The sequence below is a fragment of the Scyliorhinus canicula genome, chromosome 6, assembly GCF_902713615.1.
Source record: "Scyliorhinus canicula chromosome 6, sScyCan1.1, whole genome shotgun sequence".
NCBI lineage: Eukaryota > Metazoa > Chordata > Chondrichthyes > Carcharhiniformes > Scyliorhinidae > Scyliorhinus > Scyliorhinus canicula.
The window spans coordinates 12,257,681-12,401,859 of record NC_052151.1 but is presented as its reverse complement, the minus strand read 5'-3'; the positions used below and the strand labels follow the sequence as shown (position 1 = coordinate 12,401,859).

General features: G+C 50.8%; 3 protein-coding genes and 1 long non-coding RNA gene across 4 annotated transcripts; all 4 read right to left on the bottom strand.

Annotated features, from left to right (window-relative positions):
* Positions 1–18,880: 18,880 nt before the first annotated feature.
* On the bottom strand, positions 18,881–20,020 carry LOC119966989 (cold-inducible RNA-binding protein B-like). The gene has a single exon (XM_038798966.1). The coding sequence runs from the start codon at positions 19,914–19,916 to the stop codon at positions 19,479–19,481; it is 438 nt and encodes a 145-aa protein (XP_038654894.1). The 5' UTR covers positions 19,917–20,020; the 3' UTR covers positions 18,881–19,478.
* A 7,480-nt stretch (positions 20,021–27,500) lies between these two features.
* LOC119966990 lies at positions 27,501–111,897 on the bottom strand. The gene is made up of 5 exons (XR_005460890.1): positions 111,540–111,897; positions 110,877–110,976; positions 43,747–43,880; positions 36,066–36,191; positions 27,501–29,029 (listed from the first exon to the last, which is right to left on the bottom strand). It is a non-coding gene; the product is annotated as an uncharacterized LOC119966990 (long non-coding RNA).
* Positions 97,082–98,674, bottom strand: LOC119966987 (cold-inducible RNA-binding protein B-like). The gene has a single exon (XM_038798963.1). The coding sequence runs from the start codon at positions 98,542–98,544 to the stop codon at positions 98,062–98,064; it is 483 nt and encodes a 160-aa protein (XP_038654891.1). The 5' UTR covers positions 98,545–98,674; the 3' UTR covers positions 97,082–98,061.
* Positions 111,898–136,976: 25,079 nt separating the features above from the next.
* LOC119966986 (cold-inducible RNA-binding protein B-like) lies at positions 136,977–138,583 on the bottom strand. The gene has a single exon (XM_038798962.1). The coding sequence runs from the start codon at positions 138,439–138,441 to the stop codon at positions 137,959–137,961; it is 483 nt and encodes a 160-aa protein (XP_038654890.1). The 5' UTR covers positions 138,442–138,583; the 3' UTR covers positions 136,977–137,958.
* Positions 138,584–144,179: the final 5,596 nt, after the last annotated feature.

The following is a 144,179-nucleotide window of genomic DNA, read 5'->3' as shown; positions in this document are numbered from 1 at the left end:
TACGAGAAATTGCCCCCTTAATTGGAAAAAAAAATGAATTGGGTAACACTACAATGAAGTTACTGTGAAAATCCCCTAGTCGCCACATTCCAGCGCCTGTTCGGGTTCACTGAGGGAGAATTCAGAATGTCCAATTCACCTAACAGCACGTCTTTCGGACTAGTGGGAGGAAACCGGAACACCCGGAGGAAACCCACGCAGACAAGGGTAAAACATGCAGACTCCACACAGACAGTGACCCAAGCCTGGAATCGAACCTGGGATCCTGGCGCTGTGAAGCAACAGTGCTACCGTGCCAACAAGATGATGTTGAGGGATGAAATAGGGGAGGGAAAAGTGTCCGATGTCTATAAGGAATTGATGGATTGAGAGGGATCCCTGGTGGGGGACATTAATCTTAAGTGGGGGACATTAATCTTAAGTGGGAGGAGGAAATGGGATGGAGGTGGGGGCTGAGGCCTTGTGGTGGGTGAACGCGGCCTCGTGTACAAGGCTAAGCATCATTCAGTTCAATGTGATACTTAGGGCTCTTATGATGATGGAGAGGATGAGCAAGTTCTTTGAGGGGGTATAGTATAGCTTTGGGCGGTGTGCATGGGAGGCCCGCAAGTTACGTCCACATGTCCTGGGCATGTCCAAGGTTCGGGGGGTTCTGGCAGGGGTTTGCGGACGTGATGCCCGAGGTGCTGGGGTGGAGGTGGTCCCGAGTCCAGAGGTAGTGATATTGGGGGGGTGTCGGAAGACCCAGGAGTCCAGGGGGTGAGAGAGGCTGATGTTTTGGCCTTTTCCTCCCTGATATCTCGGAGACGGAGTTTGCTCGGGGGAGGTACTCGGAGCCGGCAAAAGCGGGAGTATAGGCGACCTGGCGGAATTGCTGAGGCCGGAGAAGGTCAAGTTCATCCTGGGGCGGGGGGGGGGGGGGGGGGGGGGGGGGGTGTCGGTGGATGAGTGCACACGGAGATGGAAACCGTTTATTGGTTTGAGGGGTGTGGGGAGGGCAGGATGTGAGAAGTCGGGGAGTATTGGGAACAGCGGGGGAGTGGCTGTTGGTTGTTTATAGAGTTGTTTGGTTGTTCTGCTTTTGTTTGTTTAAATGAAAATGCTTTGAATAAAATATTTTTTTTATAAAGAATGCCTTGCGTGGTAAGGCACAAAGCTTTACGGTTGTCTTTTTAACATTACTTGTCCCATTCCCACTCTAGTTCACTGTGGCCCTGTTTGAATCTGACCCTTGGTTTCTCTGCCTATCACTTTTCTTATTCCCCTTTCTGCCGTTTGTTTTTGTCCTTATTTCCTCCTCCTCTGACTCCTTGCATAGATTCATATCCCCCTGCCATTTTACCTCCCCCAAACATTCTAGCAAATGCCCCCCTAGGACATCAGTCCCGGTCCTGCCCGGGTATAACACATCCAGTTTGTACAGGTCCCACCTCACCCAGAACCAGTCCCAATGCCCCAGGTATCTGAAACCCTCCCTCTCACACCATCACTTCAGACACGTATTTGTCAGATACATCCTGTCATTCCTGCTCTGATTAGCACGTGGCATTGGTAGCAATCCTGAGATCACTACCTTTGAGGTCCGGACTTCTCAACTTACTTCCTAACTCCTTCTATTCTGCTTTTAGGCCCTCATCCTTTTTTTTTACCTCTGTTGTTTACCAACCAGAAGAGCTCCTATGTGATTGCTTGGAGTCAGTAGACTGGTCCATATTTAAGAACTTGGTGACCAACCTAAACGAGTATGCCTCCACCGTCACACACTTCATCAGCAGGTGTGTAGACGACTGCGTGCCAAATAAAGTAGTGCGACTGAAAACCATGGCTTAATCGGGAGATTGACTCCCTACTGAAGGCCAGGTCTGAGGCGTTCAAGTTAGGCGACCCGCAGCATCATCAGGGATGCCAAGAGACTATATCAGACCAATCGAGAGTCCCAGACTAGCATTACAGACTCACGTCGGTTGTGGCAAGGCTTAAACAACATAACGGGCTATAAAGCGAAGCCGAGCAGAATCTCCGGCAGCAGCCCACCCCTCCCCGATGAACTCAATGCATTCTATGTTTGGTTTGAGCAGGAACCGTCAAACTGCAGTCGAGTGCCCCAGCAGCCCAAAACACACCCATACCCACCGTCATAGCTTCCGAAGCCAGATCGGCCTTCCTGAAAGTGAACCCTCAGAAGGCGATGGGTCCGGATGGGATCCCTGGTCATGCACTCAGATCCTTTGTGGACCAGCTGCCAGATGTGTTCGCGGACATCTTCAACCTCTCCCTACTCTGTTCTGAGGTCCCCACCTGCTTCAAGAAGACCACCATCATACCGGTGCCAAAGAAGAACCAGGCAACGTGCGTCAACGATTACTGTCCGGTGGCCTTGACATCAATCATTATGAAGTGCTTCAAAGGGTGGGTCATGAGACACATCAACTCCATACTCCCAGAATGCCTAGATCCACTGCAGTTCGCATACCACATTTGGTCCACAGCAGATGCTATCTCCCTGGCCCTGTACTCATCCCTGGAGCATCTCGACAACAAGGACTCCTACATCAGAATCTTATTTACTGACTACAGCTCCAACACCATAGAACAGTACAGCACAGAACAGGCCCTTCGGCCCTCGATGTTGTGCCGAGCAATGATCACCCTTCTCAAACCCACATATCCACCCTATACCCGTAACCCAACAACCTCCCCCCCTTAACCTTTAGGACACTACGGGCAATTTAGCATGGCCAATCCACCTAACCTGCACATAGAACAGTACAGCACAGAACAGGCCCTTCGGCCCTCAATGTTGTGCCGAGGCATGATCACCCTACTCAAACCCACGTATCCACCCTATACCCGTAACCCAACCCCCCCCCCCTTAACCTTACTTTTATTAGGACACTACGGGCAATTTATCATGGCCAATCCACCTAACCCGCACATCTTTGGACTGTGGGAGGAAACCGGAGCACCCGGAGGAAACCCACGCACACACGGGGAGGACGTGCAGACTCCACACAGACAGTGACCCAGCCGGGAATCGAACCTGGGACCCTGGAGCTGTGAAGCATTTATGCTAACCACCATGCTACAGTGCTGTCCATTTGGGCAGGAAACCATAATCCCAGCCAAGCTCATATCAATGCTCCAAAATCTAGGACTTGGCTCCTCACTCGACTTTCTTTTTTTAAAAATAATTTTTATTGAGAAATTTTGATTTTATACAACATTGACGCACCTTAGTAAAATACCGAAAATAACAATAATATTAACAATCATATACATTCGCCCCATCCCCATGAACAACCCAGCATTTTAACAACAACGCAAATTAACACACTATAAAGTTACAGAATAAACACTACAATAATGCACCCCCCCCCCCCCCCCCCCCCCCGGGTTGCTGCTGCTATTGACCCAGTTACCTATCTCTGAGCCAGGAAGTCCAGAAAAGGCTGCCATCGTTTATAGAACCCTTGTATTGATCCTCTCAGGGCAAATTTGACCTTTTCCAATTTTATAAATCCCGCCATGTCACTGATCCAGGTCTCCACACTTGGGGGCCTTGCATCCTTCCATTGTAACAGAATCCTTCGACGGGCTACTAGGGACGCAAAGGCCAGGACACCGGCCTCTTTCGCCTCCTGCACTCCCGGCTCTACCGCAACTCCAAAAATCGCGAGTCCCCACCCTGGTTTGACCCTGGATCCAACCACCCTCGACACCGTCCCCGCCACCCCCTTCCAGAATTCTTCCAGTGCTGGGCATGCCCAGAACATATGGGCGTGGTTCGCAGGACTCCCCGAACATCTGGTGCACCTGTCCGCACCCCCGAAGAACCTACTCATCCTAGTCCCGGACATGTGGGCCTGGTGCAGCACCTTAAATTGGATGAGACTAAGCCTCGCACATGAGGAGGAAGAGTTGACTCTCTCCAAGGCATCCGCCCAAGTCCCGTCCTCTATCTGCTCCCCGAGTTCCTCCTCCCATTTAGCCTTCAGCTCCTCCACTGACGACTCCTCCACCTCCTGCATTACCTTATAGATGTCAGACACCTTCCCCTCTCCGACCCACACCCCCGAAAGCACTCTGTCCATCGTCCCCTGCGAGGGCAGCAAAGGGAATCCCTCTACCTGTCGCCTAGCAAACGCCTTTACCTGCAGGTATCTGAACATGTTCCCCTGGGGAAGGCCAAATTTATCTTCCAGTTCCCCCAGGCCCGCAAACCTCCCGCCAATAAACAGGTCCCTCAATTTGCTGATGCCCGCCCTTTGCCACCCCCTGAATCCCCCATCCGTGTTCCCCGGGATGAACCGATGGTTGCCACCCAGTGGAGCCTCCATCGAGCCCCCTGTTTCCCCCCGATGCCGTCTCCATTGTTCCCAGATTCTTAGGGTCGCTGCCACCACCGGGCTCGTGGTAAACCTCTTAGGGGAGAGCGGCAACGGTGCCGTTACCATGGCACCCAGGCTCGTACCTCTACATGACGCCATCTCCATTCTTTTCCACGCCGCCCCTCCCCCCTCCATCACCCATTTACGCACCATTGACACATTGGCTGCCCAATAGTACCCCAGAAGGTTGGGCAGTGCCAGCCCACCTCCATCCCTTCCTCGCTCCAGGAACACCCTCCTCACTCTCGGAGTCCCATGTGCCCACACAAAACTCAGAATACTGCTAGTCACTCTCCTAAAGAAGGCCCTGGGGATAAATATGGGCAGGCACTGAAAAAGGAACAAGAACCTCATTTTGACGGACTGCACCCTCCCCGCCAATGACAATGGCAGCATGTCCCACCTCCTGAACTCCTCCTCCATCTGATCTACCAGCCTGGTAAAGTTATGCTTGTGGAGAGTCCCCCAGTCCCTGGCCACTTGCACCCCCAGGTACCTAAAGCTCTCCCCTGCCCGCCTAAGCGGGAGCCTACCAATTCCTTCCTCCTGGTCTCCAGGGTGCACCACAAACACCTCGCTCTTGCCTAAGTTTAATTTATAACCTGAGAAGGTCCCAAACTCGGCTAGTAACTCCATCACTCCCGGCATCCCTCCCACCGGGTCCGCCACATACAGTAACAGGTCATCGGCATACAACGACACCCTATGTTCCTCTCCACCTCGCACCAAGCCTCTCCACCTCTCTGAATCTCTCAATGCCATCGCCAGCGGCTCGATTGCCAGTGCAAACAACAAGGGGGACAGGGGGCAACCCTGCCTGGTCCCTCGGTAAAGCCGGAAGTACTCCGACCTCCTCCTATTCGTGGCCACGCACGCCATCGGGGCCTCATATAGCAGCCTCACCCATCTAATAAACCCTTCACCAAATCCAAACCTCCCCAACACCTCCCATAGGTACCCCCACTCCACTCTATCGAAGGCCTTCTCCGCATCCAGTGCCACCACTATCTCTGCCTCCCCCTCAATCGCCGGCATCATAATGACATTCAGCAATCTCCGCACATTCGTGTTCAGCTGCCTTCCCTTCACAAAACCTGTCTGGTCCTCGTGCACAACCCCTGGCACACAGTCCTCTATCCTGGTGGCCAGGATTTTTGCCAGCACCTTAGCGTCCACGTTGAGGAGAGATATGGGCCTGTATGAACCACACTGCTGGGGGTCCTTGTCCTTCTTTAAAATTAACGAGATCAGCGCCCGTGACATCGTCGGGGGCAAAGTCCCCCCCTCCCACGCTTCATTGAGTGTTCGCACCAGCAAGGGGCCCACTAGATCCACAAACTTTTTATAAAATTCCACCGGGAACCCATCCGGCCTCGGTGCCTTCCCTGACTGCATCTGCCCGATCCCCTTAACTAGCTCCTCCAGCTCAATCGGCGCACCCAACCCCTCCACCTTCTCCTCCTGCACCTTCAGGAAAGAAAGCCCGTCCAGGAACCTCTCCATTCCCCTCCTCTCCCCCGTAAAAATCCTTGAAGACCTCATTCACCTCTACCCCCTTCCGCACCACATTCCCACTCTTATCTCTCACTCCAGCAATCTCCTTAGCCGCATCCCGCTTACGCAGCTGATGAGCCAGCATCCTACTCGCCTTTTCACCATGTTCGTACACTGCCCCTTGTGCCTTCCTCCACTGTGCCTCCGCCTTTCTAGTGGTCAGCAAAACAAATTTAGCCTGCAGGCTGCGCCTCTCCCCCAACAGTCCCTCCTCTGGTGCCTCTGCATACCTCCTGTCCACCTCCAGCATCTTTCCCACCAGTCTATCCCTCTCATTCCTCTCCCTGTGTGCCCGGATGGATATCAGCTCCCCACGAATTACTGCCTTCAGGGCTTCCCAGACCATCCCCACCTGAACCTCCCCCGTATCATTCACCTCAAGGTACCCCTCAATACTTGCCCGGACCCTCCTACACACCTCCTCCTCCGCCAACAACCCCACATCCAACCGCCACAACGGACGTTGGTCTCGCACCTCTCCCATCTCCAACTCTATCCAATGCGGAGCGTGGTCGGAGATTGCAATGGCCGAATACTCGGCCTCCTCCACTCTCGGAATCAGTCCCCTACTCACCACGAAGAAATCTATCCGAGAGTAGACCCTATGTACGTGGGAGAAGAAAGAGTACTCGCGTGCCCTCGGCCTCACAAACCTCCATGGATCCACTCCACCCATCTGATCCATAAACCCTCTCAGTACCTTGGCCGCCGCCGGCCTCCTACCCGTCCTAGAGCTGGACCGATCTAGTGAAGGATCCAACACCGTATTAAAGTCCCCCCCTATGATCAGACCTCCCGCCTCCAGATCCGGGATCCGTCCCAACATACGCCTCATAAAGCCCGCATCGTCCCAATTTGGGGCATACACACTAGCCAGTACCACCTTCTCTCCTTGTAGCCTGCCCCTAACCATGACATACCTAGCCCCCTTATCCGCCACCACCTCCGATGCCTCAAACAACACATTTTTCCCCACCAGAATCGCCACTCCCCGGTTCCTCACACCCAACCCCGAGTGGAAAACCTGCCCCACCCATCCCTTCCTCAGGCGGACCTGGTCCGCCACCCTCAGGTGGGTCTCCTGAAGCATTGCCACATCCGCCTTTAGCCCCTTCAGGTGAGCCAGTACCCTCGACCGCTTCACCGGCCCATTCAACCCTCTCACATTCCAGGTGACCAACCGGATCAGAGGGCGTCCCGCCCCCCTCCCCCGTCGACCAGCCATAGCCCGTCGACTGCCCGCCCCAGGCCAGCACCCCCTGCTCGACCCCGTCCCCATAGCGACAACCCCTCACCTCTGTCCCCCCCAGCCCCCACCAGCTCCTTCTTGACCCTACCAGCAGCAACCCGGTATTCCCCTTTCCCCCCCTCCCTTCCCCCCCAGGCTAGGAACCCTCCCAGCCGCGAACCGTCCTCCATTGTACTTCCGTGGGTCAGCTAACTTCTGCTGACCCCGGAAACTCCCGCCAATAGCCCAACCCCTCCCGAAGTGGGATCATCCCCCAATCTATCCCTCCTCCTGGCACCGCTCCAGCGCGGGGAAGAACCAGTTAAGGCCCCGCCTCCCCCGTCACCATCTCCACCCCCCAGCCCCGCAGCACGGGAAACCAGAGGAAAGCCCGCGCTTTCGCACTGCCCCACCACACCCTTCTGACGCAGCTCCCAAATATCAGCCCCACTCCATACCCCCACTCCGACATAGAATACAACAAACCCCCCCAACCCTCCCCTCAAGATACACAGCCCAAACAATGCCCCAAGCACAAAAACAAAAACATAGCAGAACAACCCCTCCGTAAATAACCATATCAAAATTGCAAAAGTACTAAAACAAGAAGAAAACAACAGAAGAAAAAGAGAACACAGCAACAGCAGAATCCAGCACTAATATCTTACAGCCGACCTCGCAACCCCCAACCCCTAGTTCAAGTTTCTCCGTCCGCACGAAGGCCCACGCCTCCTCCGGGGAATCAAAATAATAATGCCGGTCCGAATAAGTTACCCACAGGCGCGCGGGCGGCAACATTCCGAACTTTATCTTTTTTCTATAAAGCACGTCTTTCGTCCGATTAAATCCGGACCGCCTCTTAGCCACCTCCGCACTCCAGTCCTGGTAGATCCGCACTACCCCATTCTCCCAATTGCTGCTCTTCACCTTCTTGGCCCAGCGCAGCACGCACTCCCGATCACTGAACCGGTGGAACCTCACCAGCACCGCACGTGGGGGTTCATCTTCCTTGGGCCTCCTGGCCAGCACCCTGTGCGCTCCCTCCAGCTCCAAGGGCAGATGGAGAGATCCGGCCCCCACTAGCGAATTCAGCATTACAGCCACATAGGCTGTCAGGTCCGATCCCTCCAGCCCCTCATGCGGTGATCCAGCTCCTCAAAGCGTTCCTGCCACTTCTTGTGGAGTGCTTCGTGCCCCTCCACCTTACTCACGAGGACCACGGCCTCCTCCTCTCGTTCAATGGCCTGCGTCTGCAACTTCTTGATGGCAGCACCCTGGGTGGACTGAATCTCTGACAGCCTTCTGTTTGTTTCCTGCAGAGAGCTCAGTACTTCATCCTTGAATTCTTTAAAGCAGCGCAGGAGATCAGTTTGTTGTTTCTGGGCCCAGAGTCTCCACCCCTCTGGAGCTTTGTCAGTGGCCATCTTGGATCCCTTCCCCCGTTTTTTCTGAGGAGCTGCTGCTGTTTTTTCCACCTTTCCACTCCGAGTTCTCACTCGACTTTCTGACCCACAGACCACAATCAGTAAGGATAAACAACAACACCTCCTTCACGATAGTTCTCAATCCCGGGGCCCTGCAAGGCTGCGTATTTAGCCCCCTTCTCTACTCCTTTTAGAAACACGACTGCGTGGCAAAATTTGGCTCCAACTCCATCTACACGTTTGCTGACGACACGACCATAGTGGGTCGGGTCTCGAACAATGTCAGAATACAGGAGGGATGCCAATGTCAGCAAAATTAAAGAGCTGGTCATTGACTTCAGGAAGCAAAGTACTGTACACACCCCTGTCAGCATCACCGGGGCCGAGGTGGAGATGGTTAACAGCTTCAAATTCCTAGGGGTACACATCACCAACAATTTGTCCTGGTCCACCCACGTCGACGCTACAACCAAGAAAGCACAACAGTGCCTATACTTTCTCAGGAAACTAAGGAAATTCGGCACATCCACATTGACTCTTACCAATTTTTGTAGATGCACCATAGAAAGCATCCTACCTTGCTCATCACAGCCTGGTATGGCAACTGCTCGGCCCAAGACCATAAGAAACTACAGACAGACGTGAACACAGCCCAGTCCATCACAGGAACCTGGCTCCCATCCATTGACTCTGACTACACCTCCTGCTGCCTGGGGAAAGCGGGCAGCATAATCCAAGACCCCCCCTCACACGGTTTACTCACTCTTCCAACTTCTTCCAGCGGGCAGGAGATACAGATGTCTGAGAACACGCACTAACAAATTCAAAACATCTTCTTCCGCGCTGTTACCAGACTTCACACATCTTCTCTGCTGAGTAGTACTGCAGTCCTATTTCACCCGATGCCTGTGTCTGTGTATTTTTTTAAAATATAAATTTAGATTACCCAATTCATTGTTTCCAATTAAGGGGCAATTTAGCGTGGTCAATCCACCCAGCCTGCACAACTTTTGTGTTGTGGGGTGAAACCCACGCAAACACGGGGAGAATGTGCAAACTCCACTTGGAGAGTGACCCAGAGCCGGGATCGAACCTGGGACCTCTCCGTTGTGAGGCAGCAGGGCTAACCCACTTCCCAACCGTGCTGCCCTCTGTCTGTGTATTTACATTGTGTCTTTACGTATGCCCTATTTTTTTTTCATGTATAGAATGATCTGTCTGGATTGTACACAGAACTGTACCTCTGTACACCTGACAATAAAACAAATCCAAGCCAATTGAATCCCCTAGAACTATTGCATTCTCACACTTTTCATTCCTCCCCTCTGCAGTAGAACCAACCGTGGTGCAATGAATTTGGCTGTTGCTGCTTTCACACAGAGATCATTACCCTCAGCAGTATCCAAAACAATATATCTGTTCTGCAGGGGAATGGCCACAGGAGATTCCTGCACTGCCTGCCGATCTCACTTGCTTTGCATGGTGGTCACCCATTCCCTTCCTGCCTGTGAAGTCTGAGCCTGCAGTGTGACTATCTCTCTCTATGTGCTATCCATGATACTCTCCAGCCCGTGATCTGCTTTTTAATTCCACGGGGTGGGGGGGGTGATATTGGGTAGTGCCTATTTGGCATACTCCATTGGTCCTCATGAAATTTGCGAATTTCACACTAGTAAACGGCGTTCTATTGTCACAGACCAATAGAAGTTGAAATATGGAACAAAACAGTATAATGATTTATTGAGGTATGGCTTTATTAATTGTGCAAGTGTAAATCAGAATGCAAACCTCATGTGTGTTATATGCAGGGAAGTGCTGGCAAATGAAAGATGAAAACTCTCAAAACTTCAACGGCATTGGAAGACTAAGGCATGGCGAGTTCGAGGACAAACCTCTTGATTTTTTCAAAGGATGCATCGAGAACTTAAGAACAAACAAAGAACGAAGAAAGGTACAGCACAGAAACAGGCCCTTCAGCCCTCCAAGCCTATGCTGACCATGCTGCCCGTCTAAACTAAAATCTTCTGCACTTCCGGGGTCCATATCCCTCTACTAGGATCCCTCTCTAAAAAGTGAAGTGGTATGGGGTTCAGGGTGTACTAGCTGTATGGATAAAGAACTGACTGGGCAACAGGAGACAGAGAGTAGTGGTGGAAGGGTGTGTCTCAAAATGGAGAAAGGTGACTAGTGGTGTTCCACAGGGATCCGTGCTCGGACCGCTGTTGTTTGTGATGTGCATAAATGACCCGGAGGAAGGTATAGGTGGTCTGATTAGCAAGTTTGCAGATGATACTAAGATTGGTGGAGTTGCAGATAGCGAGGAGGACTGTCAGAGAATACAGCAAGATATAGATAGATTGGAGAGTTGGGCAGAGAAATGGTAGATGGAGTTCAATCCAGGCAAATGCGAGGTGATGCATTATGGAAGATCTAATTGAAGAGCGGACTATACGGTCAATGAAAGAGTCCTGGGGAAAATGGATGTACAGAGAGATCTGGGAGTTTAGGTCCATTGTACCCTGAAGGTGGCAATGCAGGTCGATAGAGTGGTCAAGAAAGCATAAAGCATGCTTGCCTTCATCGGACGGGGTATTGAGTACAAGAGTCGGCAGGTCATGTTACAGTTGTATAGGACTTTTTTTAGGCCATATTTTGAATACTGCGTTCAGTTCTGGTCGCCACCTTACCAGAAGAATGTGGATGCTTTAGAGAGGGTGCAGAGGAGGTTCACCAGGATGTTGCCTGGTATGGAGGGTGCTAGCTATGAAGAAAGATTGAGTAGATTAGGATTGTTTTCGTTGTAAAGACGGAGGTTGAGGGGGACCTGGTTGAGGTCTACAAAATTATGAGAGGTATGGACAGGGTGGATAGCACAAGCTTTTTCCAAGAGTGGGGGTGTCAATTACAAGGGGTCACGATTTCAAGGTGAGAGGGGGAAAGTTTAAGGGAGATGTGCCTGGAAGGTTTTTTACGCAGAGGGTGGTGGGTGCCTGGAACGCTTTGCCAGCGGAGGTGATAGAGGCGGGCACGATAGCATCATTTAAAATGCATCTAGACAGATATATGAATGGGCGAGGAACAGAGGGAGATGTGCGTGGAAAGTTTTTTACGCAGAGGGTGGTGGGTGCCTGGAACGCTTTGCCAGCAGAGGCGGTAGAGGCGGGCACGATAGCATCATTTAAGATGCATCTGGACAGATATATGAACGGGCGGGGAACAGAGGGAAGTAGATCCTTGGAAAGTAGGCAACAGGTTTAGATAAAGGATCTGGATCGGCACAGGCTGGGAGGGCCGAAGGGCCTGTTCCTGTGCTGTAATTTTCTTTGTTCTCTTTGTTCTTTTACTCCCATCCTATTCATGTATTTGTCAAGATAGCCCTTAAACGTCACTATCGTCCTTGCTTCCACCACCTCCGGCAGCGAGTTCCAGGCACCCACTACCCTCTGTATAAAAATCATCAGCTGAAGTCTTTAGCAGAATTGTAACATTGAATGACAAAGCAAGTGAGATTGTGAGGACCATGCTGGCTCACCTGTTGCATTAAGGATAAGCAAAAATGGTGTGTCGCAAAGTCCGGGCGGCATTGGGTCTCGAAGGTCGGCTCGCATGGCTCCCGAAGGTCGACGGTTGGTAAAAATGTGTCCTGGGAAAAGTTTGAAAAGCACTGCCATTCAAGAAGATATGACAAAGTGTGGATAATGGGGTCATTTGATCCATGCACGTTCCTGAGCCGTCGTGACCAATGTAGCCATGAAATGCGTGGGATTATCTGCAATTATCTAGGGCCCTTTTTTCCTGGGGGGCATTGGCGGCCTCGGGACTGGGAGAATGATCTGTGTCCTAGGGTGGTATTGCAGCAACGTGTTCGTATGCCACCAGTAAGAGAGCCCACCGTTGAAATTTTGCCGACGCGTTTGGAGATATGGCCCTGTCCTCTTTGAATAATCCCAGCAGCAGCTTGTGGTCGGACAATACTGTGAACTGACGACGCCGGTAGACGTATTGGTGGAACTTTTTGATGGCTAAATCCACGGCCACTCCCTCCTCTATTTGGCATAGTTGCGTTCAGCAAGTGTCCTCGAGGTGAAAGCGACTGGGCGCTCCTGACCGTCACTCATCCGATGCAACAATACGAAGCTGATGCCGTACGGACCTCATCACAGTAAGACAGTGCTTCTTTCATGTAGGAATCAGTCACTTGAATTACGAGGCTTAGGCTAAGTTTAAAACTGTCTCAAGATGTGAAAACCTAATAAAACCATTTTTTAAAGTTTCAAACTGTCTCTACTCATGTGTACTGTTCTGAAACCTTGATTTTGAGATTGCACTTGTATCCCTTCACCATTTGTTTCAAGGGCTGGGAAAATTTAGTTGGAAAAATTGAAAACGTTACATTTTGCAACCAATAGTGAATTTTCCAGAGATTACCTCTGAAACCAATCTGAATTCACAGTCCTCTATTGCTTTTGTTCCGCCAGTTAGGGGCTTAACATTTCAAAAGACGGAGGGCAACATGGTGGCGCAGTGGGTTAGCCCTGCTGCCTCACAGCACCAAAAGGTTCGATCCCGCCTCTGGGTCACTGTCCGTGCAGAGTTTGCACATTCTCCTCATGCCTGCGTGTATCTTTCGTCAGCGACCAGTGTTACAGCTTCCATACGGCCGAACAAACCCCTGGGGAGTCCATAATGGAATTTTTGCCGCATCTCTGGAGACTCGCAGAATTCTGCGAATATGGCGCCACCCTCTCCGAAATGTTACGAGACAGGTTGGTCTGCGGATTCTGTAACACAGTAACCCAGAGGATGTTGCTCGCTGAGACCCCAAAAGGGCCATGGAAATTGCCCTGTCGCGAGATAGCACAGAACAGGGGGCGGGATTCTCTGATCCTGAGGCTAAGTGTTGATGCCATCGTAAATGCCGTCACGTTTCACAACGGCGTCAACATGCCCTCAGGAGCAGTGATTCTGACCCTTACAGGGGGCCAGCACGGCACTGGAGTGACCCATGCCGCTTCAGCTGCCGATGCTGGCATCAGATGGGTGCCGTGGGTCTGCTCATGTGCAGCCGATTGGTAGGTCCCGATCGTGGGCCAGGCCACAGCGGAGGCCTCCACGGGGTCAGACCCCCCCCCCCACCCCCCACCCCCAACCAGGCGGCCCCCGTATGTATGCACGCCGAGGTCCCGCCAGATAAGACCGCACGTAGACGGCGCCGGCGGGACTCGGATTTTTTTTACGGCCGCTCGGCCCATCCCAGGCAGAGAATCTCCACTCTCCGGATAATCGGCTGACCGCGGCGGGGCTGCGTCGCACGATTCTCTGGCCCGGCCTGGCGATTCTCTGGCCCGGCCTGGGCTGATAGAATCCCGTCCAGGGTGCACAAGAATTTACAGATCCTTTTTCAGAATTGTGTTGCTCAGGTATATTGTGGACCTTGCATTTTCAGCATATTTTCTCCATATAGGTAGTGGCATTGTCCCTGGATTAGTAATCCAAAGTACTGTGCGGACCCAGGATCAAATCCCACCACTGCAGATGGTGAAATTTTAATTCAATAAAAATCTGGAATTAAAAGTCTTGTGATGACCATGAAACCATTGTTGATTGTCTTAAAAACCCATCTCATTCACTAATGTCCTTTAGGGGAGGAAATCTGCCATATTTACCTGGTCTGGCCTGCATGTGATTCCAGACCAACAGATATGTGGCTGACTCTTAACTGCTCCTCAAGGGTAATTAGAACAAAGAACAAAGAAAATAACAGCACAGGAACAGGCCCTTCGGCCCTCCCAGCCTGCGCCAATCTAGATCCTTTATCTAAACCTATTGCCTATTTTCCAAGGATCTACTTCTCTCTATTCCCCGCCCGTTCACATATCTGTCCAGATGCATCTTAAACGATGCTATCGTGCCCACATCTACCACCTCCGCTGGCAAAGCGTTCCAGGCACCCACCACCCTCTGCGTAAAAAACTTTCCACGCACATCTCCCTCTGTTCCTCGCCCATTCATATATCTGTCTAGATGCATTTTAAATGATGCTATCGTGCCCACCTCTATCACCTCCGCTGGCAAAGCGTTCCAGGCACCCATCACCCTCTGCGTAAAATACTTTCCAGGCGCATCTCCCTTAAACTTTCCCCCTCTCACCTTGTAATTGACACCCCCACTCTTGGAAAAAGCTTGTGCTATCCACCCTGTCCATACCTCTCATAATTTTGTAGACCTCAATCAGGTCCCCCCCAACCTCCGCCTTTCCAACGAAAACAATCCTAATCTACTCAACAAATGGTGGCACAACCTGCAACACCATGACCCATTAACAATTTTTTTTTTAAACCACAAGTGTTTTCTTTATCCAAGATATGTTGTGCATGTTCAGCATTCCCTGGTAAGTTCATTATCACAGTGGCTTCACTTGGATTTTGATGTTGGACTTGACGTCCAAACCCAAGAAATAATTCAGAACAAACTTTCAGCTACTAATCACATCCTGAGGCATTTAGGAATGTTTCACAAATTCCTTCCTCAGAGGAGGAATTCTACAGGGCAAGAAAAAAGCAATGACTTGGGGCTGAGATGATTGTCCTCCAACAACCAACTTCCTTTGTACTAGGTATGACATCCATAATTTCCCTTGATTTTTGTTTGGGCTTCTTGATGCTTTACTCAGTTAAATGCTGCCTTGATGCAGAAGGGCAGTCATTCTCACCTCACCTCTGGAACTCAGCACTTTTATCCATGTTTTGACCAAAACTGCATTGTGGTCTAGAGCTAAGTGCCCTGAGCATCGGTGTGCAGGTTGTTGCTGAGTAAGTGCTGTGTCTACACGTTCATTCAATGTTGTTGATGATTTGAGAATAGATTGATACAGCAGTCATTGGCTGCATTGGCCTTGTCCTGATTTTTGTGGACAGGACATACTTGGGCAATTTTCCATTGCGGGGTAGAGCTAATCCTCAATCACAAGCCTTCAGTGCTACAACTGGAGGGCAGAACGGTGGTGCAGTGATAAGCACTGTTGCCTCATGGCATCGATGACCTGGCTCCAGGTCACTGTCCATGTGGAGTTTGCGCATTCTCCCCATTTCTGTGTGGGTCTCACCCCCCCCCCCCCCCCCCCCCCACCACCCAAAGATGTTCTGGATAGGTGGATTGGCCATGATAAATTGTCCTTAATTGGAAAAAAAAAATGAATCGGGGCCTTTACATTTAAAAAAAAACTACAACTGGTATATTGCCGAGGCCCAGTGTTTGCTAAATCCTGTTCCTTCAGCCTTTATGTCATGCAGAGTGAATGAATTGGGCTGATACCTGTGATTCTGTGCACCTGAGGAAGGGGCTGAGATGGATCATCCACTCTGCACTCTGGCTGAAGATGGTTGCAAATGCTTCAGCCTGGCCTTTTGCAGACATGGTGAGGTCAAAAATAAGGTCCAAGCAGAGATGGCTGGTTCATGATGCGGCGTAACACCAACAACGTGGGTTCAATTCTTATACCGGCTGTGGTTATCCATGAGATATGAAGTTAAATCATCACCAGTCTCATCAAAATGGGAGAGAAACCTATGGGCCTCGGTTACTATGGCGACTTTAATTTCAGTTTAAAAAATTGAAATAAAAAACGTGACGGCACATAACATTTGTAATCTAGATGGACAAACCAGTAACACAAAGTAAAGGTAAATTATTTGTTCCACTAGGCTTTATAAAGACGTGTTTGATGAAAGTTGGAAATATTTCAAGATCCTTGCTGTTCATAGACGGGCAGATCTTTCAATATTTGGTCTTGAAATGTGAGTGTCATTGACAAGGCCAGCATCTAATACCCATTCCTGGAGTATCTTGTATGGCATTGAAGAGTCAACCACATGGCTCTGGGGTCACATATTTGCCAGACCAGGTAAATAGTTCTCCGGAGGGACATTAGTGAACTGATGGGTTATTATAATCTAGTTTTGTGGTTATTATTCAGACTACTTTTTATTCCAGTTATTAATTAAATTTAAATTCCTCCAGTTGATGGGGTGGGAATTAAATTTATGGTCCCAGAGCGTTAATAGGGCGGCAGTGTCATAGTGGTTAGCACTACTGCGTCACAGCTCCGGGGACCAGAGTTCAATTCTGGAGTTTGCACGTTCTTACCATGTCACAGAATCGCCGACACGCTCTGAAAGAGTCATGGAGGTTTACAGCATGGAAAAAGGCCCTTCAGCCCAACTTTTCTATGCTGCCCAGTTTTTACCACTAAGTTAGTCTGTTTCTTCCAGGTGCTCCGGTTTCCTTCCAGTCCAAAGTGCGGGTTAGATGAATTGGCCAGGCTAAATTGCCCCTTAGTGTCCAAAAGGTAAGGTGGGGTTCAGGTGGTCGTGAGCTTAAGTGGGGTGCTGTTTCCAGGGGCAGACTCGATGAGCCGAATAGCCTCTTCTGCACTGTAAATTCTATGATCCATCTAATAGGAGGTGGTGGGCATCTCTGATAATAGAGGTAGAGTTTGCGCCACTATTCAATGAGATCAGAACTGATCCCCATAACCCTTGATTCCCTGATTAGGGCTAATAGCATTGTTACTATATTATTAAGTAAAGAAATGTTTTACGGTTAGCAAAAATCAAAGTGGAATTTTAAACCTAGCATCAAAATGTGGAATGTCGCCAAATGGGACAAAACCAACGAACTAGGACTGTATTTAATATGATGTATGATCTAATCCTAATTAGTATCAATTTATAAAAGTAAAATAGTGGCATATACAAGAAATCAAAGATAGAAAATGTTGGGAATGCAGCATCAGTTGACACCACCCGAAATGTGTTTTTCGCCATACAGCTGCTGAGTATTTCCAATCGTAGCTGATATTTCACTCCAATCTTGGATAGTCATAAAATCCCTCCTGTACCATTTGGCCCATTGAGGCTGCACTGTACTCGAACTAGGACCACTCCCCTGCCCCATAACCCCACTTCACCTGCACATCTTTGGAAACCAACGGGTAATTTTAGCATGGCAAATCCACCCAACCTGCACATCTTTCGACTGTGGGAGGAAACCAGAACATCCAGAGGGATAATGTGCAAATTCCACACAATCACCCATGGCTGGAATTGAACCTAGCGCTGAGACAGCAGTATTAACTGCTGTGCCAAGTGATACAGGGTACACAGTAGTGGAGGGAGGCTAATAAAAAGGTACATATCGTGGAATTCGGATGCTGAACTGAAGTCTGCCCTTACTCTGCAGCAGAGACTAACTACCGTATATGAAGTTCAGCATCAACGTAAAACATAAAATACTTGAAACCATATCGAGCCCGCAAGACTTATTGAAAAGCGACCTCACGGCATTTAAAAGTGAATCCGTCTTCATTCCAGGAATAACACGATGCGTTGCCTTTTTATTTTAAATAAAAGAGGAGCTACGCCAGACATTATCTAGAGAATGATTCAATTACGACACGTGGGCACTCATTGTCAAATAAAATCGTAAGATTGACATTAAGATCCGCTATCTAGATTAGGATCGATGACTCCAGAAAGGCGAAACGTTTAATTTATTACGTACTCGTTTCTTCTGAGCACCCAGAACAAAGGGTGAATAACGTTTCATCTACTTAATTTGATCAGCATTTACTTTAAACCAGAGGGCAGCCGACATAGGCAGTCACCGTGTATTACTAATGCCGTCCGCCATGAGCAGTCGGGGCTGCTGTATGCTTTATGGCGCACAGTCTTGATTTTACAATTAAAGGGCCAGATAAATTAACCCATTACATCAGCCCGGTTTCCAAAACCAGCACATGGTGAACTGCGAAAAAGGAACGCAATTTCCATCCTTTCCCCCCCCTGCAATCCCGAAGCCGGTCGTTGCAAAGATGGAGGGAGCCTCCGCCATGAGGGCTGCAGAAGAGGGAGTGGGAAGAAAGTCCCGGGCGCTGCAGAGAGGGGGAGGGGGGTAAATTCCCGGGCGCTGCAGAGGGGAGGGGATCCGCCGCCATGAGGGCGCGAGCCAGTCACTGCCCCCACCTTCCACGTGGCGGGCAACATGGGCCTGAAAGCAGAGTGTCGGCCAAATGCCTTGCTGCTTCCCCTGGCCGCCGTGTCTTTGTGGAAACCCTCGACCGCCCGCCCTGTGTGTGCGCAGCAGCCTATGAGAAAGTAGGAAAGACCGCAGTGCCGGAATTTGCCGCCATGTTCCTGGGCACAGAGACAGGGAGGGAGAGAAATACAGACAGAGAACCCGCTCCCCAACCAACATCTTCAACAAAACCACATTCCAGACATCATTCAATTCGTAATTTTTAATGTTTCGTACAAAAAAAACGTGTTATTAACTTCCCATCAATACAGCTTTTCACAAAAATAAAAATGAACCATCCGCGCCTTGAGGGGGGCGGGATTTTGAAGTTTGCGTACATAAAAAGGACCATTTTGTTTTATTGTTTAGGGAAAAAAACCCCAACGAAAGCAACTCTGCGATTATTGGAACGGGGGCCGCTCGGTGACCGCCCAGCTAATATACATTCCTACACAATTTCCTTCAAAATTGAATACAAAGAGAAAAAAGTCTTTAAAGATACAAACTAGGTGATCGGGTTTTATTAGTCACAATGATGAGACCCTGGGCCGAACAGTAGCGGTGTAGATTTGTGGAGGGGAGGGGAGGGGGTCAGAAAGCCGCCACCGCCGGGTATAAGCAGAGATGGAGCAGCAGCCGCCAGCCTCTCACTCTGGTACATGGACGGGGACAGGTTAGCCAATTATAATCTAGCTGGGAAAACACGAGGCTGGGAAATTAACGGATCTCCATCTCTCCCCTAAACAAAAAAAAATTAAAGTAACGGAAAGGGAGGAGGTTGGATCTCAGAACAAGACCAAAGACTCAATGTCACTGGTTGTAGGAGTTGCGTCCTCCATAGCCGCCGCCTCCCCGGCCCCGGGAGTAGCCGTCTCCCCGGTAGTAGCTGTCGCCCCGACTTTCGTACTGCCGAGGGCCGTAGCCGCCGCCTCCTCGTCCGCGTCCGTAGCCGCTGCCGCCCCGGCTTCCTCCGTAGCCGCCGCCACCGCCGCCCGACTTTTTCTCGGCGTGGTCCACCCGGATCTGCCGCCCGTCCAGCGATTTTCCGTTCATCGCCTCCATCGCGTCGTTGGCGTCCTCGGGGTTCTCGAAAGTGATGAAGCCGAAACCGCGGGACGTCATGGTGTCTTTGTCTTTAATCACTCTCACCTCAGCGATCTGCCCGTACTTGGAGAAAACATCCTCCAGGGCCTGCTCGTCGGTGTCGAAGTTGAGGCCGCCGACGAACAACTTTGCTTCTTCAGTCATGGTGCTGAGATGTATCTGCCCGGGTCCGTTAGATTAGGAGCTGCTCCTTGACGTTGCACACTGGCTGCTTTCCTCCGCACGCTGTCTGCCGCATCCCGCCTGCTGCCTCTTTAAATACTCTCCGCCAAGCCACTCTCTCTTAACAAGCCACCGCATTGGTCTGACGCTTTTAACGTTGACCAATAGAATGGTTCCAGGGTCGGCCATTCTGCTGCGCGCAGCCTGTGCCGCCATTTTAGGAACATTTTGCTGCTGGAAGCAGGCCGCGCACATTCCAGGTGACCAGAACCTTCCCAGCCAGACAATTACTCATTCCCCTTCATTTCTGTGCCTACAAACTTCACTCCTAAATTACTTAGCTCTAAATCTCAGATCAGCCCTGTTCTGGATTCCCCTTCATTGTGAAGTCCTTTTTCTGTATCAGTCAAGTTTATACAATCGTCTCAGAATTTGTGGTACAGTGTCAGCACTTAAAATTCCTGTGCTTCTGTGAGACAAACCACAAGACCTTTCCATCACCACAGAAAAAGCAAAATGCTGAAAATCTGAAATTAAAACAAAATGCTAGAAATACTCAGCAGGTCAGGCAACATTCCTGGAGCGAAACTTAAAATGTCAAGAATCTTGATGTGTGATTTGCGTAATTGTTCTTCGGTATCCAATGTTTAATGGTTCTGTATCTTCAGTTCACCCCTCTTCAGCAGTGCTGAACATATGCTGGGCAGGAGAAAAGACTGAACAGTTTCCATCTTCATTGTCTCAAATGGCAACCCAGAGTTTTGAAGAGCATGCATACATTCCTAATCACTGGCTCTGCCGCTTTCATTGGACGGATGACAGCCAAATCACCAAATACCTGTGAGGTGAACTGACTGCTAGGTCATGAGCTCCTGGACATCCATAACTGTTACAAGTGATATATGAAGATGGTGGGTGGACATTGATACAGACAACTGGGAGACAGTTGCTGACAGCAGTGACCTCTGGATCACCGAGAAGAGGAAAATGAATCTTGCACCTTGTCAGCCCACTGTCTTCTGCAGCAAATTCTGCAGATAGTGCCATGCCAGCCCTGGGGCTTCTGAGTCACACCAGGTAAGGCTGAACACAGAGTTGACCATCACAGTGTAAACTATTCTCATATGAAACAGAAGGCTGCTTTAAGTTCTGCTTTTATCTATTATAATGGTGTTGCTCACAATGTATTAAAGCTCTTTGCAGCATGTTAATGTGCAATTTTTGTATTTATTCTTCTGTAATGGTTCTGATTGTTATATGCCAACCAACAAAACAAACCTGAAAACAACAACTGACCCACAGGATAAAAACACCTGTATACAAAGCCCTCCCCTCAGCACATTGCTGTATAGCAGGGAAGTCAGGGCAACTTACACCTACCAAGAAAAAAGACCCGATAACTTCCAACTCTGGTTACTACGATGCATTCTCGGCATCACAGACAAAAACAAAGTCACTAATAAAGCAGTCCTTTTTAGGGCAAAAGGGCAAATATGCTGAGCATAGTAGTGCTAACCAACCAATGAATGCTTCACTCACTTGCATGTGCACATGATAGGAAATGCCTATATTCCCAAGTAGTCTTACAACACCAGGTTAAAGTCCAACAGGTTTGTTTCAAACACGAGCTTTCGGAGCACTGCTCCTTCCTCAGGTGAATGGAGATACCTCTCCATTCACCTGAGGAAGGAGCAGTGCTCCGAAAGCTCGTGTTTGAAACAAACCTGTTGGACTTTAACCTGGTGTTGTAAGACTTCTTACTGTGCTCACCCCAGTCCAACGCCGGCATCTCCACATCATATTCCCACGGTTATGCTTTTAGGAGAGTAGGTGGATTGGCCACGCTAAATTGCCCCTTAATTGGAAAAAATAATTGGGTAATCTAAATTTATTTTAAAAACCAAGGAAGCGATGCTACACCTCAACAAATCATTGGTCAGACCACATTTGGATATTGTGTTCAGTTCTGGGCACCTTATTTCAGGAAAGATGTGAAAGTCCTGTAGAGAGTGCAGAGGAAATTTACTGGAATGATACCAGGAATGAGGAATTTTAGATACCAGGAAAGATTGAGAAATTAGGCTTGTTTTCCTTGGAGCATAGGAAATTAAGAGGTGTCATTTCTGAGGTGTTCAAAATTCTGAACAATTTTGACAGCATAAAGGAGGATATTCTGTTTCCACTAGTTGGCATGTCAGTGACTAAGGGTCATATTTCAAGATGGTCAGCAAGAGAGCTAGGAGTGAGATGAGGAGAAACTTCTTTACTCAGAGTTGATGGGGTTTGGAATGTGTTGCCGGGGGGAGTGGTGGAGGTGGATTCCATAGGAGGTTTCAAAAGAGAGCTGGATGTATATTTGAAAGTGACACATTTAGAGGGCTACGGTGATGGGGCTGGGGAATGGGACTAGCTAGGTAACTAATTCAGGAACCGGTGCAGACATAATTTGCATCAGTCTTCACGGTGGAAAACACCAGTGGGATGCCAGAGCTCCAGGAGAATCAGGGGGCAGAGGTGAATGCAGTGGCCATCACATAAGGAGAAGGTTCTGGGGAAACTGAAAGGTCTGAAGGTGGATAAATCACATGGACCGGATGGACTACACCCCAGGGTCCTAAAAGAGATAGCTGAGGAAATTGTGGAGGCATTGGTGGTGATCTTTCAGGAATCACTGGAGGCAGGGAGGACTGGACAGTGACTAATGTAACACCGCTGTTTAAGAAGGGAGGGAGGCAGAAGATTGGGAATTATAGGCTGGTGAGCCTGACTTTGGTCATTGGTAAGAGTTTAGAGTCTGTTATTAAAGATGAGATCGCGAAGTACTTGGAAGTGGATGGTAAAATAGGAATGAGTCAGCACGGCTTTGTCAAAGGGAGGTCATGACTGACAAATCTGTTCGAGTTCTTCGAGGAGGTAACAAGGAAGGTAGACAAAGGAGAACCAGTGAACGTGATTTATTTAGATTTCCAGAAGGCCTTTGACAAGGTGCTGCAGAGGAGACTGTTAAATAAGTTAAAAGCCCATGGTGTTAAGGGTAAGATCCTGGCATGGATAGAGGATTGGCTGACTGGCAGAAGGCAGAGAATGGGGATGAAGGGGTCTTTTTCAGGATGGCAGCCCAGTGACTAGTGATGTGCCTCGGATCTGTGCTGGGACCACAATCTTTTACAATAAACATAGAACATAGAACATTACAGCGCAGTACAGGCCCTCCAGCCCTCGATGTTGCGACGACCCGTGAAACCATCTGAAGCCTATCTGACCTACACTATTCCATTTTCATCCATATGTCTATCCAGTGACCACTTAAATGCCCTTAAGTTTGGCGAGTCTACTACTGTTGCAGGCAGGGCGTTCCACACCCCTACTACTCTCTGAGTAAAGAAACTGCCTCTGACATCTGTCCTATATCTACCACCCCTCAATTTAAAGCTATGTCCCCTCGTGTTGGTCATCACCATCCAAGGAAAAAGACTCTCACTGTCCACCCTATCTAACCCTCTGACTATCTTATATGTCTCTATTAAGTCACCTCTCAGCCTTCTCCTCTCTAACGAAAACAACCTCAAGTCCCTGAGCCTTTCCTCGTAAGAACTTCCCTCCATACCAGGCAACATCATAGTAAATCTCCTCTGAATCCTTTCCAAAGCTTCCACATCCTTCCTATAATGCGGTGACCAGAACTGCACACAGTACTCCAGGTGCGGCCACACCAGAGTTTTGTACAGCTGCAGCATGACCTTGTGGCTCCGAAACACAATCCCCCGACTGATAAAGGCTAGCACACCATATGCCTTCTTAACAGCCCTATTAACCTGGGTGGCAACTTTCAGGGATTTATGTACCTGGATGCCGAGATCTCTCTGTTCATCTACACTACCAAGAATCTTGCCATTAGCCCAATACTCTGCATTCCTGTTACTCCTTCCAAAGTGAACCACCTCACACTTTTCCGCATTAAACTCCATCTGCCACCTCTCAGCCCAGCTCTGCAGCTTATCTATGTCCCTCTGTATCCTATAACATTCCTCAGCACTATCCACAACTCCACCGACCTTCGTGTCCTCTGCAAATTTACTAACCCATCCTTCTACACCCTCTTCCAGGACATTTATAAAAATGACAAACAGCAGTGGCCCCAAAACAGATCCTTGCGGTACACCACTAGTAACTGAACTCCAGGATGAACATTTGCCATCAACCACCACCCTCTGTCTTCTTTCAGCTAGCCAATTACTGATCCAAACCGCTGAATCACCTTCAATCCCATACTTCCGCATTTTCTGCAATAGCCTACCGTGGGGAACCTTATCAAACGCCTTACTGAAATCCATATACACCACATCAACCGCTTTACCCTCATCCACCTGTTTGGTCACCTTCTCAAAAAACTCAATAAGGTTTGTGAGGCATGACCTACCCTTCACAAAACCGTGTTGAGTATCGCTAATCAACTTGTTCTTTTCAAGATGATTATAAACCCTATCTCTTATAACCTTTTCCAACCTTTTACCCACAACCGAAGTAAGGCTCACAGGTCTATAATTACCAGGGTTGTCTCTACTCCCCTTCTTGAACAAGGGGACAACATTTGCTATCCTCCAGTCTTCCGGCACTATTCCTGTCGACAAAGATGACATAAAGATCAAGGACAAAGGCTCTGCAATCTCCTCCCTGGCTTCCCAGAGAATTCTAGGATAAATCCCATCTGGCCCAGGGGACTTATCTATTTTTACACTTTCCAAAATTGCTAACACCTCCTCCTTGTGAACCTCAATCCCATCTAGCCTGGTCGACTGTACCTGAGTATTCTTCTGGACAACATTGTCTTTCTCCAGTGTAAACACTGACGAAAAATATCCATTTAACGCTTTCCCTATCTCCTCTGATTTCACACACAACTTTCCACTACTATCCTTGATTGGCCCTAATCTTACTCTAGTCATTCTTTTGTTCCTGATATACCTATAGAAAGCCTTAGGGTTTTCCTTGATCCTATCCGCCAACGACTTTTCGTGTCCTCTCCTCGCTCTTCGTAACTCTCCCTTTAGGTCCTTCCTGGCTAATTTGTAACTCTCAAGTGCCCTAACTGAGCCTTCATGTCTCATCCTAACATAAGCCTTCTTCTTCCTCTTGACAAGTACTTCAACTTCCTTAGTAAACCACGGTTCCCTTGCTCGACAACTTCCTCCCTGCCTGACAGGTACATACTTATCAAGGACACGCAGTAGCTGTTCCTTGAAAAAGCCCCACATTTCGATTGTACCCATCCCCTGCAGTTTCCTTCCCCATCCTATACATCCTAAATCTTGCCGAATAGCATCATAATTGCCTTTCCCCCAGCTATAATTCTTGCCTTGCGGTACATACCTATCCCTGCCCATCGCTAAAGTAAACATAACTGAATTGTGATCACTATCACCAAAGTGCTCACCTACATCTAAATCTAACATCTGGCCGGGTTCATTACCCAGTACCAAATCCAATGTGGCATCGCCCCTTGTTGGCCTGTCTACATACTGTGTCAGAAAACCCTCCTGCACACACTGCACAAAAACTGACCCATCTATAGTACTCGAACTATAGTATTTCCAGTCAATATTTGGAAAGTTAAAGTCCCCCATAACAACTACCATGTTACTCTCGCTCCTGTCGAGAATCATCTTTGCTATCCTTTCCTCCACATCTCTGGAACTATTCGGAGGTCTATAGACAACTCCAAACCTCTCCTCGCCTGTTCCTAACCTCGGCCCATACTACCTCAGTAGACGAGTCCTCAAACGTCCTTTCTGCCGCCGTAATACTTTCCTTTATTAACAATGCCACACCCCCCCCTCTTTTACCAACTTCTCTGTTCTTACAGAAACATCTAAATCCTGGAACCTGCAACAACCATTCCTTTTTAAAAAAAAGAAATTTAGAATATCCAATTCATTTTTTCCAATTAAGAGGCAATTTAACATGGCCAATCCACCTAACCTGCACATCTTTTGGTTGTGGGGGTGAAACCCACGCAGACACGGGGAGAATGTGCAAACTTCTCACAGACAGTGACCCAGGGCCGGGATTCGAACCCGGGTCCTCAGCGCCGTAGACAGCAATGCTAACCACTGTGCCACCGTGCCGCCTTGCAACAACCATTCCTGTCCCTGCTCTACCCATGTCTCCGAAATCGCCACAACATCGAGATCCCAGGTACCAACCCATGCTGCAAGCTCACCCACCTTATTTTGGATGCTCCGGAAGGCACTGTGGTTAAATTTGCAGATGATACAAAGATCTGTAGAGGGACAGGTAGTATTGAGGAAGCAAGGGAGCTGCAGAAGGACTTGGACAAGCTCAGAGAGTGGGCAATGAAGTCGCAAATTAAATACAATGTGGAAAAGTGTGAGGTTATGCACTTTGGAAGGAGGAATTTAGGCACAAACTATTTTCTAAATGGGAAATGCTTAGGAAATCGGAAGCACAAAGGGACTTGAGAGTCCTTGTTCACAATTCTCTTAAGGTTAACGTGCAGGTTCAGTCGCCAGTTAAGAAGGCAAATGCAAAGTTAGTATTCATTCAAGAGGGCTAGAATACGGGGCAGCACGGTGGCCTAGTGGTTAGCACAACCGCCTCACGGCGCTGAGGTCCCAGGTTCGATCCCGGCTCTGGGTCACTGTCCGTGTGGAGTTTGCACATTCTCCCCGTGTCTGCGTGGGTTTCGCCCCCACAACCCAAAAACGTGCAGAGTAGGTGGATTGGCCAAGCTAAATTGCCCCTTAATTGGAAAAATGATTGGGTACACTAAATTTATAAAAAAAAAAAAAAGAGGGCTAGAATACGGGGCAGCACGGTGGCCTAGTGGTTAGCACAGCTGCCTCACGGCGCTGAGGTCCCAGGCTCGATCTCGGCTCTGGGTCACTGTCCGTGTGGAGTTTGCACATTCTCCCCGCACATTCTCCCCGTGTCTGCGTGGGTTTCGCCCCCACAACCCAAAAATGTGCAGAGTAGGTGGATTGGCCACGCTAAATTGCCCCTTAATTGGAAAAAATAATTGGGCAATCTAAATTTATTTTAAAAAAAGAGGGCTAGAATACAAGACAGGGATGTACTTCTGAGGCTGTATAAGGCTCTGGTCAGACCCCATTTGGAGTATTGTGAGCAGTTCTGCGCCCTGTATCTAAGGAAGGATGGGCTGGCCTTGGAAAGGGTCCAGAGGAGGTTCACAAGAATGATCCCTGGAATGAAGAACTTGTTATATGAGGAACGGATGAGGACTCTGGGTCTGTACCCGTTGGAGTTTAGAAGGATGAGAAGGGATCTTATTGAAACGTACAAGATACTGCGAGGCCTGGATAGAGTGGACGTGGAGAGGATGTTTCCACTTGGAGGAGAAACTAGAACCAGAGGACACCATCTCAGACTAAAGGGACGATCCTTTAAAACAGAGATGAGGAGGAATTTCTTCAGCCAGATGGTGGTGAATCTGTGGAACCCTTTGCCGCAGAAGACTGTGGAGGCCAAATCATTGAGTGTCTTTAAGACGGAGATAGATAGGTTCTTGATTAATAAGGGGATCAGGGGTTATGAGGAGAAGGCAGGAGAATGGGGATGTGAAAATATCAGCCATGTTTAACTTGACAGGCTGAGTGACCTAATTCTGCTCCTATGTCTTATGGTCTTATGATGGTCTGAATAGATTCCTTCTGCTGTAAAATTCAATGAGGAGGGACAATAATGCCGCACCAGGATTAACCGAAAAGTAAATACTTTACAAGCATACTTTCTACAAGTGGCCTTCCTGAAAGAAAGACATCACTAAAATGAAGGCTTAACACACAAAATTTCTTAAATCATAGGGTGGAATTTTCCACTCCTGCCAACAGCAAGAATTGTGGTTGGCGGGACGCAAAATAAGAATTCCCGACGACGGGATAAACTATTCGAATTTTATTCTCCCGACTTTCGTGGTGGGTTACAGGTCAGTCGAGCTTCCTGACAAACAATGTTGGGAACCCCATTTGGATCCAATGGCATTTTGTGCATGTTCATTGAAAGGCCAGAATTAAGCTTCCATCCAAATTAAATTTCCCACCAGAGAGAATTTTGAAAGTTCAGTTTTACGGCTGTATAAAAGTGGTGGGCACAGGGCGAGCTTCACCTCTTTCCACAACATTGAGGTCCGTACATATTACTTTCTCCTTCTTGGGGACCTTAGATAACTTCAATCATATTGAGAATTCTTAGCAAATGCTGCGGCAAAGCTGGGCAAGGGAGGCAGGCACCCTTTTCCTACATAGGGTCGGGAGAGTGTCCAGGGAAGAAGGAGGGAGGGGATGGGGGTCGGTGGGCAATGTCAGGGGAGACGGGGAATGTCTTTGAGGGTCGGGTAATGGGTCAATGGTGGGGTCCAGAGTGGGGGGAGAACTCAGGGGACTGATGAAAGGAGGGAACGGTCACAATCATAGGGTGGAGAGGGATGAGGTAGGGAGGCAGGCTCAAGCTGAGAACCTGGTAGGTGAAAATGGGTCACAGAGGGTGACAAGACAGGTAGATTTAATAACTAGAGGGGGCTGGGTCAGGGTGGGCATGGGGTTGGCTCTGAGGGGAGGGCAGACATGTGGAGATGGATTGTGATAGGGTGCAGGGTCTTGGGGGAGGTTTAAGGGTGATGGAGGGGACGGACGAATGGCGATATTGGGTGGGTCTATGTAGAAGATGGCAGAGCTAGTTTGAAAGATGATGTGCACCATTTTTCCAAACTTACCTTGACCACGCAGTTGTAAGTGAAATCCCTCGAGGTGGGAGGAGGGTCTTTTCAGGTGGGTAGGGTTCAACGTGCCCACCCCGTCATGATATTCGCCGAGCTCCTTGCGAATGTATAATGAATGAACTGAAAATCAAAAGGTCACACGTGTTCACCTGCCCCACTGGCCAGCAGAAACCATGCTAGCTTTCCACCTACGGTGGGCCGGAATTTTCCTCTTCTGTTTGCATCTGGCGGCTTCAGCAATGGGAGCCGAAAATATTGCGAGAAGTCCAAGATTGCATTTTATGTTGGCATGAAAGCTTGCTGCGATTGTCCCCTTCCCCCATCTGGTGGACCGTAAAACCTGCCATTCAACATTAGGAACATCATTATAATATATTTCCATCTCATTATCAGACCCATATGCCAGAATCACTTTTTAAAAATAAATTTAGAGTACCCAATTCATTTTTTACAATTAAGGGGCAATTTAGAGTGGCCAATCCACCTAGCCTGCACATTTTGGGTTGTGGGGGTGAAAGCCACGCAGACACGGGAAGAATGTGCAAACTCCACACAGGCAGTGAACCGGGGCCAGGAGTGGACCTGGGTCCACATACGGCGGAATCATAAGCCTCATGTCAAAAATTCTAACCGCAGCAGTGTGCCGTCAGAACAGCGTGAATAACGACTGGCTTCAAAAGGTGTGTTCTTGATGAGCAGACCTCCGAGGGGAGCCCAGGCCTGAGCGCGGTACTTGTGGAGCATTCATCAGGCTTTGACTCGAGGGTCATCAGGGTTTGACTTGAGGGGTGGTGATCAAGCTTTGACTCGAGGAGGGGGTCATCAGGCTTACACTCCAAGAGGGGGTCATCAGGCTTTGACTCGAGGGTCATCAGGCTTTGACTTGAGGGGTGGTGATCAGGCTTTGACTCGATGGGGGTCATCAGGCTTTGACTCGAGGGGGTGGGTATCAGGCTTTGACTCGAGGGGGGTCATCAGGCTTTGACTCAAGGGGTGGGCCATCAGGCTTTGACTCAAGGGGGTGGGTATCAGGTTTTGACTCGAGGGGGGGTCATCAGGCTTTGACTTGGGGTGACCAGGCTTTGACTCAAGGGGAGTCATCAGGCTTTGACTCGAGGGGTGGGTATCAGGCTTTGACTCGAGGGGGGGTCATCAGGCTTTGACGGGGGGGTCATCAGGCTTTGACTCGAGGGGGAGTCATCAGGCTTTGACTCGGGGGTCATCAGGCTTTGACTCGATGGGGGTCATCAGGCTTTGACTTGAGGGGGTGGGTATCAGGCTTTGACTCGACGAGGGGGTCATCAGGCTTTGACTCGAGGGTCATCAGGCTTTGACTCAAGGGGGGTCATCAGGCTTTGACTCGAGGGTCATCAGGCTTTGACTCGAGGAGGGGGTCATCAGGCTTTGACTCGAGGGGGTGGGTATCAGGCTTTGACTCGAGGGGGGGTCATCAGGCTTTGACTCGAGGGGGTGGGTATCAGACTTTGACTCGATGGGGGTCATCAGGCTTTGACTCGAGGGGATGGGTATCAGGCTTTGACTCGAGGGGGTGGGTATCAGGTTTTGACTCGAGGGGGGGTCATCAGGCTTTGACTCGAGGGGGTGGGTATCAGGTTTTGACTCGAGGGGGGGTCATCAGGCTTTGACTTGGGGTGACCAGGCTTTGACTCAAGGGGAGTCATCAGGCTTTGACTCGAGGGGTGGGTATCAGGCTTTGACTCGAGGGGGGGTCATCAGGCTTTGACGGGGGGGTCATCAGGCTTTGACTCGAGGGGGAGTCATCAGGCTTTGACTCGGGGGTCATCAGGCTTTGACTCGATGGGGGTCATCAGGCTTTGACTTGAGGGGGTGGGTATCAGGCTTTGACTCGACGAGGGGGTCATCAGGCTTTGACTCGAGGGTCATCAGGCTTTGACTCAAGGGGGGTCATCAGGCTTTGACTCGAGGGTCATCAGGCTTTGACTCGAGGAGGGGGTCATCAGGCTTTGACTCGAGGGGGTGGGTATCAGGCTTTGACTCGAGGGGGGGTCATCAGGCTTTGACTCGAGGGGGTGGGTATCAGACTTTGACTCGATGGGGGTCATCAGGCTTTGACTCGAGGGGATGGGTATCAGGCTTTGACTCGAGGGGGTGGGTATCAGGTTTTGACTCGAGGGGGGGTCATCAGGCTTTGACTCGAGGGGGTGGGTATCAGGTTTTGACTCGGGGGGGGTCATCAGGCTTTGACTCGAGGGGGTGGGTATCAGGCTTTGTCTCGAGGGGGGTCATCAGGCTTTGACGGGGGGGTCATCAGGCTTTGACTCGAGGGGGGGTCATCAGGCTTTGACTCGAGGGGGGGGTCATCAGGCTTTGACTCGAGGGTGGGCCATCAGGCTTTGACTCGAGGGGGTGGGTATCAGGTTTTGACTCGAGGGGGGTCATCAGGCTTTGACTCGAGGGGGGCCATCAGGCATGGACTCGAGGGGGTGGGTATCAGGCTTTGACTCGAGGAGGGGGTCATCAGGCTTTGACTCGAGGGAGTGAGTATCAGGCTTTGACTCGACGAGGGGGTCATCAGGCTTTGACTCGAGGGTCATCAGGCTTTGACTCAAGGGGGGTCATCAGGCTTTGACTCGAGGGTCATCAGGCTTTGACTCGAGGAGGGGGTCATCAGGCTTTGACTCGAGGGTCATCAGGCTTTGACTCGAGGGGGTGGGTATCAGGTTTTGACTCGAGGGGGGGTCATCAGGCTTTGACTCGAGGGGGTGGGTATCAGGCTTTGACTCGAGGAGGGGGTCATCAGGCTTTGACTCGAGGGAGTGAGTATCAGGCTTTGACTCGACGAGGGGGTCATCAGGCTTTGACTCGAGGGTCATCAGGCTTTGACTCAAGGGGGGTCATCAGGCTTTGACTCGAGGGTCATCAGGCTTTGACTCGAGGAGGGGGTCATCAGCTTTGACTCGAGGGTCATCAGGCTTTGACTCGAGGAGGGGGTCATCAGGCTTTGACTCGAGGGTCATCAGGCTTTGACTCGAGGGGGTGGGTATCAGGTTTTGACTCGAGGGGGGGTCATCAGGCTTTGACTCGAGGGGGTGAGAATCAGACTTTGACTCGATGGGGGTCATCAGGCTTTGACTCGAGGGGGTGGGTATCAGGCTTTGACTCGAGGGGGGGCCATCAGGCTTTGTCTCGAGGGGGGGTCATCAGGCTTTGACGGGGGGATCATCAGGCTTTGACTCGAGGGTCATCAGGCTTTGACTCGAGGGGGGGGTCATCAGGCTTTGACTCGAGGGTCATCAGGCTTTGACTCGAGGGGGGGTCATCAGGCTTTGACTCGAGGGGTGGGCCATCAGGCTTTGACTCGAGGGGGTGGGTATCAGGTTTTGACTCGAGGGGGGTCATCAGGCTTTGACTCGAGGGGGTGGGTATCAGGTTTTGACTCGAGGGGGGTCATCAGGCTTTGACTCGAGGGGGGTCATCAGGCTTTGACTCGAGGGGGGTCATCAGGCTTTGACTCGAGGGGTGGGCCATCAGGCTTTGACTCGAGGGGGTGGGTATCAGGTTTTGACTCGAGGGGGGTCATCAGGCTTTGACTCGAGGGGGTGGGTATCAGGTTTTGACTCGAGGGGGGCCATCAGGCTTTGACTCGGGGGGAGTCATCAGGCTTTGACTCGGGGGGGGGCTCATCAGTCTTTGACTCGGGGGGGGGGGCTCATCAGGCTTTGACTCGGGGGGGGGCTCATCAGGCTTTGACTCGGGCGTCGTCATGCTTTGACTCGAGGAGGGGGTCATCAGGCTTTGACTCGAGGGTCATCAGGCTTTGACTCGAGGGGGGTCATCAGGCTTTGACTCAAGGGGGGATCATCAGGCTTTGACTCAAGGGGGTGGGTATCAGGTTTTGACTCGAGGGGGGGTCATCAGGCTTTGACTCGAGGGGGGTCATCAGGCTTTGACTCGAGGGGAAGTCATCAGGCTTTGACTCGGGGTCATCAGGCTTTGACTCGAGGTGGGTGTCATCAGGCTTTGACTCGGGGGTCATCAGGCTTTGACGTGAGAGGTATCAGGTTTTGACTCAAGGGGGTGGGTACCAGGCTTTGACTCGAGGGGGTGGGTATCAGGCTTTGACTCGGGGGGTGTCATCGGGCTTTGACTCAGGGGGGTGGGTATCAGGCTTTGACTCGGGGGGGGGGGGGGTCATCAGGCTTTGACTCGGGGGTGGTCATCAGGCTTTGACTCGGGGTGGGTGTCATCAGGCTTTGACTCGGGGTCATCAGGCTTTTACTCGGGGGTGGTCATCAGGCTTTGACTCGAGGGGGGGTCATCAGGCTTTGACTCGGGGGGGGGGGGGGGGGGTCATCAGGCTTTGGCTCGAGGATCATCAGGCTTTGGCTCGAGGATCATCAGGCTTTGACGGGGGGGTCATCAGGCTTTGACTCGAGGGGGGGTCATCAGGCTTTGACTCGGGGGGGGGGTGGGGGGGTCATCAGGCTTTGGCTCGAGGATCATCAGGCTTTGACTCGGGGTGACCAGGCTTTGACTCGGGGTGACCAGGATTTGACTCGGGGTGACCAGCCTCCCCGAACTGGGGCTGGAATGTGGTGACTAGGGGCTTTTCACAGTAACTTCATTGAAGCCTACTCGTGACAATAAGCGATTATTATTATTATTATTATTAAAAGGGAAACTGAAAAATAAGGCCCTGGCTAAAATCAGCACTGGCCATCTGCAAGAGCACGCAAGTCAACACAGAAACCCATCATCGCTATACTGACCTATCCCCTCATAGTAGTTAACACTTTTACATGAGAGAACAAGATCAGCTATGAATATGTAACAAACATTCGACAGAGGTGAACAACTTTGCAGCAGGACGAACAATAAACCAAGAGGCCATCAGACTCCATAATGGGCTAATAGCTGGTCAGATAAGAGTGTTTCAGAGGACAATGGATCTTGATTGAATTACCCTGGCTGAACAGTAGCATCCCGTTCATTCCTATTATTGAGTTTTAAGTTTGGATGGGACAATAGAACTCCGGCCAGTTGCGGGCGTATACCTATGTCTCAGCCCTAACAGAACCGGTATAAAAGAAGAAAATTGGAACAGATCGTCAGTGAGAACCTGGGTGTCCCCCAGGCACAACCACTGTAAGAATAAGAGGTACTGAGCTCCTAGCTCAGAGAAGGCGGTATCCACATCGAATGGTCATAGCTAGGCCGGCCTCATTCACTAAGTGCGGCTAATATCTAGAGTTCAGCTGTAAGTCTGAGTCATATTCCTAGTGGGTAATGTTGAAGATTGCGATCCCCCCAAAAAATAGAGTACAGTAAAAGAATCGGAGAATGTGCATAAAATTGTGATAAACAGCAAACCTGTTCTGTACTTTGTTCGTCTCATAAGTAAGGGCACCTGGGTAAATGTTTTAATAATAGACCAGTCGAAGTGTCTGATAATTCACCAGACACCACCAGGCTTTGTCTCGGGGGTCACCAGGTTTGACTCGGGTCCACCAGAATATCAGAGACAAACAGGGTAACACTCGAGGATGACCAGGGCACACTCAGGAGATCGGGGTAGCACTCGAGCACAACTGGGGTAACATCTGATGGTGACCAGGGTAACACTCAAGAGAAACCAGGATAACACTGGTAGCGTACCAGAGATTGAGTCCAAGATAGCGAGGGGTCGACTCCAGGGTACCTGGGGGGTGGGGGAGTAGGAGGCTCCAGGGTACCAAAAACTGGGAGACTAGTTGGGGAAGGTCATGGAAAAGATACAGGGTACAGGGTGGAATATTCCAGGGTACCAGGGCCTAGTTGGAGGAGACTGGGGGATGGGAGTGGACTCCAGAGTACTGGGTTATGTTGGGGAGATGACTCCAGGCTACCGGGTTGGGTTTTGGAGAAGACTCCAGGGTACAGGGGCGTAGACTCCAGGGTACCAGGGTGAAGACTCCAAGGTACTGAGGTGTAGACTCCAGGGTATTAGGGACCTAGTCGGGAGAGACCGGGAGGAAGACTCCAAGGTACCGATGGCCTAGTTGGAGGAGACTGGGTGGGGGAGACTCCAAGGTACCGGGGGAAGACTTCAGGATACACGGATGGGTTGGGAGAAGACTCCAAGGTACTAAGGACCTAGTCGGGAGAGAAAGGGAGGAAGACTCCAGAGTATGAGGGGAAGACTCAAGGGTACCGTGTAGACTCCAGGCCTTGTCGGGAAAGGCCAGGAGGAGGATTCAGTGAGTTACTGGGGGGTTGACTCAGAGGATACTGGAAAGAAGAGTGAATACTGTCAAGAGTGAAAAGCACCGTTCCTAAGGATGTTGTTGGGTCACAGGCATCTTGGAAGGACCTCATAGAATGGGCAGGCTGGGGCAATCAGATGGGTGGGTCGGGAGCCATAACAGACTGATGATTTCACTCAAATCTGGGAGGAGATGGAACTTCTGGATGCAGGATGTTCACAAAGTGACCCCCCCCCCCCCCATAGACCAGGTTGAGCGCAAGACCTTGTAGTGAAGTTTTGGATAATGCCTGCTTCTGAGATAAGAGCTCAGGATGCAGTTGAGTGGTCAAAGCTGACGCCACTTGGTCATGTGGTGTGAGGAAAGACTAATGTAGGATCTTGCCAAAGCAGCATGCAAAGGAAGAATCCCTACAGTCAAGGCGGCATATGGCGCAGTGGCTAGCACTGGGACAACAGCGCTGAGGACCCGGGTTCGAATCCCGGCCCTGGGTCACTGTCCGTATGGAGTTTGCACATTCTCCCCAAGTCGGCGTGGGTTTCACCCCCACAACCCAAAGATGTGCTGGTTAGGTGGATTGGCCACACTAAATTGCCCCTTAATTGGAAAAAGAAAAATAATTCGCTCCTCTAAATTTATAAAATAAAATAATCCCTACAGTGCAGATGGAGGCCATTCGGCCCATCTTCCAACAAGGTCTCCATGACAGCTGCTACCCGAGCTGTGCTGACCTAAATTTGTCGGTGTGTCGGCACACTCACCTCAGACATAAGGTGATGGACTCCTCTATGCAGCCTTTGATTCCGAGGAGTGCGCCAGACTTCAAAGGATATGGGGGAAAGTGGGAACAGATTACTGAGTGGACGATCAGCCATGATCATTTGAATGGCAGAGCAGGCTCGAAGGGCCGAATGACCTATTCCTGCTTCGATTTTCATTGTTTCTGTCCCTTCCTGATTTCCCCGAGTTTGCTTTAGAGCTCCAGCAACTGAGGCATGGCCGAGTTCAGCGGCACATCTTCTGACTTGGCCTCCAATGAGCCTCAGAGTGTCTGCAGCCTGGGACGTCCCTGCCTCCGCCTGCTTTGAATCTGGAAAGTCCGATGTGTTCACCAGATTGTGCCCCTGAGGCTACTCTAGAACTAAGTCCTACCTAGGTCTGTGTCTCCGCGTTGGAGTGAAATGTGACGGTTCTTCTATTTTTGGGGTCCATGTGCTGCTGTGGGGCTGGAGACGAGGACCTGGCTGGTGAATTCACTGGGCTGCTTCCCTGGTGTACCTGTGACATAAAGGAAAGATTTTTAAAAAAATAATATTTTATTAAAGATTTCATATTTAACAAACACGATCTAAACTATAACACAACAGTTGACATATTAACACAGAAATCAGAGATATAGAAAAACACACAATAAATGCTACATCCAATCCCCTCCCCATCTATCCCCCTAACCCTTCCAATAAACCCTGCCTTCCCCCCTCCCCCCAACAACTGATGGTAATTAACTCTGAGAAGTATGAGAAATATCGGAACAGGTGTGCCCCTAATAGTTGGAAATTTGCTGAGAACGCCTCCCAACTGGTGAACCATCCATCTATAAACAGGTCTCTAAAGCACTCTAATCCCTTCCCCGCCATAAAAGTTGAATCCAAACCCAATGGCACAAACAAATGGTTACCATTTATTGGAGCCAGTAATGACATGGCACTCAGCTAGTAATTTAAAAAACAAATGAGACTTCCAGTTGCGGCTATGCCCAGGTCAGTCGCACGGGCGGCAGCTCCCGCCGATAACGGACTTTTGGGCCCTTTTAAGGAGCTCCAGCGGCATTTGGACAACGATTCCCGGTGTGGGAAGGAAGCAGTGAGGGTCCCCCAGCGCTGTATGGAGTGGACCAGGAGCGGAGCGATCAAAAAGCTGGCTTTAGAGAAGAGAGGAGAACGGGCGTGAAAAAGCAAGATGGCGGTGGGCGGGGATCAGGCAGCGTGGGCCCAGTGGTTTCGGGAGCAGCAGGAGTTTTTAGGCAGCTGCTTTGCTGACTTGAAGGCGGAGATGTTGGCCCCTATGAAGGCGTCGATTGAAAGGTTGGTGGAGACCCAGAAGATGCAGGGGACGGCGATCAAGGAGGTGCAGCAGAAGGCCTCTGACAATGAGGACAAGATTTTGGGCCTGGCGGTCAGAGCGGAAGCACATGAGGCACTGCACAAAAAATGGCAGGAGAAGCTGGAGGACCTGGAGAATAGGTTGAGGAGGCAGAACCTGCAGATTCTGGGTCTCCCTGAAGGCGTGGAGGGGTCGGATGCTGGGGCGTATGTGGCCACGATGCTGAGTACGCTGATGGGCGCGGGGGCCTTCCCGAGGTCCCTGGAGCTGGATGGGGCGCACAGAGTCCTGGCCAGGAGGCCGAGGGAGAACGGGCCGCCGAGGGCTATGGTGGTGAGGTTCCACCGCTTCACCGACAGGGAGTGTGTCCTGCGATGGGCGAAGAAAGAGCGGAGCAGCAGGTGGGAGAATACCGAGATCCGTATCTATCAGGACTGGAGTGCAGAGCTGGCCAAGAAGCGGGCAGGATTCAACCGGGCTAAGGCGGTCCTCCAAGGGAAGGGGGTGAAGTTCGGGCTGTTACAGACGGCGAGGCTGTGGGTCACATACCAGGACCGACTCTATGCCGGATGAGGCGTGGACTTTCATCAAAAGCGAGAAGTTGGACTCGAATTAATGGTTTGCAGTATGTTATGGGGGATGTTGGTGAGAGAAGGAAGCAGTGAGGGTCCCCCTGTTTGTTTGGGTGAGGTTTCCCCCGCGTTTTCTTGGGGCTGCGTGGGCCCGTGACCCCGGGCCCCCGGGGATTGGGGTGAGGTCGCAGTTAAGAGGAGCTGTGCCACAGGTGGTTGGGTCGGCCCAGGCAGGGAGAGCGGCATTTTCCCGCGAAATGGTGGGGGCGGTATTGTGTTCGATGTCTGCATTGGTTTATATGGGGTGTAGGGGGGGGGGACTTTCGTTACCCCATTTTGGTGGGGGGAGGGCTGGAGATTTGGATGGGAAATCCAAAGGATTGGAGGCAGAGGCGGGAGCGGCCAGGGTCAGCATGAGTCAGCTGACTTACGGGAGTGCAATGGGGGCGGTAGGGGGGGTTAAGCAGTTGCTTGGCCGGGGGGGGCAACTGCGTTGCTGCTGTGCTGACTGAGGGGGAGTTGATGGTAAGAGGGAGAGTAGGGGCAGGGAGCCTCCGCCTGGGGGGCTGGAGAGTGCGGGAGGCGTGGGCACGTGGCTGGCCTAAAAAAGGAGATGGCTAGTCGGCGGGGGGAGGCCCCCCGATCCAGCTGATCACGTGGAACGTGAGAGGCTTGAATGGGCCGGTCAAGAGGGCCCGGGTGTTTTTGCACTTAAGGGGGTTAAAGGCAGACGTAGCCATGCTACAGGAAACACACCTGAAGATCGCAGATCAAACTAGGCTGAGGAAGGGATGGGTGGGACAGGTTTTTCACTCAGGGTTGGATGCGAAAAACAGGGGAGTCGCAATCCTGGTGAGTAAGCGGGTGGCATTTGAGGCATAGGTTATTGTGGCGGATAAGGGGGGTCGATATGTTATGGTGAGTGGCTGAGTGGCAGGCTGCAGGGGGCCCGAGTGGTGCTGGTGAATGTGTATGCCCCAAACTGGGATGATGCAGGGTTCATGAAGCGGATGTTGAGTCGGATCCCGGATCTGGAGACAGGTAGTTTGATAATGGGGGGGGGACTTCAATACGGTTCTGGACCCGGCACTGGATCGGTCTAGATCATGGTCGGGTAAGAGGCCGGCAGCGGCTATGGTCCTGAGGGGGTTCATGGACCAGATGGGGGGAGTGGATCCGTGGAGATATACCAGGCCAAGGGCGAGGGAGTTTTCCTTCTTCTCCCATGTACACAAGGCTAACCCACGGATAGATTTTATTTGTGGTAAGCAGGGCGCTAATCCCAAGAGTGGAGTGGCAGAGTATTCGGCCATTGCAATCTCGGACCATGCCCCGTACTGGGTGGAGCTGGAGATGGGGGAGGACAGAGGCCAGCGCCCGCTGTGGCGAATGGACGTGGGACTACTGGCGGACGAGGAGGTCTGTGGGTGGGTCCGGGGGTGCATCCAAAGATATGTGTAGGCCAATGATAATGGGGAGGTGTCGGTGAGTGCGGTCTGGGAGGCCCTAAAGCAGTGGTCAGGGGGGAGTTAATCTCAATCAGGGCCCACAGGAAGAAGAGAGAGAGGATGGAGAGGGAGAGATTGGAGGGGGAGATACTGAGGGTGGATAGGAGATATGCTGAATCCCCCGAGGAGGGGTTGCTGAAGGAGCGCCGAAGCCTCCAAACGGAGTTTGACTTGCTAACCACGGGGAAGGCTGAGGCCCAGTTGAGGAAGGTACAGGGAGCAGTGTATGAGTATGGGGAGAAGGCAAGTCGGATGTTGGCGCATCAGCTGCGGAAGAGGGAGACGGCTAGGGAGATTGGGGGAATTAGGGCTGGGGGGGGACACGGTGCGGAGTCCAGCTAAAATAAACAAGGTCTGTAAGGTCTTTTATGGTAAATTGTACGAGTCAGAAACCCCGGAGGGGGGGAGGGGATGCGACAGTTCCTGGACCAACTCAGGTTTCCAAAGGTGGAGGAAGGGTGGTTAGAGGGATTGGGTGCCCCGATTGAGATGGAGGAGCTAGTTAAGGGGTTGGGGAGTATGCAGGCGGGCAAGGCCCCTGGGCCGGATGGGTTCCCCGTTGAGTTCGATAGGAAGTTCTCGGAGCTGTTGGGCCCGCTGTTGCTGAGAACCTTTAATGAGGCTAAGGAAAAGGGAATCCTTCCCCCGACAACGTCACAGGCTTTGATCTATCTTATCCTCAAGCGTGATAAGGGCCCGTTGCAATGCGGCTTCTATAGGCCGATTTCGCTTCTCAATGTGGATGCCAAGCTGTTGGCCAAGATCTTGGCCACTAGGATTGAGGGCTGTATCCCGGGAGTGATCAATGAGGATCAGACGGGGTTTGTGAAGGGCAGGCAGTTGAATATGAATGTGCGGAGGCTCCTGAATGTGATCATGATGCCCTCGGAGGGGGGGGAAGCAGAAGTGGTAGCGGCAATGGACACGGAGAAGGCCTTTGATAAGGTGGAGTGGGAGTACCTGTGGGAGGTGCTAGGCCAGGGGTGGGAAAACTACGGCCCGACAAAGGTTTTTATGCGGCCCGCCAATGAGGTGCCCGGAATCATAACCGGCATTTTTGAAAAGCCGCCGGGGAAAAGCCGCTGAAGTGAATGCGCTTATTGAATAAGCTTATTGAATGCGCTTATTCCGGGCACCTCATTGGCGGGCCGCATAAAAACGCGTGTAGTGGGGTGGATGAGTGGGGCTGTTTCATTGGTCGGTTTAGTTGGGTGTGCGACCAATAGGAGTCCAGGTTACAAACAATAAGCCTTATTATTGTTTGTAACCTGGACTCCTATTGGTCGCACACCCAACTAAACCGACCAATAAGGCAGCCCCACTCATCCACCCCACTACGCGCGTTTTTATCGTTGACTCGGCTAGGCTGTGCTTCTGTCAGTGTTAAGGATCAGCACAAGCAACTTGACACCTGATTTCAACAAACTGGTAAATGACTGCAGTCAGATGCATCATTCTCATTAACATTGTTCTGTTACTTACTGAGTTACTTTGTTTTTCAAATAAATGTGCTTTTATTTCTTTAAAGACCTTTTATTTTGGCTATTTAAAATATTAATTATTTTACTTAATATACTATGCGGCCCTTTAAAATTGTGAATTTGTGAATGTGGCCCTTACACGGAAAAGTTTGCCCACCCCTGTGTCAGGCAGATTTGGGTTCGGGGAGGAATTCATAGGGTGGGTCAAATTATTGTACCAGGCCCGGTAGCGAGTGTTTCGATGAACCGGCTGCGGTCAGAGTATTTTAGGTTATATCGTGGAACGAGGCAGGGTGCCCTTTGTCCCCCCTGCTGTTTGCCCTGGCGATTGAGCCGCTGGCCATGGCGTTGAGGGAGTCCAGAAACTGGAGGGGGTTGGTTCGGGGGGGGAGAAGCATCATGTCTCACTATATGCGGATGACCTGCTTCTGTACATTGCGGATCCGATGGAGGGGATTTTGGAGACTTTTTGGGATACAAGCTAAATGTGGGGAAAAACGAGCTTTTTGTGGTGCATGCGAGGGGCCAGGCAAAGAGGTAGGGGGAGCTACCGCTCAAGATGGTGGAGAGGAGCTTTCGGTACTTGAGTATCCAGGTGGCCAAGAGTTGGGGGGTCTTGTACAAGCTCAATTTAGCGCGGCTGGTGGATCAGATAGAGGAGGACTTTAGGAGGTGGGACATGTTGCCACTCTCCCTGGCGGGCAGGGTGCAGTCCGTAAAGATGACGGTCCTCCTTAGGTTCCTGTTCATCTTCCAGTGCCTGCCCATTCTCATTTCCAAGCCCTTCTTTAAGCGGGTAAACAGAAGTATTACGGGATTTGTGTGGGCAAATAAGACCCCGCGGGTTAAGAGACTGTTTTTGGAGTACAGTCCGGGGGGGGGGGGGGGAGAGAGAGAGAACTTGTGCAGCTATTACTGGGCAGCGAATGTGTCTATGATTCGGAAGTGGGTAATGGAGGGAGAGGGGGCGGTGTGGAAACGGCTGGAAGCGATGTCCTGTATAGATACTAGCTTGGGGGCACTGGTGACGGCACCGTTGCCGCATCCGCCGACGTGGTATACCACGAGCCCGGTGATGGCGGCGACACTGAGGGTTTGAGGGCAGTGGAGACGCCATAGGGGGGAGGTAGGGGCCTCAGTCTGGACCCCGATACGGAACAACCGCAGGTTTGTTCCAGGTAGGATAGATGGTGGGTTCCTAAGCTGGCATAGGGCGGGAATCAAAAGGATGGGGGACTTGTTTATCGATGGGACCTTTGCCTGTCTGAGGGCACTGGGGGAGAAATTTGGGTTACCCCCGGGAATACATTTAGGTACATGCAGGTTCGGGCGTTCGTGAAAAAGCAGATGGGGGAATTCCCACTGCTGCCTGCCCGGAGGATACATGACACGGTGGTCTCGGGTGTGTGGGTAGGGGATGGCAAGATATCGGAAATATATCAGGAGCTGCAGGAGGCGGAGGAGATCTCGGTGGAAGAGCTGAAGGGCAAGTGGGAGGAGGAGCTGGGCGAGGAGCTGGATGAGGGCCTGTGGGCTGACGCCCTGGGCAGGGTCAATTCCTCCTCATCTTGCGCCAGGCTTAGCCTGATTCAGTTTAAAGTGGTGCACCGGGTGCATATGACAGGAGCGAGAATGAGTAAGTTTTTTGGGGTAGAGGACAGGTATGTGAGGTGTTCAGGGAGCCCAGCAAACCATGTCCATATGTTCTGGGCATGCCCGGCACTTACAGAATTTTGGAAGGGCTTTGCAAAGGCCATGTCCAAGGTATTGAATACTCGGGTAAAACCAAGCTGGGGGATAGCGATATTTGGGGTATCGGACGATCCGGGAGTGCAGGAGTCGAAAGAGGCTGGAGTTCTGGCCTTTGCCTCCTTGGTAGCCCGGAAAGGCTCTTGTTAATGTGGAGGGACGCGAAACCCCCAAGCATGGAGGCTTGGGTCAGTGACATGGTGGGGTTTCTCAGGTTGGAGAAGATCAAGTTTGCCTTGCGAGGGTCTTCGCAGGGGTTCTCCAGGCAGTGGCAACCGTTCCTTGACTTTCTCGTGGAACGTTAGGTGGAGATCAGCAGCAGCAGCAACCCAGAGGGTGGGGTGGGCTGATTTCATGTTATTTGTAAGGGGCGGATGCCACACTTTGCTTTGTTTTGTTTGATAAATTTTTAGTTGGTTAGAGGGTTAAGTTGTTTTTGTTGGCATATTACTTTGTTTTTTATGCATTATTTTCTCTTTTGTAGTGTTTTGTAAAAATTATTGAAAAATCTGGAATAAAAACATTAAAAAAAAAAAAAATTTTGGGCAGCACGGTGGCGCAGTGGGTTAGCCCTACTGTCTCACAGCGCTGAGGTCCCAGGTTCGAATCCCGGCTCTGGGTTGCTGTCTGTGTGGAGTTTGCACATTCTCCCCGTGTTTGCGTGGGTTTCGCCCCCACAACCTAAAGATGTGCAGGGTAGGTGGATTGGCCACGCTAAATTGCCCCTTAATTGGACAAAATGAATTGGGTATTCTAAATTTTAAAAGAAAATTTTAAGAGCCCAATTTATTTTCTTTTCCAATTAAGGGGTAATTTAGGGCCAATTCACCTACCCTGCGCGTCTTTGGGTTGTGGGGGTGAAACCCGCACAGACACAGGGAGAATGTGCAAACTCTACACAGACAGTGATCCGGGGTCAGGATCAAATCTGGGTCCTCGGCGCTATGAGGCAGCAGTGCTAACCACTATGCCACCGTGCTGCCCTTCTCACCATGTTTTTTTTCTGCCTCACTACTTTTGTTGAGCTCCGCCCGGACCGGGCCCTGTACTGAATTACATATTCTGTCCAATAACAGCATCCACTGCCTCTCAAAGTTAAATTGTTCGTTGAGCGGATCAATTTCAGGCTTCCAGATCTCTCTTCCTTTTCATTTGGGCATGGGATCGGCGAGGGGAACCTATTCTGTCGGTCTATGACTTTCTCTGGTGAGTATCACCAATGGGCAAAAAGTTTTTTTGAAAAGTGGGACCGGATCGGAGCTCCCAAAGGCATGACCTGCATATCGCACTGGAAGTGATCGACAGAAAGGAAAGTTAATTAGTGCATGGTAGGGACCTGAGAAGCAAGAGACACGACTCATAGCATTGTTGTCTGATGGATGATGCAGTGTGGATTTTCACTTTGTTGATCGTCACAGACCTATCCATCAGCACAGGATCAGTCAGTGCCCTCCCCGGTGAGCTGGATGGCTCTGCTCTCGAAGTACTTGAGGACCTTGGGTTCTGGCATTCTTTTGTCGTCTGGGATCTCTCCCTCTTGTGAGCCAGCTTGACCTGCACGAAAACAGATGGAGGAATTGTAAGCAGGACGTGTGCCAGAACAGATGATAAGGATGCATGGCATCTGTGGATGGTGAGTGGGATCTGCAAGTGGATGAGGACACGACTCACAGGGGAGAAGAAGTTGTGTATGGTACAGTGAGCGCTGGTGTTCCTTGAACTGGCAGTGAGTAATGGGTGTGTGTGTTTGAATTGCGAGTGATGAGAAGGGTGACTTACACTGACAGACAGAGGAGATATTCATAGAGGTTTACAGCATGGAAACAGGCCCTTCGGCCCAACTTGCACATGCCGCCCAGCTTTTACCACTAAGCTAGTCCCAATTCTGGGCGGCACGGTAACATAGTGGTTAGCACTGTTGCTTCACTGTACCAGGGTCCCAGGTTCGATTCCCAGATTGGGTCACTGTCTGTGCAGAGTCTGCACATTCTCCCCGTGTCTGCGTGGGTTTCCCCCCACAAGTACCGAAAGACGTGCCGTTAGGTGAATTGGACATTCTGATTTCTCCCTTTGTGTACCCGAACAGGCGCTGGAATGTGGCGACGATGGGATTTTCACAGTAATTTCATTGCAGTGTTAATGCAGGCCTACTTGTGACAATAATTAAGGTTATTATTAATTGCCCGCATTTGCCCCATATCCCTCTATGTCCATCTTACCTATATAACTCAATGCTTTTTAAAAGACATAATTGTACCAGTAATCTACTACTGCCTGTGGCAGCTTGTTCCAGACACTCACCACCCTCTGTGTAAAAAAACTGCCCCTCCAAACCTTTTGTATCTCTCCCCTCTCACCTTAAACCTATGCCCTCTAGTTTTAGACCCCCTACCTTTGGGAAAAGATTCCTGCCCTGAATATCTGTCCTCTTCTGTCACCACCTCCCATGCTGGGTTTGTGACCTTGCAACTAGGTTTTTGTCCGAAGCATTTTTGTCCGAAGCATTTTTGTCCGATGCATGGGCCTCTACAACATCAAGGAGTCCCTCCAGGGAGGTGCAGTGAATCTTGGGTCAGATTTTGTGGGAGCCATCCTTTCCCGACACCTTGCGAAGTGTGGCTGCTATGCACTGCGGTAGCCTTTAAGTGTGGCACCCCAATGATTGCAGCGCTGAGGTGATAGTGGGGCGGGTGAATCAGAGGCTGTCCCACCAGCGATATGACGGGGAACCCATGGATGAAAATATTTGGCACTATGTGCCGGATCGCCGCTTTCCCTCCCGCTATCCGCCTTTATTGATTTCTAAGAAAATCTTGCCTGTAGTCTCCGGAATGAAAAGTTCTGCCCATTGTACGCTACAGCACACAAGGAGACCATGCTGCCCATCGGGATTGTCACAAGTCTTTGAAAGAATTATTCCTGCTTCCCTGCTGTTTGCCCAAAGCTGTAATTGTTTTCCCATCAATCATTTTTTCAATTTCCTTTTGAAAGTTTCTACTGATTCTGCTTCTACCAGCTTTTCAGGCAACATGTTCAAGTTCACCGCCTCTCACTGTGTAAAAACAGAACTTAATGTTGCCTTTGTTCCTTTGTTTACTGACCCTTCCATCACTAAAATGATGGAAGGCGGCGTTTAAGACTCATCTGGATAGGTACATGAACAAACTGGGGATAGAAGGATACAGGTGGTTGGTCTAGATAGCACACGTGATCGGCGTAGGCTTCGAAGGCCGAAGGGCCTGTCCATGTGCTGTATTGTTCTTTGTTCTAAAATCAGTTTCTCCTTATGTTCTCTCTCAAAACAATCCAGGATTTCAAACACCTTCAAAAAATCCCCTCTTTACCTCTCAGCTCTAAAGAGACCAGTCTTTCCACATAACTGAAGTCCTTCACCACTAGTACAATTCTCATAAATCCCTTCTAAGGCCTTTACAATTTTCTTAAAGTGTGATGCCTAAGTAATGCATAATACTCCTGCTGATATTTTAACAAAAAGTTTTAATTTAGAGTAGCCAATTATTTTCTTTTCCAGTGAAGGGGCAATTTAACATGACCAATCCACCTAACCAGCACATCTGGGTTGTAGGGGTGAAACCAACGCAGACATGGGGAGAATGTGTAAACTCCACACGACAGTGACCCAGGGCCGGGATTCAAACCTGGGTCCTCAGCACCGCAGTCCCAGTGCTAACCACTGCGCCACATACCGCCTCTCCTGCTGATACTTAACCAGTAATTAAGGATTGGTATAACTACCTTGCTTTTGTACTCTATTGTCCCAAGAATAAAGCTGGGATTTCCAATGCACAGTCTGCCGCCAGGATCTTCCGCCAAAAGTGAATGAACTTCTGGCTGTCCCATCGCAGCCCCTGTGGCGGGTCCCACTATGGCAGGGCTGGAATATCCCAGCCTAAGATTATAAAATGCTACAAGAATGGGTTTCAAATAGATGAAAACAAAGATAAATGAAATCTGCAAACTGATTGAAATTAAATAATATCCAGTTTCAGTAAAATGTAACCCATTTTGAAGTGGAGAAGTGTACATTCTGGTCATGGCTATTCAAATGTTTCAATTGCGGAGCAGTTGAGTGCATGGGTATGACGTCACCCTTCCCTGCCTCTGTAATCTACTCCATTCCTACAACATTCTCTGACTCTCTGTTCATATGAGTCTTCCCAGTCCCAAGCAAGTGTCTCACCATTGGCCATCATGTCATAAAAACACAGAAAATAGAAGCAGGAGGAGGCCATTTGGCCCTTCGAGCCTGCTCCACCATTCATTATGATCATGGCTGATCATCCAACTCAGTAGTCTGTTCCCGCTTTTCCCCAAACCCTTTGATCCCTTTAGCCACAAATGCAATATCTAACTCCTCCTTGAAAACATACAATGTTTTGGCCTCAACTGCTTTCTCTGGGTTCCACAGACTCACAACTCTCTGGGTGAAGAAATGTCTCCTCATCTCAGTATTAAATTGTCAATGTGACTATGACTCCCAGTACTGGACAACCCCACCATCGGGAACATTCTTCCTGCATCTACCCTGTCTAGTCCTGTTAGAATGTTATATGTTCCAATGAGATTCCCCCTCATTCTTCTGAACTCCAGCAAATACAATCCTTTTTAAAATAAATTTAGAATACCCAATTCATCTTTTTCAATTAAGGGGCAATTTAGCGCGGCCAATCCACCTAGCCTGCACATCTTTGGGTTGTGGGGGCAAAATTCATGCAAACACGGGGAGAATGTGCAAACTCCAGTCACCCAGAGCTGGGATCGAACCTGGGACCTCAGCGCCGTGAGGCCGCAGTGCTAACCCACAGCGCCACCGCGCTGCCCTCTCGCAAACTCACGGACGCTCAGTTTGGGTTCTGCCAGGGTCATTCAGCTCCTGACCTCATTACAGCCTTGGTTCAAACATGGACAAAAGAGCTGAATGCCAGAGGTGAGGTAAGAATGACTGCCCTTGACATCAAGGCAGCATGTGAGTGAGTATGACATCAAGGAGCACGAGCTAAACTGGAGTCAATGGAAATCAGGGGGAAACTCTCCGCTGGTTGGAGTCATACCTGGCAAAAGGAAGATGGTTGTGGTTGTTGCAGGTCAATCATCTCAGCTCCAGAATATCATTGCAGGAGTTCCTCAGGGTAGAGTCCTGGGCTCAACCACCTTCAGCTGCTTCATCATTGACCTGCCTTCCATCATAAGGTCAGAAGTGGGGATATTTGCAGATGACTGCACAATGTTCAGCACCATTCACAACTCCTCAGATACTGAAGCAATCCATGTCCAAATGCAGCAAGGACAATATCCAGGCTTGGAATGACAAGTGGCAAGTTACATTCAGGCAATGACCATCTCCTACAAGAGAGGATCTAACCATCGCCCCTTGACATTCAATGGCATTACCATCACTGAATCCCCCACTATCAGCCTCCTGGGGGTTACCATTAATCAGAAACTGAACTGGACTAGCCACATTAATACTGTGACTACCAGGGCAGGCCAAAGGCTAGGAATCCTATTGTGCGTAACTCGCCTCCTTTTGTTAAAAAATTAGAGTACCCAATTCATTTTGTTTCCAATTAAGTGGCTGGCTTAGCTCACTGGAGGGGCTGGTTTAGTTCACTGGGCTAAATCGCTGGCTTTTAAAGCAGGCCAGCAGTACGGTTCGATTCCCGTACCAGCCTCCCCGGACAGGCGCCGGAATGTGGCGACTAGGGGTTTTTCACAGTAACTTCATTGAAGCCTACTCGTGACAATAAGCGATTTTCATTTTTAAAGTGGCAATTTAGCATGGCCAATCCACCTACCCTGCACATCTTTGGATTGTGAGGGCGAAACCCACGCAACCACGGGGAGAATGTGAAAACTCCACATGGACAGTGACCCAGAGACAGGATCGAACCTGGGACTTCGGCGCCGTGGGGCTGCAGTGCTAACCACTGCACCACTGTGCTGCCCAACTCACCTCCTGACGCCCCCCCAAAGCCTGTCCACCATCTACAAGGCACAAGTCAGGAGTGTAATGGAATACTCTACTTGCCTGGATTAGTGCAGCTCCAGCAACACTTAAGAAGCTCGACACCATCCAGGTCAAAGCAGCCCGCTTGATTGCTCCTTCTTCCACAAACATTTTTTTTTGTTAAAAATTTAGAGTACCCAATTCATTTTTTCCAATTAAGGGGCAATTTAGCGTGGCCAATCCACCTAGCCTGCATATTTTTGGGTTGTGGGGACGAAACCCACGCAAACATGGAGAGAATGTGCAAACTCCACACGGACAGTGACACAGAGCCGGGATCGAACCTGGGACCTCAGCGCAGTGAGGCCGCAGTGTTTTTTTGTTTTTTTAAAATAATTTTTATTGAAATTTTTACAAAATATAAACATCTTAACTCTATTAACAAACAACCGCGATAACACCCCAAGAACAATACCCCCCAACTTCAAGAGCAACTTCAAACAAAAGGAAAAAGAAAAAAAAACAAAAGATCACCCAAACAACAAAAGGGAAAGAGATAGCACACCCCACAGACCCATGTACACAGTTCTCCCTCCCCACAATCCAAACCCGCCGGGGTGCTGCTGCTGTCCGCCTATTTCCCTACCGTTCCGCCAGGAAGTCCAGGAAAGGCTGCCACCGCCTGAAAAACCCTTGTACTGATCCTCTCAGGGCAAATTTCACCCTCTCCAATTTAATGAACCCCGCCATATCATTGATCCAGGCCTCCACGCTTGGGGGCCTCGCATCCTTCCATTGGAGCAAGATCCTCCGCCAGGCTACTAGGGACGCAAAGGCCAGAACACCGGCCTCTATCGCTTCCTGCACTCCCGGCTCCACTGCCACCCCAAAAATTGCGAGTCCCCAGCCTGGCTCGACCCTGGATCCCACCACCCTCGACACCGTCCTTGCTACCCCCTTCCAAAACTCCCCCAACGCTGGGCACGCCCAAAACATATGGGCGTGGTTCGCTGGGCTCCCCGAACACCTAGCACACCTGTCCTCGCCCCCGAAAAACCTACTCATCCTCGACCCAGTCATGTGGGCCCTATGCAGCACCTTGAACTGTATGAGGCTAAGCCTCGCACAGGAAGAGGAGGAATTCACTCTCTCCAGGGCATCCGCCCACGTCCCCTCCTCAATCTCCTCACCCAGCTCCTCTTCCCATTTACCCTTCAGTTCCTCCACCGAGGCCTCGTCTACCTCCTGCATTACCCGGTATATGTCCGAAATCCTCCCTCCTCCAACCCACACCCCCGAGAGCACCCTGTCCCGTACCCCGCGTGGGGGCAACAAGGGGAACCCCTCCATCTGCCGCCTGGCAAACGCCCTAACCTGCATGTACCGAAACATGTCCCCCGGGGGGAGCCCAAACTTCCCCTCTAACTCCCCCAAGCTCGCGAATCTCCCCTCCACAAACAGGTCCCTCAACCTTCTAACCCCTGCCCTGTGCCAGCCCAGAAATCCGCCATCAATGCTCCCTGGGACAAACCGATGGTTCCCCCGTATCGGGGCCTCCATCGAGCCCCCAACTTCTCCCCTGTGCCGTCTCCATTGCCCCCAAATTTTGAGGGTAGCCGCCACCACCGGGCTCGTGGTATACCTCGTTGGAGGGAGCGGCAACGGCGCCATTACCAGCGTCTCCAAGCTCGTGCCCACACAAGACGCCGCCTCCATCCTCTTCCATGCTGCCCCCTCCTCGTCCATTACCCACTTACGCACCATCGCTGCGTTGGCACCCCAATAGTACCCACAGAGGTTGGGCAACGCCAGCCCCCCCTATCCCTGCCACGTTCCAGGAACATTCTTCTAACCCTCGGGGTCCCATGCGCCCACACAAATCCCGTGATACTCCTGTTGACCCTCCTAAAAAAGGCCTTCGGGATAAGGATCGGAAGGCACTGGAACAGGAACAAAAACCTCGGGAGCACCGTCATCTTAACGGACTGCACCCTCCCCGCCAGCGGTAACATATCCCACCTCTTAAACTCCTCCTCCATCTGCTCCACCAACCTTGTGAGGTTGAGCTTGTGCAGGGCCCCCCAGCTCCCCGCCACCTGGACCCCTAGGTACCTGACGCTCTTCCCTGCCTGCTTCAATGGGAGCCTACCAATCCCCTCCTCTTGATCCCCCGGATGTACCACAAACACCTCACTCTTGCCCAAGTTCAACTTATACCCTGAGAAACCCCCGAATTCACTAAGAATCCTCATCACCTCCGGCATCCCCCCCCACTGGGTCTGCCACATACAGCAACAGGTCGTCCGCGTACAGCGACACTCGATGCTCCTCCCCACCCCGCACCAGGCCCCTCCAGTTCCCTGACTCCCTCAATACCATGGCCAGGGGCTCAATTGCCAACACGAAGAGCAAGGGGGACAGGGGGCACCCCTGTCTCGTCCCCCGGTACAGCCGAAAGTACTCCGACCTCCTCCTATTTGTGGCTACACTCGCCATCGGGGCCTCGTAGAGCAGCCTCACCCACCGGATAAACTCCTCCCCAAACCCAAACCTCCCCAACACCTCCCACAAATACTCCCACTCAACCCTATCAAAGGCCTTCTCCGCATCTAATGCCACTACTATCTCCGCCTCCCCTTCCACAGCCGGCATCATAATAACGTTGAGGAGCCTTCGTACGTTCGTATTCAGCTGCCTTCCCTTCACAAACCCCGTCTGGCCCTCATGGATGACCCCGGGCACGCAATCCTCTATTCTAGTGGCCAGGATCTTTGCCAGCAGCTTAGCATCGGCGTTCAGCAGCGAAATCGGCCTATATAATCCGCACTGCAGAGGGTCCTTGTCCCGCTTCAGGATCAAGGAAATCAGCGCCCGTGACATAGTTGGGGGCAAAGCCCCCCCCCCCCCCCCCCCCCCCCCCCCCCTCCCTTGCCTCGTTAAAGGTCCGGACCAACAGGGGGCCCAACAGGTCCAAATACCTTTTATAAAATTCCGCCGGAAACCCGTCCAGCCCCGGCGCCTTCCCCGACTGCATGCTCCCTATCCCTTTGACCACCTCCTCCAGCTCGATCGGCGCCCCTAGTCCCTCCACCTGCTCCTCCTCCACCCTCGGGAATCGCAGCTTGTCCAAGAAGCGCCCCATTCCACCCCCCTCCACCCGGGGCTCCGACCGGTACAGTTCCCCATAGAAGTCTCTGAAGACCCCATTAACATCTACTCCCCTCTGCACCACCTTCCCAGCTCTATCCGTCACTCCCCCAATCTCCCTGGCCGCGTCCCGCTTTCGGAGCTGGTGTGCCAGCATCCTGCTCGCCTTCTCCCCGTATTCATACACCGCCCCCTGTGCTTTCCTCCACTGAGCCTCCGCTTTTCTGGTGGTCAATAGGTCAAATCTGGCCTGAAGGCTACACCTCTCCCCCAGCAATCCCTCCTCTGGAGCCTCCGTATATCTCCTATCCAACTGCACCATCTCTCCTATTAGTCTCTCCCTCTCCCTCTGCTCCCCCCTCTCCCTATGGGTTCGAATGGAGATCAATTCCCCCCTCATCACCGCCTTCAATGCCTCCCAGACCGTCCCCACTCGAACCTCCCCGTTATCATTGGCCTCAAGGTACCTCTCGATACACCCCCGAACCCTCTCGGCCACCTCCTCATCTGCCAGCAGCCCCACCTCCATGCGCCAGAGCGGACGTTGGACCCTCTCTTCCCCCAGCCCGAGGTCCACCCAGTGCGGGGCATGATCTGAAATGGCAATGGCGGAGTATTCCACATCCTACACCCTCGAAACCAACCCCCTGCTCAGGACAAAAAAATCAATCCTCGAGTAAGCCTTATGTACGTGGGAGAAAGACGAGTATTCCCTGGCCCTTGGCCTCGCAAACCTCCAGGGGTCCACCCCCCCCATCTGGTCCATGAAGCCCCTCAGCACCTTAGCCGCCGCCGGCCTCATACCCATCCGGGACTTGGATCGATCCAATGGGGGATCCAGTACTGTCTTGAAGTCCCCCCCCATGATCAGGCCCCCCACCTCCAGGTCCGGAATGCGGCCCAACATACACCGCATAAACCCCGCATCGTCCCAGTTTGGGGCGTAAACATTCACCAACCCACCCGCTCCCCCTGCAGCTTGCCACTCACCATCACGTATCTCCCGCCACTGTCAGCCAACACATTTTTTTTTTTTTTTTTTTTTTTTTTTTTTGTAAATTTAGATTACCCAATTATTTTTTCCAATTAAGGGGCAATTTAGCGTGTCCAATCCACCTACACTGCACATTTTTGGGTTGTGGGGGTGAGACCCACGCAGACACGGGGAGAATGTGCAAACTCCACACGGACAGTGACCCAGAGCCGGGATCGAACCTGGGACCTCAGCGCCGTGAGGCGGTTGTGCTAACCACTAGGCCACCGTGCTGCCCAGTCAGCCAACACATTTAACGCCTCAAACGATACCTTCTTCCCCACCAGGATCGCCACCCCCCGACTCTTCTCATCCAGCACTGAGTGAAATACTTGGCCCACCCATCCCTTTCTCAGCCGAACCTGGTCCACCACTCTCAGGTATGTCTCCTGAAGCATGGCCACATCCGCCTTCAGTCCCTTCAGGTGCGCAAATACCCGGGCCCGTTTGACCGGCCCATTCAGCCCCCTCACATTCCAGGTTATCAGCCGGATCCGAGGGCTCCCTGCCCCCCTCCCCTGCCGATTAGCCATACCCCATCCCATGCCCACCCCCGGCCAGCGTCCCCCGCTCTGCCAGTTTCCCACGGCGGCAACTCCCCCCCCCCCTCCAGCACCCCCTGCGTCCTCCAGCTCCTTCCTTTTTTTTTAAATTTAGATTACCCAATTATTTTTTCCAATTAAGGGGCAATTTAGCGTGGCCAATCCACCTACTCTACACATTTTTGGATTGTGGGGGCGAAACCCACGCAGACACGGGGAGAATATGCAAACTCCACACGGACAGTGACCCAGAGCCGGGATCGAACCTGGGACCTCAGCGCCGTGAGGCGGTTGTGCTAACCACTAGGCCACCGTGCTATCCCTCCAGCTCCTTCCTGACCATTTCAGCAGCAACCCGGTACCCCCCCCCCACCAGGCTAGGACCCCTCCTAGCCGCGCCCCTCCCTCCACAGCACTCCCGTGAGCCAGCTAACTTCTGCTGACCCCGGCGACTCCCGCCCTACCTTCGGCTCCTCCCCACGTGGGACTGCCCCTCCTCCATTGTGCCCGTCAACGGGTCCCCCCTCCCCCCGCTCTTGCGCGGGAAAGGAAAACAGCCAGCAACGACCCGCGCTTCTCAGCCCCGGCCCCGCCCCCACCATCTCCCAGCGTGGGAAACCCGCAGAAAGCCCGCGCTTTCGCCCTGCCGGGTCCCGCCTCCTCCAGGGCCACTTCCATTGTCAGTCCCCCCCCACCAGCTCCCCAATCTCCCCGTTTACTCCCCTGCCCGAACCCGTCCACCCGATCCCTGCTTAAAAACCCATATAGAAAAAACAGTACGACATCACCCCACCCACCCTAAGGCCAACCCACTTCTTACACTAAACCAAGCAAATGCAAATACAGTATTATACAACATCCCCCATCCTGGACCCTCAGTTTGAGTCCAATTTCTCGGCTTGCACAAAGGCCCACGCCTCCTCCGGGGACTCAAAATAATGGTGCTGATCCTTATTGGTGACCCACAGACGCACCGGCTGCAACATGCCGAACTTCACACTCCGCCTGTGGAGCACCGCCTTCGTTCGGTTAAACCCGGCCCTCCGCCTCGCCACCTCCGCACTCCAATCCTGGAAGATCCGCACCTCCGTGTTCTCCCACTTGCTGCTCCGCTCCCTCTTGGCCCACCGGAGCACACACTCACGATCCACGAACCGATGAAACCTCACCAACACCGCCCGCGGCGGCTCGTTCGGCTTGGGCCTCCTAGCCAGAATTCTGTGGGCCCCCTCCAACTCCAGGGGCCCCTGGAAGGACCCAGCCCCCATCAGCGAGTTTAACATAATCACCACATAGGCCGCTAGGTCCGACCCCTCCAGCCCCTCCGTGAGGCCCAGGATCCGCAAATTCTTCCTCCTCGACCGGTTATCCAGCTCCTCGAACTGCTCCTGCCATCTTTTATGGAGCGCCTCGTGCATCTCCACCTTCCCCGCCACGGCCACGACCTCGTCCTCCCTTTCGGCGGCTTGCTGCTGCAGCTCCCGGATTGCAGCCCCCTGGGCTGTCTGGGTCTCCATCAGTTCCCTGTTAGTTACCTTCAGGGACTCCAGCAGCTCCAACTTCAGCTCCTGGAAGCAGCGCAGCAGAGTTGCCTGCTGCTCCTGGACCCACTTCCTCAGCTCCTCGAGGTCTCCGCCGGCCGCTATTTTATCTTCCTGCCCCCGTTTTTCCAGAGGTGCTTTCTTCGGCTTTTCCTCTGCCCCACACCCATGGGACCGTTGGGGTCGACTACTGCCCTCTTCCCCCGTTGGGGTTTGCTGCTCCAGCTCCGTTGGGGGCCCTGAAAAGAGCCCCAAAGTCCGTTCTCCGCGGGAGCCGCCGAATGTGCGGCTTAACTGCTCATCGCCGCCACCGGAAGTCGTGAGGCCGCAGTGCTAACCCACTGCGTCACCGCGCTCTTCTCCCTTCCACAAACATTTAAACCCTCCACCACCAACGGACAATGGCAGCTGTGTGTACCATCCACAAGATGCACTGCAGTAACTCATCAAGGTTCCTTAATCAGCACCTTCCAACCCCACGGCCACTACCATCTAGAAGGATAAGAGCATCAGATATCTGGGAACCCCACCGCCTGGAAGTTCCCCTCCAAGACACTCACCACCCTGACTTGGAAATATATCGCTGTTCGTTCACTGTCGCTGGGGCAACATCCTGGAACTCCCTCCTTAAGAGCACAGTGGTGTACCTACACCTGAAGGACTGCAGAGGTTCAAGAAGGCAGCTCACCACCACCTTCTGAAGGGCGACTAAGGTTGGACAATAAATGCTGACTTAACTAGTGACGCCCATATACCGTAAGTGAATTACAAATATATATATTGTCACAAGTAGGCTTACATTAACACTGCAATGAAGTTACTGTGAAAATTCCCTAGTCGTTACACTCCGGCGTCTGTTCGGGTACACGGAGGGAGAATTCAGAATGTCCAAATGACCTAACAGACACGTCTTTTGGGACTGTGGGAGGAAACCCACGCAGACACGGGGAGAAAATGTAGACTCCGCACAGACAATGACCTAAGCCGGGAATCAAACCTAGCGCTGTGAAGCAACTATGCTAACCGCTGTGGGGGTGAGACCCACACAGACACATGGAGAATGTGCAAACTCCAATTGGACTGTGACCCGGGGTCGAGATCGAACCTGAGTCCTCAGCGCCGTGATGCAGTAGTGCTAGCCACTGCCGCTTCATGTTCGGGCTGGACCTGGAAAAATTTATTAATTTCCACCGCTCTATGACCTTCACATGGTCCATCTCTAATATGTCCCTTCCCTTCCTTGACCTTTCTATTTCAATTTCTGCAGACAGACTGTCCACTAATATCCATTACAAACCCACTGACTCACAGCTACCTTGACTATAGCTCTTCACACCCCACATCCCGTAAGGATTCCATCCCATTCTCCCAGTTCCTTCGCCTCTGTCGCACCTGTTCTGATGATGTCACTTTCCAAAACGGGCCCCCCTTGCCCTCACTTTTCACCCCACCAGTCTCCGCATTCAAAGAGTCATCCTCTGACAGTTCTGCCAATTCCAGCATGATACCACCACTAAACTCATCTTACCCTCGTTCCCCCTGTCAGCATTCCACAGGGATCGTTCCCTCCAGGATACCCTGTTCCACTCCTTCATCACCCCAACACCTCATCCTCTTCCCACGGCACCTTCCATGCAATCGCTGACGGTGTAACACCTGCCGCTTTGCATTCTGCTCACCATCTAAGGCCCTAAACAATCATTTGCTGCTCCCAGTGCAGTCTACTCTACATTGGAGAGACTAAACACAGTCTCACTGTGTCACAGTCTCAGTCTCACATAGGGGCAGCAGGGTAGCATGGTGGTTAGCATAAATGCTTCACAGCTCCAGGGTCCCAGGTTCGATTCCCGGCTGGGTCACTGTCTGTGCGGAGTCTGCACGTCCTCCCCCTGTGTGCGTGGGTTTCCTCCGGGTGCTCCGGTTTCCTCCCACAGTCCAAAGATGTGCGGGTTAGGTGGATTGGCCATGCTAAATTGCCCGTAGTGTCCTACTAAAAGTAAGGTTAAGGGGGGGGTTGTTGGCTTACGGGTGTGGGGTGGATGCGTGGGTTTGAGTGGGGTGATCGTGGCTCAGCGAAACATTGAGGGCCGAAGGGCCTGTTCTGTGCTGTACTGTTCTATGTTCTACAGACTGGGTGACTACTTTTCAGAACACCTCCGATCCGTGCTCAAGCAGGACCTAGACCTTCCTGTTGACTTGCCATTTTAACTGACCACCCTGCTCTCATGTCTGTCCTTGGCCAGCTGCAATGTTCCAGTGAAGCCCAGCGCAAACTGGAGGAACAGTACCTCATCTTCCAATTAGACACGTTACAGCCTTCTGGATTTAACATTGAGTTCAACAACTTTAGACTGAACTCTCTCCCCCACCATCAACCCATTTTTATTTATAGCAATTTATTTTCATTTCTTCCATCAATCTGTTTTTCCCTCACCATTGTTCCCCCTCCCCCTACCCCACTTTGGCCAACTGTTTCTAGTTGCCCTTTGACACACTGCTCACCTTTGTTCTGGCATTCACACATTCTAATCTTTTTGAGCCACTATCAGCACCTTTCTTAGCCTTAATCACCACCGTTTACATTCCTTTTGTCTTCTGTCCTTGTCAGTCCCCACCTATCTCTCCACAAAGGACGGCTGTGCTTTCAGGAGCCATGGCTTTAAAACTCTGGAATTTCCTCCCTAAACTGTCTGTTTTTCTTTCTTTGTAATGTTCCTTAATATCTACCTCATCGGGGCAGCACGTGGCACAGTGGTTAGCATTGCTGCCTACGGCGCTGAGGACCTGGGTTTGAATCCCGGCCCTGGGTCACTGACTGTGGAGTTTGCACATTCTCCCCATGTCTGCGTGGGTTTCACCCCCGCAACCCAAAGATGTGCAGGGTAGGTAGATTGGCCACGCTAAATTGCCCCTTAATTGGAAAAAAAATAATTGGGTACTCTAAATTTATAAATTTTTAAAAATCTACCTCATCTGCCCCAATATCTCCTATGTGGTTCAGTAAACACCTTTGGGACATTTTACTATGTTAAAGGTGCTGTGGAAATACTCAAAGGAGCATTATCAGATTGATGCAACCATCAATTCACATGAGACGATTAGTAGAAGTGAACAGTGGTTTTAATAAGCTACATCTGTGCCTGCCTGCGACTGCTCTGTACTGAGTGCCGCCTACAGGCTGCAGATTTATATACCACCCCCGAGGGGGTGGAGCCACAGGCGGAGCACATAAGGGCATCAACATAATACAATACAGTGGTGAATTGTAGTAGCAATACGTTCACCACACAGATACAATGAGACTGAGCTGTACATAGATTTCTTTTTTACATAGAATTTACAGTGCAGAAGGAGGCCATTCGACTCATCGAGTCTGCAACGGCTCTTGGAAAGAGCACCCGACCCTATCCACATAACCTAGTAACCCCACCCAACACTAAGGGCAATTTTGGACACTAAGGGCAACTTAGCATGGCCAATCCACCTAACCCGCACATCTTTGGACTGTGGGAGGAAACCGGAGTACCCGGAGAAAACCCACGCACGCACGGGGAGGACGTGCAGACTCCGCACAGACAGTGACCCAAGCCGGAATCGAACCTGGGACCCTGGAGCTGTGAAGCGATTGTGCTATCCACAATGCTACCGTGCCGCCCCTGTAGAAGGACAAGTCTGCGCAACACCGAGGGCCGAAGGGCCTGTACTGCGCCGTAATGTTCTATGTTATCACAGTTCAAAGTGGGAGGTCTTAACAAGCACCTTAAATGAGGAGAGAGAAGGTTTAGGAAGAGAATTCCAAAGTTTGGGCCTCAGCAGCTGAAGGCACAGCTTCCAATGGTAGAGTGACAAATATCAGGGATGGACAAGTATCTCAGATTGAATAAGAAGGTCACTTTGGTGATTTTGTACACATATAGTGGTCCTCAGTCTTGATGGTAGCAGAAGGTAAACAAATTAATGAAAAACTAATGTTTTTACCCACTTGAAGTCTAATTAAATTCCACTTATTTGAAATGGCCCAGAAGTATTTGGATTCACTACAGATCATAAAGAGTGCTGGAATTACATGATTCCTTCACAGAACCGTTTTGTCTTCAGCCACTCTCATCCCTGAAATAGTTAAATCTAAAAGAAGCAAAAGGCATTGTTAAGGATTTCAGCAGCAAATCAGCTGAAGCAGGGGCAGTGAATTGTGATGCAATAGTAGTAGTAGACTCTGTGCCTGCTTAAAGCCTGTTACATACCTAATCCAGTATTGCCAATATTTTGCTTTTCCCATATCTCCTTACGTGGCTAGGTGGCAAATTTTTCTTGATAAAGCTTAATGTGAAATGCCTCGAAAGATATGACTATGTTTTTTAAAATATATAATTTTATTCCAGTCAGATACAAAGAACAAATAACACTTCAAAATAAACATGTTACACACAGTTTGTAAATTTTCCCCCATTTTGAACCCCTAACCCACCCCCCCACCACCCTCACACTCCCCATTGGCGACAAATAAGTCCTGAAACATGGACAGAAGCTTTGACAAAAGGTCACCTGGACTCGAAACGTTAGCTCTTTTCTCTCCCTGCAAATGCTGCCAGACTTGCTGAGATTTTCCAGCATTTTCTCTTTGATTTCAGATTCCAGCATCTGCAGTAATTTGCTTTTATTTGGACAGAGGTGGCCTCCACAATGCGTAAATCTCCCTCTTCCGACCCTCTCAGGGCAAACTTCATTTTTCTTTTCAACCCTCAAATTCGTTAAAGTTCCCCAACGAGTTGGAGGTGGCGCTGCCGACCTCCAACTCAATAGAATCCATCAGGTAAAGTGCAGGTTGTCAGCAGTTAAGAAGGCAAATGCAGGACAGCCCGGTGACACAGAGGGTTAGCCCAGCTGCCTCATGGCGCCGAGGTCCCAGGTTCGATCCCGGCTCTGGGTCACTGTCCGTGTGGAGTTTTCTCATTCTCCCCGTGCTAGCGTAGGTTTCACCCCACAACCCAAAGATATGCAGGGTTGGTGGATTGGCCACGCTAAATTGGCCCTTCATTGGAAAAAATGAATTGGGTACGCTAAATTCATAAAAAAAAGAAGGCAAATGCAATGTTTTTTTTGGTCTAGAAATTTAGAGTACCCAATTCATTTTTTCCAATTAAGGGGCAATTTAGTGTGGCCAATCCACCTAACCTGCAAATCTTTGCGTTGTGGGCAAAACCCATGAAAACACGGGGAGAATGTGCAAACTCCACATAGACAGTGACTTAGAGCCGGGATCGAACCTCGGACCTCGGCGCTGTGAGACTGCAGTGCTAACTACTGCACCACCGCGCTGCCCTATGCAATGTTAGCATTCATCTCAAGAGGGCTAGAATACAAGACCAGGGATGTATTTCTGAGGCTCTGGTCAGACCCCATTTGGAGTATTGTCAGCAGTTTTGGGCCCCGTATCCAAGGAAGAATATGCTGGCCTTGGAAAGGGTCCAGAGGAGGTTCAGAAGAATGATCCCTGGAATGAAGAACTTGTTGTATGAGGAACGGTTGAGGACTTTGGGTTTGTACTCGTTGGAGTTTAGAAGGATGAGGGGAACCTTATTGAAACTTACAGGATACTGTGAGGCCTGGATAGAGTGGATGTGGAGAGGATGTTTCTGCTAGTAGGAAAAACTAGAACCAGAGGACACTATCTCAGACTAAAGGGACAATCTTTTAAAACAGAGATGAGGAGGAATTTCTTCAGCCAGAGGGTATGAATCTGTGGAACTCTGTCGTAGAAGGCTGTGGAGGCCAAATCATCCTAATAATAATAATCTTTTTATTGTCACAAGTAGACTTACATAAGCACTACAATGAAGTTACCGTGAAATGCCCCTAGTCGCCACATTCGTACGCCTGTTCGGGTCACAGAGGGAGAATTCGGTTCACAGAGGGAGAATTCAGAATTCTCAGCTGGTACGGGAATTGAACCCGCACTGCTGACCGTGTTCTGAACCACAAACCAGCTACTGAATGTCTTTAATACATTCCATAGATTCACAACCCTTTGGGTGAAGAAGCTCCTCCTAAGCTCAGTCCTAAATCTACTTCCCCTTATTTTGAGGCTATGCACCCTAGTTCTGCTTTCGCCCCCACAACCAGAAGTTCGCCCCCACAACCCAAAGATCTGCAGGCTAAATTGCCCCCTTAAATGGAAAAATTAATTGGGTACACTAAAAAAAACAATAGATCGTCAGTGTACAATGACACCCTGTGCTCTCTATTTTCCCCCCTCACAATCCCATGCCACTCATTCGAAGCTCGCAGTGCGATCACCACAAACCCAATGGCCAAATCGAACAGCAACAGAGGTAACAGGCATCCCTGCCTTGTCCCCATATGCAACCTAAGATAGCCACAATTCATCCCATTTCTCTTCACATTTGCCATGGATGGGTGCATATAATAACCATACCCATGCAAAGACCCCAAACCTCCTAAGAATCTCGAACAAGTCGCAAAAAGTTGGTTTACAGGTGCAACAGGTGATTAAGAAGGCAAATAGAGTTTTGTCCTTCATTGCTGGAGGGATGGAGTTTAAGACTAGGGAGGCTATGCTGCAATTGTATAAGGTGTTAGTGAGGCCACACCTGGAGTATTGTGTTCAGTTTTGGTCTCCTTACTTGAGAAAGGACATACTGGCACTGGAGGGTGTGCAGAGGAGATTCACTAGGTTAATCCCAGAGCTGAAGGGGTTGGATTACGAGGAGAGGTTGAGTAGACTGGGGCTGTAATTGTTGGAATTTAGAAGGATGCGGGGGGGGGGGGGGGGTAAAGATAGATAGTTTTTTGAAGAATAAAGGGATTAAGGGTTATGGTGTTCGGGCCGGAAAGTGGAGCTGAGTCCACAAAAGATCAGCCATGATCTAATTGAAAGGCGGAGCAGGATCGAGGGGCCAGATGGCCTACTCCTGCTCCTAGTTCTTATGTTCTTATGATCTAAGTACCCCCACTCCACACGACCATCCATCAATACAATCACGTCCACCACCCTACCCTGTGATGGGGTCATAACCACATTCAATAACTTCCTGATATTACTCAACAACTGCCGCCCCTTAACAAATCCCATCTGATCCTCTAAGACCACATCCGGTACATGGCCCTCCAACCCCCTCGCGAATAGCTTGGCCATAGCTTTCACATCCATATTCAATAATGAGATGGGCCTATAGGCCCCACACTCTGTCAGATCCTTATCCTTCTTTGGGATCAAAGAAATAGATACCTGTGCCAGCGTGGCTGACAACTCCCCCTTTGCCAACAATTCATTAAACAAATTCAAAAGATGAGGTGCTCACTCCCCCAAAAACTGCGTATAAAATTCTTTTTTATTATAAATTTAGAGTACCCAATTCATTTTTCAATTAAGGGGCAATTTAGCGTGGCCAATTACCCAGCATGCACATCTTTGGGTTGTGAGGGCGAAACCCACGCAACACGGGGAGAATGTGTAAACTCCACACGGACAGTGACCCAGAGCCAGGATCGAACCTGGGACCTCGGCGCCGTGAGGCAGCAGTGCTAACCACTGTGCCACCATGCTGCCCCCTTATAAAATTCAACGAGGAAGCCAACCGGCCCCAGGGCTTTCTCTGCTTGCACCAACCCCACATACTCTATTATCTCCTGCAGTCCCAATGGCGCCTCCAGTGGCTGTCCCTTCTTCTCTTCCGCCTCCTGGAACTCCAACCCATCCTAAACCATCCCATATCTGTACCCTCCCCCCACTAGGCTGTGATCCATATAACCCCCGGTAAAAGGCCTCAAACACCTCATTGATTTTCTCTGGAGCTGTTACCAACCCCTCCCCCACCAGCACCCACACCTGCACAATTTCTTGTGCCGCTGCCTGCCGTCTCTACTGGTGGGCTAGCAGGCAACTAGCCTTCTCCCCATACTCATATTGAACCCCCTTTAACCAACGGAGCTGACCACCACCTCTGTTGTCAGCCGATCAAACCGCCACCGCAATTCCTTACATTCCGCCAACAACCCCCTAGTTGGGGGCCACCGAATACCTGTGATCCACATCTACAATAGTTTCCAACAGCCTCTGCCTTTCCTCAGTCTCAACTCGATCCCAATGAGCCTTAAAGGAGACCCCTCCTCAAACCTTCAGTGCCTCCCAGAACGAGGCCACAGACATCTCCTGATTTTGATGCCGCCTGATCACAAAACTTCTAATCAGCCAAATCAAACCTCCACCCCAGTCTCTGTGGCCGCCCTATCTCACACCTCGTGTCGTATAATAGATCATAGAATTTACAGTGCAGAAGGAGGCCATTCGGCCCATCGACTCTGCACCGGCTCTTGGAAAGAGCACCCTACCCAAGGTCAACACCTCCACCATATCCCCATAACCCAGTAACCCCACCCAACACTAAGGGCAATTTTTGGACACTAAGGGCAATTTATCATGGCCAATCCACTTGACCTGCAGCGCATGGTCCAAAATTACTATTCCTGCACACTCCACCCCCACAATCACCATCAGCACCGCCTTCCCCACCACAAAGAAATGGATGCATAGGGCTGCGTATGGCGCAGTGGTTAGCACTGGGACTGCGGCGCTGAGGACCCGGTTCGAATCCCAGCCCTGGGTCACTGTCCGTGTGGAGTTTGCACATTCTCCCAATGTCTGCATGTGTTGTTCCAGTGTCTGCATGGGTTTCACCCCAACAACCCAAAGATGTGCTGGCTAGGTGGATTGACCATGCTAAATTGTCCCTTAATTGGAAGAAAAATTAGGTACTTTAAATTTATTTAAAATTATGCAGGAATATACCCGATGGTGGGTCCATCTCCCCCCCCCCTTTTTTTTTTGGAAAAACATTGAGCACAGCCAATCCACCTACTCTGCACATCTTTGGGTTGTGGAGGTCAGACCCACGCAGACAAGGGAACAACATGCGCACTCCCCCTCAATGATATCCATCAACTGCTCCACAGGCAGACGATGAAGACCCTTCCCCCTCCCCCTTTTTTTCCAATGGTGCAGCGCCGTGAATGTCCTTCAGCTCCTGAGCTAGGGCTCTCACCAATTTACCGGGTCTAATAGCCAGCCAAATTCCACTCTTGGAGAGAAACCAGTGCCCTCCCCTCACTTCACACTTTATCCGCAAAAGTCACCCATTAAATGGACAGAAAGGGCCAAAACCAACGCCTCCAAGCAGGAGTCACCCTGTGTGTGACCAATCTGACCATGGCCGCCACCGCATGCAGAGACGTATTACTATGTTAAAGGTGCTTGGAACATGAAAGTCCATGTTACTTGCATCAGTATTCTAAAGTTCTCTCTCCCAACAAAGAATGTTTAGCCTTACTGCAATATAATACTGTAAAACTGGAGTACATTAAGCATAACCTGGACTACAACAAAATCTGTGTTGCTACCTGTGAATTAGAATATGTAAATTCCAAAATTTACCTGCAATGACAAGTCTGTTTACTAACAACAATGACAACACCTAAAGAAGTACTTCTTCCCAAATGAGAAGAGTGACTATAGGAAAAGAAAATACTGGACAATCTCAGCAGGTCTGACAGCGTCCATGGTGAGAGAGAGGGGAGCTGACATTTCCAGTCTGGAAAGCTTTGCCAGAATAATCCAGACTGGAAACATCAGCTCCCTTCTTCCTGCACAGACGCTGTCAGGCCTGCTGAGATTGTCCAGTATTTTCTGTTTTTTTTTAATTTAGAGTACCCAATTATTTATTTTCCAATTAAGGGGCAATTTAGCATGGCCAATCCACCTAACCTGTACATCTTCGGGTTGTGGGGGTGAAACCCATGCAGACAGCGGGAGAATGTGCAAACTCCACACGGACAGTGATCCGGGGCTGGAACTGAACCTGGGATGCTGCCAGACCTGCTGAGATTTTCCAGCATTTTCTCTTTTGGTTTCAGATTCCAGCATCCGCAGTAATTTGCTTTTATTCACCAAACAGCACGTCTTTTGGGACTTGTGGGAGGAAACCGGAGCACCCGGAGGAAACCCACGCAAACCCAGGGAGAAGGTGCAGACTCCGCTAAGCCGGGAATCAAACCTGATCACCATCGGCAGTCTACTCGCCACAATTACTCTCAACCCAATTAAAAAACCTGCAAATAACCTGCCAAAGAAGTTTACTCCCTTTGCCAACCCCCCTCCCCCCACCAAACAAACACGCTAAGCTCATCAAAACCTGTTTAAACAGGTCCAACAGGCTGCAGATCCTCCCCCCCATCTCACTCCCAATCACTAGCTAAGACCTAACTGCTAGTGAGGGAGCCCCCACCAGAGCCCACGCCTAAAGAACAAAGAAAAAAAGTGAAGCTTCCCCCACCCGCCTCCGCTGAGAAAGGAGGAAGCAAAACCAAAGCCATTTCAATTCTCAAAATCCCACCATGGGCCATGTATTATCCATATTGCTTCCTTATCTATTGCCCCCCCCCCCCCCCCCAACCATCCTTCCCCAAAAACATATACATTGGAAATCTCTGCCCCTCTAATATAAAACAAGAAACCCCAAATAACTAGCAATATATGCAGAACACTGAAAAATCCCCTTTCCATCCACACCCATTAAAGCCCATTCAAACCTTTTCATTGAGTCCAAATCCTTGCCCATGACGGGTCGTAGAATAGCGGGAGGGTGTCCCCGACATTTTTCACGCCCTCCCGCTATTCTCTCCCCCCCCCCCCCCCCCCCCCCCCCCACGGCTGCCCGACACGAATCGCTGCTCACCGTTTTTTACGGCGAACAGCGATTCTCCCCAGGCCGATGGGCCGAGTTCCCAGGCCTTTACGGCCGTTTGTTCGGCAGCAAACACAACTGCTTGCTGCCGCCGTAAAAACGGCCACAACATGCCCGTTCTGGGCATCCAGGGCCCCGATTGGCACGGCAGTACCACGGCCGTGCCAAGGGGGGCATGGGCCTGCTATCGGTGCCCACCGATCGCGGGCAGTGCGTCCGTAATGGACGCACTCTTTCTCCCTCCGCCGCCCCGCAGGATCAGTCCGCGGGGCGGCCAAGGGAGATGACAGCCCCGCGCATGCGCGGGTTGGAGCCGTCCAATCCGCGCATGCGCGGCTGACGTCATCGTGCGCGTCAGCCGGCATGACGCTTGGCGCGCGGACTTAGCGACGGTTGCTAAGGCCGCGATGCCGTGGTTCACGGGGCCCCGCTGCTAGCCCCGCCCGGGGCGGAGAATCTATCCCGGGAGGGGGCGCGGATGCTGCCGTGAAACACGGCCAGTTTCACGGCAGCCTTTACGACTCGCCGCATTTGCGGAGAATTGCTCCCCTTGTTCTTTGACAAAAGCATCTGCCTCCTCTGATGTATCAAAAAAATGATCTTTCGAGTTATATGTAACTCCCAACCTTGCTGGGTACACTATTCCAAAATGCACTCCACCCTTTTTTTTCCAATTAAGGGGCAATTAGTGTGGCCAATTCACCTACCCTGCACATCCTTTTTAAGTTGTGAGGGTGGGACCCACACAGATACGGGGAGGTTGTGCAAACTCCACATGGACAGTGACTCCAGGTGATGGTTAGGGGAGAACCTCTTTTCTCTCTTGTGGGATAAGATTTTTGGTGGCATGCTGGAGGACTGTGGAGGGTAAGTGCACCATTTTTCTTATTGTTATTGTTGTCTGCACTATGGAAATGTGCGAATGGGGACGGGGGTAATCAGTGGGGGGTAGGATGCTTGGCGCCATGTGCTGGGGCCGCCAGGCTAGCTGGGCGCGCTAGCTCATGGGAGCGCAGTGGGAGTTAGTGAACTAGAGGGGGATGGGAGTGTTGTATTGTTTAAGGGGGGGGGGGACTGCTGATGGGGGTGGGGCTGTCGAAGTGTTGGTGACGGTTGACATCTGAGGGCGATCCTGGAGGGTTGTGCGAAGCAGGCCACGGGCTGGCCCAAGAAGGGCTATGGTTGATCAGCAAGGAAGGGATGGCAAGGTGCCCCCTGACCAGGCTAATCACACGGAATGTGATAGGGCTGAATGGGCTGGTCCTGAATGTTTGCGCACCTGAGGAGTTTAAAGGCGGATGTGACATTTTTACAGGAAACGCACTTGAAGATTCAAATTTCTAGGGGTGCCCATCTCCAAAAATCTGTCCTGGTCCACCCACGTCGACACTACCACCAAGAAAGCACAACAGCGCCTATACTTCCTCAGGAAACTAAGGAAATTCGCCATGTCCACATTAACCCTGACCAACTTTTACAGATGCACCATAGAAAGCATCCTATCGGGCTGCATCACAGCCTGGTATGGCAACTGCTCGGCCCAGGACCGCAAGAAACTACAGAGTCGTGAACACAGCCCAGTCCATCACACGAACCTGCCTCCCATCCATTGACTACATCTACACCTCCCGCTGCCTGGGGAAAGCGGGCAGCATAATCAAAGATCTCTCCCACCCGGCTTACTCACTTTTCCAACTTCTTCCATCGGGCAGGAGATACAGAAGTCTGAGAACACGCACGAACAGACTCAAAAACAGCTTCTTCCCCACTGTCACCAGACTCCTAAATGACCCTCTTATGGACTGACCTCATTAACATTACACCCTGTATGCTTCAACCGATGCCAATGCTTATGTAGTTACATTGTATATCTTGCGTTGCCCTATTATGTTTTTTCTTTTATTCCCTTTTCTTCCCATGTACTTAATGATTTGTTGAGCTGCTCGCAGAAAAATGCTTTTCACTGTACCTCGGTGCACGTGACAATAAACAAATCCAATCCAAGATCAGGGACCTGATTAGGCTAAGGAAGTGGATAGGACAAGTCTTCCATTCAGAATTAGAAATGAAGATGCGGGGGTGGCAGTGTTGATAAATAAGCGGGTAACGTTTGAGTGGGAAATATAATGGCAGATTCGGGACGGAAGGTTTGTGATGGTGAGCGGGAAATTGGAGGGGATGCCAGTGGCCTTGGTGAATTTTTATGCCCCAAATTGGGATGATGTGGGTGTTGGGGAAAGTCCCTGACCTGGACTCGCGCCGACTGATTATGGGGGAGGGGGAACTTTAATACAGTTATCGAGTCGAGATTGGACCAGTCGAGTCCACAGTCAGGGAGGGTGTCGGCGATGGCAAAGGAGGTGGAGGAGTTCATGAAGTGCATGGGGGGGTGGACACGTGGAGGTTTGGTAGGCCAAGGGCGAAGGAATTTTCATACTTCTCCCATGTGCACAGGGTCGCGGATCGATTACTTTGTGTTGGATAAGATTCCACTGGCGAGGGGTGGCTGACTCAGGGTATTCGGCAATTGTGGTCTCTCACTACGCACTGCAATGGGTGGACTTGCAAGTGGACCGGGGCGGGGGGCCGGGGGGGGCACAGTGGAGATTAGACGTGGGATTGTTAGCAAATGATGAGGTATGTGAACAATAGAACATTACAATGCAGTGCAGGCCCTTCGGCCCTCAATGTTGCACCGACCTGTGAAACCAATCTAAAGCCCATCTACACGATTCTATTATCATCCATATGTTTATCCAATGACCATTTAAATGCCCTTAATGTTGGCGAGTCCACTACTGTTGCAGGCAGGGCATTCCACTCCCTTACCACTCCCTGAGTAATGAACCTACCTCTGACATCTGTCCTATATCTATCTCCCCTCAATTTAAAGCTATGTCCCCTCGTGCTAGCCATCACAATCCGAGGAAAAAGACTCTCACTGTCCACCCTATCTAATCCTCTGATCATCTTGTATGCCTCTATTAAGTAACCTCTTAACCTTCTCTCCAACGAAAACAGCTTCAAGTACCTCAGCCTTTTAGATAGAGAAATACAGCACAGAACAGGCCCTTCGGCCCACGATGTTGCGCCAAACTTTTGTCCTAGGTTAATCAAAGAATTTTGGACAATTTTTCATGGCCAATCCACCCAACCTGCACATCTTTGGACTGTGGGAGGAAACCGGAGTATCCGGAGGAAACCCACGCAGTCACGGGGAGGATGTGCAGACTCCACACAGACAGTGACCCAAGTCGAAATCGAACTTGGGACCCTGGAGCTGTGAAGCAATTGTGTTATCCACAATGCTACCGTGCTGCCCTTAAGAAGTTAACCTACACTCCATTATTCTACCCTAATCCATGTACCTATCCAATAGCCGCTTCAAGGTCCCTAACGTTTCCGACTCAACTACTTCCACAGGCAGTGCATTCCATGCCCCCACTACTCTCTGGGTAAAGAACCTACCTCTGACATCCCATAGATCTTTTCTCATAGATCTTCCCTCCATCCCAGGCAACATCCTGGTAAATCTCCTCTGCACCCTTTCCAATGCTTCCACGTCCTTCCGATAATGCGGCGACCAGAACTGCATGCAATACTCCAAATGCGGCCGTACCAGAGTTTTGTACAGCTGCAACATGACTTCATGGCTCCGAAACTCAATCCCTCTACCAATAAAAGCTAACACACCGTACGCCTTCTTAACAACCCTATCAACCTGGGTGGCAACTTTCAGGGGTCTATGTACATGGACACTGAGATCTCTCTGCTCATCCACACTACCAAGAATCTGACCAGTAGCCCAGTACTCTGTATTCCTGTTACTCCTTCCAAAATGAATCACGTCACACTTTTCTGCATTAAACTCCATATGCCACTTCTCAGCCCAGCTCTGCAGCTTATCTATGTCCCTCTGTAACCTGCAACATCCTTCCGCACAGTCCACAACTCCACCGACTTTAGTGTCATCTGCAGATTTACTCACCTATCCTTCTACTCGTTCCTCCAGGTCATTTATAAAAATAACAAACAGCAGTGGCCCCAAAACAGATCCTTGTGGTACACCACTAGTAACTGAACTCCAGGCTGAACATTCCCCATCAACCACGACCCTCTGTCTTCTTACAGCTAGCCAATTTCTGATCCAAACCGCTAAATCACTCTCAATCCCATGCCTCTGTATTTTCTGCAACAGCCTACTGTGGGGAACCTCATCAAACGCTTTATTGAAATCCATATACACCACATCAACTGCTTTATCCTCGTCCACCTGTTTGGTCACCTTCTCAAAGAACTCAATAAGGTTTGTGAGGCACGACCTACCCTTCACAAAGTACCCAGTATAAATATTTCCCACTTTCTCTGTCTGTTAGCTTTGACAAAGAGTCTTCGGACTCGAAACGTTAGCTCTTTTCTCTCCCTACAGATGCTGCCAGACTTGCTGAGATTTTCCAGCATTTTCCCCTTCGCTACCCTTCACAAAACCGTGACTATCCCTAATCAGATTATTCCTTCCAGATGATTATAAATCCTATCTCTTATAATCCTTTCCAAGACTTTGCCCGCAACAGAACATAGAACATACAGTGTAGAAGGAGGCCATTCGGCCCATCGAGTATGCACCAACCCACTTAAGCCCTCACTTCCACCCTATCCCTGTAACGCCATAACCCCTCCTAACCTTTTTGGTCACTAAGGGAAATTTATCATGGCCAATCCACCTAACCTGCACGTCTTTGGATTGTGGGAGGAAACCGGAGCACCCGGAGGAAACCCGGGTTTCCTCACGGGGAGAACGTGCAGACTCCGCACAGACCCAGCGGGGAATTGAACCTGGGACACAGGCGCTGTGAAGCCACAGTGCTATCCATTTGTGCTACCGTGCTGCCCGAGAAGTAAGGCTCACTGGTCTATAGTTATTGGGGTTGTCACTACTCCCCTTCTTGAACAAGGGGACAAAATTTTCTATCCTCCAGTCTTCTGGCACTATTCATGTAGACAATGACGACATAAAGATCAAAGCCAAATGCTCTGCAATCTCCTCGCTAGCTTCCCAGAGAATCCTAGGATAAATCCCATCCGGCCCAGGGGACTTAACTATTTTCACACTTTCCAGAATTGCTAACACCTCGTCCTTATGAATCTCAATTCCCGGCAGCACGGTGGCGCAGTGGGTTAGCACTGCGGCCTCACGGCGCCGGGGTCCCAGGTTCGATCCCAGCTCTGGGTCACTGTCCGTGTGGAGTTTGCACATTCTCCCCGTGTTTGCGTGGGTTTCGCCCCCACAACACAAAGATGTGCAGGGAAGGTGGATTGAACACACTAAATTGCCCCTTAATTGGAAAAAATGAATTGGGTACTCTAAAAAAAAAATTAAAAAAAAAAAAAAAAAATGAATCTCAATCCCATCTAGTCTAGTAGCCTGTATGATCAGGTGAGGGCCGCCATTTGGGGTTATGTGGAGCTGAATGATACGGGTGAGGTGTCAGCCGTCACTTTATGGGAGGTGCTTAAGGCAATGGTCAGGGGGGAGATTATTTCAATCTGCACAGACATGAAGAGGTAAAGGGGCGGGTGTTACACTTTCTGCGATTGCATGGGAAGGTGCCATGGGTGATGGCAGATGTACTGGGTATGGTGGAGGAGTGGACTAGATTGTCTCTGCGGAATGCTGACAGACGGAATGAAGGGAAGATGTGTTTGGTGGTCGCACCATGCTGGAGTTGGCGAAAAAGGCGGAGGATTATGCTTTGCATATGGAGGCTGGTGGGATGGAATGCTTAACATCTTCCGTGCTTAACAGCCCAGGCTCAAAACACTCATTCCAGGTTAAGCAGTGTTTCGTTTGCATCTCTTCCAATTTGGTCTATTGCATTCGCTGCTCTCAATGTGGCCTCCTCTATATCGGAGAGACCAAACGTAGACTGAGTGATCGCTTTGCTGAGCATCTTCGGTCTGTGCACATTCAGGACCCTGAACTTCCTGTTGCTTGCCATTTTAACACAAGACCCTGCTCCTATGCCCACATGTCTGTCCTTGGCCTGCTGCAATGTTCCAGTGAAGCTCAATGCAAACGGAGGAACAACATCTCATCCTCCGGTTAGGCACACTACAGCCTTCCTGTCTCAACATCGAATTCAACAACTTCAGATGATCAGCTCTACCCCATCTCGACCCATTTATTTTAATTTCATTTTAACTGCCATTTACCATTTCTTTCTTTCTTAATATATATTTAATTTCCGCCCCCCAATCTTATCCACCCTTCCTTCAACTTTCTCCTCTTTGCTTCCCCTTCCCCTCCCCCCACATCTGTATTCACACAGGAAAAAGACAATGTTGTCGAGGAGAATTCTGAGATACAGGCTACTAGACTAGAAGGGCTTGAGGTTCATAAGGAGGAGGTGTTTGCAAATCTGGAAAGTGTGAAAATAGATAATTCCCCTGGGCCGTATGGGATTAACATAGAACATAGAACGATACAGCGCAGTACAGGCCCTTCGGCCCTCGATGTTGCACCGACATGGAAAAAAACTAAAGGCCATCTAACCTACACTATGTCCTTATCATCCATATGCTTATCCAATAAACTTTTAAATGCCCTCAATGTTGGCGAGTTCACTACTGTTGCAGGTAGGGCATTCCACGGCCTCACCACTCTGCGTAAAAAACCCACCTCTGACCTCTGTCCTATATCTATTACCCCTCAATTTAAGGCTATGTCCCCTCGTGCTAGCCACCTCCATCCGCGGGAGAAGGCTCTCGCTGTCCACCCTATCTAACCCTCTGATCATTTTGTATGCCTCTATTAAGTCACCTCTTAACCTTCTTCTCTCTAAAGAGGTGACTTAATTGAAGCATACAAGATGATCAGAGGATTAGATAGGGTGGACATTGAGAGCCTTTTTCCTTGGATGGTGATGTCTAGCACGAGGGGACATAACTTTAAATTGAGGGGAGGTAGATATAGGACAGATGTCAGAGGTAGGTTCTTTACTCAGAGAGTAGTAAGGGCGTGGAATGCCCTGCCTGCAACAGTAGTGGACTCGCCAACACTAAACGCATTCAAATGGTCATTGGATAGAAATATGGATGATAAGGGAATAGTGTAGATGGGCTTTGGAGTGGTTTCACAGGTCGGCGCAACATCGAGGGCCGAAGGGCCAGTACTGCGCTGTAATGTTCTATGTTCTACAGTTCATCCTCTGATGTTAGTTTCTCTGCTGTTTGACCTTTCACATCTTTTGTTCTCTCTGGGGACTGCCATTAGCACTCTTTCCCCTTGGTTTGTGTGGCCATTAGCACCCGGTTTCCCTGGGTTTCTGTGGCTATGGCTCATCTTTCATTCTCACTCCAAGTATAAATATTTCCCACTTTCTCTGTCTTTTAGCTTTGACAAAGAGTCATCGGACTCGAAACGTTAGCTCTTTTCTCTCCCTACAGATGCTGCCAGACTTGCTGAGATTTTCCAGCATTTTCTTTTTTTTTTTTTTTTTTTTTTTATAAATTTAGATTACCCAATTATTTTTTCCAATTAAGGGGCAATTTAGCGTGGCCAATCCACCTACTCTGCACATTTTTGGGTTGTGGGGGCGAAACCCACGCAGACACGGGGAGAATGTGCAAACTCCACACGGACAGTGACCCAGAGCCGGGATCGAACCTGGGACCTCAGCGCCGTGAGGCGGTTGTGCTAACCACTAGGCCACCGTGCTGCCCCAGCATTTTCTATTTCGTTCTACAAGAGGTTATATGAATAGGAGCCGTCGCCTGGCGGGAGAGAGGGAATGCGGCGTTTCGTGGACGGGTTGGAGTTCCCCAAGGTGGCGGAGGACCTGGTAGAAGAGCTGGTGGCACCCATTGGATTGGTGGAGGTGATGGAGGGTATAGGGGTGATGCAGGCATGGAAGCTCCCAGGCTCAGGCGGTTCCCGGTAGAATTTCATAAAAAGTTTTTGGGGGATCTGGGGCCCCTGCTGGTAATGGCATATAATGAGGTGAGGTAGAAGGGAGAGCTTCCTCCTATGTTATCGCAGGCTTCGATATCCTTAATTTTGACGAAGGATAAGGACCCGGAGCAGTGTGGGTCCTACCGCCCGATATCGCTGGTAAATCTGGATGCCAAGCTGTTGGCTAAGGTCTTAGCCGCGCGGATTGAGGACAGGGGGTGATAGGGGAAGACCAGGGGAGCCATCTGTCGGCGAACATTAGACCCTTATTGAATGTAATAATGATGCCCTTGGAGGGACAAAATGTGGAGGTGGCAGTCGCTATGGATGTGGAAAAGGCCTTTGATCAGTTAGAATGGGAATACCTATGGGAAGTCCTGGAACCTTTTGGGTTCGGGCAGGGGTTTGTGGATTTGTCCGGTTATTGTATAGGGCACAGATAGCGAGTGTAAGGACAAATCGGGTGAGTTTAGGGTATATCTGACTACACCGTGGAACAAGGCAGGGGTGCCCACTCTCTCCATTGCTTTTTGCCTTGGCGATAAAGCCACTGGCAATGGTGCTTAGAGCGTCAAGGATTTGGGAAGGGATAGTGCGGGTGGGGATTGGGGGGGGGGGGGGGGGGTGGAGTGTGGAGCAAAGGGTCTCGCTATTTGCTGATGATCTGCTGCTTTACATATCTGACCCATTGGGAGGTATCGGGGGAATCATGAGCATTTTAGAGGAATTCGACTGATTTTCCGGACATGAGTTAAACTTGGGGAAGAGTGAGGTTTTCCCGATCCAGGCAGGAGAGGAGGTTGGTCAAGCTGCCATTTAGAGTGGTAGGGACGACTTCCGGTGGCGGCAATGCGGAGCTAAGCCGCACGTTCGGCAGCTCCCACTTTTTTTGGACTTTCGAGCTCTTTTAAGAGCCCGCAACGGCGCTGTTTCGACTTTTCCCTCGGGGGGAAACATAGCCAGTGTGCCCAGCAACCGGTGGATGGACTGGACTCGCAGTGGAGCGATCCAGAAGTCGGTATTACCACAGAGAAAGGCGAGAGGCAGAAAAAGCAAAATGGCGGCAGGCGGGGAAGCAGCAGCGGCGTGGCAGCTGTGGGCGCGGGAGCAGCAGGAGCTGCTTCAGCGCTCCTTCAAGGAGCTCAAAGCCGAGATTTTGGAGCCATTTAAGGCCTCGCTGGACAAACTGGTGGCGACTCAGACGGCTCAGGCCAGGGAGATTTGGGAGCTGCGGCACAAGGCTTCGGAGAATGAGGATGAGCTTTTGGGCCTGGCAGTGAAAGTGGAGTCGCACGAGGCACTGCACAAGAAATGGCAGGCGAGGATGGAGGAGGTGGAGAACCGCTCCCGCCGGAAGAACCTACGGATTTTGGGCCTCTCGGAGGGGCTGGAAGGTTCGGATTTGGCGGCCTATGTGGTCCTAATGTTAAACTCGCTGATGGGTGCGGGGTCGTTTCGTGGTCCCCTGGAGCTGGAAGGCGCCCATCGAGTGCTGCAGCAGAAGCCCAGGCCGAACGAACCGCCCAGGGTGGTGCTGGTCCGTTTTCACCGCTTGGTTGAACGGGAGTGCGTGTTGAGGTGGGCGAAGAAGGAGAGGAGCAGCAGGTGGGAGAACACGGACTTTCGGATTTTTCAGGACTGGAGCGCGGAGGTGGCGAGGAGAAAGGCTGGCTTCAATCGAGCGAAGGGAGTGCTCCACAGGAAGGGGGTGAAGTTTGGCCTTCTACAGCCAGCTCTATTTTGACTCTCTGGAGGAGGCCTGGGCTTTTGTCCAGGCTGAGAATTTGGATTCGGACTGAGGACTGGGGGGCTGGGGGGGAAATGTACCTTGCTTGGAGGCTTTGCCCTCTTAGGTATCCTTTCACCCATAGTGGCTGGAGGAGGTCGGAGCACTTTTGGCTGTGCTGGGGGACGAGACAGGGGTGTGACCTGTCCCCCTTGCTCTTTGCGTTGGCAATTGAGCCCCTGGCCATGGCGTTGAGGGAGTCAGGGAACTGGAGGGGCCTGGTGCAGGGTGGGGAGGAGCATCGAGTGTCGCTTTATGCGGACGACCTGTTGCTGTATGTGGCGGACCCGGTGGGGGGGATGCCGGAGGTGATGAGGGTTCTTAGTGAATTCGGGGGCTTCTCTGGGTATAAGCTGAAACTGGGCAAGAGCGAGTTGTTCGTGGTGCACCCAGGGGATCAGGAGGAGGGGATTGGTAGGCTCCCAGTGAAACAGGCAGGGAAGAGCTTCAGGTACCTTGGAGTCCAGGTGGCTGGGAGCTGGGGGGCCCTGCACAAGCTCAGCCTCACAAGGTTGGTGGAGCAGATGGAGGAGGAGTTCAAAAGGTGGGATATGTTACCGCTGTCACTGGCGGGGAGGGTGCAGTCTGTTAAGATGACGGTGTTCCCGAGGTTTTTGTTCCTGTTCCAGTGCCTCCCCATCTTTATCCCGAAGGTCTTTTTTAGGAGGGTCAACAGGAGTATTACGGGATTTGTGTGGGCGCATGGGACTCCGAGGGTGAGAAGAGTGTTCCTGGAACGGGGCAGGGATTGGGGGGGGCTGGCGTTGCCCAACCTCTGTGGGTACTATTGGGCTGCCAACGCAGCGATGGTGCATAAGTGGGTAATGGACGGGGAAGGGGCAGCATGGAAGAGGATGGAGGTGGCGTCCTGTGTGGGCACGAGTCTGGAGGCGCTGGTAACGGCGCCGTTGCCGCTCCCTCCAACGAGGTATACCACGAGCCCGGTGGTGGCGGCTACCCTCAAAATTTGGGGGCAATGGAGACGGCATAGGGGGGAGGTGGGGGGCTCGATGGAGGCCCCAATACGGGGGAACCATCGGTTTGTCCCAGGGAGCATTGATGGCGGATTTCTGGGCTGGCACAGGGTAGGGGTTAGGAGGTTGAGGGACCTGTTTGTGGAGGGGAGGTTCGCGAGCTTGGGGGAGTTAGAGGGGAAGTTTGGGCTCCCCCCGGGGAACATGTTTAGGTACATGCAGGTGAGGGCGTTTGCCAGGCCGCAGGTGGAGGGGTTCCCCTTGCTGCCCCCACGTGGGGTGCGGGACAGGGTGCTCTCGGGGGTGTGGGTTGGAGGAGGGAGGATTTCGGACACATAGCGGGTAATGCAGGAGGTAGACGAGGCCTCGGTGGAGGAACTGAAGGGTAAATGGGAAGAGGAGCTGGGTGAGGAGATTGAGGAAGGGACGAAGGCGGATGCCCTGGAGAGAGTGAATTCCTCCTCTTGCTGTGCGAGGCTTAGCCTCATACAGTTCAAGGTGCTGCATATGGCCCACATGACTGGGACAAGGATGAGTAGGTTTTTTGGGGGCGAAGACAGGTGTGCTAGGTGCTCGGGGAGCCCAGCGAATCACGCCCATATGTTTTGGACGGTGTTCTGGCCTTTGCGTCCCTAGTAGCCCGGCGGAGGATCTTGCTCCAATGGAAGGATGCGAGGCCCCCAAGCGTGGAGGCCTGGATCAATGATATGGCGTGGTTCATTAAATTGGAGAAGGTGAAATTTGCCCTGAGGGGATCAGTACAAGGGTTCTTTAGGCGGTGGCAGCCTTTCCTGGACTTCCTGGTGTAACGGTAGGGAAATAGGTCGGCGGCAGCAGCAACCGGGGGGGGGGGGGGGGGGGGGGGAGGGGGGGTTTGGTTCAGTGGGAGGGAGAACTGTGTACATGGATTTGTGGGATGTGGCGGGTGTTATCTCTTTCCCTTTTGTTGTTTCGGAGTTTTTTTTGTTTTTTCTTTTGTTTGCAGTTGCTTTTGAAGTTGGGTGGGTATTGTTCTTGGGTTTTTACCGCGGTTCTGTTAATATTGTTGTGATGTTTATATTTTGTAAAAATCTTAATTAAATTATTTTTTTTAAAAGAAAGAGTTGGGTGGGACAGGTGTTTCACTCGGGGCTTGATGCAAAGAACCGTGGAGAGGCAATTTTGGTGGGTAAGAGCCTGTCGTTCGTCGCGTCCAAAGTGGTGGCGGATAGTGCAGGTAGATATGTGATGGTGACTTCAGGGGGAGCGGGTGGTCTTGGTTAATGTCTATGCCCCCAACTAGGGTGATGCGGGCTTCATGCGGCGTATGCTGGGCCTGATCCCGGACCTGGAGACAGGGGGATTGATTCTGGGTGGGGACTTTAACACGGTGCTGGATCCGGCTCTGGACCGCTCGAAGTCAAGGACGGGCAGGAGGCCGGCAGCGGCCTTGGTGCTGAGGGAGTTCATGGATCAGATGGGACGGGTGGACCCTTGGAGGTTTTTGAAGGGGTAGGGAGTTCTCCTTTTTCTCCCATGTTCATAAGGCGTACTCCCGGATTGACTATTTCGTGCTTAGCAGGGTGCTGATCCCGAGAGTGGTGGGGGTGGAGTATTCGGCGATAGCCATTTCTGATCATGCTCCACATTTGGTGGACCTGGAGCTGGGGGAGGGGAAGGATCAACGCCCGCTGTGGAGGTTGGATGTTGGGCTTTTGGCAGAGAAGGAAGTGTGCGGGCGGATCCGTAGGGGTATGGAGGGGTATCTGGAAACCAATGACAACGGGGAGGTGCAGGTTGGGATGGTTTGGGAAGCGCTAAAGGCAGTAGTTAGAGGGGAGTTGATATCTATTCGGGCGCACAGGGAGAGGGGGGAGAGGGTCGAGAGGCTGGTGGAGGAGATGGTCAGGGTGGATAGGAGATACGTAGACACCCCGGAGGAGGGGCTTCTGAGGGAGCGGCGCTGTCTCCAGGCGGAGTTTGACATTTTAACCACACGTCAGGCGGAGGCGCAGTGGAGGAGGGCACAGGGGGCGGTGTATGAGTACGGGCAGAAGGCAAGTCGGATGTTGGCTCACCAGCTCCGGAAGCGGGAGGCAGCTGGAGAAATTGGGGGAGCCACGGATGCAGGTGGGAACTTAGTGCGGGGTGGAAAGGACATCAATGGGGTGTTCAGATCCTTTTATGAGGGGCTGAACCGGGCGGTACCCCCCGGGGAAGCAGGCGGGATGGACCGCTTTTTGGATAAGCTGGAGTTCCCAAGAGTAGGGGACGAGCGGGTGGAGGGTTTGGGGGCCACAATTGAGTTGAAGGAGCTGGTGGAGGCACTGGGAAGCATGCAGACAGGGAAAGCGCCGGGGCCTGACGGGTTCCCGGTGGAATTTTATAAGAAATTTTCAGATTTGCTGGGCCCGCTGCTGGTGAGGACCCTGAATGAGGCCAGGGAGGGGGGGGCTCTGCCCCCGACGATGTCCAGGGCAATTATCTCTTTGCTCCTGAAGCGGGACAAGGACCCCCTTCAGTGTGGGTCTTATAGGCCGATCTCGCTCCTTAACGTAGATGTCAAGTTGTTGGCAAAGGTGCTGTCCAGGAGGGTGGAGGATGTGGTCCCGACGGTGATTCATGAGGACCAAACGGGGTTTGTAAAGGGGAGATAATTGAATGCCAATGTGCGGAGGCTCCTGAATGTTATGATGATGGCGTCGGTGGCTGGGGAGTCAGAAATAGTGGCGTCCATGGATGCGGAGAAAGCTTTTGATAGGGTGGAGTGGAGTTACCTGTGGGAGGTGTTGTGGAGGTTTGGGTTTGGTGAGGGGTTCATTAGCTGGGTGAGGTTGCTGTACAGCTCCCCGGTGGCGAGTGTGGTGACGAATGGGAGGAGGTCAGAGGACTTTCGACTTTCCAGAGGGACGAGGCAGGGTTGTCCCCTTGTCTCCCCTGCTCTTCGCATTAGCAATTGAGCCCCTGGCCATGGCGCTGAGGGACTCGAAGGGTTGGAGGGGGATTGTGCGGGGGGGGGGGGGGGGGGGGGGGGGAGCTCCGGTTGTTGCTGTATGCAGATGATCTGCTGCTGTATGTCGCGGACCCGGCTGAGGGGATGCCAGAGGTGCTGAGGATACTTGAGGAGTTTGGGGACTTTTCGGGATATAAGCTAAATGTGGGGAAAAGCGAGCTGTTTGTCCTGCACCCAGGGGGTCAGGAGAGGGAGATAGGGGAACTCCCGTTGAGGAGGGCTGAGGGGAGCTTTAGGTATCTTGGGGTCCACGTGGCTAGGACCTGGGGGGCCATGCATAGGCTTAACTTTTCGAGGCTGGTGGGGCAGATGGAGGAGGAGTTCAGGAGGTGGGATGCGCTACCGCTCTCGTTGGCGGGCAGGGTCCAGTCGGTTAAAATGACGGTGCTCCCGAGGTTTTTGTTTCTTTTCCAGTGCCTCCCCATGTTGATCCCGAAGGATTTTTTCAGAAGGGTGAATAAGTCGATTCTGGAGTTTGTGTGGGCTAGGAAGGCCCCGAGAGTAAGGAGGGTATTTTTGGAGCGAAGAAGGGAGGGAGGGGGCCTGGCGCTGCCCAACCTGTGTGGATATTATTGGGCGGCGAACGTGGTGATGATTCGCAGGTGGGTGACGGAAGGGGAGGGTGACGCTTGGAAGAGACTGCAGGTAGCTTCCTGTGCAGGTACGAGTCTGGAGGCCTTGGTGACGGCCCCACTTCCACTCCCCCCGGCAAAGTACTCCACGAGTCCGGTGGTGGTTGCGTCTCTCAGAATCTGGGGACAGTGGAGGCAGCATACGGGGGAAGTGAAGGCCTCAGTTTGGGCCCCGATACGGGGCATCACCGTTTTGCGCCAGGGAGAACGGGTGGGGGATTTGGGAGTTGGCACAGGGCGGGCATCAGACAGTTTGGGGACCTCTTCGTGGATGGGAAGTTCGTGACTCTGGAGGAGCTGGTGGGGAAGTGGAACCTCCCCCCGGGAACGCTTTTAGGTATATGCAGGTCAGGGACTTTGTTAAGAGGCAGGTGGAGGAGTTTCCGCGGCTGCCGCCAAGGGCGGTGCATGACAGGGTGCTTTCGGGGACGTGGGTCGGGGAAGGGAAGATCTCGGCTATTTACCAACTGATGCAGGAGGAGGAGGAGGCCTCAGTAGATGAGAGGAATGGGAGGAAGAGCTAGAGGAAGAGATTGAGGATGGGACGTGGTCGGACGCCCTGGAGAGGGTGAATTCTTCCTCCTCTTGCGCAGGGCTCAGCCTAATTCAGCTGAAGGTGCTGCACAGGGCTCACATGACGGGGGCAAGATATGAGCCGGCTTTCCGGAGGGGAAGACAGGTGTGGGAGGTGTTCGGGTGGCCCGGCAAACCACACCCTTATGTTTTGGGCATGTCCGGCTCTGGAGGGGTTTTGGAAGGGGGTGGCGGGGATTTTGTCGGAAGTGGTTGGGTCTAGGGTCAGGCCGGGCTGGGGGCTTGCGATCTTTGGGGTAGCTTCGGAGCCGGGAGTGCAGGAGGCGAGAGAGGCCGGCATTCTGGCCTTTGCGTCTCTAGTAGCCCGGCGCAGGATTCTGTTACAGTGGAGGGATACGCGGCCCCCGAGTTCGGAGACCTGGGTCAACGACATGGCTGGGTTCATCAAGTTGGAGAGGATGAAATTTGCCCTGAGGGGGTCGGTTCTTTCGGCGGTGGCAGCCCTTTCTCGAGTTCCTGGCGAAGGGGTAGAGAGTGGTCGGTCTCTGCAGCAACCGGGGGGAGGGGGGGGGGGCAGGGGTGGGTTTGGTGATGGTTGGGGTGTGTGTTTTTGCGGCGGTGGGTTTGTTTTGGTGTGGAAACACGCCTTGTCTGTTTTAAATTGCGGGGAGAAAATTTGTTATTGTTATTAAAAAACTTGAATAAAAATAATTTTTTTAAAAAGAGTGGTAGGGACAAACATCAGGTATTTGGGAATCCAGGTAACGCAGGGTTGGGAAAAACAACACAAATTGGTGCGGTTGGTTGAGCAAATGAAGGGGGACTTTAAGAGATGGGATGTGCTCCCATTGTCATTGGCGGTGCAAGTGCAGACTGTAAAGATGACGGTACTCCCGAGGTTCTTATTTGTTTTTCAGAACCTTCCGATCTCTATTCCAAAGGCCTTTTTTAAGAAAATTAACGCTTTGATCTCGGGGTTTGTGTAGACGGGGAAATCCCCATGTTTAAAGAAGGTGCTGTTAGAACAGGGACGCGGAGGTGGCTTTGTCAAATATCATGAACTACTACTGGACAGCAAATATAACTATAGTTAGGTAGTGGGCCAGGGGTCAGTGTGGATGCAGATGGTGGCAGTCTCTTGAAGGGCACAAGCTGAGGGGTATTGCTGACGCCGCCTCTGCGGTTCTCGCCAGCCAGGTACTCTACAAGCCTGGTGGTAATGGTGGCCCTGAGGGTGTGGGGACAGTGGTGGCAGCTTCTGAGGTTGGAAGGCACCTCAGTGCCACTGATTTTTGGGAACCACAGATTTGCTCTGGGGAGCTGGATGCGGGGCTCTGGGGGTGGTGGGGGGAGGGGTGGTTATCGAACAGTTTGGGAACCTGTTTGTAAGGGGCAACTTTTCGAATTTAGAGGAGTATTAGCTGCCCAGCGGGATTGGGATTGTGTCAGGAAGTAGGTGCATCCGTTTCCAACCTGACGCCCCCGGGGCTGCAGAAAAGTAGGTGTCGAAATTAGGGGTTGGTGAGGATCGGGGGTTCAGAGATCTATAAGGAGATAATGGATTGGGAGGGAGCCCCAATAGGAGAAGTTAAACGGAAGTGGGAGGAGGAACTCAGGAGGAAAATGGAGGCTGGGCTGTGGGAGAAGGCTCTGAGGAGAGTGAATGCATCCTCTTTGTGTGCTAGGCCTAGCCTTATTCAATTCAAAGTAGTCCATCGGGCACATATGATGGTGGCTAGAATGAGCAGGTTCTTCGAGGGGGTGGAGGGCAGGTGTGGGCGGTGCACGGGGGGACCTATGAACCATGTCCACATGTTTTGCACTTTCTGAAGCTGGGGGGGGGGGGGGGGGGGGGGGTGTTCACTGATGTACTGTCTGAGGGACTGAATGTGCAGGTTGTCCCAAGTCCAGAAGTGGTGATTTTCAGAATGTTGGAAGACCCGTGAGTCCAGGGGCGAGAGAGGACTCTTGGCCTTTGTCTCCCTGGTTGCCTGGAGACCGGGGGAGGTCATGGGGGGTAGGAATGGGGGAGGCAGGGTGGATGGAGGGGACCAGCAGGGAGGGTGGGGGGCAGTGGGGTGTTATTTAGCTGTTATAAAACTTCCTGTTCTCTTTTTGGTTTAGGTTGTGTTTAATGTATGTTTATAAATGCCTTAATAAAAATATTTTTAAAAAATTGCTGGCCCAGCCAGCCCACATTCCCTGAGCGCATTTTTGAAAAAATGTCTTTGCTAATATTAGTTCTTGGTACCCACAGCCTAGCTCGTTAGTTTAAACCTTCTACAACTGTGCAAGCAGACTGCAAGGATATGGACCCGGATCTGTTCAAATGCAATTTGTATAGGTTCCATCTTCTCCAACTGGCCACAATATCCAAAGAACCTAAAGCTCACACTCCAGCACCATATCCAGCTGCTCTGTCTTCCTATTTCAAAACCAACAACTTGTATTTACATGATGTCTTAAACAGAATCACAGAATTTACAGTGCAGAAGGAGGTCATTCAGCCCATCAAGTCTGCACCGGCCCTTGCAAAGAGCACTCTACCTAAGCCCACACCTCCACCCTATTCCCACACTTCCACCCTATCCCAGTAACGCCACCTTACCTTTTTTGGACATTAAGGGCAATTTAGCATGGCCAGTCCACCTACCCTGCACATCTTTGGACTGTAAGAAGTCTTACAATACCAGGTTAAAGTCCAACAGGTTTGTTTCAAACACTAGCTTTCGGAGCACTGCTCCTTCCTCAGGTGAAAGGAGCAGTGCTCCGAAAGCTAGTGTTTGAAATAAACCTTTGGACTTTGCTCACCCAGTCCAACGCCGGCATCTCCACATCTTTGGACTGTGGGAGGAAACCGGAACACCCAGAGGAAACCCACGCAGACACGGGGAGAACGTGTAGACTCCGCACAGACAGTGACCCAGGCCGGGAATCGAACCTGGGACCCTGGTGCTGTGAAGACATTGTGCTAACCACCGTGCTACCGTGATGCTTCTAATGAAACATAATGAAACATGTCAAGATGCTTCACAGAAGTATTACAAAATAAAATATGAAACAGTTTATTAAGAAGATAGTAGGTCAAACGTTTAGTCAAAGAGAAAGGTTTCAACAGCATCTTAAAGGGGAAAGCAAGGCAGAAAATGTGCAGGGTGTGAATTCCAAAGCTTGGGGCCAGGGAACTGAAGGCATGATGTGGAGCAATATAACTGGGAATGACAAGAGGCCAGAATTAGAAGAGCACAGATATTTTGGATAGTTGTGGGGTTGGCAGAGATTACAGAGATAAAAAGGGGCAGGTGAAGGAGGATTTGAAAGCATGAATGAGTATTTTAAAATCTGTAAGTAACCAATTACTTATTTGTCGATGTACTCTGTCGATGACTCTTTTTGTCTACTATGTATGTTCCGTTGGCCGCAGAAAAATACTTTTCACTGTACTTCGGCAAGACCGCAGGAAAAACTACAAAAGGTCGTGAATGTTGCCCAATCCATCACGCAAACCAGCCTCCCATGCATGGACTCTGTCTAAAGTTCCCGCTGCTTTGGAAAGGCAGCCAGCATAATTAAGGACACCACACACCCTGGACATACTCTCTTCCACCTTCTTCCGTCAGGAAAAAGATACAAGGGGGGGGGGGGGGGGGGGGGGCGGCATGTGGTACAGTGGTTTACACTGGGACTATAGCATTGAGTTCCCAGGTTCGAAACCTGGCCCTGGGTCAGTTCCGTGTGGAGTTTGACATTCTCCCCATGTTTGCGTGGGTTTCACCCCCATAAAGATGTGCTGGTTAGGTGGATTGGCCACGCTAAATTGCCCATTTTTTGGAAAAAAAATATTGGGTACTCTAAATTAAAAAAAAAGGAAAAATAAAAAAAGTTTGAGGTCAAGTACCAACCGATTCAAGAACAGCTTCTTCCCTGCTGCCATCAGACTTTTGATTGGACCTACCTCGTATGAAGTTGATCTTTTCTCTACTTCCTAGCTATGACTGTAACATTATATTCTGCAGTCTCTCCTTCCTTCCCTATGTATGGTATGCGTTGTCTGTATAGCATGCAAGAAACAATACTTTTCACTGTATACTAATACATGTGACAATAAATCAAATCAATCAATCTGAATTTGTATAGTGATCAAATCTTGCAGCTTATTCTTTCGCTTAGCTTTTGATATTTCTCCAATTTTATTTACGAGATTCCTGGATTCTTCTGTTATCAGGACCAAACTGCTTTACTGGACTACGGTCCTGTAAGTAATTGTATAGGGCATTGGTGAGGCCACACCTAGAGTATTGTGTGCGGTTTTGGTGTCCTTATCTGAGGAAGGATGTTCTTGCTCTGGAGGAAGTGCAGCGAAGGTTTACCAGGCTGATTCCTGGGATGGCTGGACTGTCATATGAGGAGAGACTGAGTCGGTTAGGTTTATATTCATTGGAGTTTAGAAGAATGAGAGGTTATCTCAGAGAAACCCATAAAATTCTAACATGGGCTTTTCATAGTAACTTCATTGCAGTGTAAATGTAAGCCTACTTGTGACAATAAAGATGATTATTATTTAGGATTAGACAGGGTAGATTCAGAAAGAATGTTCCCGATGGTGGGGGAGTCCAGAACTAGGGGTCATTTATTGAAGATAAGGACTGAGGTGAGGAGAAATTTTTTCACCCAGAGAGTGGCGAATCTGTGGAATTCACTATCACAATAAGTAGTTGAGGCCAAAATGTTGTCTAATTTAATTTTTTTTTTAATTTTTCTTTAAATTTAAAGTGCCCAATTATTTTTTCCAATTGAGGGGCAATTTAGCGTGACCAATCCACCGACCCTGCACATCTTTGCGTTGTCGGGGTGAGACCCACGCCGACACGGGGAGAATGTGCAAACTCCACATGGACAATGACTCAGGGCCAGGAATGAACCCGGGTCCTTGGCGCTGTGAGGCAGCAGGGCTAACCACTGTGCCACCCAATGTTGTGTAATTTCAAGAAGGAATCCGTCATAGCTCTTGTATTACTTCTTGTAATGCAGTTTCCTTTACCCTGGGGAGGCCAAATGCAGACTGGGCGGCCACTTTGCAGAATACCTCCACTTAGTCCACCATCATGACCCCAAGCTTCCGGTTCTTTCTGTTTCAATTCACCACCTTGTTCTCATGCTCATATTTTTGTCCTCAGCCTACAGCAGCGTTTCAGTGCTCATCAACACAAGCTCGAGCTACAGAACCTCATCTTTCCATTAGGCCCGGCGCAGTGGTTAGCACTGCTCCCTCACGGCGCTGAGGTCCCAGGTTCGATCCCGGCTCTGGGCCACTGACCGTGTGGAGTTTGCACATTCTCCCCATGTTGGCTTGGGTTTCACCCCCACAACCCAAAGATGTGCAGGGTAGGTGGATTGAACACGCTAAATTGCCCCTTAATTGGAAAAGAATGAATTGGATACACTAAATTTTTAAAGAAAAAAAAATCTTTCCATTAGGCTTTTTACAGCTTTCTGGATTCATTATTGGGTTCAACAATGTCAGACCATTTTGATTGTGTTTTTTGCCATGTGCTGTTCTGAATTTGTTTTTAATGCTTGTGCTTTTGGACAGAGCATTTTGTTATTCTGCCATTCACACTCACTCTGGACAAATGCTTTGTTTATTGACTACAACAATTATTACTCCCTTTGCCTTTTGTTCCATGACACCTTTCTCATTTAATCTCCCCCATCTTCTGCCCTATCTCAGAATGTGTTAATAGCAGAAAAAGGGATCGACAGCACCTGCTGCCTTACATTTATTTATGCCATTAGCGCCTCCTTTAGTCTTTAATACCATTGCCTTTGTCTTGTTTCCATGACATTTGTGCTATCACTCCTGAGCTTCCACTATCCCGGACCTTCTATTTTTTTTTAAATTTAGAGCACCCAACTCAATTTTTCCAATTAAGGGGCAATTTAGCGTGGCCAAGCCACCTACCCAGCACATGTGTTTTTTGGATTGTGGGGCGAAACCCACGCAAACACAGGGAGAATGTGCAAACTCCACACGGACAGCGACCCAGAGTCGGGATCGAACCTGGTACCTCAGCGCCGTGAGGCAGCAGTGCTAACCACCGCGCCACTGTGCTGCCCCCCCCCCCCCCCCCCCCCCCCGACCATCTATTGAGCTCCACCTTCTCCACCCCCTCTCCAACTAAATTATTCATCACATTGTGCGACATGAACAAGTTGGGCCAAACAGGGCCTGTTTTCATGCTGTAAGCCTCTATGACTATGACTCTATTTCTGTCCTTCTCCACCTCTGAAGAAGTCATAAGAATTTCTCAACACATATTTTTTAAATAATTCAATTTTTTTCAAATAAGGGGCAATTTACTGTGGCCAATCCACTTAGCCTGCACATCTTTGGGTTGTGGGGGTGAGACCCACACAAATAGAGGGAGAATGTGCAAACTCCACAAGGACAGTGACCCAGAGCCGGGATTAAACCTGGGACCTCGGTGCCATGCTAACCACTGCACCACCATGCATTTTCTGTTTCTATCCTTACTTTTATATTGCATTCCCCTTGCAATAAAAGATAAAGGGGGGAATTTAATGGAAACATTTCTAAGTTCATTTGTGGTGGGGTTTTCAGATGCGAGTTGCCCATTGCCTACTGCTATCAGATGACACTTAGGGCTGAATTCTTCAGCTCCGCCCGCCGTAAGATCGCCATGAACGGGACAGGGACCAAGTAAAGTCCATTGACCTCGGGCGGGAATTATCCAGTCGCCAGGCGGGCACGGCCTACAAATCCCGCCATCGTCACTTTTTTGGGTCCTGGGGAGTTTCTCACCGGTTTAGCCCACATTTTTCATCAATGAAGAGCTGAACTCAGAAATTGGGGCATCATTTTGAAAGGGTGCCCCGCATCCCCCACCCATGGGCAGTGTAACCCCCCACACACATGGGCACTACCTCCCCCCCCCCTCCAAGTGAGGACAACCCACTAATGGGTCCCTGGGGGTACCCTCCTCTTCAGGCCCATCCTCCATGCCTCCTTACAGGCCCCACCCTTCCAGGACCTCCAACCTTCCAGAGACCCTTACTTACCTGTTATGCACCCGCCCATCCTTCAAATCCCCCTCCACCCTCCTTTCATGGGCATGGGCCCCCTCAGGCCCTGACCCTTGGCAGTGCCACTCTGGCACCTGGGCACCCTTGCACTGACACCCTGGGAGTGCTCCTGCCAGCTTGGCAGTGTCATCCAGGCACCTTGAGAGTGCCAAGATGCCAGCTGGGTAGTGCCAAGGTGTCCGCTTTCCAGGGGGTGGGCCAGGGAACCACCCTATTGTCCCTGACCACGCAGGGGTCTCCGATGGCCCAGGAAATCCCCTGGGAGTTGTTCAGCCTAGTCCACGTTTGCGTGGACCAGTACTGTGGAAGCATTGGAAAGGGTGCAAGAGAGATTTACCAGGATGCTGCCTGATTTGGAGAGTAGGTCTTATGAGAAAAGGTTGAGGGAGCTAGGGCTTTTCTCTTTGGGGCGGAGGATGAGAGGCAACTTAATAGAGGTTTATAAGATGATGAGGGGATAGATAGAGTGGACATTCAGAGACTATTTCCTCGGGAGGATGTAGCTGTTACAAGGGGGCATAACTATAAGGTTCAGGGTGGGAGATATAGGAGGGATGTCCGAGGTAGGTTCTTTATTCAGAGAATGGGTAGAGTGCGGAATGGACTGCCTGCTGTGATAGTGGAGTTGGACACTTTAGGAACTTTCAAGCGGTTATTGGATAGGCACACGGAGCACACCAGGATGACAGGGAGTGGGATAGCATGATCTTGGTTTCGGACACTGCTCGGCACAACATCGAGGGCCGAAGGGCCTGTTCTGTGTTGTACTGTTCTATGAAGGGTGCCCGGCTGCAGCCTCACGGGGAGGCCGGTAGGTATCGGGTGAACTCCCCCAAGTAGGTTTAAACCCTTTGGTTTGGTCACACCTCTTTTGGGCATGCTTCAGATTCCAACACCTCGAGGGACTTGGATAGATCCTACGGGACATGAAGACTGCCGGGATGCCTGCAAGAAGCTTCTTCCGGGACCTACTGGCCGCGTTGTGCTGTAACTCGAGTGCAAAGTGGCCACAAAATCGCACCTGACATCCCATTTGCCTTCCTAAACATTTGCTATAACTGCATACTAACCTTTGTGTTCCAGGGAGGCAGTGGCGTGGTGGCATTTTTTCTGTATAGTAATTCAAAGACCCAGGATAATGATTTGTGGACCAGGGCTCGAATCCCACCATGAAATTTGAATTCAATAAAAATCTGGAATCATAAAGTCTAATGGTGACCATGAAACGATTGCGTAAAAGCGCACTCGGTTCCCTAATGTCCTTACCTGGTCTGGCCTGGCCTACATTTGACTCCAGATGCACATGTGATTGACTCTTAAATGGGTAAAAAAATGCTGGCCCAGCCAGAGACACCCACTCTCTATGCCTGGAATTCTACAATCTCCTATCATTTAAATACTGTATTGTTTTTGTACTCTTCCAGCCAAAGTGAAAAAGTTCACATTTGCCCTCATTGTACTCAATTTGCCAGAATCTAGTGAATTTTGGAAAATCAAACCAATGTATCTATTATCACAGCAGCAACGTTTAAGTCCAGAAGATGAAGTTCATCAGAACCTGGGTTCTTGTCAGCTTTTAATTCTATTAGTTTTCTCTGGCGATTGGAATTGTCTTTAAGTTCCTCCATTCTTTCCACCATTTGATTCACAATTATTATTGTCACAAGTAGACTTACATTAACACTGCAATGAAGTTACTGTGAAAAGCTCCCAGTCGCCACATTCCGGCGCCTGTTCGGGTACACTGAGGGAGAATTCAGAAGGTCCAATTCACCTAACAGCACGTCTTTCGGGACTTGTGGGAGGAAACCGGAGCACCCGGAGGAAACCCACGCAGAAACGGTGAGAACGTGCAACAACCCAAGCCGGAAATCGATCCCAGGTCCCAGCTGCTGTGAAGCAACAAACGCTAACTACTGTGCTACCGTGAGGCCCTCACCCTCCTTCCCGGCCCAGGGGCAACCCCAACCACGAACGCCTCAGCCCCCCAAACAAACCCCCGCCCCACGAGCACTGGGGTAGCAAGTCCAGTCCCGTTGAGCTGCATGCCGTAAAATAGAAATGGCTACACACCTCCTCAGTTTTTTTTAAAATTTAGAGTACAGGAATGGTGGCCATTTTGGGTGGACCCAAATTAGAGAGGGGCTTGGAATTAGTTGGATTTTCGTGCTAGGTTGCGACGACGGCCTTTAATAGCGGAGGGGGGGGGGGGTTTCAGAGGATGGTGACATGGAACATGTGGAGGCTCAATGGCCCGGCTAAAAAATCCTGGGTGTTTGCACATTTGAAGAGTTTAAAGGCGGACGTGATCTTCCTGCACGAGACATATCCGAGGGTAAAGGATCAGATGAGGTTAAAGGATGGGTTGGACAGACGTTCCACTCAGGGCTTGATTCAAAGTCAAGACGGGTGGCGATTGTGTTTGACAAGAGTGTGGCTTTCGTGGTGTCCAACGAAGTGTTGGATCCGGGGGCCAGTATGTGATGGTCGGCAGGGGAGCCAATTGAATTGGTTAATATTTATGCAACCAATCGGGATAGTATGGAATTTATTAAGAAGGCACTGGCAAGGGCAGCACTGCTACCTCACGGCCCCAGGTTCGATTCTGGGTCACTGTACGTGTGGAGTTTGCACATTCTCCCTGTGTTTATGTGGGTTTCACCCCCACAACCCAAAGATGTGCAGGGTAGGTGGATTGGCCATGCTAAATTGCCTCCTAATCGGAAAAACACGAATTGGGTACTCTAAATTTGAAAAAAAGAGACATTTGAGGTCCAACCCCCAGGCCGAGGACTCAGATGGAGCACGTTTTAGTCGAGTTGTAATTCCCAGTGGTGGAGGAGGGAAAGGAACAGGGACTCGGAGCACCATTGGGACTGCAGGAGATAATGGAGTGCAATTATCGGGGAAGGCACCTGGGCCGAATGGCTTTCAGGTGGAATTTTCAAGAGTTCACGGCAGTGCTGGCACCACATCTCCTCGGATGTATAATAATTTGTGGGCAAAGGGGGAAATTGCCAGTCATGTTGGCGCAGACATCCATCTCCTTGATCCCAAAGTATAGGGATCCATGGAGTGTGGGTCTTATTTTGGCGGGGCGATTGGATCGGTGCGTGTTGGAGGCGGTCTGAGGATGACTGGCTTTGTCAAAGGGCGACGTTTGTCGAGTAACATTATACAATTCCTGAATGTGGCAATAACCGTATCCGGGAGGTTACAGAAATCATTATTTCTATGGATGTGGAGGCGTTTGACCAGGTGGAGTTATCTGTTCGAGGGCCCGGGGCGGTTTGGGCCTACATTCATCGCCTGCGTAAGATTGCTCTCTGCCACCCCGTGCCAGGTGCAAGGACCAATACAGTGAATGCAGGACAGTTTTGGCTCCATCTGGACACGAGATAGGGATGCCCACTATCTCCATTGTTATTTGCTCCAGCTATAGAGACCCTGGTTAATGCACAACAGGAAGGGGAGATAGTTAGCACAGGGTATCTCTACCCGGCAAATCCTACTGCATTGGAGGTCGGCAGTGCCCGAGGGCGTCGGTGTGGTTGGGGGATGTGGCAGTATTTCTGAAAATGGAGAATATTAAGTTTGACCTTTTCGGGTCTGGGGGGTGGGTTCTGCATGAGGTGGAGGCTGTTTGTCTCTTTACATAGAATTAACAATGCAGGAAGCGGCCATTCAGCTCATAAAAGTCTGCACCAGCCCTTGAAAAGAGCACCCTACCCAAGCCCACACCTCTACCCTATCCCCGTAACCTGACCCGTTTAATCGCCAGCGAGTAGATTTGGGGGGGCAGTGTTAGCTTAAGTTTGTAAAAAGTGATAATTGAAAAGTATGTAACTTGATTTTATAAATGTGGAACTTTCTGTAGGTTTGGGATAAAGTATTTGGAATAAAGGCAGAGCCAAGCATGAAATAAAATTAATCAACTCTCCCCACACAAGTGCAAAATTTCAGGGACTCTCAATAATCACCTTTATTAGTGTCACAAGTAGGCTTACTTACACTGCAATGAAGTTACTATGAAAATTCCCTAGTCACCACACTATGGCGTCTGAAGGTACTGAAGGAGAATTCAGAATGTCTAATTCACCTAACAAGCTTGAGACTTGTGGGGGAACACCCTCAGACACAGGGAGCCCTGCACCCACAGCAACACAAGTAGGGCATCAAACCCAGGTTCCTGCCGCTGTGAACAATGCTAACCACTGTGCTGCCATGCCACCCATAGACGGTGGAGGCTTATAGAGGGATATGCCACAAGGAAGTGCTGAGGGCTTTTGGCCAAGGTTGGTATCATGACCAGGACAGGCTTGGAGGGCCGAAGGGCCTGTGCTGTATTGTTCTTTGTTCTGCATGCAAGCAGGTGGGTAAAATATATTGATCATCTCATTTTGTTAGCCAAAGGCATTATGGAGTCATTTATGGCAGAGGAGGCCATTCTACCTATGCTGTATCCCCACAGAATGATCACCAGTCAGTTCAACTCCCTGGCTCAATTCCCATATCCCTGCAAGTCACTGGTTAAGCTAGCAATTAGTGCCCATCCCTAGTTGCCCTTTAGGTGGTGGTGAGTTGCCACCTTAACCGATGTAGTCCTCGATGTGTAGGTACACCCACTGCTGTTAGGGAGGACAGCACGGTAGCATAAGTGGTTAGCATAGTTGCTTCACAGCTCCAGGGTCCTAGGTTTGAATCCCGTCTTGGGCCACTGTCTGTGCGGAGTCGGCATATTCTCCCCGTGTCTGTGTGGGTTTCCTCCGGGTGCTCCAGTTTCCTCCCACAGTCCAAAGCTGTGCGGGTTAGGTGGATTGGCCATGCTAAATTGCCCTTAGTGTCCAAAAACGTTAAGTGGGGTTACTGGGTTACGGGCATTGGTATGGGCTCTTTCCAAGGACTGATGCAGACTCGATGGGACAAATGTAAATTCAGCACTGTAAATTCTATGAGTTCCAGGATGTCGCCTCAGGAACTGTGATATATTTCCAAAGAGCCCATCTGATTGCCTTGTGAAATCATTTCATTCACTTCCACAATCCTTCTGGGTAGTAGTCAGTTAAGGAAAGGACGGGACTTCCGGTTGCGGCTATGTGGAGCTAAGCCGCACGTTCGGCAGCTCCCGCTTTAATAGGACTTGTGGGCTCTTTTAAGGGCCCCAAACGGCGCTGTTTCGACGATTCCCGGTGGGTAAAGGGGTCTGGAGCAAAACCCCCTGGGATTTATGGTGCGGACCCGGAGTGGGGCGAGGAGAAAAACGGCAGCAGCTCCCCTGGAAAAGCGGGGGCAGGTGGACAAAATAGCGGCCGATGGAGCCCCTGAGGAGTGGAGGCAGTGGGTGGAGGAGCAGCAGGCGGCCCTTCTGCGCTATTTTACGGAGCTGAAAGGGGAGTTGCTGGAATCCCTGAAGGTTACGACAAGTAAGCTGCTGGAGACCCAGGGTGCAGCGATACTTGAGTTGCAGCAGCAGGCCTCTGAGCACGAGGATGAGGTCTCGGCCCTCGTGGGGAAGGTGGAGATGCACGAGGCGCTCCACAAAAAGTGGCAAAATCGTTTTGAGGAGATGGAGTTTCGATCAAGGAGGAAGAACTTGCGGATCCTGGGCCTCGCGGAGGGGCTGGAGGGGTCGGACCTGCCGGCCTATGTGGCCGTGATGCTGAACTCGCTGGTGGGGGCAGGTTCCTTCCATCTGCCCCTGGAGCTGGAGGGGGCCCACAGAGTACTGGCCAGGCGGCCTAAGGCGAATGAACCCCCGCGGGCGGTGCTGGTGCCGTTCCATCGGTTCAGTGACCGGGAGTGTGTTCTCCGATGGGCCAAGAAGGTGAGGAGCAGTAAATGGGAGAATTCGGTAGTGCGCGTCTACCAGGACTGGACTGCGGAGGTGGCTAAGCGGAGGGCCGGGTTCAACCGGACAAAGGCGGTGCTCCACAGCAAGCATGCTGCCGCCTGCGCGCTTGTGGGTCACCTACAAGGACCGGCATTACTATTTTGAGTCCCCGGAGGCGTGGGATTTTGTGTAGGCTGAAATGTTGGACTCGAACTAGGGATTGGGGGCTGTGGGGGTTTTTTGTATCACTGTTTATGCTGTTGCTGGTTATTGTTTTTTTTTCCCGCTTTCGGATGATGTTGGTTATGGTTTTGTGTTTTAAGGGGGGTGGTGGGGTCTGTGGTAGATCTGTTTTTATTTGTACGGGGTTGGTGGATGGGTTGGGACTGCTATTTGGGAGCTGCGTTGAGGGGGTGAGGTGGGGCAGTGGGAAAGCGCGGGCTTTCCTCTGGTTTCCCGCGCTGCGGGACGAGGGGGGTGGAGCTGGAGGCAAGGGGCGTGGATATCAGATCCGTTTTCCCGCGCTGGAGCGGTGCCAAGGAGCTGCTGCGGGGGGGGGGGGACCCCATATTGGGAGGGGTCGGAGTTCGGGCGGGAACTGCTGGGGTCAGCAGAAGTCAGCTGGCTCACGGGAGTACTATGGAGGGAGCGTCGCGGCTGGGAGGGGTCCTAGCCTTGCGGGGGGGGGGGGGGGGGGGGGGAAGGCTGCTGCTGGATTGGCCAGGGAGGAGCTGGTGTGGGTCGGGGAGGTCGGGGTGAGGTTCTATCGCCGTGGGAAACAGGCCGAGTGGGGGGCGCTGGCCAGGGGCGAGCAGTCGATGGGATATGGCTAGTCGAGGGGGGTGGGGTAACCCCTGATCCGGCTGATCACGTGGAACGTGAGGGGGTTGAATGGGCCGGTTAAGCGGGCCCGGGTGTTTTCGCATCTGAAGGCGGACATGGCCATGCTCCAGGAGACTCACCTGAAGGTGGCGGACCAGGTTCATCTGAGGAAGGGGTGGGTGGGGCAGGTTTTCCATTCAGGGCTCGACGCGAAGAACCGGAGGGTGGCGATCACTGGTGGGGAAGAGGGTGGCGTTTGAGGCGTCTGAGGTGGTGGCTGATAGTGGCAGCAGATATGTGATGGTGAGCGGTAAGCTGCAGGGGGAGAGGGTGGTAAATGTGTATGCCCCAAATTGGGATGATGCTGGTTTCATGAGGCGTATGTTGGGCCGCATTCCTGACCTGGAGGTGGGGGGCCTGATCATGGGGGGGGGACGGGGACTTCAATACGGTGCTGGATCCCCTACTGGATCGTTCTAGTTCAAGGACAGGCAGGAGGCCGGCGGCAGCCAAGGTGTTGAGGGGGTTTATGGACCAGATGGGAAGGGTAGATCCCTGGAGGTTTGGGAGGCCGAGGGCTCGGGAGTACTCTTTTTTCTCTCCCACATGCACAGGGTTTATTCCCGTATTGATTTCTTTGTCCTGAGTAGGGGGCTGGTCCCGAGGGTGGAGGATGCCGAATATTCGGCTATGGCGATTTCGGACTATGCTCCGCATTGGGTGGATCTGGAGATGGGGGAGGTGCGTGACTCGCGCCCGCTTTGGCGTCTGGACGTGGGGTTGTTGGCTGATGAGGAGGTGTGCAGGAGGGTCCGGGGATGTATCGAGAGGTACCTCGAGGTCAATGATACTGGGGAGGTCCTGGTGGGAGGCTCTGAAGGCAGTGATTACGGGGGAGCTGATCTCCATCCGAGCCCACAGGGAGAGGAGGGAGAGGGAGAAACTGGTGGGGGAGCTGTTGAGTGTAGATAGGAGGTATGCGGAGGCCCCGGAGGAGGGATTGCTGGGAGAGCAGCGTAGCCTGCAGGTCAAGTTTGATTTATTGACCACCAGAAAGGCGGAGACACAGTGGAGGAAGGCGCAGGGAGCGGTCTACAAGTATGGAGAGAATGCGAGCAGGATGCTGGCGCATCAGCTTCGCAAGCGGAACGCGGCTAGGGAGATTGGTGGAGTGAAGGATAGGGGTGGAAATGTGGTGCGGCAGAGGTCAATGGGGTCTTTAGGGACTTCTACAGGGAACTGTACCGGTCGGAGCCACCGGTGGTGGTGGGGGGAATGGAGAGCTTTTTGGACAGGCTGCGATTTCCAAGGGTGCAGGAGGAGCAGGTGGAGGGACTGGGGGCGCCGATTGAGTTGGAGGAGCTGGTTAGAGGGATTGGCCACATGCAGTCGAGGAAGGCACCGGGACCGGATGGGTTCCCGGTTGAATTTTATAAGAAATATGCGGACCTGTTGGTTCGGACCTTTAACGAGGCATGGGAGGGGGGTGTTTTGCCCCTGACGAAGTCACGGGCGCTGATTTCCCTGATCCTGAAGCGAGATAAGGACCCCTTGCAGTGTGGATCATATAGGCCAATTTCACTGCTGAATGTGGATGTCAAGTTGCTGGTGAAGATCTTGGCCACTAGAATAGAGGACTGTGTGCCAGGGAACATTGGGCGGGTTCCTGGGGTGGCACAGGACAGGCATAAGGAAGTTGGGAGATCTGTTCATTGACGGGAGGTTAGCGAGCCCGAGAAGAAGTTTGAGCTCCCCCCGGGGAATATGTTCAGGTACCTTCAGGTTAAGGCATTTGCTAGGCGGCAGGTGGAGTGGTTCCCTTTGCTGCCCCCGCGGGGGGTAAGAGATAGGGTGCTTTCGGGGGGTGTGGGTCAGGGATGGGAAGGTATCTTGACATCTACCAGGTGGTGGAGGAGGTGTCGGTAGAGGAGCTGAAGGCTAAGTGGGAAGTGGAAAGGACTGGGAATTAGATGTGAAATGAAAAATCGCTTGTCACGAGTAGGCTTCAATGAAGTTACTGTGAAAAGCCCCTAGTCGCCACATTCCGGCACCTGTCCGGGGAGGTTGGTACGGGAATCGAACCGTGCTGCGGGCCCGCTTTAAAAGCCAGCAATTTAGCTGAGTGAGCTAAACCAGCCCCATGTGAGCTGAACCAGCCAACAGGTTAAACTAATGAGGCTGGTTTCACACAGGGCTAAAGAGCTGGTTTTTAAAGCAGACCCAGCAGCACAGGTTCAATTCCCGTACCAGCCTCCCCCAACAGGTGCCAGAATGTGACGACTAGGGGCTTTTCACTAACTTCATTGAAGCCTACTTGTGACAATAAGCGATTTTCATTTTCAATTATACAAGAGATCAGTCATAATTCCAAATGAATAGCAGGCCGATCGCAAAATTACCTACACCTGTTCATATGTTGTCCATCAGCAAACAAAGTGAACGAAACCAAGACTGAATTAACAGAACCCCCACAGTGCATCCAAAGTACCTATCCTGCTCCCCATAACTTCTGACAATAAGGGGCAACCCACAGATCCTTGGACAGAAGAGTTTGAAACCAGACAGGGGAGAGCATGCAAACAGCACAAGGTCACTAAAGCTGGAACCAAACCCAGGTCCCTGGCACCGAGGCAGCAGTGCTAACCACTATGCTGCTAATAGTCCACAAGGAAGTAATTTCTGCATATAGAAAGAGTACTAAAAATGCAGTTCTGTTCATGTGTGAACCATAATTACAAAATGTGCTTGTGCTTTTCTCGGGTACGAAGCAGGGTTTATTACCAGCGACAACAGCAAGGTGTGGCTAAGCCTACAACACAATAGATTGCAGACGCACACCACCGAGGCTCACATGAATCACAGCCAATGAGGTACTGGGAGTCACCCTTAAAACACCTGAGCAAGGATAAAATCTCTTCAAGTACGCAGGATAAAAAAAAATTGTTTTTTTAAAAAAAGATTTATTTTAACTAAACACCCGACATTTTACCTCGAATTTCCACGAGCATTATCTTCAAACACCGTATTGACATAATTTGAGAAATCAAATAACGATGGAAGCAAGTTTGGAATAAAAGGACACCTCCAGATTAAATTCCTTGGATTCAAGTGGAATGATTTATAACAAAGACAAGTCACGAGTGTTCCTGAAGCTGCATTTTATTCAGATACATCCACTGGCAAAAGATTGGTTTCCCAGCGGCAACGCTTGTCCAAAGGGCTGTGCCAGCTGATGAAAGTACAACAAATAGCAATTGACTTTTTAATTACAGTTTTCAATAAATCAGTTTTAAAACAAAAGACCACGATCAGTTTGCTCAGAGTCTTTTAACAAGCTACATGAAAAAGGTGTGCAAACGGATCTCGTATTACTTTTCAGTGGCAAGGAAAATGGCTCACGCCACTCGAGCACATGGTGGCAACATTCAGAGACAAAGTTCCCCACCCCCCAAAAAATAACAGGTCACTTTAGAAACGATGTTCAAATGCATTAAAAGCCACCGAGCATAATGTTTGCTTTAAAAAATGTCATCCTCATAACGAGGTAATTGAAACAAGAACCGGACATAACAGATTGAACGAAAATCGGTCGATTGAAAGAAAAATAACTCGAGTGCTGGTATTCTGAGACCAGTCTTGTTAAGAATGGCAGTCCGGGTTTCCAAAGATCAGATTTTGTATAAGAAGCAACCAGACAGTGGGAGTGAAGCTTTTCCGCTCTTTCATTCTTTGCACCGCATGGAATTGTGGAAAAATCTCACCAGAAAGCAAAACGATTTCGACAAATTCCAAAAGGAGCTGACAAAAGGAGACTCAGTGGCGATTTAAGCCGCCAGGATAACGTCCGAATGACCAACGGTCTTATTTTTAAAAGAATATAGAAAACGACATGGTATTTGAGGTTCAGAGTCCAAAGCCCCGACATAAAGCAGTACTCCAGACTAAACAACAGGTAACAAGATTAATCATGACAATGGTGAAAATGGTTTTCTAGCATTTTAACATAACAGGCAAATCAAATTTCATCAGATACTGCTTTCTGCGGTTCCAAGAGCCATTTTATATGAACAAGGTGGGAGGTTGATCCTGAATCTGGCAGAAATGCTTCTCTATATTTGATCACTCATAGTCCCTGTACGAGCGGTTTCCATAACTGCCACCACTACCAGAGTAGTATCCACCTTGGCCCTTGTACCCACCCGAATAGCTATCCCGGTCTCCAGACTCGTACCGGCTTCCGCCGCTATAGCCGCTGCTCCGGTCCCTATCCCAGTAGCCGCCGCCGCCTCTCCTGCTGCCGCTGTAGCCGCCGCCGCCCCGGCTTCCTCCGTACCCGCGGCCGCCGCCCGACTTTTTCTCGGCGTGGCCCACCCGGATCTGCCGCCCGTCCAGGGATTTTCCGTTCATCGCCTGCAGCGCGTCCCTGGCGTCGTCGGGGTTCTCGAAAGTGATGAAGCCGAAACCGCGGGACGTCATGGTGTCTTTGTCTTTAATCACTCTCACCTCAGCGATCTGCCCGTACTTGGAGAAAACATCCTCCAGGCCCTGCTCGTCGGTGTCGAAGTTGAGGCCGCCGACGAACAACTTTGCTTCTTCAGTCATGGTGGCGGGTTTGCTACGCACTTGAGTGAGTGAAGCTGCAGGAGTTGAGAATGGCGCCGCTCACTCCACACCAACAGACAAAGAGGAAGCCGAGAGCGGAAATTGCCTCATTTGAATGACTCCACGGCAAGATGGCCGCTTCTCTCTTTGTCTCTCTCGCCCCCTTTCGTTTTCAATCGGACACAATGAAAGCAGCTCCAATGAGGCTAAAAAAACAAAATGCTTCAGAAGGAAAATCATTCATTTCACACCCAATTCAGCTGGATAAAAGTTGTTTTATTATATACAGCATCATATTTGAACAGAATAAACAAATCCAATCCAATTATGGGAACTGGATTGTGCTCCTGCGTCTGTTCGGGTCACTCCCCCTCCCCCTTCCTGAAGTAAAAGTCGCCATAGTCCCACATGACCATAGGCTGCTTTCTACTTTTTAAAAAATATTTTTTATTCTCCTTTTTCACTTTTCTCCCAAATTTACACCCAGCAATAATCAGTAATGAATGTAATGGCATCCCCATATCAATAACAGCGATCCCATCCTTCCCCCAAACATTAGCCTGCATGCTAACAGAAACAAATGACAAAAAGGAATCAGGAATCACCCATAGTCACCACTAACAAATACAGTCCCTCTCCCCCAACACTCCCAGGCCCCCCATTAGTGTTCAATGTGATCCAATTCTCAAAAGTGCATAATGAATAACGCCCATGAATTGTGGAACCCCTCCATCCTTCCCCTCAGTTTAAATTTGAGGCCTCACGGTAGCATGGTGGTTAGCATCAATGCTTCACAGCTCCAGTGGTCCCAGGTTCGATTCCCGGCTGGGTCACTGTCTGTGTGGAGTCTGCACGTCCTCCCCGTGTGTGCGTGGGTTTCCTCCGGGTGCTCCGGTTTCCTCCCACAGTCCAAAGATGTGCGGGTTAGGTGGATTGGCCATGCTAAATTGCCCGTAGTGTAAGGTTAATGGGGGGATTGTTGGGTTACGGGTATACGGGTTACGTGGGTTTAAGTAGGGTGATCATTGCTCGGCACAACATCGAGGGCCGAAGGGCCTGTTCTGTGCTGTACTGTTCTATGTTCTATGTTCTATGACCTTTTCAAGCATCAGGAATTCCAGCAGGTCCCCATGCCAGGGCACAGGGTGGAGAGATTGATCTCCACCCTAACAGGATCCGCCTTCGGGTGATCAACGAGGCAAAGGCTACAACATCTGCCTCCGCGCCCGTTTCCAACTCCGGCTGATCCGACACCCCGAATATGGCCTCCCGAAGGCCCAGGTCCAGTTTCACGTGCACCACTTTACACATTACCCTAAACAGCTCCTTCCAGTGATCCTCCAGCTTTGGACAGGACCAAAACATATGAACGTGGTTTGCAGGCCCACCCCTTCACACACATGTTCTACCCCTTCAAAGAGCCTGCTCATCCTCGCCCTTGTAAGGTGTGCTCTATACACCACCTTCAGCTGTATCAGGCCCAACCTCGCACTCAAGGTGGAGGCGTTCACCCTCCGGAGCACCTCACACCAGAATCCCTCTTCCATACCCTCTTCCAACTCTTCCTCCCACTTTGCCTTCATCCCTTCTAGCGGCACTTTCTCCTCCTCCAAATTAGCCCCGTAAACCGCCGCTACTACCCCCTCCTCCAGTCCCCCTGTCGTCAGCACCTCCTCCAGCAATGTGGAAGCCGGACCTGCTGGCAAGTTCTGTATCTCCTTTCTGGCAAAGTCTTGAACCTGCATATATCTAAATAGGTTTAGCTCACAAGGCTAAATCGCTGGCTTTTAAAGCAGGCCAGCAGCACGGTTCGATTCCCGTACTAGCCTCCCCGGACAGGCGCCGGAATGTGGCGACTAGGAGCTTTTCACAGTAACTTCATTGAAGCCTACTCGTGACAATAAGCGATTTTCATTTCATTTCCCCCTGCTCCAGCCCATATTTCGCTCCCAGCAGGCTGCTTTCTACTTTGTGGGGAGAGTTGACTGCTGCTGAATTCACCTGAGGTGAGGGGCAAGGTTGAAAAGGCTTCATGGGGGCAGCACGGAGGCGCAGTGGGTTAGCACTGTGGCCTCATGGCACCAAGGTCCCAGGTTCGATCCCGGCTCTGGGTCACTGTCCGTGTGGAGTTTCCACATTCTTCCCGTGTTAGCATAGGTTTCGCCCCCACGACCCAAAGATGTGCAGGGTAGGTGGATTGGCCACGCTAAATTGCCCCTTAATTGGAAAAAATTAATTGGGTACTCTAAAATTTAAAAAAAGGCTTCATGGAAAGCCCAAACTACTTCAACACCATAAACAGAAGCAATTTACGCTTGCAGCAGCAATTTACGCTTGACACTGGACCCCATGAAGTCTCATGGCACCAGGTCAAACATTGGCATAGAAATGTCCTGCAGATTACCACTTACCGACCCCCACAGTTGATGAATCAGCACTCCTCCATGTCGAACAGCATTTGGAAGAAACACTGAGGGTGGTAAGGGCACAAAATGTACTTTGGATGTGGCACTTCAATTTCCATCACCAATAGCAGTACCATTTAGGGCAGCACGGTAGCATGGTGGTTAGCATAAATGCTTCACAGCTCCAGGGTCCCAGGTTCGATTCCCGGCTGGGTCACTGTCTGTGCGGAGTCTGCACGTCCTCCCCGTGTGTGCATGGGTTTCCTCCGGGTGCTCCGGTTTCCTCCCACAGTCCAAAGATGTGCGGGTTAGGTGGATTGGCCATGCTAAATTGCCCGTAGGGGGGGGGTTGTTGGGTTACGGGTATAGGGTGGATACGTGGGTTTGAGTAGGGTGATCATGGCTCGGCACAACATCGAGGGCCGAAGGGCCTGTTCTGTGCTGTACTGTTCTATGTTCTATGTTCATTACAGACTTCAATTTGAAATGAAATGAAATGAAAATCACTTATTATCACAAGTAGGCTTCAATGAAGTTACTGTGAAAAGCCCCTAGTCGCCACATTCCGGTGCCTGTTCGGGGAGGCTGGTACGGGAATTGAACCGTGCTGCTGGCCTGCCTTGGTCTGCTTTCAAAGCCAGCTATTTACCCCAGTGTGCTAAACCAGCCCCTTTCCAACAATAGCTCAGTAGTACCATCACAGACTGACCTGGCTGGGTCCTAAAGGATATTCTAAGGATTCTATGTCATAGCTTTTTTTCACTTAGGGAACGCGGGCGTTTCTGGCTGGGCCAGCATTTATTCCCCATCCCTAACTCTATTTCAGAGGGCATTTGAGAGTCAAACACATTGCTGTGTATCTAAAGTCACATGTAGGCCAGAGATAGAAACATACATAGAATATTGAACCAGGAGTAGACGATTCAACCCTTCGAGCCTGCTCTGCCATTCATTATGATCATCAAATTCAGTACCCTGATCCTACCTTCCACCTCATACCTTTTGACCCATTTAGCCCTGAGAGCTTTACTTAATTCCTTCTTGAGATTACACAATATTTCAGCCTGAACTACTTTCTGTGATAGTGAATTCCACAGATTCATCACTCTCTGGGAGAAGAAATTTCTCCTCACCTCCGTCATAAACGGTTTATCCCTTATTCTCAAACTATGACCCCCTAGTTCTGAACTCCCTCACTATCGGGAACATTCTTTCTGAACCTACCCGATCTAATCCTGTTAGAGTTTTATAGATTTCAATGAGATCCCCTCTCACTCTTCTAACTCATCAAGAAGTCTTACAATACCAGGTTAAAGTCCAACAGGTTTGTTTTGAATCACGAGCTTTCGGAGCACTGATCCTTCCTCAGGTGATTGAAGAGGTAGGTTCCAGAAACATATATATAGATAAAGTCAAAAAATGCAAGACGGGCAGCACGGTGGCCTAGTGGTTAGCACAACCGCCTCACGGCGCTGAGGTCCCAGGTTCGATCTCGGCTCTGGGTCACTGTCTGTGTGGAGTTTGCACATTCTCCCCGTGTCTGCGTGGGTTTCACCCCCACAACCCAAAAATGTGCAGAGTAGGTGGATTGGCCACGCTAAATTGCTCCTTAATTGGAAAAAATAATTGGGTACTCTAAATTTATATTTTAAAAAAATGCAAGACGATACTTTGAATGTGAGTCTTTGCAGGTAATTGAGTCTTTACAGGTAAAGATGGAGCAGGTTAAAGAGCTGTGAATTGTCTCAAGCCAGGACAGTTGGTAGGATTACGCAAGCCCAGGCCAGATGGTGGGGGATGAATGTAATGCAACATGAATCTAAGGTCCCGGTTGAGGCCGTACTCATGTATGCGGAACTTGGCTATAAGTTTCTGCTCGGCGATTCTGCGTTGTCACGTTTCCGGTTGAAGGCCGCCTTGGAGAACGCAAATCCGAAGATCAGAGGCTGAATGCCCTTGACTGCTGAAGTGTTCCCCGACTGGAAGGGAACATTCCTGCCTGGCGATTGTTGCGTGATGTCCATTCATCCGTTGTGATAAAAGAAATGAAATGAAAATCACTTATTGTCAGAAGTAGGCTTCAATGAAGTTACTGTGAAAAGCCCCTAGTCGCCACATTCCAGCTCCTGTTTGGGGAGCTGGTACGGGAATTGAACCATGCTGCAGTAGTCGTTCTGTTCAGTATGGCGGTGGCCCCTCTTTTATCTGCTGGTTTGATGATGATGTTGCGGTTGGTCTTGAGAGCGTGGATGGCGTTGCGTTGTGCTTGGGTGACGTTCAGGGCTGTCTTGTGAATATGACTGATGAATCTGGCATTGAAGCGACCCCTGACGGCTTGAGCACACATGTCAAGTCTAGGGCAGCGGTCTCCCGGAGGGGTCCAATTCGACTCTTTCCTCTTTGGTTGCCGCACCGCAGATCTCTCGGTCTGCTGTTCCGGTTCATTGGTTGTCTCATTGGTTGTCTTCTAAATCAGGTTCTGGACCAGATTCGGACAGCTGATTTCCTTCCCTAAAGGACATTAGTGAACCAGATTGGTGTTTATGACAATCAACAATGGCTTTGTGGTTTTCATTAGACTTTTAATTCCAGATTTGCGCTGAATTCAAATTTCCCTGTCTGCTATAGTGAGATTTAAACCTTGGCTGCCAGATCAAAATCAAAGGGCGCAATTCTCCGCACTCACAACGGTGCGGAGAATAGCGTGGCTCGTAAAATTTTACGGCCACGCTAGTCCGACGCCCTCCCGCTATTCTCCCCCCCCCCCCACGCCCGACTCCCGATACGAATCGCTGCCGCCGTTTTTTTACGGCCAGCAGCGATTCTCAGCTGTCCGATGGGCCGAGTTCCCAGCCCTTTACGGCTGTTTTTACGAACGGCAAACACACCTGGTCTGGCCGTTCGTAAAAACGGCCGTAAAGTCCCGATTTTTAAAACCATGGCACCGATTGGCATGGCAGTACCACGGCCGTGCCAAGGGTGCCATGGGCCCGCGATCGGTGGGCACCGAACGCGGGCAGTGGGTCCGATGCCCGCACACTCTTTGTCCCTGCGCCGCCCCGCTGTATCACTTCGCGGGGCGGCTGAGGGGCATCCTGGCCCGCGCATGCGCGGGTTTCGCGCAAATGCGTGATGACGTCATCCGCGCATGCGCGGGTTGGAGTCTTCCAATCCGCGCATGCGCGGCTGACGTCATATAACGCGTCAGCCGGCGCAAACTCTGGCAAGCGGGCTTAACGAAATTCGTTAAGCCCGCGATGCCGGAGTTTACGGCGGCGGCATGCTAGCCCCGACCGGGGACCAGAATCGGTTCCCGGTCGGGGAGGGGGGGGCTGGCGTCAAACCCGCCCGGATTTGACGCCAGCCTTACGATTTCTCCCCCTCTGGGAGAATCGCGCCCAGAGAGTGGCTCAGTGGGGGCGGTAGGTGGTGCAGTGGTTAGCACTGGGACTACGGCACTGAGGACTCGGATTCGAATCCCGGCCCTATGTCACCGTCTGTGTGGAATTTGCCCATTCTCCCCGTGTCTGCGTGGGTTTCACCCCCACAACGCAAAGATGTGCAGGGTAGGTGGATTGGCCACGCTAAATTGCCCCTTAATTGGGAAAAAAAAATAATTGGGTGCTCTCAATTAAAAGAAAAAAATTCCACTCCCTCTCAGCCTTTTCAACTGCTATCCCAGTTAATGGCGGGGAAGTTTAAATCCCCACGATCACTGTCACTTTTACAGCTCTCTGAAATTTGCCTACATATCTGTTGTTCTATTTCACTCGGACTGTTAGGGGGCCTATGGAACACTCCGAGCAATGTGATTGCTCCTTTTTGTTTTTTAAGTTCTACCCATATGGCTTCAGTTTACTCCAGCCCCTCCTGATGGCTGTTATTGATTTCCAAATCAAAATTGTGATGCCCACTCCTCTTTTACCTCCTTCCCTCTCTCACCTGAAGATCCAGTATCCTGGAATATTGAACTGCCAATCCTGCCCCTCTCCCAATCATGTCTCAGTGACAGAAATGACATCATAAAGCCATGTTTTAATTTGTGCCCTCAATTCATCTGCCTTTTTCGTCAGACTCCTCGCATTAAAATAAATACCATCCAATTTTGCCAAACTCTCTTATGACTTAACTGGTCAAAACATTCTATGCCTTGCTGACTCTCCTAATTTTGGCTGTATACCTATCCTTGCTGAACCTTCAGGATCCCCAACAGCCTCCCCAACAGCACTAGAACATAGAACATACAGTGCAGAAGGAGGCCATTCGGCCTATCGAGTCTGCACCGACCCACGTAAGTCCTCACTTCCACCCTATCCCCTATGGAGTGTTCCATAGGCCCCCAATAACCCCTCCTAACCTTTTTGGTCACTAAGGGTAATTTATCATGGCCAATCCACCTAACCTGCATGTCTTTGGACCGTGGGAGGAAACCGGGGCACCTGGAGGAAACACACACAGACACAGGGAGAACATGCAGAATCCGCACAGACAGTGACCCAGTGGGGAAGCGAACCTGGGACCCTGGTGCTGTGAAGCCACAGTGCTATCCACTTGTGCTACCGTGCTGCCCTAGCAATCTTCCCCGAAAGAACACTGGTCCAATTTTGGTGCAGGTGAAAACCATCCTTCTTATACTATTCCCCACTATCAACATACTGGGGGTTACCATGAAGCAGAAACCGAACTGGACTAGGCATATAAATACTTCATAGAAACAATGGTAATAGCCAGTAGTGTTACTTTTAGATCTATTATGTTCTTTGACTATAGCTTGAAATATCTTTGGCCATCACTTGCCCTGTAGTTACTGACTATGCTTCTTAAGATTGAATGCACATCCATTAGCTCTTTTGCACGTTGCTGCACCAGTGAATAAGCTTTCAATTATTTACATACATAGGCTCCTCTGTTCATCCACTCATTCGCACAGCTGCTTTTAGATTTCACTTGCCATTCTTACACCTCCCTTTGTTAAACTGAATCTGCTGTGGTTCAGTTCATATGATTAATCTTTCTATTTCATTTTGAAAATTTTCTCCTCTCTTGATAATTCACTGTATGTTCTACTTTAATGACTTGATGTATTCCTTCAATACAGAACTAGGCCATTTTGACCCAGTGTACCCAACACCAATCTCTTTCATTCTGTACAATGATTTGGTTATGACACTATCTGAAAATAAAGGACTAGCAGCTGTGCTGTTTGTGAGTCTGGAGCTTACAACTCAGAAATTGAAAGTCTCCTGGCAGATGCTCTTGTCTGAGATAGGATTGATCTGGAAAATTCCACTCATCTCTCAGTCAGATGAGACACAACTACCACCATAGATTATCAGAAGAAATCAATTAGGAACATAGGGCGTGATTATCCGGCCTTGTTATGCTCGGCTGAGAGTGGGGGATCCTCTGCAGAGGTTGTCATAATAGCCACTCATGCATATAATGAGACGCAGACAGGCAGTGATTGACACAAAGGATGACCAGTAAGCATACAACACAGTACAGCCAATCACCAGACAGGACACTACCACTATAAAGCCAGGGGACAAAGTTTCCCGCTCTCTCGGGACCCAGCTACTGAGACAGTCAGAGCCCACGAGCTAGCAAGTGCAAACACCATGCGGTAGCTAGTAAGTCTGGTCAGGCTACTACAAGATCACCAGTCAGTTCAGTATAGTGTCGACCCACAGCTGAATATGTATAGCAGTTCTATAGTTGAATAAAACAGTGTAGGATCTTCTCCAGTGTTAGACGTCTGTTTCTAACTTCCCTGCATCGAGTGCAGTCCACATCGAACCAACCTGCCTAATACATCAGAGGTGGGAAGGCATTGCGGGAGGCAACCGTGGTATCACCACGCTAACACTTTGATCGTGTGTACCCATTCGGGGGCAACCCTTGTCCCTGCCCATCTACCCCATAACTCCAACTGACTGCTGAGGCCTCTGGCCTTGCGGCTGAAGGCTATTGGTAATCGTGGTTCAGTGAGCGCATCACACAACCTAAGTGGATTCTCATGGGTGGGCTGGCCATGTAGCATGTGGGAGTCATTACCTAGCATCCCAATCACACCTTGATGCCTGTACACTGTATCTGAACACTGCGGGAGGCAACATCCAAATGCCCAGCAGACGGCACACAGCTCCAGTGACATGTCCATGGCTGGAAGGTGGGTGAGCGCCATAGGGAGGGAGGGAGGGTTGGGAGCGGGGGGGGGGGGGGGGGGGGGGGGGGGCCTTCCCCAACCCCTCCCCCAGTGCCCTCAGTGATCCTCAATGTGATTGGCCCCACTTGCTCTACCACTACATTTAGGTGTTTCCCCAGGATGCTAATCTGAGATGGAGGCAGCCAGCTGCCTACCTTGTCCTGTGGCCTTCGATGGGCGTCTTCAGGGACTGGAGGGCTCCAGCTCACTTGTTGGCGGCACATACAAAGCCATGCCGCGCTGTCCCGTGTGCTGACTTTGAGGTGCAGCCTCATCAGAGTGGTGGAACTGGGGAGAGCTGATGGTCACCGTCACCATTCCATGGGACAGATCTGGGTTGGCGCACGGTCAGTGCCCAAAGGGTCCTCGGGTTCACCTTGGGATGGAGGGGCAGCTGGTACGAGCTTCGGCTGCACTTGCATCATCTGGCTCTGCCAGTCCTGACGGTGCCCCATGGTCCACACCATTGTGTCGACACCCTTGGCGATGTTTCTCAGTGACGGGAACATGCTCTGCAGCGCCTCAGCCATTCCCGTCTGAGAGCGGGACATGGCCTGCAGAACCCAATCAAGGTCGGCCTGGGTCTCATCGCCCTGTGAGGCAGAAATTCTGCCAAGACCCTCAGCCATCACCAACTGCATGACGCCTTAAGACACCTTCATCCATGGTGCCGATGTTGTGCACCAGGCTTTTCGCTGCGGTCACCACTCTAGCAGGTTTGGCCTTGGTGCCCCGCATTGCCGACGCCATCTGCTGCGCCCATAGCCTCTGAGACTCCTCCAATCGGCTATGGACCTCCTGGAGTGACACTGACATCTCCCTCTGGATATCCCGGCTGCTCCCTATCGTCTCCATCAGCTCCGGGTACCTCTGTTCCACAGGCTCAGCATCAGGCTGGGACCCAGCTAGGTCCTGGGATCCAGCAGCCCTCTGACTTGTCTCGCCTGGGAATTCCTGCCTCCACCTGATGCGCATCATCAGCAATGTGGTGCTCACCAGATTGTGCCCCAGAAGCCTGTCCACGAACATGTCCCACGGAGCTGTGTGTATCTGCGCTGGTGAAGGGTGGAGATGACAGCTGTGCCACGATTATAACGGTGGCATCCTTGGAGCTCTCCTCCGAGGTATTCTCCGCGGAGTCAGGGGAGGGGGCCGCCTGGAATGGGCCGGCGCCGTTGGCTGGGGGACCTGCAGGAGAATGGACATGTGCTCAATGGAAAGGATGGGTCAGTCAGTACGGCAATCACTAGTCACGTTTGACAAATCCTCTGGGTGGAGCCCGGTGGTTTCTCACCTCTGTGGCATCCGCCAGCCTCCGCGTGGGTGACCGCCTTGTCCTTGGCCACCCCAGTCACCTCCCGGCCCGTTCCTCAAAGGCGGTGAGGATTCTTAAGTCTGGCACCCCTCCGCCACAATAGGCCCTCTCCCGGAGATTATGGGAGAGCTTTTCCAGAGAGGGCATTGTTAGCCACTTGCATGGTTCACAGTGGTGGGAGAGGGGGGGGGTGTGGAAAGAGGGTTGGGCTTGAACGGGGGAGAGGTAGAGGAAGGGTTGGGGGTCGCATGGGGAGTTGGAGGGTGGATGCCCCCTTGAGGGGGAGGTTGCAGGTCGTTGACATCTCCTCACTCGTGCTGCATGGTGTAAGTTGTTAACCTTCTTCCTGCATGAGAGAACAGTCCTCCTGGTCCCACTCCCCGAGTTTACAGCTGTCGCCATCTCATCCCAGGCAGCACTGGCTGCCCTGTGGCTGACTCTCCGGGGCTATCAGGGGAACAGCACATCCCTCCTGGCGTCTAGTATCCTCCCCAGGTCAGCCTCCCCGAATCTTGGGGCCGGTCTCCTGGGCGAGCTGGCTGGGTTTGGCAGAGCAAGTGTTGCTCGACCTTGTTGGCGTGGGCTGGTGAGCGCGGTCCCGGCGAATCATCTGGCGACCCTTCATTTGCGGCGAGAAGCCCGTGAGGCCTCGTTAAGTGGACCAATTAATGTTGAATTGATTTGCTGACCTCCCTGAGCTGAGCGTCGGGACGTTTGCGGCAATTTCCGCTCACTACTACACTTAGAAATGTTTCACGAGAATTGCGCCCATAGAAACAGGAGTAGGCCATTGAGCCACATGAACTTGCTTCATCATTCAACCAGATCATGGCTTATTCTAACCTCAACTCCATAATCTTATCGCCATATCCCTTGATACCCTGCTCTAAAAAAAAGTATTTTATCAGTCTTAAAAGATCATATTGTCCCACCCACAGCCTTTTGCGGAGAAGCGAATTACAGATTTTTACTAATTACATTCTTTCTGATTTCCCGCCGTAACGACGTGGCTTTAATTTTAAGACTGTCACGTTATTTATGATTTTCCCACGAAAGAAACTCAATTAATATAACTTGATCTATAATCTAACGCAGGGATTTTCAAACTCAGGGTGGGGACTCGCAGGTGGGTGTGGAGCGATCAGAGCGGCATTCCTGATTGCAGGAGAAGTGTCCAACGGCCGCGATCAGCTTATAGGAATTCTGGCCGTCGGGCAGCACAGTGGCGCAGTGGGTTAGCACTGCTGGTGTGAGCTGTATGCAGAGCTCGTGGGCTTCTGGTGAACACCCATAGAAAAATCTGAAGTCGGGTACAAAGCAGTCTAAAAATAATTTATTGAGGTGTGGCTTTCTTAATTGTGCCAATGAAAATCAAGATGCAAAGTCCATGTGTGTTATATGTAGGGAGGTACTCGTAAATGAAAGTTTGAAACCCTTAAAACATCAAAGGCATGACGTGTTTGAGGACAAATCTCTTGATTTTTTTTCATAGGATGCAGCAGAACTTAACTCATCAGCAGAAATATAACATCGAATAACAAAGCAAGTGACATTGTGGAGATCAAGCAGGCTCACCTGTTGTATTAAAGGTAAGAAAAAATGGTGCGCCATGAAGGTCGTCACGTGTAGGTCACAAAGTAAGGCTGGCATGGGTTGCGAAAGTCAACCGGCATTGGTCGTGAAGGTTAGCCAGTTGGTAAAAGTGGGTACCGGGAATAAAAGTTTGAAAAACACCGATCTACCGTTTCCAATCATTTTATCAGTTAAACAGTTTTATTAGATCACTCTTCAATCTTCTCTACTTAAGACAATGCAAGATTATGGACCCGCCCTTATAGTTTAAATATTCTGGTGAATCTGCAAGGAATATATCACAGAATTGTTACGACCCAGAAGGTGACCGTTTGGTCCACCAAGTGAGATGTGGTGCTTGGGACTGAACGTGGTTTACCAGATGGGGTCTGACCATGGCTCTGTACTGAAGCATAAATTCCTTTCATTTGTAAATTCCATTGATGAATATATATATGTTTAACAATGAGATGGTTGCAGCATTTCATACCAAGAAGATATTATTTCCTGTTGGCATACATTTTTCAATCATTTTGAGTCAGCTTTTTTCCACTACAAAATTCCAGTATCTAAATTTGTAATGGAAAGAGATTATATAAACTGACTTCCACCACAATGTACGTACAGGTTCTTGCCAGAGGCCTTTTCTGTTGTATTTTTTCTCCACAAATTGCTCTAAACAGTTTCTGAAAACTTGCAGATGAAATATTTTCCCAGAATTGAAATTTATACGGCAGACTTTAACCAAAATTTGAAGAATTACATATTTTACAATATGTTCAGGTAAAGCACTTCTTTTTAAATGCCAAGAAGTAATTTAAACAAATATACTTACCGTATGTTATAGTGCAGGGTTCTTGTTAAGTAGCACTGGTATGTATTCAAAATATGTCTCCCAGATCAATCCACAGCCAGCTGTAATTTCTTTCAAAAGACTACAAAAAAAATTTAAAATACATAAAATATCCCCTCAAACATACATAGAGAATCACTTCAAGTTGTTTTTCAAAGTTAATTCAAAGGATATTTTTGCTCTCTCTCTCTCTAAATGCCTTGAAAATGTTTCACTCATCGCTGTGTTAGCCATTCCATATCACCTCCTACTCTCTCACACACTCTTGCCTTATATCTTGCCATCAGTGCCCATATTTTTCTTCACCCATCCGAGGTAACCATGTGGGGTCTGGACAGAGTGGCTGGGGAGAAACTGTTCTCACTTGTGAAAGGATCGGGAAAGAGAGGGCACAGATTTAAGTTAATTAGTAATAAAGCAAAAATGATATGAGGAAAAACCTTTCTATGCAGTGAGTGGTTAGGATTTGGAATGCATTGCCTGGGAGCGTTGTGGAGATAGGTTCAATTAAACCAGTTAGAAGGGAACTAGACTGTTACCTAAAAAGGAAGAATGTGCAGGGTTAAGGGGAGATGGCTAGGGAATGATACTCGGTGAGTTGCTGACTTGGGGAGTCGGTGCAGGCACGATGGACCAAAGGATCACCTTCTGCGTCGTAACAATTCTGTGAATTCTGCTCAGCAGCCTCAGCCTTCCCTTTCCTGTTATATTTTCATTCATTACCCACTACTCCCTCTCATCTGTGACATCACTGCCTAGTCCCAATCAATTGCCTGGACTCAGCTCTTCCTCCTGACTGGTTTATCTGTCCCTTCACTGCATCCAAAAATAAACCATTTGAAACAAAAAAAGGTTATGAGGGCAAGTGCTCATGGCTCTATCACCTACAATGGGGAGGCAGTGACGTAGTGGTATTGTTACTGGATTCAGAGACCCAGGGTAATGCTCTGGAGCACAGGTTCAAATCCCACCATGGCAAATGGGGAAATTTGAATTTGATAAAACAAAATCTGGAATTTAAAGATGACTATGAAACCATTTTCGATTGTTGTAAAAACCCATCTGCTTTATTAATGCTATTTAAGGAAGGAAATCTGCCGTCCTTACCTGGTCTGGCCTACATGTGACTCCAGACCCACAGCAATGTGGTTGACTCTTAAATGCTCTCAGGGATGGACAATAAATGCCGGCCTAGTCAGCCCATGAACAAATTTTAAAAAGCACTTTGTTCAAAATTTTGAGTTTCAGGTTTAGCGCCAGGAACCAGCTTTACTGAGTGTATTGTGTGGAAATGCAGAGGTGGAATGGAGTACTTCACAGCAAATAAGAAACAAATTTTTTAAAAATACTTGGAGTACCCAATTATTTTTTTCCAATTAAGGGGCAATTTAGTGTGGCCAATCCACCTATAGAACATAGAACAGTACAGCACAGAACAGGCCCTTCGGCCCTCGATGTTGTGCCGAGCCTTGTCCGAAACCAAGATGAAGCTATCCCACTCCCTGTCATTCTGGTGAGCTCCATGTGCCTATCAAATAACCACTTGAAAGTTGCTAAAGTGTCCGACTCCACTATCACAGCAGGCAGTCCATTCCACACCCTAACCACTCTCTGAGTCAAGAACCTACCTCGGATATCCCTCCTCTATCTCCCACCTCAAACCTTATAGTTATGCCCCCTTGTAACAGCTACATCCACCCGAGGAAATAGTCTCTGAACATCCACTCTATCTAACTCCTTCATCATCTTATACACCACTATTAAGTCGCTTCTCATCCTCCTCTGCTCCAAAGAGAAAAGGCCTAGCTCCCTCATCCTTTCCTCATAAGACCTATCCTCCAAACCAGGCAGCATCTTTGACAAAGAGTCATCGGACTCCAAACGTTAGCTCTTTTCTCTCCCTACAGATGCTGTACATCTTTGGGTATGAGACCCACACAGACACAGGGAGAATGTGCAAACTCCACACAGAGAGTGACCCGGGGCCGGGATCGAACCCACGACCTCGTCACCGTGAGGCGGCAGTGCTAACCACTGCGGCACCATGTTGCCCTAATAAGAAACAAAGTTGAGACAATATGCACTTGTAAAACAAAATAAAGAACGTACCACATTTTTCTCCTTGCATAAATAACATTCAACTGAAAAAAATTTGCAGGGTTACGGGATAGGGCAGGGGAGTTGGACTAGCTGAGTTGTGCTGGTGGAGAGCAGGTACAGACTCAACAGTTTGAATGTAAGAAATATGGGTTTTCATATATATTTTTTCCTTGAATTTTATAACTTTGCATCAATTAGGTTAGGCATGAGGGACAGCATGAATCTAGACATTTATAGAAAGAAATGTTAGAAAAATTCAGTAAGACGGGATGGAAATGAAAACAGATGGAGTCTGTCAAACATTTGAATTAGGAGCAGGATTAGGCCACTCGGCTCCTCGAGCCTGCTCCACCATTCAGGAAGATCATGGCTGATCAGATTATATCCTCCTATTCCCCGCCTATCCCCGGTAACCTTTCATCCCCTCGCTAATCAAGAATCCTGTCTGCAGAATGTACAGACTAACAGTAAAAGGCAGAAAGACAGTTAAATGGTTACTGTTTGTATACTTCTGATTGCAACTGTTACCAAAGGTTTATCGAAGAACAACTTACACTGCAAATTGTCTACGTGCCTAAGACTTAATTGTAGTCCAGGATGTAGCCACTGACGGTGTGTCAACGAACCATTGATGTAATTGTGAATATTGATTGTGTTATGAAAGGTGCAACTCAATTTCTTTTACCAAATATGGGAGGAGAAATCTTGCATAGCAGAGTTCGAGAGGGATACAGAGGGCTCTCTGAAAAGATCCAGCATGCAGATGTACTGGTTCACAGAACATAGTAGAAAAGAAACAGAAGGAAGATGTCAGACCAGATCAGAACTAGCGTTGACCTGTGTCTGAGCTGCTAAAAAAGTAAAGGCTGTGTGTGACTCTAATGCCTGGTTGGTTAGGCTTTGCTTAATTTCTTTTTTTAAATTTAGAGTACCCTATCTATTTTTTCCAATTAAGGGACAATTTAGCGTGGCCAATCCACCTAGCCTGCACATCTTTTGGGTTGTGGGGGCGAAACCCACGCAAACACGGGGAGAATGTGCAAACTCCACACGGACAGTGACCCAGAACCGGGATCGAACCTGGGACCGTGGCGCCGTGAGGCAACAGGGCTAACCCACTGAGCCACCGTGCTGCCCAACTTTGCTTAATTCTTAACACATTCTCTTAATTTGTTACTCTGAAACTGCTGCCTGCCAACTTCTTGTTTTGTCAAGAACCCAAATAAAGGTTAAATTAATTTACAGAATCTTAAATCTCCTTTTGTGCTGTAACTATTCTATGACTCCAATTATACTCCAGCATTTCTGCCTCTTTGCCTCAACAAACACCCTCACAACTTGCCCTATCGCTGACAACCCTTGTCACAGTCATGTATAGTAAGAAGTCTTACATCTCCAGGTTAAAGTCGAACCACTAGCTTTCGGAGCACAGCTCCTTCTAGGTGGTAGAGGTCATGCTTTTCGAAGGTGCTGTTGAAGCCTTGGTGAGTTGCTCCAGTATATCTTGTAGTTGATACACACTGCTCTCACACTGCGTCAGTGGAGGAAGTCGTTAAATGCTGTTGAAGTGAAGTAGGAAACCAGAGGGCAATATTTTCCTTGATACTAGATTTAATTACAGAATGCACTATTACATATGTCTGCTTCCTCCCTCACCAGCACCTCATATCCCAGAAGTCTTTCTTTATATTCTGCTTGAAGACCTGTGGGGCACTCCCCTTCACCACAGGAAAGACATGCAGCCTGGCAGTCTGAAGTCTTTCTCTGTACTCTTGAATTAAATGAAAAATCAGTAAATAAATAAAAGAGGGATGACACAAAATATCATTAATAAGGATAATGATGCATCCCAGCAAGTCTTTCTTTATACTCTTAAGAAAACAATCATCTGTAAATTAAACAAACATTACAGGGTGACAGACAGCTCCTGCTGATGTACTGATCCGACACCCCGAATATGGCCTCCCGAGGGCCCGGGTCAAGGTTCTCGTGCACCACTTTAGAGATTACCCGAAACACCTCCTTCCAGTAATCCTCCAGCTTTGGACAGGACCAAAACATATGAACGTGGTTCGAGGGGCCTCCCCCCCCGGCAATGTTCACACACATCAAAGTTGTATCAGCCCCAACCTTGCACACGAGGTGGAGGCATTCACTCTCCGGAGCACCTCACACCAGAACCCCTCCTCCATGCCCTCTCCCAACTCTTCCTCCCACTTTGCTTTGATCTCTTCCAGCGGTGCATTTTCCTCTTCCAAAATAGCCCCGTAAACCGCCCACACTACCAACTTCTCCAGTCCCCCTGTCGTCAGAAACCAAGAAGAAAATGCTAGAAAATCTCAGCAGGTCTGACAGCATCTGTAGGGAGAGAAAAGAGCTAATGTTTCGAGTCCAAATGACCCTTTGTCATCTTGGCGTTTGACCCAGTCTCATTTCGCGCGAGTTATTTTCAATTCTTTTTGAGTCATGTCAATCACTTCCTCCCTGGTTTCTTCTAACTTTTCACCTTTTTTGCACAATTTCTGAACCATCTCAGTCCAGTTCTCAGTCGATTTTGAATGTTCTTTTACAAGTTGTTCACCTGCCTTTATTCCAACTGCTACCTACATCTTGTGGAGTATCACTGACAAGCACTTTTAGATCAGTGTCTCTGCTCCTTGACTCAGATAAATCATTTTGCAATTTCAGTTCTTCTTGGTGACAATACAAAATTTCTAATTTTACAGCTCCTTCAATTACCTTCTTATTGTCTATGAACTTTGATAGAATCCCTACAGCGCAGAAGGAGGTCATTCAACCCATCGAGTCTGCACCAGCTCTTGGAAAGAGCACCATACTTAGGCCCATGCCTCTACCCTATCCCCATAATTCAGTAACCCCACCTGCATGGCCAATCCACCTAACCTGCACATCTTTGGACTGTGGGAGGAAACCAGAGCATCTGGAGGAAATCCACGCAGAAACGGGGAGAATGTGCAAACTCAACACAGACCATCACCCGAGGCCGGAATTGAACCCGGGTCCTTGGAGCTGTGAGACGACACTGCTAACCACTGTGCTGCAGTGATACACCAGTAATATCACTTAAATCAGCTTTGTTCAACTGGATCACTATTCGACAATGAATTTTTATTCACAGCTTTAGAATTGTGACACGCCATATCACCCAACTTCGTGATTTTCTCCGTTTTACTTCCAAGTCAAGAATCTCATTGTTCTTCTTCTCAAGACAGTTCGTTAGTTTTTCGGTGTAATACCACATTCAAAAATTATTCTGATTTACCAGAAATTCCTTTTCCTTTTCAAGGTATTTTGCCTGAACCTTCACAGATACTTCTGATGCTTGAAGATCATTGTGTTTTAACTGAAGATCACCCTTTGTTAAGTTTGCTTTATAAAGTTTATACTTTAGGTCCTCATTCAAGTGTTCCACTTTCCATGATTGATTCTCAATTATTCTCACTAATTCTCTTTTTTGATTTGCAAATTCCTTTTTTGTATGTGCAAGTTGACTTTTAGCTTAATCAGCTTTTCCTTCAATTGATTGTTAACTGCAATAGATGTCTCATGTTGTCCACAGTAGTTTTCAAAAGGTAAGATCAGCATGATCAACTGCCTCCTACAATACAGTTGTCATTGCATTACTGTCTCCACAAGCCAAGTCGTTAGCTAGAATTAAACCGACTCCTCCAACAGGTAATTTAAGAATAATTCTCACCATAATAATTCCATTTACAAAGTTACTTTTTAAATTAACTTTACACAAAGAAACCGGCTCAGCCCTTCCATTAATGTCTCCTATTAAATAACTACGTTTGGAAAACTATATGGGACATAAATTTTAACATCAGCCACCATCAACGATTGATCTGCTCCTATAGCTCTCAAAAATTTAATTTGTTTACTTATTTTGTTGTGCAAGTATGGGAATACTTCTCCCTTTGAAACAAAAGGGAGCGAGACAAAAATCAGGTATCTGTCGTTGGGAACATGTGAGAGTCCATTATAAAGGATGCAATCGCAGAGCATTTAGAAATACATAATATAATCAAGCAGAGTCAGCATGGCTTCTTGAAGGGGAAATCATGCCTAACAAATCCATTAGAATTCTTTGAGATGGTAACGAGCAGGATAAAGGGGAACCAATAGATGTAATATACTTGGATTTCCAAAAACACTAGATAAGGCTACTTAATAAAATAAGAGTGCATGGTGTTGGGTTAGTATATTAGCATGAGTAGAGGATCGGCAAGCTGATAGAAGACTGAGAGTTGGGATAAGCGAGGCTTTTTCAAAATGGCAACCTGTAACTAGTGGAGTGCCACAGGGATCAGTGATGGGCCACAATCATTTCCAATATATATTCATGACTTGGAGGACCAAAATGAATGCACTAAGTTTGCAAATTACACAAAAATAGGTGGGAAGGCAAGTGACACAAAGATTGGGATTGTCTTCTTTTTTTTAAATTTAGAGTGCCCAATTATTTTTTCCAATTAAGGGGCAATATAGCGTAGCCAATCCACCTACCCTGCACATCTTTTTGGGTTGTGGGAGTGAGACCCACACAGACACGGGGAGAAACTCCAGATGGACAGGGACCCAGGACTGGTAACAGACCCGAGTCCTCTGTGCCGTGAGGCAGCAGTGCTAACCACTGCGCCACTGTGCTGCCCCATGGTGGGATTTTCCGCACGTCATCACCGGGTCTTTCACGGTACTGGAAGATGGCTCACTATTGGCCAACGGTTGGAACTTCTGTTCCCACTACTATCAACGGGGTTTCCCATGTTATTCACCTCTTGCTGGGAAACCCACGACGGGGTCCGCCATCGGTGGGACTGGAAGATCCTGCTGGTGAGTGGGGTTTGCTATCGGTGGGACTGGAAGATCCTGCTGATGACGGGGGTTTGCCATCGGGGGGACCGGAGATCCTGCTGGTGAGTGGGATTTGCTATCGGTGGGACTGGAAGATCCTGCTGGAGACGGGGATTTGCCATCGGTGGGACCGGAGATCCTGCTGGTGAGTGGGGTTCGCCATCGGTAGGACCGGAAGATTCTTCTGGAGACGGGGATTTGCTATCGGTGGGACTGGAAGATCCTGCTGGTGAGTGGGATTTGCTATCGGTGGGACTGGAAGATCCTGCTGGTGACGGAGATTTGCTATCGGTGGGACTGGAAGATCCTGCTGGTGAGTGGGGTTTGCTATCGGTGGGACCGGAAGATCCTGCTGGTGACGGGGATTTGCTATCGGTGGGACTGGAAGATCCTGCTGGTGAGTGGGATTTGCTATCGGTGGGACTGGAAGATCCTGCTGGTGAGTGGGATTTGCCATCGGTGGGACTGGAAGATCCTGCTGGTGAGTGGGGTTTACTATCGGTGGGACTGGAAGATCCTGCTGGTGAGTGGGGTTTGCTATCGGTGGGACTGGAAGATCCTGCTGGTGAGTGGGGTTTGCTATCGGTGGGACTGGAAGATCCTGCTGGTGAGTGGGATTTGCCATCGGTGGGACTGGAAGATCCTGCTGGTGAGTGGGGTTTACTATCGGTGGGACTGGAAGATCCTGCTGGTGAGTGGGGTTTGCTATCGGTGGGACCGGAAGATCCTGCTGGTGAGTGGGGTTTGCTATCGGTGGGACTGGAAGATCCTGCTGGTGACGGGGATTTGCTATCGGTGGGACTGGAAGATCCTGCTGGTGAGTGGGGTTTGCTATCGGTGGGACTGGAAGATCCTGCTGGTGACGGGGGTTTGCCATCGGGGGGACCGGAGATCCTGCTGGTGACGGGGGTTTGCCATCGGGGGGACCGGAGATCCTGCTGGTGAGTGGGGTTTGCCATCGGTGGGACTGGAAGATCCTGCTGGTGAGTGGGGTTTGCCATCGGTGGGACTGGAAGATCCTGCTGGTGAGTGGGATTTGCTATCGGTGGGACTGGAAGATCCTGCTGGTGACGGGGATTTGCCATCGGTGGGACTGGAAGATCCTGCTGGTGAGTGGGGTTTGCCATCGGTGGGACTGGAAGATCCTGCTGGTGAGTGGGGTTTGCTATCGGTGGGACTGGAAGATCCTGCTGGTGAGTGGGGTTTACTATCGGTGGGACTGGAAGATCCTGCTGGTGAGTGGGGTTTGCTATCGGTGGGACTGGAAGATCCTGCTGGTGACGGGGATTTGCTATCGGTGGGACTGGAAGATCCTGCTGGTGAGTGGGGATTTGCTATCGGTGGGACTGGAAGATCCTGCTGGTGACGGGGATTTGCTATCGGTGGGACTGGAAGATCCTGCTGGTGAGTGGGGTTTGCTATCGGTGGGACTGGAAGATCCTGCTGGTGAGTGGGATTTGCTATCGGTGGGACTGGAAGATCCTGCTGGTCAATGGGGTTTGCCATCGGTGGGACTGGAAGATCCTGCTGGTGAGTGGGGTTTACTATCTGTGGGACTGGAAGATCCTGCTGGTGAGTGGGGTTTGCTATCGGTGGGACTGGAAGATCCTGCTGGTGACGGGGATTTGTTATCGGTGGGACCGGAGATCCTGCTGGTGAGTGGGGTTTACTATCGGTGGGACTGGAAGATCCTGCTGGTGACGGGGATTTGCTATCGGTGGGACCGGAGATCCTGCTGGTGAGTGGGGTTTGCTATCGGTGGGACTGGAAGATCCTGCTGGTGAGTGGGGTTTGCTATCGGTGGGACTGGAAGATCCTGCTGGTGAGTGGGGTTTGCTATCGGTGGGACTGGAAGATCCTGCTGGTGAGTGGGGTTTGCTATCGGTGGGACTGGAAGATCCTGCTGGTGAGTGGGGTTTACTATCGGGGGGACCGGAGATCCTGCTGGTGAGTGGGGTTTGCCATCGGGGGGACTGGAAGATCCTGCTGGTGAGTGGGGTTTGCCATCGGTGGGACCGGAAGATCCTGCTGGTGAGTGGGGTTTGCTGTCGGTGGGACTGGAAGATCCTGCAGTGACATAGTGATATTTTCACTGGACTAGTAAACCAGAAACCATGGTTATGCTCTGAGGATCCGGTTTTGAATCCTGATGGCGAAAATTGAATTCAATAAAAACCATTATCAATTATCATAAAAACCCATCTGGTTCACTAATGTCCTTTAGGGAAGTATATCTGCCATCCTTACCCGGTCTGGCCTACATGTGACTTCAGACCCACAGCAATGTAGTTGACTCTTAATTGCTCCTCAAGGGCTATTAAGGATGGTGAATAAATGCTGGCACAGCCTGTGACGCCCACATCTCACGAACGATTAAAAAAAAATCCACTCAGAGGTTAGTGAAGGTATGGAATTTTTTCCCATAGAGGCTGGGTCGCTAAATATGTTCAAGGCTCATTTTAAATCAGTAAGGGAATCAAGGCTGGAGAGTGGTGTTTAGGATTATCACATCACATCAGTCATGATCTCACTGAATGGTGGCGCAGACTTGACGGGCCGAATGACCTACTTCTGCTACTCTGTCTTATGGTCTAATACATCCAGAACCTCCAATAGCCTGACTTTCTTCACTATACTCAAATAATTCTCTAAACTATCTTGAGATCTATCCCATTTTCTCAGAGATTCTGAGGGAGCATGTTTCACCTGTACCACTGCTACAGTTTTAACGGCCATTCCCTTTTCTTGTGCTACCTTCCTACTACTGCAACTGGTCTCCCATTTAGTTTCCAACAATCTGCCCGAAAGTGTGCCATGTTGATACAATGGCAACTGTTAGGAAAACAAAAGTAGTTTTAAGGAATTTGCTGTTGGCGGGTGTAGTTGGGAGGAAGTGGTGTCAGCTTATGGACCTGTATGTGGAGAAACGGGGTTCCCAGTGGCAGCAGTAGAGATTGGATGTGTCGTTGGTGATCGATAAGGAGCTTATGTAGAGCTCAATAAAAGTGAGGAGGCATCTGCCGCTGTGCTGTGGGAGACGCTGAAAGTGGTAATTAGGGGGGAGTTTATTTTGCTTCAGGCACACCGGGATAAGCTGGAATGGTTGGAGAGGCAGAGGTTGGTGGTAATTAGGGGGGAGTTTATTTTGCTTCAGGCACACCGGGATAAGCTGGAATGGTTGGAGAGGCAGAGGTTGGTGGTAATTAGGGGGGAGTTTATTTTGCTTCAGGCACACCGGGATAAGCTGGAATGGTTGGAGAGGCAGAGGTTGGTGGTAATTAGGGGGGAGTTTATTTTGCTTCAGGCACACCGGGATAAGCTGGAATGGTTGGAGAGGCAGAGGTTGGTGGTAATTAGGAGGGAGTTTATTTTGCTTCGGGCACATCGGGATAAGCTGGAAGAACCCACTCGTTCTCGCCCGAGTCATATATACCCTGTGCACCACCTTAAACTGTATCAGACTCATCCTTGCACAAGAGGAGGTCCCCTTTACCCTACGCAGTGCCTCACTCCATACTCCCCAATTGATCTCCCCTCCCAACTGCCCATTTCTTCTTGACCTTCACCACCCCACTCGCCTCGCTGATCTCCCAGCCACTTGTCGACATCCCCAATTCTTCGCTCTCCTTCCTCATCCAGGAGCAGAAGGGTCGTTCCAGCAGGGTGTATCCCAGAGACCTAGGGAACTCCCTCCAGACCTTTCACGCAAAGTCCCTAACCTGTAGATACCTGAACTCACTCCCCCTTGGCAGCTCTACCCTCTCCCTCAGCTCCTCCAGACTGGCGAACCCTTCCTCCAAATACAGTTCCATCACCTTGACCAGCCCCACTTCCCCCCACCTCCCGTATCCACTATCCACCTCCCATGCTCAAACCCATGATTCTCGCACAGCGATGTTAACACCGACCTCCCTTCCACCCTAAAATGCCTCCTCAGCTGATTCCATGGGCAGTATTTTCCGACCCCACGCCGGGTAGGAGAATTGCCGGGGGGGGGGGGGGGAATCCTGCGACGCTGCTCCGACGCAGGTCCGCTGATTGTTTGACAACTGGAGAATCGGCGCCAATGGCGCGTCATCGCGGTGCCGGTCGGCGGCTGCTCAACGCGGCTCCCCCGGCGATTCTCCGCGCTCGACGGGCCAAATGCCCGCCGAGTCCTGCTGGCGTCCTTCATGTGTGGTCCTACCCCGCGGGACCTCGGCATTCTGGCTGCGGGGGCCGTCCTGGTGTGGGGAGTGGGGATCCGACTCCATGGAATGCCCGCGAGTGGGGCCTACCGATCGGCAGGCTGGCTAATCCCGGGGGGGGCCTATGTTCCTCCGCGCCGGACCCTTGTGGGGCTCCGCCATGTTGCCTGGGGGCCAGCGCAGAGAAGGTAACACATGCGCATGTGCGGACCTGCGCCAGCCTTGCTGACACCCTTATCGGCAGCTGGAGCTGCGTGAAGCGCTCCAGTGCCGTGCTGGAGCCCTGAGCGGCGCAGGATCACTGCTCCTAGGGGCCAGATGACGCCGACGTAAAACATTCTGGTGTTTACGACCGCGTCAACACTTAGCCCCATTATCGGAGAATCCCGCCCCAGATCCTTTTTTTTTCAATTTAGTGTACCCAATTGATTTTTTCCAATTAAGGGGCAATTTCCGCCAGGTGCTCCGGTTTCCTCCCACAGTCCAAAGATGTGCAGGTTAGGTGGATTGGCCATGATAAATTTCCCTTAGTGTCAGAAAGTTTAGGTGGGATGACTGTGTTATGGGGATAGAGTGGAGGCATGGGCTTAAGCAGACACAATTGGTCAAATGGCCTCCTTCTGCACCCCTTCCATGATTTTACCCTACTCTGTTGAAACAACTTTGGATGGGATATGACGCCCTCAACGAACATTGCGCTCACCTCCGATGCAGGGGTCTCAGTCCATGGGAAACCCGAGGGTAGTTGCCCTCGAGGATAAAGGTTCAGGAACAGAAATGGAGACAGACAACTGACCCTCAGCCACAGGTCAACATCAAAGAAGAGCCCCCATTAGTGGTCCATTAATGCTCTACCAGAAAGGGATGATCCCCTATCCCCTTCACAACCCCCCCATTCCGGCTCCACTGCCGTTGACCTGAGGCTGTGTGCCAAGAAGCAAAGGAGGCTTCATCATCGAGGAAGTGGAGTTGATCTGGATTTGTAGGAGGGGGTGGGAATGAGACCCCATCTCATTCAATGAGGCCGTGAGTCCCCATTGTCCCGGGCCGTGAGTCCCCATTGTCCCGGGCCGTGAGTCCCCATTGTCCCGGGCCGTGAGTCCCCATTGTCCCGGGCCGTGAGTCCCGATTGACCCGGGCCGGGAATCCCGATTGTCCCGGGCCGGGAGTCCAGATTGTCCCGGGCCGGGAGTCCAGATTGCCCCGGGCCGGGAGTCCAGATTGCCCCGGGCCGGGAGTCCAGATTGTCCCGGGCCGTGAGTCCCCATTGTCCCGGGCCGTGAGTCCCGATTGTCCCGGGCCGGGAGTCCAGATTGCCCCGGGCCGGGAGTCCAGATTGTCCCGGGCCGTGAGTCCCCATTGCCCCGGGCCGGGAGTCCAGATTGTCCCGGGCCGGGAGTCCAGTTTGCCCCGGGCCGGGAGTCCAGATTGTCCCGGGCCGTGAGTCCCCATTGCCCCGGGCCGGGAGTCCCGATTGTCCCGGGCCGGGAGTCCAGATTGTCCGGGGCCGGGAGTCCAGATTGTCCGGGGCCGGGAGTCCCGATTGTCCCGGGCCGTGAGTCCCGATTGTCCCGGGCCGTGAATCCCGATTGTCCCGGGTCGGGAGTCCCGATTGTCCCGGGCCGTGAGTCCCGAGCCATGAATCCCAATTGTCCCGGGCCCTGAGTCTCGATTGTCCCGAGCCGTGAGTCCCGATTGTCCTGGGCCGGGAGTCCAGATTGTCCGGGGCCGGGAGTCCCCATTGCCCCGGGCCGTGAGTCCCCATTGCCCCGGGCCGGGAGTCCAGATTGTCCGGGGCCGGGAGTCCCGATTGTCCCGGGCCGTGAGTCCCGATTGTCCCGGGCCGTGAATCCCGATTGTCCCGGGCCGTGAGTCCCGAGCCATGAATCCCAATTGTCCCGGGCCGTGAGTCCCGATTGTCCTGGGCCGGGAGTCCAGATTGTCCCGGGCCGTGAGTCCCCATTGCCCCGGGCCGGGAGTCCCGATTGACCATGGCCGGGAATCCCGATTGTCCCGGGCCGTGAGTCCAGATTGTCCGGGGCCGGGAGTCCCAATTGTCCCGGGCCGTGAGTCTCGATTGTCCTGGGCCGGGAGTCCAGATTGTCCTGGGCCGGGAGTCCCGATTGACCATGGCCGGGAATCCCGATTGTCCCGGGCCGTGAGTCCAGATTGTCCGGGGCCGGGAGTCCCAATTGTCCCGGGCCGTGAGTCCCGATTGTCCTGGGCCGGGAGTCCAGATTGTCCGGGGCCGGGAGTCCAGATTGTCCTGGGCCGGGAGTCCCGATTGACCCGGGTCGGTAGTCCCGATTGTCCCGGGCCGTGAGTCCCGAGCCGTGAATCCCAATTGTCCCGGGCCGTGAGTCCCGAGCCGTGAGTCCTGATTGTCCCGGGCCGGGAGTCCCGATTGTCCCGGGTCGGTAGTCCCGATTGTCCCGGGCCGTGAGTCCCGAGCCGTGAATCCCAATTGTCCCGGGCCGTGAGTCCCGAGCCGTGAGTCCCGATTGTCCCTGGTCGTGAGTCCCATTTGTCCCGGGCCGGGAGTCCTGATTGTCCCGGGCGGGGAGTCCCGATTGTCACGGGCCATGAGTCCCGATTGTCCCGGGCCGGGAGTCCCCATTGTCCCGGGCCGGGAGTCCCGATTGTCCTGGGCCGGGAGCCAGATTGTCCCGGGCCGGGAGTCCCGATTGTCCTGGGCCGGGAGTCCAGATTGTCCCGGGCCGGGAGTCCCCATTGTCCCGGGCCGGGAGTCCCGATTGTCCCGGGCCGGGAGTCCAGATTGTCCGGGGCCGGGAGTCCAGATTGTCCGGGGCCGGGAGTCCCGATTGTCCCGGGCCGTGAGTCCCGATTGTCCCGGGCCGTGAATCCCGATTGTCCCGGGTCGGGAGTCCCGATTGTCCCGGGCCGTGAGTCCCGAGCCATGAATCCCAATTGTCCCGGGCCCTGAGTCTCGATTGTCCCGAGCCGTGAGTCCCGATTGTCCTGGGCCGGGAGTCCAGATTGTCCGGGGCCGGGAGTCCAGATTGTCCTAGGCCGGGAGTCCAGATTGCCCCGGGCCGTGAGTCCCCATTGCCCCGGGCCGTGAGTCCCCATTGCCCCGGGCCGGGAGTCCAAATTGTCCCGGGCCGGGAGTCCAGATTGTCCGGGGCCGGGAGTCCCGATTGTCCCGGGCCGGGAGTCCCGATTGTCCCGGGCCGGGAGTCCAAATTGTCCCGGGCCGGGAGTCCAGATTGCCCCGGGCCGGGAGTCCCGATTGTCCTGGGCCGGGAGCCAGATTGTCCCGGGCCGGGAGTCCCGATTGTCCTGGGCCGGGAGTCCAGATTGTCCCGGGCCGGGAGTCCCCATTGTCCCGGGCCGGGAGTCCCCATTGTCCCGGGCCGGGAGTCCCGATTGTCCTGGGCCGGGAGTCCAGATTGTCCGGGGCCGGGAGTCCAGATTGTCCGGGGCCGGGAGTCCCGATTGTCCCGGGCCGTGAGTCCCGATTGTCCCGGGCCGTGAATCCCGATTGTCCCGGGTCGGGAGTCCCGATTGTCCCGGGCCGTGAGTCCCGAGCCATGAATCCCAATTGTCCCGGGCCCTGAGTCTCGATTGTCCCGAGCCGTGAGTCCCGATTGTCCTGGGCCGGGAGTCCAGATTGTCCGGGGCCGGGAGTCCAGATTGTCCTAGGCCGGGAGTCCAGATTGCCCCGGGCCGTGAGTCCCCATTGCCCCGGGCCGTGAGTCCCCATTGCCCCGGGCCGGGAGTCCAAATTGTCCCGGGCCGGGAGTCCAGATTGTCCGGGGCCGGGAGTCCCGATTGTCCCGGGCCGGGAGTCCCGATTGTCCCGGGCCGGGAGTCCAAATTGTCCCGGGCCGGGAGTCCAGATTGCCCCGGGCCGGGAGTCCCGATTGTCCTGGGCCGTGAGTCCCCATTGCCCCGGGCCGGGAGTCCAGATTGTCCGGGGCCGGGAGTCCCGATTGTCCCGGGCCGTGAGTCCCCATTGCCCCGGGCCGGGAGTCCCGATTGTCCCGGGCCGTGAGTCCCGATTGTCCCGGGCCGTGAGTCCCGATTGTCCCGGGCCGTGAATCCCGATTGTCCCGGGCCGTGAGTCCCGATTGTCCCTGGTCGTGAGTCCAATTTGTCCCGGGCCGGGAGTCCTGATTGTCCTGGGCCGGGAGTCCTGATTGTCCCGGGCGGGGTGTCCCGATTGTCCCGGGCCATGAGTCCCGATTGTCCCGGGCCGGGAGTCCCGATTGTCCCGGGCCGGGAGTCCCGATTGACCCGGGCCATGAGTCGTGCGATTGTCCTAGGCCGGGAGTCCCGATAGCCCCGTGCCGGGAGTCCCGATTGTCCCGGGCCGGGAGTCCCAATTGTCCTGGGCCGGGAGTCCCGATTGTCCTGGGCCGGGGGTCCCGATTGTCCCGGGCCGTGAGTCCCGAGCCGTGAATCCCAATTGTCCCGGGCCGTGAGTCCCGAGCCGTGAGTCCCGATTGTCCCTGGTCGTGAGTCCCATTTGTCCCGGGCCGGGAGTCCTGATTGTCCCGGGCGGGGAGTCCCGATTGTCACGGGCCATGAGTCCCGATTGTCCCGGGCCGGGAGTCCCGATTGTCCCGGGCCGGGAGTCCCGATTGTCCTGGGCCGGGAGTCCAGATTGTCCGGGGCCGGGAGTCCAGATTGTCCGGGGCCGGGAGTCCCGATTGTCCCGGGCCGTGAGTCCCGATTGTCCCGGGCCGTGAATCCCGATTGTCCCGGGTCGGGAGTCACGATTGTCCCGGGCCGTGAGTCCCGAGCCATGAATCCCAATTGTCCCGGGCCCTGAGTCTCGATTGTCCCGAGCCGTGAGTCCCGATTGTCCTGGGCCGGGAGTCCAGATTGTCCTAGGCCGGGAGTCCAGATTGTCCGGGGCCGGGAGTCCCAATTGTCCCGGGCCGTGTGTCCCGATTGTCCTGGGCCGGGAGACCAGATTGTCCGGGGCCGGGAGTCCAGATTGTCCCGGGCCGGGAGTCCAGATTGTCCGGGGCCGGGAGTCCCCATTGCCCCGGGCCGTGAGTCCCGAGCCGTGAATCCCAATTGTCCCGGGCCGTGAGTCCCGAGCCGTGAGTCCCGATTGTCCCTGGTCGTGAGTCCCATTTGTCCCGGGCCGGGAGTCCCGATTGTCCCGGGCCGGGAGTCCAGATTGTCCGGGGCCGGGAGTCCCCATTGCCCCGGGCCGTGAGTCCCCATTGCCCCGGGCCGGGAGTCCCGATTGTCCCGGGCCGTGAGTCCCGATTGTCCCGGGCCGTGAGTCCCGATTGTCCCGGGCCGTGAATCCCGATTGTCCCGGGCCGTGAGTCCCGATTGTCCCTGGTCGTGAGTCCAATTTGTCCCGGGCCGGGAGTCCTGATTGTCCCGGGCGGGGTGTCCCGATTGTCCCGGGCCATGAGTCCCGATTGTCCCGGGCCGGGAGTCCCGATTGTCCCGGGCCGGGAGTCCCGATTGACCCGGGCCATGAGTCGTGCGATTGTCCTAGGCCGGGAGTCCCGATAGCCCCGTGCCGGGAGTCCAGATTGTCCGGGGCCGGGAGTCCAGATTGTCCGGGGCCGGGAGTCCCGATTGTCCCGGGCCGTGAATCCCGATTGTCCCGGGTCGGGAGTCCCGATTGTCCCGGGCCGTGAGTCCCGAGCCATGAATCCCAATTGTCCCGGGCCCTGAGTCTCGATTGTCCCGAGCCGTGAGTCCCGATTGTCCTGGGCCGGGAGTCCAGATTGTCCGGGGCCGGGAGTCCAGATTGTCCTAGGCCGGGAGTCCAGATTGTCCGGGGCCGGGAGTCCCCATTGCCCCGCGCCGTGAGTCCCCATTGCCCCGGGCCGGGAGTCCAAATTGTCCCGGGCCGGGAGTCCAGATTGTCCCGGGCCGGGAGTCCCGATTGTCCCGGGCCGTGAGTCCCCATTGCCCCGGGCCGGGAGTCCAGATTGTCCGGGGCCGGGAGTCCCGATTGTCCCGGGCCGTGAGTCCCCATTGCCCCGGGCCGGGAGTCCAGATTGTCCCGGGCCGTGAGTCCCGATTGTCCCGGGCCGTGAGTCCAGATTGTCCGGGGCCGGGAGTCCCGATTGTCCCGGGCCGTGAGTCCCCATTGCCCCGGGCCGGGAGTCCAGATTGTCCGGGGCCGGGAGTCCCGATTGTCCCGGGCCGTGAGTCCCCATTGCCCCGGGCCGGGAGTCCAGATTGTCCCGGGCCGTGAGTCCCGATTGTCCCGGGCCGTGAGTCCAGATTGTCCGGGGCCGGGAGTCCCGATTGTCCCGGGCCGTGAGTCCCCATTGCCCCGGGCCGGGAGTCCAGATTGTCCGGGGCCGGGAGTCCCGATTGTCCCGGGCCGGGAGTCCAGATTGTCCGGGGCCGGGAGTCCCCATTGCCCCGGGCCGTGAGTCCCCATTGCCCCGGGCCGGGAGTCCCGATTGTCCCGGGCCGGGAGTCCAGATTGTCCGGGGCCGGGAGTCCCCATTGCCCCGGGCCGTGAGTCCCCATTGCCCCGGGCCGGGAGTCCCGATTGTCCCGGGCCGTGAGTCCCGATTGTCCCGGGCCGTGAGTCCCGATTGTCCCGGGCCGTGAGTCCCGATTGTCCCGGGCCGTGAGTCCCGATTGTCCCTGGTCGTGAGTCCAATTTGTCCCGGGCCGGGAGTCCTGATTGTCCCGGGCGGGGTGTCCCGATTGTCCCGGGCCATGAGTCCCGATTGTCCCGGGCCGGGAGTCCCGATTGTCCCGGGCCGGGAGTCCCGATTGACCCGGGCCATGAGTCATGCGATTGTCCTAGGCCGGGAGTCCCGATAGCCCCGTGCCGGGAGTCCCGATTGTCCCGGGCCGGGAGTCCCAATTATCCTGGGCCGGGAGTCCCGATTGTCCTGGGCCGGGAGTCCCGATTGTCCCGGGCCGGGAGTCCCAATTGTCCTGGGCCGGGAGTCCCAATTGTCCTGGGCCGGGAGTCCCGATTGTCCTGGGCCGGGAGTCCCGATTGTCCCGGGCCGGGAGTCCCAATTGTCTCTAGTGAACAACCCATGAAGAAGCTGAAAACAGCCCTCCAGTCTTGACACGCCTGCGTCTGTCTGTGGCCTGTGTGTGTTTATAAGCAAGGCAGAAAAATCTCAGTGCAAATGTCTTCGGTCCCAGCGAGCTGCCATCTTCCGACCCTATCATTGGCTGAGACACCTGGTTACTGGGATCTAGCTATGCTCAGGCTTGATGGGCTGTGTTGTGTTCTCTTATTTCTTGTGTTATGGGGGTGACTGGCTTGTTGAAGTGAGCTTTCTTGGGGGTGGGGGATGAATAATGTCTCTCATACCATCACCTGAAAAAAAATGAAATAAATAATAAATGAAAAAAAGCTGAAAACAGGAACAAAGTACTATAAAGATGATTTCTTGAGGTATGTGATAATTAATTGTGCCACCGCAAATCAAGATTCAAAGTTCATGTGCGTTATTGTCACGAGTAGGCTTCAATGAAGTTACTGTGAAAATCCCCTAGTCGCCACATTCCGGCGCCTATTCGGGTACATGGAGGGAGAATTCAGAATGTCCAATTCACCTAACAGCACGTCTTTCAGGACTTGTGGGAAGAAATCATTGTAAATAATACTAATAATCTTTATTGTCACAAGTAGGCTTACATTAACACTGCAATGAAGTTACTGTGAAAATCCCTCTGGTATAGTACTGAGTGGGTGCTACACTGTCCCAAGCTTACATTAACACTGCAATGAAGTTACTATGAAAAGCCTCTAGTCGGGCAGCACAGTGGTGCAGTGGTTAGCATTGCTGCCTCAGGGCGTTGAGGTCCCAGGTTTGATCCCGGCTCTGGGTCACTGTCCGTGTGGAGTTTGCATATTCTCCCCGTGTTTGCATGGGTTTAGGCCCCCCCCCCCAACCAAAAGATATGCAGGGTAGGTGGATTGGCCTTGCTGGGTACTCTAAATTTATTTAAAAAAAAGAAAAGCTTCTAGTCTCCACATTCCAGCGCCTATTGAGGCACACAGAGGGAGTGTCCAAATGACCTAACAACACGTCCTTCTGGATTTCTGGGAGGAAACCAGAGCACCTGGAAGAAACCCACGCAGACAGGGGGAGAATATGCAGAATCTGCACAGACAGTGATCCAAGCCAGAAATCGAACCTGGGACCCTGGCGCTGTGAAACGACAGTGCTAACCACTGTGCTTGCCTGCCGCCCAATAGTTGCCATGATGTGGAGATGCCGGCGTTGGACTGGGGTGAGCACAGTAAGAAGTCTTACAACACCAGGTTAAAGTCCAACAGGTTTGTTTCAAACACGAGCTTTCGGAGCACGGCTCCTTCTTCAGGTGAATGGAAAGCCTTTCCATTCACCTGAAGAAGGAGCCGTGCTCCGAAAGCTCGTGTTTGAAACAAACCTGTTGGACTTTAACCTGGTGTTGTAAGACTTCTTACTGTGCCCAATAGTTGAGCATCCAGCATTGATACCTCTGGCAATCCACAAGTTACAGCTTGCCGCTCTAAAATTTATGAATTTATCCCTCATTGCTGCTTCCTGTTAGCTAATCAATCCTTTATCCATGCTAATACCCTGTACACCATGTGCTGTAATCTTGCGTAGTGATTTTCGATGCTGTACCTTATCAAATGCCTTTTGGAAATCGAAGTACACTATATTTACCGGTTCCCCATTAACCATCTTACACTTTGACACTCAACATTTAACATTCAACAGGTTAGTTAAATACCATTTTCCTTTCACAAAGGCATGTTGGCTCTGCCTGATTACCTAAGTATCCTGCTATAACTGTAATAATGCATTTTAGCACTCTCTCTATGACAGACAGGCTAACTGGCCTAGTCTCCTACTCTATGCTTCCCTCCTTTCTTAAATTAAGGTGTAACATTAGCTATTTTCCAATCTGTTGGAACCATCCCAGAATCTGTGGAATTTTGGAAGATTATAACGTGCATCTACTATCTGTGCCCACACTTTTAAGACCCTAGGTTACATTTTCCAAGACCTCTACTGTGAAGACAGATACAAAATGACTGCTCACACCTCAATTTCTGTTTACCATTCCCAGACTCTGGAGGACCAACACCAGCTTCAGTTACTTTTCATATTTAAATACTTGTCAAAGCTTAGTTTTCTTAGCTAGCTTTCTCTCTTGCTCTTTCTTTTTATTTTCTATTATTCTAATATTCTATTATCTTTTTCATTAATCTTTGCTGGTTCTTAAAATCAGTCTCAATCTCTGAACTATCATTAGTCTTTGCAGATTTGTACAGTGTTTCTCTCAAGGACAGCACGGTAGCATAGTGGTTAGCACTTTGGCTTCACAGCTCCAGGGTCCCAGGTTCGATTCCTGGCTTGGGTCACTGTCTGTGCGGAGTCTGCATGTTCTCCCAGTGTCTGCGTGGGTTTCCTCCGGGTGCTCCGGTTTCCTCACATGGTCCAAAGATGTTCAGGTTAGGTGGATTGGCCATGTTAAATTGCCCTTAGGTTAGATGGGGTTGCTGGGTCACGGGAATAGGGTGGAGGTGTGGGCTTAAGTAGGGTGCTCTGGACAGCACTGTGGCGCAGTGGGTTTCCCCGTGTTTGTGTGGGTTTCACCCCCACAACCCAAACGATGTGCAGGCTGGTTGGACTGGCCACGTTAAATTGCCCCTTAATGGGAAAAATGAATTGGATACTCTAAATTTATAGAAACAAAGTAGGATGCTTTTTCCAAGACTCGATGGGCCGAATGGCTTCCTTCTGCGCTGTAAATTCTATGATTCTATACTATCCTTAACTTCCTTAACTGCCTCTTTCTTTCTCACTGGGATAAATATTTTCTTAGTGTTATTCAGTATCTGCTTCAAGGTTTGCCACTGCAACTCCCATTGTGCTAACTTTTAACCTTGTCTCCTAGTCCATTATAGCCAACTTTGCCATCATTCTCCCATAGCCACCTTTATTTAGGTTTAAAATTCTACTAATGGATCCACACGTTTCCACCAAGTTCAACATGAAATTCTACCATGTTGTGATCACTGTCACCCAGAGGCTCCTTTACTGTGAGGTTATTGATTCATCTCGTCCCATTGCACACTACCAGCTCGAGGATAGCCTGCTCCCTGGTTTGCCGTTGAAATGTACTGCTCTTAAGAAATTGTTCTGAAAACAGTATCAACTCATTTTCCAGGCTACCTTTGTCAATCGTCTCGATCGACAAGATTAAAGTCACCCATTATTATGGTGCATTTCTTACCACATTTATTCTTCCTACATTCTCTGTCCTACAATATAACTATTGTCAGGGGGAGGGGGCACAATCTGCTCCCACAAATGACCTGCTCCTTTTATTTATCTCCAACCAATCTGATTCCACATCTTGCTCTTTCAAGTGGAACTAATGTAATCCTTAATTAACAGAGCTGTCCCACCACCTTTTCCTCACAAATGTTGGTATTGCAACTGAAATGAAATATAAAAATATGGAATAAAAACAGAAAATGTTGGATAAACTCAGCAGGTCTGGCAACATCTGTGGAGAAACAGAGTTAATGTTTTCAAATAAGGAAGTATTATTACAGCTATACAGGACTTTGGTGAGACATCTGGAGTAATGTGTGCAGTTTATACTCATAGGTGGTGTTCTTATTGAAATATACAAAATCATGAGGGGACTTGAAATACTCCATCCAGTTTTGGAATTCTCTTCCCCCCCCCCCAAAAAAAGAGGTTGGGTCTTTGAATTTTTGACAGATTCTTCTTAGGCAAGGGAGTTGAGGGTTATGGGGGGGGGGGGGGGGGGGGGGGGGGGCAGACAGGAAATTGAAGCTGAGACCACAGACAGATCAGCAATATTTTTATTGAATGGTAGAGCAGCTTGAAGAGCTACTCCTATGTTCCTTCCTTAATTAATGAATTTGCCAACAATTTTACCCTCAATATTTAATCTCAATATTCCTTCATAAGTAAATTAATCTTCAGAATGAGCTGTTGTTTTAGCTCTCCGTGACACAAATATTACCACTGGTGCAGATTTATCCAGCAGTAACATGGCCACATTTTTGATTCGTAGTCTACTAAATTTGATTTGATTTATTGTCACATGTACCGAAGTACAGTGAAAAGTATTTTTCTGCAGCCGAGGGAAAGATTACACTACGTACATAGTAGACAAAATAATAATCAACAGAGTATATTGACAAATGGTACATCGATAAAGTGATTGGTTACAGTGCAGAACAAGGGGCCAAACAAAGCAAATACATGAGCTTTCCTTTGAGCGTTCTTCCAGGGAACAGATCAGTCCGAGGGGGAATTATTGAGGAGCCTTGTAGCTATGGGGAAGAAGCTGTTCCTATGTCTGGATGTGTGTCTTCAGACTTCTGTACCTTCTGCCTAATGGAAGGGTGTGGAAGAAGGCAATGCCTGGGTGGGAGGGGTCTCTGATATTGCTGTCTGCCTTCCTGAGGCTGCGGGAGGTGTAGACAGAATCAATGTGGGGGTGGCAAGCTGGTGTGATGCGTGGGCTGAGTTAATACATTTCAACTGGGATGCAGATAAATAATCAGGATCCTCACCAAATTAGTATCCAGCAACAACAGTAAATGTGTAGGTGAACATTAGGTTAATTCAAGAAGGGATAAACCATGAAACTACAAGCCAGTCTACCCTGTGGTGGGGAACTATTGGAAACAATTCTGAGACAGAATTAATTGGCATTTGGAGAGCCAGGGATTAATCAAGAACAGAATGGTTTTGGAGGTCCTTTCTGACCAACTTAATTAAATTTTTCAAAGAGGTGACCATGTGTGTAGATGAGGGTAATGCTTTTGACGCAGTCTACTTGGATCTTTAAAAAATATATAGGTCACAGAAGCCCTACAGTTCGAGACCATTCAGCCCATCGGGTTTGCACGGATCCTCTGAAAGAGCACCCCATCTAGACCCACTCACCTGCACTATCCCCGTAACCGCATTTAACCTGCCCATCTTTGGACAGTTAAGGGGCAATTTAGCACGGCCAATCCACAGAACGTGCCCATCTATGGACTGTGGGAGGAAACCCACGCAGACACCCATCCATCCACAATTTCTTCATAGACCCTTGGCTGGCATGGCAGCAGTGCATGGGTCAAGAAATCAGCTCCACAGCGCTGAGGTCCCAGGTTCAATCCTGGCTCTGGGTCACTGTCCGTGTGGAGTTTGCACATTCTCCCAGTGTTTGCATGGGTATCGCCCCCACAACCCAAAGATGTGCAGGTAGATGGATTGGCCACACTAAATTGGAAAAATGAATTGGGCACTCTAAATTTATTTTTTTTAGATCAGCGTCATCCTTAAAGCCAAAAGCAAAGGTTAGTGTTGGCAAGCTTTTGAAGAAAGCCCCACATGGTAAACTGATAGTGGAGGCAAGAGCCCATGGGATCCATGGAAATTTGGCAAGTTGGATCCAGAATTGGCTGAGTGGCAGGAAGCTGAGGGTGAGGAGGTGTGTTTTTCTGACTGGGCGCTCTCCATAAAACCACGGCAGCATAGTGGTTAGCACAATTGCTTCACAGCTCCAGGGTCCCAGGTTCATATTCCCAACTTGGGTCACTGTCTGTGCAGTCTGCATGTTCTCCCCGTGTTTCCTCCCACAGTCCAAAGATGTGCAGGTTAGGTGGATTGGCCATGATAAATTACCCTTGGTGTTGGATGGGGTTACTGGGACAGGGTGGGGGTGCGGGCTTGGGTAGGGTGCTCTTTCCAAGAGCCAGTGCAGACTCGATGGGCCGAATGGCCTCTTTCTGCACTATAAATTTTATAAGACATAGGAGCAGAATTAGGCCACTCGGTCCATTGAGTCTGCTCCGCCATTCTGATATTTTCTCATCCCCATTCTCCTGCCTTCTCCCCATAACACCCTGGTCGCCTTATTAATCAAAAACCTATCCATCTCCGTCTCCAGTGGGTCCCCACAGGGATCAGTGTTGAGGGCCTTGCTGTTTGTGGTTTATATAAATGATTTAGACTTGAATGTAGGAGGGTTGATCAGTAAGTTTTCATATCATAGAATTTACAGCGCAGGAGGCCATTCGGCCCATCGAGTCTGCACCGGCTCTTGGAAAGAGCACCCTACCCGAGGTCAACACCCCCACCCCATAACCCCACCCAACACTAAGGGCAATTTTGGACACCAAGGGCAATTGATCATGGCCAATCCACCTAACCTGCACATCTTTGGACTGTGGAAGGAAACCGGAGCACCCGGAGGAAACTTACGCACACACAGGGAGGATGTGCAGACTCCGCACAGTGACCCAAGCCAGAATTGAACCTGGGACCCTGGTGCTGTGAAGCAATTGCGCTATCCGCAATGCTACTGTGCTGCCCTATCAAGTTGATATGAAAATTTGTGAGATGGTAAATAGTGAGGAGGATAGCCTTAGATTACAGGAGGATATAGGCGGGCTGGTCAGAGGCAAATGGAATTCAATCTGGGCAGGACAAAAAGGCAAGGGTCATGGTGAAAGACAGGACCCAGGGAAGTACGAAGGATCAGAGGGACCATGGTATGCATGTACACCGGTCCATTAAGATAGCAGGGCAGTTGGGTAAAGTGGTTTTGGCATTTGGTATACTTATTTTTATTAGTCGAGGCATAGAGTTAAAGATCAGGGAGGTTATGCGAGAACTGTATAACACATTGGTTAGGCCACAGCTGGAGTATGGTGTGCAATTCTGGAACTCATTGTGGAGGGTAGTGATTACACTGTTCACAACTGAGTAAAAGTTACCGCAAGTCACCAATGACTATCACCATTGTAACAAGCAGCCACTACCACAAGGAGGAATATGGGACAAAAAGGCTACAATACAGGATCACTACAGTTCTTGCAAACAATAAAGCGATCACCAGTTTCAAATTGTGTCAGGTAAGAAATAACCAGTTTGTTTCAAACAATAATTTAAATAACATTACCAAAACTAAACATTTTACCTGGAATCTGGCAGTTTCCCTAAGCATCATCTTCAAGTACAATATTTACATAATTTAAAAAACCAAATCATTACTGCAGCGATTGTGGAAAAAGTGCAGCAGTGGTGGTGGGGGAAAATGTCAGAGTGGGTGCAAATGGAGGCCTCCTGCAAGGGGGTGTTTAAAGGCACTGTTTACAGACCCTCTCCCACCCAGGTTTATGGCAAGGCTGGTGGCAACATCTCTTAAAAGATTTGGAACCAGCTTAGGTGGGATTTAGTTTGCCGGGGGGGGGGGGGGGGGGGGGGGGGGGAGTCAATGGTCAATAATCTGTGGAAATCATAGTTCGGCGCCGGCAGGGATAGACCATTTATAAGAGTAGACTAGGGGGTCGAGAGGATTTGGGGTTGGTTTCTGGAGGGCATGAGGAATTGAAGAAGAAATATCAGCTCCCGAGGAGCGAATTGTGGTACATGTAGGTGCGGGACTTTGTTCGAAAAGTTTCCTTCTTTCCCTCAGCTGCCGAGCCAAACACTTATATAGACTGCTATTGAGCAATGAGCTGGAGAGGATCTCAGACATAAATGGGTGGTTGCAGGAGACGGTAAATCTTCATGGGGGGGGGGAGCACGGCGTCTAGGTCCCAGGTTCGATCTGGGTCACTGAAATGAAATGAAATGAAAATCGCTTATTGTCACGAGTAGGCTTCAATGAAGTTACTGTGAAAAGCACCTAGTCGCCACATTCCAGCACCTGTCCGGGGAGGCTCCACTGTGTGTGGAGTTTGCACATTCTCCCAGTGTATGCGTGGGTTTCGCCCCCACAAACATCCAACATTTTACCTCAGTCCTGGCACTCCACGAGCATTATCTTCAAACACCGTATTGACATAATTTGAGAAATCAAATAATGATGGAAGCAAGTTTGGAATAAAAGGACACCTCCAGATTCATTTCCTTGGATTCAAGTGGAATGATTTATAACAAAGACAAGTCACGAGTGTTCCTGAAGCTGCATTTTATTCAGATACATCCACTGACAAAAGATTGGTTTCCCAGCGGCAACGCTTGTCCAAAGGGCTGTGCCAGCTGATGAAAGTACAACAAATAGCAATTGACTTTTTAAATTACAGTTTTCAATAAACCAGTTTTAAAACAAAAGACCACGATCAGTTTGCTCAGAGTCTTTTAACAAGCTACATGAAAAAGGTGTTGTGCAAACGGATCTCGTATTACTTTTCAGTGGCAAGGAAAATGGCTCACGCCACTCGAGCACATGGTGGCAACATTCAGAGACAAAGTTCCCCACCCCCCAAAAAATAACAGGTCACTTTAGAAACGATGTTCAAATGCATTAAAAGCCACCGAGCATAATGTTTGCTTTAAAAAATGTCATCCTCATAACGAGGTAATTGAAACAAGAACCGGACATAACAGATTGAACGAAAATCGGTCGATTGAAAGAAAAATAACTCGAGTGCTGGTATTCTGAGACCAGTCTTGTTAAGAATGGCAGTCCGGGTTTCCAAAGATCAGATTTTGTATAAGAAGCAACCAGACAGTGGGAGTGAAGCTTTTCCGCTCTTTCATTCTTTGCACCGCATGGAATTGTGGAAAAATCTCACCAGAAAGCAAAACGATTTCGACAAATTCCAAAAGGAGCTGACAAAAGGAGACTCAGTGGCGATTTAAGCCGCCAGGATAACGTCCGAATGACCAACGGTCTTATTTTTAAAAGAATATAGAAAACGACATGGTATTTGAGGTTCAGAGTCCAAAGCCCCGACATAAAGCAGTACTCCAGACTAAACAACAGGTAACAAGATTAATCATGACAATGGTGAAAATGGTTTTCTAGCATTTTAACATAACAGGCAAATCAAATTTCATCAGATACTGCTTTCTGCGGTTCCAAGAGCCATTTTATATGAACAAGGTGGGAGGTTGATCCTGAATCTGGCAGAAATGCTTCTCTATATTTGATCACTCATAGTCCCTGTACGAGCGGTTTCCATAACTGCCACCACTACCAGAGTAGTATCCACCTTGGCCCTTGTACCCACCCGAATAGCTATCCCGGTCTCCAGACTCGTACCGGCTTCCGCCGCTATAGCCGCTGCTCCGGTCCCTATCCCAGTAGCCGCCGCCGCCTCTCCTGCTGCCGCTGTAGCCGCCGCCGCCCCGGCTTCCTCCGTACCCGCGGCCGCCGCCCGACTTTTTCTCGGCGTGGCCCACCCGGATCTGCCGCCCGTCCAGGGATTTTCCGTTCATCGCCTGCAGCGCGTCCCTGGCGTCGTCGGGGTTCTCGAAAGTGATGAAGCCGAAACCGCGGGACGTCATGGTGTCTTTGTCTTTAATCACTCTCACCTCAGCGATCTGCCCGTACTTGGAGAAAACATCCTCCAGGCCCTGCTCGTCGGTGTCGAAGTTGAGGCCGCCGACGAACAACTTTGCTTCTTCAGTCATGGTGGCGGGTTTGCTACGCACTTGAGTGAGTGAAGCTGCAGGAGTTGAGAATGGCGCCGCTCACTCCACACCAACAGACAAAGAGGAAGCCGAGAGCGGAAATTGCCTCATTTGAATGACTCCACGGCAAGATGGCCGCTTCTCTCTTTTGTCTCTCTCGCCCCCTTTCGTTTTCAATCGGACACAATGAAAGCAGCTCCAATGAGGCTAAAAAAACAAAATGCTTCAGAAGGAAAATCATTCATTTCACACCCAATTCAGCTGGATAAAAGTTGTTTTATTATATACAGCATCATATTTGAACAGAATAAACAAATCCAATCCAATTATGGGAACTGGATTGTGCTCCTGCGTCTGTTCGGGTCACTCCCCCTCCCCCTTCCCCTTCCTGAAGTAAAAGTCGCCATAGTCCCACATGACCACAGGCTACTTTCTACTTTGAGGGGAGAGTTGGCTGCTGCTGATTTAACTTCAGGTGAGGGGCAAGGGTGAGAAGCCATCATGAATAACCCAAACTACTTCAACATCATAAACAGCAGCAATTGGGGCAGCACATGGCACACTGGTTATCTCTGCTGCCTCACAGGTTCGAATCCCAGCTCTGGGTCACTGTCCGTGTGGAGTTTGCAGATTGTCCCCGTGTCTGCGTGGGTTTCACCCCCACAACCCAAAGACGTGACACCACTGTTTAAAAAAGGAGGTAGGCAGAGAGCGGGTAATTATAGGGCAGTGAGCTTAACTTCGGTAGTACAGAAGATGCTGGAATCTATCATCAAGGAAGAAATAGCAAGGCATCTTGATAGAAATGATCCCATTGGGCAGACGCAGCATGGGTTCATAAAGGGCAGGTCGTGCTTAACTAATTTAGTGGAATTCTTTGAGGACATTACCAATGCAGTAGATAACGGGGTGCCAATAGATGTGGTATATCTGGATTGGTATATCTGGATTTCCAGAAAGCCTTTGACAAGGTGCCACACAAAAGGTTGCTGTATAAGATAAAGATGCATGGCATTTAGGGTAAAGTAGTAGCATGGATAGAAGATTGGTTAATTAATAGAAAGCAAAGAGTGGGGATTAATGGGTGTTTCTCTGGTTGGCAATCAGTAGCTAGTGGTGTCCCTCAGGGATCAGTGTTGTGCCCACAATTGTTCACAATTTACATAGATGATTTGGAGTTGGGGACCAATGTGACCAAGTTTGCAGACGACACTAAGATGAGTGGTAAAGCAAAAAGTGCAGAGGACACTGGAAGTCTGCAGAGGGATTTGGATAGGTTAAGTGAATGGGCTAGTGTCTGGCAAATGGAATACAATGTTGACAAATGTGAGGTTATCCATTTTGGTAGGAATAACAGCTAACGGGATTATTATTTAAATTATAAAATATTAAAGCATGCTGCTGTGCAGAGAGACCTGGGTGTGCTAGTGCATGAGTCGCAAAAAGTTGGTTTAAAGGTGCAACAGGTGATTAAGGCGGCAAATGGAATTTTGTCCTTCATTGCTAGAGGGTTGGAGTTTAAGACTGGAGTTTATGCTGCAATTGTATAAGGTGTTAGTGAGGCCACACCTGGAGTATTGTGTTCAGTTTTGGTCTCCTTACTTGAGAAAGGACGTACTGGCACTGGAGGGTGTGCAGAGGATATTCACTAGGTTAATCCCAGATCTGAAGGGGTTGGATTACGAGGAGAGGTTGAGTAGACTGGGACTGTACTCGTTGGAATTTAGAAGGATGAGGGGGGATCTTATAGAAACATATAAAATTATGAAGGGAATAGATAGGATAGATGCGGGCAGGTTGTTTCCACTGGCGGGTGAGAGCAGAACTAGGGGGCATAGCCTCAAAATAAGGGGAAGTAGATTTAGGACTGAGTTTAGAGGAACTTCTTCACCCAAAGGGTTGCCCAATGAAGCAGTAGAGGCTCCTTCATTAAATGTTTTTAAGATAAAGATAGATAGATCTATAGTACACACTCAGTGTGACTGCCCCGTTTTTGATTCCAAACCTCAATCTATGTGGCCTCAATTGATGATCCTAACATGTCCTCACAGCTGTAATTGCTACAGTCCTCTCTTTCACTTCTGAAAGTCCTATAGGAATGTTGTGCTACCCTTCCTGTCCTTTAAGTCTTGTTTCTCTTAATAGCTATGATATCATACAGCCAACTTTCTATCTGGGCCCCCAGTTCATCTGCTTTATTTATACTTCGTACATTGAAACACTTACCCTTGAGCACTGCCAAACTATCTTTGTTTAATTTTCTGTTTTGTTTCTCCTGCCCACAAGACTCAGTCACTGATTTTCTGCCTTCAGTTACCATTTCTAATTTTGTCCCAGCTGAGGGTTCCCAAACCCCTGCCAAAGTACGACGACCTGTGGCTGTTCAACCTCCCCTGCATTAGCAAACATCCCAGCAAGAGTATTGGTCCTGGGTCCTGGCTTGTACAGGTCCCACCTCCTCCAGAATCGGTCCCAATGTCCGAGGAATCTGAATCAATCTCTTCTGCGCCATCTCTTCAGCCAAACCTTCATCGCCACTAACCTCATTTCTATGCTCATCAGGACATTGAATTCCTACATTGCAGAAGGAGGCCATTCAACCTATCGAGTTTGCATCAACCCTCTGAAAGAGCACCCTCCCTCAGCCCACTTCCCCGTCACATCCTCGTAACCTCAACTAAACTGCACACCTTTGCACACTAAGGGGCAATTTAGCATGGCCAATCCTCCTCACTCCGAAGGAAACCACGCACACATGGGGAGAAAGTGCAACTCCACATGGAGTCAACCAAGGTTGGAATCAAACTTGGGTCCCTGGCCCTGGTAGGCAGCAGAATTTTTTTTAAAAATTCATTTTTTTCCAATTAAGGGGCAATTTAGCGTGGCCAATCCACCTACCCTGCACAACTTTGGGTTGTGGGGGTTAAACCCACGCATACATGGGGAGCATGTGCAGACAGCAGTGTTTTAAAAAAAAATTTAGTGTACCCAATTAATTTTTTCCAATTAAGGGGCAATTTAGCGTGGCCAATCCACCTACCCTGCACATCTTTAGGTTGTGGGGGCGAAACCCACGCAAACACGGGGAGAATGTGAAAACTCCACACAGTCATGGACCCAGAGGTGGCATTGAACCTGGGACCTCGGCGTCGTGAGGCTGCAGAGCGAACCCACTGCGTGGCAGCAGTGTTAACCACTGTGCCACCATGCCACTGGTGATATTACTACCTCTGAGATCCTGCTTTCTAATGTCTTGCTGAGCTCCCTAAAATCTGCTTTCATGACCACATCACTCTTCTACCTATGTTGTTGGTACCAATATGAACGACGACCTGTGGCTGTTCTGCCTCCCCTTAATGTCCTGCAGCCACTCTGTGACATCCTTGACCCTGGCACTAGGGAGGCAGCATACCATCTTGGAGTCATGTCTATGGCCACAAACGCCCGTCTGTTCCCCTATCTATTCCCAACCACTATTCCTCTGTTTTCTGACCATACAGCTGCGCCAGTGTGGTGCCCAGACTAGGCCCTTGGTCCCCTAAGGAACCATTGCCCTTAATGGCATCCAAAATGGAAAACAGTTTTTGAGCAAGATAGACTCACTACCTGCTTGGTCCTCTTAAACATTCTGGTGGTCAACCATACCATCTCTGCCATATGCTCCTATCCTGTAGTATGATCACCTCCCTAAACATGCTGTCCATGTAGTCCTCAGCATCGCAGATGCACCACAGTGATTCTAGCTGCCGCTTGAATCATGGTAGCGTGGTGGTTAACACAATTGCTTCACAGCTCCAGGGTCCCAGGTTCGATTCCCGGCTTGGGTCACTGTCTGTGTGAAGTCTGCACGTTCTCCCCGTGTGTGCCTGGGTTTCCTCCAGGTGCTCCGGTTTCCTCCCACAGTCGAAAGATATGCAGGTTAGGTGGATTGGCGATGCTAAAATTGTGCTTAGTGTCCAAAATTGTCCTTAGTGTTGGGAGGGGTTACTGGGATAGGGTGGAGGTGTGGGCTTGGGTAGGGTGCAAGAGGCGGTGCAGACTCGATGGGCCGAATGGTCTCCTTCTGCACTGTAAATTCTATGGTCTTGAGTTCCAAAACCTGGAGCTGAAGACTTTGTAGCTGGTGACACCTCCTGCACCTGCTCGTCTAAGCTACATGAAGTGTCCACAACTCTCCACATGCCCTAGGTTGGACATTCCGCACAGCCAAGCTACCATTTCATACCGTAAGCTTACTTTTGGACTATTTACTATAAATTGGAAAGTAGAAAGGAGACTAAGTCACCAAGCTGCTACCCCTGTGTCGATAAGTTAGTTACAGAGGAAATGTGCAAGATACTAAATGAATACTTTGCCTCAGTATTCACCAAAGAGGACTTGGTGGATGAGGAGTATAGGGTAGAGTGTAGATAGTCTGAGTCATGTTGATATTAATAAAGAGGTGTTGGGTATCTTAAAAAGTATTAAATTAGATAAGTCCCCAGGGCCTGATGGGATCTACTCCAGAATACTGAGGGAGGCAAGTGAGGAAATTGCTGGGGCCTTGACAGTAATCTTTGTATCCTCATTGGCTACAAGTGAAGTTCCAGAGGCCTGGAGAGTAGTCAATGTTGTAGAACATAGAACACTACAGCGCAGTACGGGCCCTTCGGCCCTCGATGTTGCGCCGACCCGTGAAACCATCTGAAGCCTATCTGACCTACACTATTCCATTTTCATCCATATGTCTATCCAGTGACCACTTAAATGCCCTTAAATTTGGCGAGTCTACTACTGTTGCAGGCAGGGCGTTCCACACCCCTACTATTCTCTGAGTAAAGAAACTGCCTCTGACATCTGTCCTATATCTACCACCCCTCAATTTAAAGCTATGTCCCCTCGTGTTGGTCATCACCATCCGAGGAAAAAGACTCTCACTGTCCACCCTATCTAACCCTCTGACTATCTTATATGTCTCTATTAAGTCACCTCTCAGCCTTCTCCTCTCTAACGAAAACAACCTCAAGTCCCTGAGCCTTTCCTCGTAAGTCCGTCCGTCCATACCAGGCAACATCCTAGTAAATCTCCTCTGAACCCTTTCCAAAGCTTCCACATCCTTCCTATAATGTGGTGACCAGAACTGCACGCAGTACTCCAGGTGCGGCCGCACCAGAGTTATGTACAGCTGCAGCATGACCTTGTGGTTCTGAAACTCAATCCCCCTGCTTATAAAGGCTAGCACACCATATGCCTTCTTAACAGCCCTATTAACCTGGGTGGCAACTTTCAGGGATTTATGTACCTGGATGCCGAGATCTCTCTGTTCATCTACACTACCAAGAATCTTGCCATTAGCCCAGTACTCTGCATTCCTGTTACTCCTTCCAAAGTGAACCACCTCACACTTTTCCGCATTAAACTCCATCTGCCACCTCTCAGCCCAGCTCTGCAGCTTATCTATGTCCCTCTGTAACCTATAACATCCTTCAGCACTATCCACAACTCCACCGACCTTCGTGTCATCTGCAAATTTACTAACCCATCCTTCTACACCCTCTTCCAGGTCATTTATAAAAAGGTTTATAAAAATGACAAACAGCAGTGGCCCCAAAACAGATCCTTGCGGTACACCACTAGTAACTGAACTCCAGGATGAACATTTGCCATCAACCACCACCCTCTGTCTTCTTTCAGCTAGCCAATTACTGATCCAAACCGCTAAATCACCTTCAATCCCATACTTCCGTATTTTCTGCAAT

What these genes read in the sequence shown, in the direction of transcription:
- LOC119966989 (XM_038798966.1), bottom strand. Translation starts at nt 19,916, where the DNA reads ATGACTGAAGAAGCAAAGTTGTTCGTCGGCGGCCTCAACTTCGACACC.
- LOC119966987 (XM_038798963.1), bottom strand. Translation starts at nt 98,544, where the DNA reads ATGACTGAAGAAGCAAAGTTGTTCGTCGGCGGCCTCAACTTCGACACC.
- LOC119966986 (XM_038798962.1), bottom strand. Translation starts at nt 138,441, where the DNA reads ATGACTGAAGAAGCAAAGTTGTTCGTCGGCGGCCTCAACTTCGACACC.